The 135,842-nt window shown below is 43.4% G+C and overlaps 2 protein-coding genes across 7 annotated transcripts; both read right to left on the reverse strand.

Moving 5' to 3' along the window:
- Positions 1–14,802: 14,802 nt before the first annotated feature.
- LOC130281999 (protein spinster homolog 1-like) lies at positions 14,803–17,971 on the reverse strand. The gene is made up of 2 exons (XM_056529813.1): positions 17,887–17,971; positions 14,803–16,365 (listed from the first exon to the last, which is right to left on the reverse strand). The coding sequence occupies exon 2, from the start codon at positions 16,338–16,340 to the stop codon at positions 14,826–14,828; it is 1,515 nt and encodes a 504-aa protein (XP_056385788.1). The 5' UTR covers positions 16,341–16,365; positions 17,887–17,971; the 3' UTR covers positions 14,803–14,825.
- A 16,744-nt stretch (positions 17,972–34,715) lies between these two features.
- On the reverse strand, positions 34,716–121,251 carry CD4 (CD4 molecule). 6 transcript variants are annotated; one of them, XM_056529894.1, is made up of 11 exons: positions 121,165–121,251; positions 104,684–104,783; positions 64,858–64,987; positions 63,906–64,067; positions 61,596–61,733; positions 60,658–60,897; positions 58,112–58,459; positions 55,172–55,414; positions 42,706–42,827; positions 35,138–35,205; positions 34,716–35,054 (listed from the first exon to the last, which is right to left on the reverse strand). In XM_056529894.1, the coding sequence occupies exons 3-11, from the start codon at positions 64,907–64,909 to the stop codon at positions 35,018–35,020; spliced, it is 1,410 nt and encodes a 469-aa protein (XP_056385869.1). In that variant the 5' UTR covers positions 64,910–64,987; positions 104,684–104,783; positions 121,165–121,251; the 3' UTR covers positions 34,716–35,017. The 6 variants fall into 6 exon arrangements, with proteins under 6 accessions (XP_056385869.1, XP_056385868.1, XP_056385867.1 ...); XM_056529893.1 differs by lacking the exon at positions 121,165–121,251 and adding an exon at positions 119,397–119,546; XM_056529892.1 differs by lacking the exon at positions 121,165–121,251 and adding an exon at positions 119,281–119,357 and having other exon boundaries at positions 104,684–104,864.
- Between the last annotated feature and the right edge of the window lie 14,591 nt (positions 121,252–135,842).

The raw sequence follows: 135,842 nt of genomic DNA on the forward strand, positions 1-135,842 counted from the left end.
CGAGACTATTTGTGTGGGCAACCCGTGAAGACGAAAAATGTGTACAAAAAATTGTTTAGCCAACTGAGGCGCTGAAGGAAGACCAGGAAGAGGGATGAAATGTGCCATCTTGGAGAATCGATCAACGACCACCCAAACAACAGTGTTGCCACGGGATGGGGGTAGGTCTGTAATAAAATCCATACCAATCAAAGACCAAGGCTGTTCGGGGACAGGCAGAGGATGAAGAAAACCAGCGGGCTTCTGGCGAGGAGTCTTATCCCGAGCACAGACAGTGCAGGCTCGCACAAAGTCCACGACATCCGTCTCCAGAGTCGGCCACCAATAGAAGCGAGAGATGAGTTGCACAGATTTCTTGATGCCTGTATGACCTGCGAGATGGGAGGAGTGACCCCATTTGAGGATTCCGAGGCGTTGGCGTGGAGAGACGAAGGTCTTTCCTGGAGGAGTTTGCCTGATGGAGGCTGGAGAAGTGGAGATCAGGCAGTCAGGAGGAATGATGTGTTGCGGAGAGAGTTCAACTTCCGAGGCATCCGAGGAACGAGAGAGAGCATCGGCCCTAATGTTCTTATCGGCAGGCCGAAAGTGAATTTCAAAATTAAATCGGGCAAAGAACAGAGACCACCTGGCCTGGCGAGGATTCAGCCGTTGGGCAGACTGGAGATAGGAGAGGTTCTTGTGATCGGTGTAAATAATAACAGGAAATCTTGATCCCTCCAGCAGATGCCTCCATTCCTCAAGTGCTAATTTAATGGCTAGAAGCTCTCGATCCCCGATGGAGTAGTTCCTCTCCGCCGCAGAGAAGGTCCTAGAAAAAAAACCACAAGTAACAGCATGCCCGGAAGAATTTTTTTGTAGAAGGACCGCTCCAGCTCCTACTGAGGAGGCATCAACCTCCAATAGGAAGGGTTTAGATGGGTCAGGTCTGGAGAGCACGGGAGCCGAAGAAAAGGCAGACTTGAGCCGTTTAAAGGCGTCTTCCGCTTGAGGAGGCCAAGACTTGGGATTGGCATTTTTTTTGGTTAAAGCCACGATAGGGGCCACAACGGTAGAAAAATGTGGAATAAATTGCCTGTAATAATTGGCGAACCCCAAAAAACGTTGGATAGCACGGAGTCCGGAGGGGCGTGGCCAATCTAAGACGGCAGAGAGTTTGTCTGGATCCATTTGTAGTCCCTGGCCAGAGACCAAGTATCCTAGGAAAGGAAGAGATTGGCATTCAAACAGACATTTCTCTATCTTGGCATAAAGTTGATTGTCACGAAGTCTCTGAAGAACCATACGGACATGCTGGCGGTGTTCTTCTAGATTGGCAGAAAAAATCAGGATATCGTCCAGATATACAACAACACAGGAGTATAAGAGATCACGAAAAATTTCATTAACAAAGTCTTGGAAGACAGCAGGGGCGTTGCACAGGCCAAAGGGCATGACCAGATACTCAAAGTGTCCATCTCTAGTGTTAAATGCCGTTTTCCATTCATCCCCCTCTCTGATGCGGATGAGATTATAAGCACCTCTTAAGTCCAGTTTGGTAAAGATGTGGGCACCTTGGAGGCGATCAAAGAGTTCAGAGATGAGGGGTAGGGGGTAGCGGTTCTTTATCGTGATTTTATTAAGACCGCGGTAGTCAATGCAAGGGCGTAGAGAGCCATCTTTTTTGGACACAAAGAAAAATCCGGCTCCGGCAGGAGAGGAGGATTTACGGATAAAGCCTTTTTTTAAATTTTCCTGGATGTACTCCGACATAGCAAGAGTCTCTGGGGCGGACAGAGGATAGATTCTGCCCCGGGGTGGAGTAGTGCCCGGGAGGAGGTCAATAGGACAATCATAAGGCCTGTGAGGAGGTAGAGTCTCAGCTTGTTTTTTGCAAAAAACATCCGCAAAGTCCATATAGGCCTTAGGGAGACCGGTTACAGGGGGAACCACAGAGTCACGGCAAGGGGTACTGGGAACCGGTTTTAGGCAGTCCTTGAAACAAGAGGGCCCCCAACTCTTGATCTCCCCAGTGGACCAATCCAGGGTTGGGGAATGGAGTTGAAGCCAGGGTAGTCCAAGGAGGATTTCGGAAGTGCAATTGGGGAGGACCAAAAATTCAATCTTCTCGTGATGAGGTCCGATGCACATTAGAAGGGGCTCCGTGCGGAAACGAATGGTACAGTCCAATCTTTCATTGTTTACACAATTGATGTAGAGGGGTCTGGCGAGACTGGTCACTGGGATGTTGAACCTGTTGACGAGAGAGGCCAAAATAAAATTTCCTGCAGATCCGGAATCCAAGAAGGCCATAGTAGAGAAGGAGAAGGCAGAGGCAGATATCCGCACAGGCACAGTAAGACGTGGAGAAGCAGAGTAGACATCAAGGACTGTCTCACCTTTGTGCGGAGTCAGCATACGTCTTTCCAGGCGGGGAGGACGGATAGGACAATCCTTCAGGAAGTGTTCGGTACTGGCACAGTACAGACAGAGATTCTCCATGCGGCGTCGTGTCCTCTCTTGAGGTGTCAGGCGAGACCGGTCGACCTGCATAGCCTCCACGGCGGGAGGCACAGGAATGGATTGCAGGGGACCAGAGGAGAGAGGAGCCGGGGAGAAAAAACGTCTTGTGCGAACAAAGTCCATATCCTGGCGGAGCTCCTGACGCCTTTCGGAAAAACGCATGTCAATGCGAGTGGCAAGATGGATGAGTTCATGTAGGTTAGCAGGGATTTCTCGTGCGGCCAGAACATCTTTAATGTTGCTGGATAGGCCTTTTTTAAAGGTCGCGCAGAGCGCCTCATTATTCCAGGATAATTCTGAAGCAAGAGTACGGAATTGTACGGCGTACTCGCCAACGGAAGAATTACCCTGGACCAGGTTCAACAGGGCAGTCTCAGCAGAAGAGGCTCGGGCAGGTTCCTCAAAGACACTTCGAATTTCTGAGAAGAAGGAGTGTATAGAGGCAGTGACGGGGTCATTGCGGTCCCAGAGCGGTGTGGCCCATGACAGAGCTTTTCCAGACAGAAGGCTGACTACGAAAGCCACCTTAGACCTTTCAGTAGGGAACTGGTCCGACATCATCTCCAAGTGCAGGGAACATTGGGAAAGAAAGCCACGGCAGAATTTAGAGTCCCCATCAAATTTATCCGGCAAGGATAGTCGTAGACCAGAAGCGGCCACTCGCTGCGGAGGAGGTGCAGGAGCTGGCGGAGGAGATGAGTGCTGAAGCTGTGGTAGTAGCTGCTGTAGCATCACGGTCAGTTGAGACAGCTGTTGGCCTTGTTGCGCTATCTGTTGTGACTGCTGGGCGACCACCGTGGTGAGGTCGGCGACAACTGGCAGAGGAACTTCAGCGGGATCCATGGCCGGATCTACTGTCACGATGCCGGCTGGCAGGTAGTGGATCCTCTGTGCCAGAGAGGGATTGGCGTGGACCGTGCTAGTGGATCGGTTCTAAGTCACTACTGGTTTTCACCAGAGCCCGCCGCAAAGCGGGATGGTCTTGCTGCGGCGGTAGTGACCAGGTCGTATCCACTAGCAACGGCTCAACCTCTCTGACTGCTGAAGATAGGCGCGGTACAAGGGAGTAGACAGAAGCAAGGTCGGACGTAGCAGAAGGTCGGGGCAGGCAGCAAGGATCGTAGTCGGGGGCAACGGCAGGAGGTCTGGAACACAGGCTAGGAACACACAAGGAAACGCTTTCACTGGCACAATGGCAACAAGATCCGGCGAGGGAGTGAAGGGGAAGTGAGGTATAAATAGGGAGTGCACAGGTGAACACACTAATTGGAACCACTGTGCCAATCAGCGGCGCAGTGGCCCTTTAAATCGCAGAGACCCGGCGCGCGCGCGCCCTAGGGAGCGGGGCCGCGCGCGCCGGGACAGGACAGACGGAGAGCGAGTCAGGTACGGGAGCCGGGATGCGCATCGCGAGCGGGCGCTACCCGCATCGCGAATCGCATCCCGGCTGGAGACGGTATCGCAGCGCACCGGGTCAGTGGAGCTGCCCGGAGCGCTGCGGTAGCAAGAGAGAAGCGAGCGCTCCGGGGAGGAGCGGGGACCCGGAGCGCTCGGCGTAACAGCAACTAAGCAGTGGATCAGTAAGAAGCATCTCAAGGTCCTGGAGGGGCCTAGCCAGTCTCCAGACCTAAACCCAATAGAAAATCTTTGGAGGAAGATGATAGTCTGTATTGTCCAGCAACAGCCCCAAAACTTGAAGGATCTGGAGAAAGTCTTTGTGGAGGAGTGGGCCAAAATCCCTGCTGCAGTGTGTACAAACCTGGTCAAGAACTACGGGAAATGTATGATCTCTGTAATTACAAACAATGGTTTCTGTACCAAATATGAAGTTACAGTATGCTTTTCTGATGTATCAAATTATTATGTCATGCAATAAATTGGAGATTTTCCTAGTAACTTATAACGGAAAATATAGATTTTATTGATGACAGGAGGCGAGTAATATATGCAATATCTTTCTCTTTACTTGCTCACAGCAGCGAACTAGTTAATAGAATACAAGAAAAAACTTTACAGGTGTATCCAACATGCACAGGTAATGTCCACCAATCAGGTGAGACCCTAGGTTATATAAGTCCTGGATATGAGGTAATCTTCCTTCTTTCTCGGTGAGACCTCGAAAGGAAAAATAAATCGGCTTGATGTCAGCTAAGAAGAAAAAATAATACAGTCCAAAAAACAGTAACAACTGGATGAAGATAAACGTAGGAGGGTCTATCCGGTGAGGATGACTTGAGAGAAGAATAACTTTGAGAAGGGGAATTCATGTAGGTAGTTCTTGAATGATGAATCAGAAGGCTGAAACGAAAAGAGACAAACTGATAATATATGGGAGGGATAAGGGAGGTCTATTACTCGCCTCCTGTCATTAATAAAATCTATATTTTCCGCTATAAGTTACTAGGAAAATCTCCAATTTTATTAAAACAGGAGGCTCATAATATATGCAAGTTTAAAACAATAAGATTACAGTATAATTATAAGATAGACATAGATACATGAGGTTCTGGTCTGAAATAAACAGATTTGAAGGTAGACTCTGACGACCAGTCTGCCGCTTTAAAGACATCAGACAAAGAGCCACCTATTTGGAAGGTCTTTGTAGACATGGCACTTCTAACAGAGTGGGCCTCTAAATGAGATATGTCAATACCCACTAGGGACATAGTTTGTCTAACCCATCTAGTGAGAGTGGGAGAGGAGACTGGAAGGTGAGGTTTACGGAAAGAGATAAGGAGTTGGGAAGTTCTAAGAGACCTGATAGATGCAGTTTTAGCTTCATAGGATTTTAAACATCTGACTACACAAAGTTTGGGATGTAGAAGAAAAGAGGGGTAGAACACAGAATTTATGCTGGTCTTAGTGCGACGAGATATGGTGAATTGAACTCCTTGAGGAGAAAAGGATCTGTGAGAAATATCAAGGGCTCTAACGTCAGAGACTCCTTTTAATGAAAATAGACACAAAAGGGTGGTTAACTTATAAGAAAGAAATTTCAATGATAAAGAATCATTGTCTTCACATGAGGAGAAGAGATTGAGAAGAAGGGAAACATCCCAAGTAGAACGGTATTTAGGTAAAGGGGGTCTGCGAAAACGAATACCCCGAAGAAGTCTGCAGATAAGAGGGTATTTACCAATGGGTAGAGAGTTTATGTGATTATGTTCAGAAGAGATAGCGGATCTGTATAGATTCATTGTTCTATATGCTCTTCAGACAGATAATTTAAGATATTTGAGATAGATGTGTTATAGGGATCCAGGTGTCGTTGAGAACACCAATGAACCCAAAGTCGCCAGGCCGATCCGTAAGCTTTTTTGGTGCCTGGGGCCCAAGCATCCGAGAGGATGTCTCTAGTAGATTGAGAAACTTCGAGGTTAAGAAGTGTTGACCTGAGACCAGGCAAGCTAGAAGAGGAAGACCTCATGAAAGAATTAGAGGGTGAAGGTTCCCGGACGGGTCCAGAAGGATGCGGGGGTGAGAGTGAAGGAGAATTGGAAAATCTATCAAAAGATTCAAGATTTGTGGGAACCACGTCTGTGAAGGCCACCACGGAATAATTAGGACTAATGTCGAACGTTGGATCTTTATTTGAGAGAGAACTCTCGGGATCATAGCGAAAGGGGGGAAAGCATAAAGAGTTTTTGCAGGCCAGGTTTGAAGAAAGGCGTCTACTCCGAGGGCTTCCGGATCCGGACGCCAGCTGAAGAAGAGGGGTAATTGTCTGTTTAGATGGGAAGCAAATAGGTCCATGTAAATTGGACCCCAAAAGCAATTGATCAAAGAAAAAATGGAAGGATCTAGCATCCAATCGCTGTGGTCTGCAAGGAAGCGGGAGTTCCAATCTGCCACATTGTTGGAGAGGCCAGGTAAGTATTCTGCCTTCAAGACGATATTTTTGTCTAGACAGTAATTCCAAATATTGGTGGTAATATCTGATAAGGCTTTGGAGGTTGTACCTCCCAATTTGTTGATATACTGGACAGCAGAAATGCTGTCCATACGTAGCAAGATACAACAATGAGACCTGAACTTTGCAAAGCTCTTGATGGCGAAGAAACCTGCTAATAGTTCCAGGCAGTTCATATGAAGGATTTTTTCTGTATCTGACCATTTCCCTCCTGTGGACAGTTGACCACAACGTGCTCCCCAGCCTGAAAGGCTGGCATCCGATTCTATGATGATGTCTGGATTGCAATGGAAGATGGTTTTGCCATTCCAGAGTTGGATGTGATGGAGCCACCATAGAAGTTCCTCCCTGGCTTCCGAGGAAAGAGGGACGTTGTCTGAATAAGATAAGCCTTGTCTGAGATGTTGTATCTTGAGCCGCTGTAAGGCTTTGTAGTGTAAGGGGGCTGGAAAGATAGCTTGGATTGAAGCTGAGAGAAGGCCCACAATACGTGCAATCATTCTCAAGGAGATCATCTGTTTGTTCAATATTGAACGGATTTCTTTCCTTATCAATTGTAGCTTCTTGAATGGAAGGCTGAGTGTAGTTAGTTGGGTGTTTATTGTAAAACCCAAAAAGTCTACGTCCCTCGTGGGGTCGGTACCGATTTCTTTAAGTTTATCGAAAATCCCAGATTGTTTAATAGGGATAATGTCCATTGTAGGTGTTGATGAGCTGTAAACTCTGATTGAGCCATGATGAGGATATCGTCTAGATATATGATCAGACAAACACCTCTTCTCCTTAAAAGAGCTACGATCGGTTTCATCAACTTGGTGAAGCACCAAGGAGCTAAGGAAAGACCGAAGGGAAGGCAGGTGAATTGCCATTTTATGTCTTTCCAAATAAATTGAAGGAAAACTTGGTGAGATGGATGTATTGGGACTGTAAGATAGGCATCTTTTAAGTCTACCTTGACCATCCAATCATTCTGAATAAGAAGATCTCTCAAAAGATGGATGCCTTCCATCTTGAAGTGATGATATACTACAAAATCGTTGAGGAAAAGAAGGTTGATCACTGGTCTGTGACCTCCATCTTTTTTCTTGACTAAGAAAATGTTGCTTAGGAAGCCTGGTGTTTGCAGAGGGACCTGTATAATGGCGTGTTTCAAAGAAAGGTCTTCTATCTCCTGATCTATCAGCTTCTCGTCGAGCGAGGAAAAATGAATTGGTAGAGGGAAAGAAGATTGAAGGGGAAGAGATGTATATTCTATTAGGTACCCTGTGACTGTGTTGAGGATCCAAGGGTCTAATGTTATGGCCTGCCATGCTTGAGAAAAATGTTGGAGTCTTCCTCCAAGGGGATGAAGGGAAGAAAGAAGAGGGGAAGGACTTACCTGCAGATGATCTTGATCTCTGGGATCCTCGATCTCCTCTGGATCTCCAAGGTCTGGATCTGGTCGGGAAGAATGGAGTTGACTGGTATGCTGTGGATCCATATTGGGACCTATCCTGATTAAAGGAGCCTCTGGAAGTGCCTCTTGAGGCGGCTGAGCGGCCGGAAAAGCAACTCCGTCCTTTCCCGGCCCACCCAAAAACTCTCCCAGGAAAAACTTTGCGAAGGGAGTTCTGGGCTTTATCCAGTGAGGTAAAAATTCCAACAAATTTGCTTATCTCTTTGAGGAATTTTTCTCCAAAAAGTAGTCCCTCAGTAGAGAGTTCGAATTCTGCAGTTGCCAAGTTGGTCAGCTGGGGATCCAACTTCATGAGAATAGTCCTTCGCCTCTCAGCGGTCAATGCGGCATTGATATTGCCAAAAAGGCAAATGGACCTTTGTAGCCAACCCCGAACTACAAGAGTGTCCATGGGTTGATTAGAGGACAAGGCCTCCTCAGATATGTCCAATAATTTTGTTAGAGGACCGAGAAGATCCAACAATTTGTCTTGTACGCTCTTTACCGAGTGGTCCAGTCCCTTTTTGGGATTTTTTCCCATTTTTAGAAGGTATTTAATAAGAACGGGATCCAAATCCGGAGTGATACCTACTTTGTCCGGAAGGAAGGGTCTTGGACATTCAGATCGCAGTTTATTGCGTGCTGATCTGTCGATGGGCTTTTTAACCCTAGCAGATACGAATTTTGAAATCTGTGGGTGAGGGGTCCATTCTGAGGACCTGGGGTGAGTGATGTAGTCTGGATCAAAAAAGGGGTTACCTAAGCTGTCCAGAATAACAGAAGTCGGGTTATCTGTTGTAGTCTGATCCATGCATGAATCAGAAATTTCACCCTCTTCTATATCTGCTTCATCTATGGTTTCATAACCTGAGTGGTAATTATCAGAATGGTCAGAGTCAGACTCGGCAGAGGAGACCACATAAGAATCCGTCTTTGCCCTCTTATGGGCTTTCTTAGTCCGAATGGTAGTTAACTCCTCTTGGACAGAGGGTCTGGTCTGCGTATGTGATGCAGATGGTTCAGGTTCACTATATTTAAGTGATGTTTTTGATTTGTCTTGACCTACCCTTTTATGGGAGGATTTCCCATGGGATTTCTGGTCGTCTTTGTAAAGCCGTAGTTTTTTAGTGGATTTGCCGGAAGGTCTAAAGCCTTTAGCAAGTTGGGTAGTAGACTCCTCTGCTGACCAGAAATGGTCAGATGGGGTGGACACATTGGGTTGTATGTTCTGTGCCATAGCAGAATTAATAGACCTGGTGATGGAATCATTTAATGTGGTAATAGCTGTAATCATGGCATTATGCACCGACTTATCCACTAGTGATTGAATGTGGTCCTGGTCTGCACCGCCAGGGTTGACCTCAGAGGAGACATTCTTAGCATTCTCCATAGTGATTTATACAGAACAGTATGGAAATTAGGGAACTTAGAAAATGGATTCAGTATAGCTTAGCAATACTATATAAGAGGTGGTATAAGGGTTTATGTTAGAAAAAGTTAATATAATAAACTTTGTTGGTTGGGGCACAAGTAGTGGGCTAGTAAAGTAAAATACTGGTTGGTAAACCAGCGGTGAGGCAGTGGGGCAGCGGAGAGCAAGGTGACAACCAAGGGGAAGCAGAAGAGGCAGCGGGAGATGCTGACAGGAGTCTTTCCACAGACGTGATTAAGCTGTGAGGAGAAAACGCGCGTCTATCAGAGGGAGCGAAGTCTAGCGAGAAGAGAGGACGAGACCAGCGGCGTAAGCCACAAGTGAACGGCAGTGAGCGGGGACCGCTGACCGGTAGAAGATAATAGTAGGGCGGTAAGTAAAAACCGCAACCAATACTAAAATGAAAGGTAGTATTCTAGAGGAAAATAATGAGTGAAGGAGAAACTCCCTCAGGAGCGCCGCAGACAGCAGGAAGTGGATGAGGAAAGGGACGGGGAGGGGGAGAGGGGATGCGAATAATGAAAACCGTAATAAAGGATAAGGAGTGAGGATAAATGAATATGTATAATATGATGTGAAAATGTAAATAGATATGAGACTAATGATATGAGACTAATGATACAGTACAATAGCCAGTGAACAATAACATAAGAGCAATATACTTATCTTGCTGGGAGCAGCGAGAAAGAAGGAAGATTACCTCATATCCAGGACTTATATAACCTAGGGTCTCACCTGATTGGTGGACATTACCTGTGCATGTTGGATACACCTGTATAGTTTTTTCTTGTATTCTGTTAACTAGTTCGCTGCTGTTAGCAAGTAAAGAGAAAGATATTGCATATATTATGAGCCTCCTGTTTTAATAAAATTGTTATTTTTAGTATTTTACAATGCGATTTTCTGGATTTTTGTTTTAGATTCGGTTGAAGATCCAAATGATAAAACTTAGAGAACTCTACATGCTTTGTAAGTAGGAAAACCTGGAAAATCGGCAGTGTATTAAATACTTGTTGTACGCACTGTGTGTATATATATGTATACTAGCTGAGTACCCGGCATTGGCCGTTTTTTCCTTCCAAATCCTTGTTGGGGAGGAAAATCAATAAAGGAGGAAGCTTTTGACTTCTTATCCTGTCCTCATATATTGTTGTCACATCCCAACCCCATGTCCCGTCCTCATATCTCAACCTCATATCCCAACCTCATATCCAGCTATCATATCTTGACCTCATATCCTGACCTCCTATTCCATCCTCATATCCTGTCCTCCAATCCCATCCTATCTTGACCTCATATCCCGTCCTCATATCCCGTCCTCATATCCCGACCTCCTATCCCGTCCTCCTATCTCAACTTCATATCCTGTCCTCATATCCCATCCTCATATCCTGACCTCATATCTCGACCTCCTATCTCGTCATCATATCTCGACCTCCTATCCTGAACTCCTCTCTTTGTGAGATGGGGTGTGGCTTGCAAGCTGGATTGACACATTCACCAGGAGATGCAGAGCGGAGCTTGTGGAGTAAGGTACTCGAAGTCCCATTTACTCGCATGGGACTTGAAACAAAAACCCATTTTATATGAAAGGGTATAGGTAAGGGTTAATTTAACTATCATATCTTTTTATTTGACATATAAGTAATATGTGAACCAGGTATTATTGAAATTTCTCTAGCCGTACGGAAGTTATGTGGGAACATACATTTTCCATTGATTTGCATGGGACAAAAAAAAAAAACCTGACCCTCACAAATGGGGGTAGTTAAGGGTTAAATCAACTATCCTATATTTTAAAGGAGTACTCCGTTGGAAAACTTTTTTTTTTTAATCAACTGGTGCCAGAAAGTTAAACAGATTTGTAAATGATTTCTATTAAAAAATCTTAATCCTTCCAGTACTTATTAGCTGCTGAATACTACAGAGGAAATTATTTCCTTTTTGGAACTCAGTGCTATCTGCTGACATTATGACCACAGTGCTCTCTGCTGACATCTCTGTCCATTTTAGTAACTGTCCAGAGCAGCATATGTTTTCTATGGGGATTTTTCTCCTACTCTGGACAGTTCTTAACCCCTTAAGGACCGGAGGTTTTTCCGTTTTTGCATTTTCGTTTTTTGCTCCTTGCCTTTAAAAAATCATAACTCTTTCAAATTTACACCTAAAAATCCATATGATGGCTTATTTTTTGCGCCACCAATTCTACTTTGTAATGACGTCAGTCATTTTGCCCAAAAATCTATGGTGAAGCGGGAAAAAAAATCATTGTGCGACAAAATTGAAAAAAAAACGCTGTTTTGTAACTTTTGGGGGCTTCCGTTTCTACGTAGTACATTTTTCGGTAAAAATGACACCTGATATGTATTCTGTAGGTCCATACGATTAAAATGATACCCTACTTATATAGGTTTGATTTTGTCGGACTTCTGTAAAAAATCATAACTACATGCAGGAAAATTAATACGTTTAAAATTGTCATCTTCTGACCCCTATAACTTTTTTATTTTTCCGTGTATGGGGCGGTATGAGGGCTCATTTTTTGCGCCGTGATCTGAAGTTTTTAACGGTACCATTTTTGCATTGATAGGACTTATTGATCACTTTTTATTCATTTTTAAATGATATAAAAAGTGACCAAAAATTCACTATTTTGGACTTTGGAATTTTTTTGCGCGCACGCCATTGACCGAGCGGTTTAATTAATGATATATTTTTATAATTCGGACATTTCCGCACGCGGTGATACCACATATGTTTATTTTAATTTTTATTTACACTGTGTTTTTTTTTTTATTGGAAAAGGGGGGTGATTCAAACTTTTAATAGGGGAGGAGTTAAATGATCTTTATTCACTTTTTTTTTTCACTTTTTTTGTGCAGTGTTATAGGTCCCATAGGGACCTATAACACTGCACACACTGATCTTCTATGTTGATCACTGGTTTCTCATAAGAAACCAGTGATCAGCGATTCTGCCGCATGACTGCTCATGCCTGGATCTCAGGCACTGAGCAGTCATTCGGCGATCGGACAGCGAGGAGGCAGGAAGGGGCCCTCCCGCTGTCCTGTCAGCTGTTCGGGATGCCGCGATTAGCCGCGGCTATCCCGAACAGCCCGACTGAGCTAGCCGGGAACTTTCACTTTCACTTTTAGCCGCGCGGCTCAGCTTTGAGCGCGCGGCTAAAGGGTTAATAGCGCGCGGCGCCGCGATCGGCGCTGCGCGCTATTAGAGGCGGGTCCCGGCTTCACTATGACGCCGGGCCCGCCATGATATGACGCGGGGTTACTGTGTAACCCCGCGTTATATCAGAAGAGCAGGACCAAGGACGTACCGGTACGTCCTTGGTCCTTAAGGGGTTAAAATGGACAGAGATGTCAGCAGAGAGCACTGTGGTCATGATGTCAGGAAAGAGCTCTGTGTTCCAAAAAGAAAATAATTTCCTCTCTAGTATTCAGCAGCTAATAAGTACTGGAAGGATTGAGAGTTTTTAATAGAAGTAATTTACAAATCTGTTTAACTTTCTGGCACCAGCTAAAATTTCCACTGGAGTACCCTTTTAAGTGGATATATAAGTAACATGTGATCAAGTATTATCGAAATATCTCCAGCCATTTGGAGGTTATGCAGTAACATATATTTCCCATAGACTTGTATGGGACTTTAAACAAAAACCCCGGCCCTCGCAAATGGGGGTGAGTAAGAGTTAAATCACCTATCCTATGTTTGTTATTGACATATAAGTAACATGTGGCCAAGTTTCATGTTAATATCTTTAGCGGTTTAGATGTGATGCTGGAACTGCCTGGAATCTACACCCTCCCTCCCCCCCCCCCCCCCCCCCCTCAAAAAAAAAGTTGCTAAATTGCCTTTTTCCCAATTTCTCCCCAAAATTATATTGTTAAAAATTATCTTTTGCTTCTATCATTGTCTATTGTGTTTGCATCATTTTGTTTAAAATGAAAATGATTAAAATTATACTTAAAAAAATATATATATATCTTTTGTTTCACTTTAGATTTATTTGGTGTTTAAATGAGAGATGTCATTAAAAAGTATAAAAGTGTTATGGCTATGAGAAGGTGAGGAGGAAAAAACTACACCCCCTCCTCCCTTCCTGCTCCCTCCTACGTGGCTGTGCTGCACCATAGAGCAACGCGACAACACCGGAGCGGGTGGAGACTACACTAGACCAGGCAGGTACTCCACTGCTAGACATTATCTCCTATACAAAGGATAGGGAATAACATGTCTGATCATGGGGGTCCGGCTGCTGGGGACACCTGCGATCTCCACTGCAGCACCCCAGTCATCCGGTGGACGGAGCGAATTCCACTCCATGCCCGATCACTGGCGATCACAGCCACCACACCCCCTCCATTCATGTCTATGGGAGGAGGCGTGACGGCTGTGTACTAGGGGCCGGCTACTCCTAGATCAGACATCCCCGATTCTTTGGAGAGGAGATAACATGTCTAGGGGCAGGGGACCCCTTTAAGCTAATTTCTCCCCATTTCATATCCAATTCCCTCCATTTTATGTTTAGTCAGTGAACATGAAATTGGGGGGAGATGGCTATATAAAATAGGGGGATTGGACATTAAATAGGGGGAACTTCACCATTTCTTTATAATATCACATAATATCCATAAACACAATCACACATATCGTGCAGCCCTAATACTAACACATATTCACACATATACACACAAACACATATACACACAAACACATACACACATATACACACAAACACATATACACACATATACACACAAACACATATACACACAAACACATATACACACAAACACATATACACACATATACACACAAACACATATACACACAAACACATACACACATACACATATACACACAAACACATATACACACATATACACACAAACACATATACACATATACACACATATACACACAAACACATATACACACAAACACATATACACACAAACACATACACACATATACACACATATACACACATATACACACAAACACATACACACATATACACACATATACACACAAACACATACACACATATACACACAAACACATATACACACAAACACATACACACATATACATACAAACACATACACACATATACACACAAACACATACACACATATACATACACAAACACATACACACATATACATACACAAACACATACACACATATACATACACAAACACATACACACATACACACGCACATACACACATATACACACAAACACATACACACATATACATACACACGCACATATACACACAAACACATACACACTCATATATATATATATATATATTTATATATATATATATCTCAATCTTGTTATTAATAGTCTTTTTAAGGTCTTGGGAGGAGATTTACATTTTTCTGTTTGGGGTTTGGACACAGTTGGGTCGGTAGAGAATATTTTTTAAGGGGTAAAGTGGAACACAGAACAAATGCAGAAATTTTTTTTTTTATTTTTTTTTTATGAAGTAAACGAGATAAAGGTAAGCAATGACTTTTCTTCAGTCTGAAGCGCGGTCCTCATCGGCAGGAAGCAGTGAGGAGGAGGAGGATGACGGAGGTTCTGATTCCATCTCTGCTTCTTTTTCGTCCCTCTCTATAAATAGGGCCGTGGCCATGAAGAAGGCCCCTCCGATGACTGCCATTATGGTGGAGGTCATGAGGGCATACTCCAGGCTGCGGTATTTCAGAAGAGGGGATTTGGCATATCCTCGTTCATAGGTGTCAGATATCAGGCCGATGAGGTACGGGCTGCCGGCGTCACCTAGGAGGTGATAGATTGTCATCTGCACGGCCAGAGCTGAAGATCTCCTCCACGGAGTTACTACTTTTAGTATAATGTCAGATATGAGGGTGAAATTTACTGACAGAAGCGTCTCTCCGATGAAGATGAAGATGTTGGTGGCAACGAGGCTGATGTTGCCGAAAGTCAATGCCAACAGAAGAAAAGGGGCGGAGAGCATCATCGCGCAGCCACACACAAGCGGATCGGCCCGTGGGTTGGATTTGCGATATCTTTTACTTATCTCCGACCCTGCTACAACTCCCAGAATGCCGGAGACGACTGTAACCACACCAAATATTAGGATGTCGTGATAGTCACACGGTTCAGTGCGGCAGGGGTCCTTCTCTTGTAGGAGTGTTCGTGCGTGGGTCAGGTATGACGGACCCCATACACCTATGGCTCCCACTATGAAGGATACAGCCGTCGATCCCATGGTTGTTAACATGAAGCTACGATTTTTAAATAGTTTTTTCAGATCTGTCGCCCATTTGGCAAACTTCTGGGATTTGTTGTTCTTCTTCTCGTTTGTAGTCGTTCTTGGAAGCTCCTTTGTGACCAAAATCATGAAAGCCACAGCTATGAGGCCCAGGCCAGGGGTGACCCGAAACGCCCAGTGCCAATCACCCCTTGCTGCATCAGTCACTTTGGGCCCGATGATGTATCCTAGTCCGCAGCCTACAGGTATGACGGAGTAAAACACGTTCAGCATGCGGGTCCGCTGGTCACTTGTGAAAAGGTCTGCAATGATGGAGGGGGCGATGGTGCAGAAAGTCGCCTCTCCGGCTCCAACCAGTCCACTCGTCAGCAGGAAGAGCAGGAAATACCCGTCAGGGATGAATGACAGGGTAAGTGTCATGCTCAGCCAAACGATGACTCCTGCGCAAACAGTATATTTCTTATTACAGTGGTCGCCCAAATATCCGGCAATTGGTGCGACCAGCACGTAGCTTCCAATGAACAATGTATTCAATAAGCCGGACAGACTAGCATTGGTGTCATATGCTTTCTGTATATAAGGCAGCACCCCCGCCACACTGGAGCGATTTGCATAGATGAGCAAATTAACAAAGGCGAGGATCACTACGGTGATGATGGAACGTGCGGTGGACATCACGCTTAGAGATGGCAGGTTCTGCCTCTCAGGGATATCGCCCTTTTCTACATCCATATCACTATGGTCCTCCATTGCTTCTTCCTCCTCCTTCAGCAATGGGTCTTGTGGAGAGGCCATGGTCACAGGTCAGAGCCTGAAAACACTAGAGAGAGAGAGATAAGTGAAGACATTAGACAACATGTCATCATTCCTGTCATTATACAATAGATCCTTCATACAGAGCAGAAATGTCCAGCACAGAACCACAAGATAACACTAAGACCATCGCAGCCTCAGAAGAAGACGCTTCTCTATAAGTGTTTCATATGGAGACGTCTTCCCTGAGGTCACCAATGTCTGATAACCTGAACCTGTCCGGTCCTAGTAATATCTGATAACCCTGAACCTGTCCGGTCCTAGTAATATCTGATAACCCTGAACCTGTCCGGTCCTAGTAATATCTGATAACCCTGAACCTGTCCGGTCCTAGTAATATCTGATAACCCTGAACCTGTCCGGTCCTAGTAATATCTGATAACCCTGAACCTGTCCAGTCCTAGTAATATCTGATCACCCTGAACCTGTCCGGTCCTAGTAATATCTGATAACCCTGAACCTGTCCGGTCCTAGTAATATCTGATAACCCTGAACCTGTCCGGTCCTAGTAATATCTGATAACCCTGAACCTGTCCGGTCCTAGTAATATCTGATAACCCTGAACCTGTCCGGTCCTAGTAATATCTGATAACCCTGAACCTGTCCAGTCCTAGTAATATCTGATAACCCTGAACCTGTCCAGTCCTAGTAATATCTGATAACCCTGAACCTGTCCGGTCCTAGTAATATCTGATAACCCTGAACCTGCCCAGTCCTAGTAATATCTGATAACCCTGAACCTGTCCGGTCCTAGTAATATCTGATAACCCTGAACCTGCCCAGTCCTAGTAATATCTGATAACCCTGAACCTGTCCGGTCCTAGTAATATCTGATAACCCTGCTGAACCTGTCCGGTCCTAGTAATATCTGATAACCCTGAACCTGTCCGGTCCTAGTAATATCTGATAACCCTGAACCTGTCTGGTCCTAGTAATATATGACAACCCTGAATCTGTCCTAGTAATGGCGGATTATAAGGGCTTGGCTGTATGGTCACTGGGCCATGTGAACTTCATACTGTAGATACAATTGGGCTATCCTGCTATATACATTTACTATTAATGAACCTGCCCCACCTCATTGGGATCTATCCGTACCCTATATGACTTTCTGCCAATAGTTGATATGAAAACATTTTCCCTTTTGCAGTACCCGGAGTATTTCTATTGTTAGTACACAGAATACTATTATATATTATTATATTTCTGCCCTAATCTTTCTGTCATTCTTTTACTACACCACCAAATCTTCCTGAATTAGGACTAATTTTATTGGGGGATTTTTTGGCCGTAATTTCATTTTAGCACTTTTGCAAGAAGAAGCTCTGGTCATGATCCTATCTGTGCGTTTTATTATGTTTAATGCCTAAGCCAAGTATTGTCACAATGCTATGAGGAATATAACTTTTGTTATTTCTTTTGGAAATTCATTGCTTGTTTTTTTGGTAAAAAAAAAAAACAACAACAAAGAAAAACCTGACAAACAAAATGCCCTGTGTATGTATGAATAGAAGAGGCTGAGACTTACCTTGTGGTTCTCTCTTCAGACAAGGAACGGTCAAAATCTTGAATTCTCTATCGCAAATAGAAACTCTCTAAGAAACACTTTGCACCACAGGTTGTGAATGCAAAACACACTGAAGAGACTGTGGCCGGTGCGCAGCTCTTTGTTCAGCTTACGGTGACATCATCACAAGCATGTGTGACATCACAGGGTTCTAAACCATCTTCAGGTCTGTGTATATCTGTATAGTAAATGTGAGTAGCCGTATTAGTCCAGTGATGCAGATTGTAATACCTTTTTTATTGGACTAACAGAATGTTGTAGAGACAAGCTTTCGGGATTCCTTCCTGATAATTTATCAAGTCCATTGATCATTAGTCCTTGACTATTGGACTTGATAAAGGGAGGAATCCTGAAAGCTTGTCTCTACAAAATTCTGTTAGTCCAATAAAAAAGGTATTACAAGAGACTGCAACATTTTTTGATTTGTACCAAAATGGCTGTCCGGGCATTCTGGGAGTTATAATTTTGCAACATCTGGAGGTCCGCAGGTTGAAGACCACTGATGAAGAGATTGACAGGCGGTGATGATGAAGGGGGGGGGGGGGGGATGATGACGAAGGCCGCAGTGGTCTTCAACCTGCGCACCTCCAGAGGTTTCAAAACTACAGCTCCCAGCATGCCTGGACAGCCGATGGCTGTCCGGTCATGCTGGAAGTTGTAGTTTTGCAACATGTGTAGGTCCGCAGGTTGAAGACCACTGATGAAGGGATTGACAGGCGATGATGATGAAGGGGGTCTGGATGATGACATGGGGGGATGATGTATTTCCCACCCTAGGCTTATAGTCGAGTCAATAACTTTTCCTGTTTTTTGGGGGTGAAATTAGGGGCCACGGCTTATATTTGGGTCGGCTTATACTCAAGTATATACGGTAATTGGAAAATTGCTGCTGAGCTTTGTCCTCTGATGTCTCCTAAAAGTAAAAACATGTCAACTTAATGATGCCAACATAAAGTAGATATGTTGTAGATGTGAATCAATATGTAATTTATTTGGAATATCCATTTTCCTTATAAGCAGAAAGTTTAAAAGTAAAAAAAAAATGCCACATTTTCAAATTTTTCATCAAATTTAGGAATTTTCGCCGAAATTTTACCACTAACATAAAGTAGAATATGTCACGAAAAAAAAACAATCTCGGAATCAGAATGAAAGGTAAAGGCATCCCAGAGTTATTAATGCTTAAAGTGACAGTGGTCAGATTGGCAAAAAAGGCTGAGTCCTTAAGGTGAAAATGGGCTTTGCCCTTAAGTTGTTAATAAATACTTTTGCACCACTTTTTGTCCTTTGGATTATATAGCTTTATTGCTTTTTCCACCATTATAGTTAGTTTCACAGTATTCCGTCTGCCCATTTTACATTTAATTTAGTGTCAAAATGAGAAATTTATTGAAAACTCAATAATACACATATCAATGTAATCATAACATACTTGTAGAGTAAAATCGAATGTAGCATAAAATAAGCAATGCTCAATAAGAAGATACAGAAAAATCAACAAACATACAGAATCTTAATGGGAGAGGTAGGAAGGGTGGGGGGGGGGAGGGATAGATATGTGGATGGATATTAGTAATAAAATAATGTTAAATAGACTATAAGTTGCTCAAAGAATGGCATTTTCAGTAATACAATAGTTATTCAGAGAGCGCTGTCAGAAAAAAAAAAAAAAAAAAAAACTATTATAAAGATAAATAATAGGATATGTCCGGGGCGTGAGAAGAGGAGATCCATGGGTCCCAAATTTTGATGAACATTTCTATCGAGTCAGCTCGAATTGCATTTAGTTTTTCAGAAATCATTATGGAATTTATGTGAGTGATTACAGTGCTAACTAACAGATCTGGAGAGCGCCATTTAGATGCTACATGCTAATAGGATTAATTGTATCAATTTAAAGCAAGTATAAGATATTGCCTTGGGTTTATGACCCAGCAAACAGGTAGTTGGATCAAGTGGGAGTTGTTTACCTGTAATCGACTCAATGAGTGACATGATATCCTCCCAGAATGATTTAACTTTAGGACAAGTCCACCATATATGTCACATTGATCCCTCTATCTCACAACGCCTGAAACATAATGGAGATACTGAGGGATAGATAACATGTAGTCTGGCAGGAACGAAATATGTTCTATATAAAATCTTTAAAGCGGTTTCTACCAAAGATACCTGCCAACTTCCCTTGCTAAGTTGAATGCAGCAGTCGTGCCATTGGGTGGATGGGAGGTCTATCTGGAGGTCCTCTTCCCACTGGGACATAAATTTAAGTTTAGTATCTGGTGGAAGAGCATTAAGAGCCGAATAGATTCTGGAGAGAGAACCAGGTTGTAATGGAGAATATTACAAGAATATAACTTCTCAAACAAGGATGTTTCTACTACAGTTTCCTTTGGGAACAATGAGGTAAAAAAAAAGAAAATACCTGAGAGATCCTAAAAGATTCTTCTAAAGGTGAATTGTAACAGGACATGAATGTATCTTTACTCATTACATTTAATTTATCTTTAATTTACACAGTATTTTCTTTTATTCGCCACTAGTTTTTAGTTTACCTTATTTAATTTAATTGATATACCCTCTATTCACATGACACAATCCTATTTCATTATTTGTGAGTGTTTATTTATTTATTTATTTTTCCTCATTTTTACATTATGCCTTATTATTTATGAATTTTTATTATTAATAAATAATCTTCACATTATACCATATTTATATAATAATTGATCTCCTTATTCCTTTTTGTCCATCACATACATTATGGTTGTCGTCTTGTCTGTGGTGTCTTCCTCGGCCTGTATGCTCGGCACTGTGCACTTCCTCACCGGTCCCCTTTGTCATTAGGTCCCTACAGCACTATCTTTTTCTCTCGCCTTCTCTACGTTGTTCCGTGTCATGTCGTCTTGCGCACACGTCACTTTTCATCCGGCTGTAGAGATCTATGACACTCGGAGGCTCTGGCTCAGAACTGACATCAGGGAATAAGTCACCACAAGGCAAGCTGCGGGGAAGTGGGGTTTCTCTATAAACATGTCGCTAATATTGGGGCTACAATTATTGGAAATGGCCTGCCAAGGGGTACTCAGGGGAAAAAGGTTAAAGGGGTATTCCAGGAGAAAAAAAACTTTTTTATATATATCAATTGGCTCCAGAAAGTTAAACAGATTTGTAAATTACTTCTATTAAAAAATCATAATCCTTCCAATAGTTATCAGCTGCTGAAGTTCAGTTGTTCTTTTCTGTCTGGCAACAGTGCTCTCTGCTGACATCTCTGCTTGTCTCGGGAACTGCACAGAGTAGAAGAGGGATTTGTTTCTTCTCTGGACAGTTTCTGAGACAGGTGTCATCAGAGAGCACTTAGGCAGAAAAGAACAACTCAACTTCAGAAGCTCATAAGTACTGAAAGCATTAACAAAATGATAGAAGTAATTTACAAATCTGTTTAACTTTCTGGAGCCAGTTGATATATAAAAAAAAAAGTTTTTCTCCTGATAATCCCTTTAAGAACCACTGCTGTAAACAAACGGCTGGCGCAGCAGGGAGATCATGAGGGTCCCCAGCGGCGGGACCCTAGCGATTATAAATCTTATCCCCTATGCTTTGGATAAGGGATAAGATGTCTAGGGGCGGAGTACCCCATTTAACCCCTAGGTGTCTTTCTTCACAGCAACCTGCTGTTTACTGCTTGTTATTAGGCTTAGTCCGTCTCTAGTAATAGAAAGACTTTTATGGAACATAGGAAGTGGGGGTGGGGCTTAGCTTCTGCAGGAGAGTGACAAGGCTGTATACCTGCAGTCTGTGAGCCTGACTGCTTCCTTCAGAGGATTCGCACTGTGTCTTTAAATCAGTGTTTCTCAACCAGAGTTCCTCCAGCTGTTGCTAACTTACAACTTCCAGCATGCCAGGACAACCTTTATTTCTGCTCATATGGCACCTTGCAAATTGATTGTACACCAGAAACCCCCATCTCCCCCTATATGCCATCTATAGTAGTGTACTGCAAATCATCCATCAGCACAGTGCCAGCTATCTGTCTTCTTTCCTGCTACATTGTTAACCCTTGATAGGGACGAAGACAGATAGCGGAGTTATACTATATTTCTTATATTTCCTCCTCTAAAAAAAAATTCATTAGACCAGTGTGTCTCCAGTGTTTCCAACGGCTGTCCAGGCATGCTGGGAGTTGTAGTTTTGCAACAGCTGGAGGCACACTGTTTGGAAAACACAACATTAGACCTTCTGGCATGTGGAGAACTTTTTCACAGCTTTTCAAGAGAAAAATGTTGCAGCCCCTAGTGTTCAACAGAGGAATTGCAAGATGGTCACCTTTGTATGCTGAGACATGGGGAGCGTCATTCACTACTACTATTTTTTCTTTTTTTAAATATGGAGGATAGGTTATAAGATGAATCCCATACAGGACATATATGTTGGGGATTTACACAGGTAACAATAAACCATTCTGATAACAATGGAATAGCTGCATCTTTTGATGGATTTGTGAAAATATATTGCATCAAAGTATTAGGAAAAAGACTGAATATATTCCAGATGTAGACGCAGCTCACATACATGGAAGATGTATTAGAGACATTTTATTTGGAGTTTTTGTAGTTATAGGATATTCCCTTTTCCATTGCTCACAGGATGAGGAATTCGTGGTGGTATTAGTGAATAGACTCAAGAAGCCATATACTCAGCAGGAAAAGGATATTTAGGATTCTCATTCCTGGACTGGTTGGGTCTCTTCCCCAAGAGCCGGGGTCTTCTTGCAGTGGGAGACATGGATCCAACCAGCCTTTCCATCTAGCTTTACAGTAGTGCTGTTAGTCAGTAAGACCTGGTATGGGCCATCAAATCGGGGCCATAAGATTTTCAGACGTGCCTCTTTATCACCACCCAATCACCAGGATGGAGACTTTGAGTTTCTTCAAGACTGTCTGGATCTGGAATGGAAGAAAACACTTGCCCATGTGTTAGTTTCAGAAGCTTATACAAGGCCTGCACATATGAGGTCAGATTCCCATACTAATATTGTAGCTGTAGTACAGCCTTGCCATGGGGTAGGCCTCAGGTCAGCCTGAAAAGAGATCAACACACACCAAGACATACATATACCGTGTTTCTCCAAAAATAAGAAAGGGTCTTATATTAATTTTAATCACAAAAAACACACTAGGGCTTATTTTCAGGGTAGGGTTTATTTACGGTACGGTATGTACATTGTACATTGAACAAATTGGCAGTTCCACGGTATTTAACGGTATTTACACCCCCCCCCATTATCATCATGTGATGGGCGCAGCCCTGCCCCCCAATGCCCCCCCCCCCCCCCCACCAGTTCATCAGCCCAGCGCTGCACCCCACATCGTGGGACTAATCGTATGTCACCCGCGAGCGCAGCTTCACTCCCCCCCCCCCCCCCCCACCACCACCAAATAATTATCAGCCGCTGCGCTGTAGTATGTATTCCTGTGCCCGGGCTGCAAATATTAAAAAACAAACTTTAACTTACCTTCGTCCTCCATTCCCCCGTTGCTAAGGCACCGGCCTCACTGTCCTCCGCTGTTCTTGCTGCTTCCTGGTGTTGGGACGTCACAAAGCCTTCAGCCTATCACCGGCCGCAGCGATGTCCCGCCTCTGCCGATGATAGGCTGAGCCCACTGTCATCTAAGAAGCCGGCCGACTCCTTACATGACAGTGGGCTCAGCCTATCATCGGCAGAGGCGGGACATCGCTGCAGCCGGTGATAGGGCGAAGGCTTTGTGACGTTCCCATCCCCAGGACCGCAGCGAGAACAGCGGAGGACAGTGAGGCCGGTTCCTTAGCAACGGGAGAACGGAGGACGAAGGTAAGTTAAAGTTTGTTTTTTAATATTTGCAGCCCGGGCATTGCCTAGGTCAGTGGTCTTCAACCTGCGGACATCCAGATGTTGCAAACATTTGCAACATCTGGAGGTCCGCAGGTTGGAGACCAATGGTCTAGGTCTTATTTTCGCGGTAGGGCTTATATTGCAGCCCACCCCATAATCCAGCTAGGGCTTATTTTCGGGGTAGGGTGTATTTTCGGGGAAACACGGAAGTGCCTGAAGAAGGGGTCAAGCTTATGTAATCTACCTGGCCTCTCTAAAGCGGACAGAGGGGCTTTGGGTATGCTTTCGGGGGACTGGTACAGTTCTTCCTGGATTGTGCAGAGCACAGGTCATACAGGCTCGAAGAAAAGCTACTATGGTGGCGGAGATACCAGGGGCTATCCAGGATTTGTCTATGACTTGCAGCATGGCCCCTTTGGACAAATTTGTTTTACCATGTATTAATTGGGCCATCATTGGGAACAGAGCTCTAGGCAGGCAGACTTTTGCAGAAGTCCCCCATACGATGTATTTCCTCCTCTGCCCCTAACTTCTTTACAGCAAGATTCCTTTACAGCAGGTTTACCTCCACGTCTTTGGTAGATATCACTAGGACTGGCTTGTCCTTCCCTTTCCATGGCAGTGCGGCAACTGCCTTTGTAGTGGTGTCAGCCAACTCCTTACCTATAATCCAACCAAACTCCTCCAACAACCGGCAGGATCAATCAGGCGCTGAGGCTAATGGAATTTATTACCCACAATGCAACGCGTTTCGCAGAAGACCCGCTTCTTCAGGAACGTAGGATTGAACAAGGTGTGGAAGTTATATAGGGAAAATCTTTAACCCCTAAATTGCATTTAAAAAAATTAACCCTTTACAGACAGCTTCACAAAAAAATAGTAAATACAGATCCATCATATATACCGTATTTTTCGCCCTTTAGGACGCACCGGCATATAAGACGCACTCAATTTTAAAGGTGCAAAATTTTGAAAAAAAAGATTCTGCACCCAACAGTGATCTTCAACCTGCGGACCTCCAGATGTTGCAAAACTACAACTCCCAGAATGCCCGGACAGCCGTTGGCTGTCCGGGCATGCTGGGAGTTGTAGATTTGCAACATCGGGAGGTCCACAGGTTAAAGACCACTGGATAGGAGGTAATACTCACGTGTCCCCGCCGCTCCGGACCCGTCACCGCTGCCCTGGATGTCGCTCCATCGCTGTCGCCGCGTCCTCGGGTGTCCCCGACGCTCAGGACTTCTTCTTCCCTGTGATCCACGCTCTCCGTCACCGTCATCACGTCGCTACGCACGCCGCTCCTATCGGATGACGGGACGGCGTGCGTGACGTGATGACGTCGAAGGAGAGCGCCGCCATGCAGGGGATCCTGGCGCGGAGCAGACAGCGAGGAGGCAGGTAAGGTGCCTCCCGGTGTCCAATAAGCTGTTCGGGACGCCGCGATCCCGAACAGCCCGACTGAGCAGCTGGGTTAGTGTCACATTCGCTTCAGACGCGGCGGTCAGCTTTGATCGCCGCGTCTGAAGGGTTAATGTAACGCTGAGCGCTCCGGGTTTCGCTGCTTCCCCGGAGTGCTCGCAGCTTCCTCCCTCTAACAGCGCTCCGGTCACTGCTCCTGACCGAGGGCGCTGTCCCCCTGTCAGCGGCGGGGATGCGATCCACGTGGCGGGACGTCCCCGCTCACGGATCGCATTCCAAGTCACTCACCGTCCTCCTGCTGCTGCTTCCTCCCGGCGCACGCAGTCCCGCTCCTTAGGGCGCGCACGACAACTTGCTGAGATTTAAAGGGCCAGTGCACCATTAATTGGTGCCTGGCCCAATCAGTCAAAACATATAAAAACCCACTTCCCCTTCCTGTCCTTGCTGGATCTTGTTGCCCTAGTGCGTTTTGTGTGTATCCCTAGCCTGTGTATCCAGACCCTTTGCCGTTGCCCCTGACTACGAACCTTTGCCGCCTGCCTTGACCTCTTGCTACGTCCGACCTTGCCTTCGCCTTGTCCTTGTGTACCACGCCTATCTCAGCTGTCAGTGAGGTTGAGTCGCTATCAGGGGATACGACCTGGGAGTTACCACTGCAGCAAGTCCATCCCACCTTGCGGCGGGCTCTGGTGAAAACCAGTAACTTCTTAGAACCTGTCCCCTGGTACGGCCCACGTCATCGCCTCACTGACACAGGAGGATCCACTACCCGCATACCAGTCCGGTTCCTGACAGTTAATACAGGGCATCACCGCGATCGGTGGGCGTTGATGGCCGCAGGGACCGACCCGATAGGTGTGCATTCGCCGTATAAGACGCACCAACTTTCCCCACCCAGTTTTGGTGAAGAAAAAGTGCGTCTTATACGGCGAAAAATACGGTAAAACATGCAACACCACAGAAATATTTATATAAAAAATTCCACATAAAAAATAATAAATACAAACATACATACCGTATTTATCGGCCTATAACACGCACTTTTTAGGCTAAAATTTTTAGCCTAAAGTCTGTGTGCGTGTTATACGCCGATACACCCCCAGGAAAGGCAGGGGGAGAGAGGCCGTCGCTGCCCGCTTCTCTCCCCCTGCCTTTCCTGGGGTCTAGAGCGCTGCTGTCGGCCCTTTTCACCCCCTGGTTATCGGCGCCGCTGCCCGTTCTGTCCCCCTGACTATCGGTGCCGGCGCCAATAGCCAGGGAGAGAGAAGCGGCGCCGACAGCCAGGGGGAGAGAAGGGTCAGCGGCACCCATTGCCGGCGCCGCTGCCCCGTTGCCTCCCCCCATCCCCGGTGGCATAATTACCTGAGTCGGGTCCGCGCTGCTCCAGGCCTCCGTCGTGCGTCCCCGGCGTCATGCCGTGCATAGCAACTACGCTGGGGACGCACGACGGAGGCCTGGAGCAGAACGGGCAGCGGCGCCGATAACCAGGGGGTGAAAAGGGCCGACAGCAGCGCTCTAGACCCCAGGAAAGGCAGGGGGAAAGAAGCGGGCAGCGACGGCCTCTCTCCCCCTGCCTTTCCTGGGGGTATATCGGGGTATACACGCGCACACACGCACCCTCATTTTATCATGGATATTTGGGTAAAAAACTTTTTTTACCCAAATATCCTTGGTAAAATGAGGGTGCGTGTTATAGGCCGGTGCGTGGTATACCCCGATAAATACGGTATATCAAAATTATAAAAATAAAATTAATTTTTTTATATAAAATATATAAGATAAGATTTTTTTATATAAAATTTTCTTTTTTCTTCGTTCTTCCTTTCTCTCTTTTTATCTCCTTTCCTTCATTCAATGGGCATTTTCTAAGGTCTCATTTAAACCATCCGTAAATAATGTGACAAGGGAAAATATCCAGGAAGCTTCTCTATTATTTAATTTTCGCACACGTTTATGAATATGATCTGGAATCGTTTCAAGTACAGTGAGTTTCAAGTTATTAATACATCATGCATTATGGCTAGGTGACAGGAAACGCTATGAAGCATCAACCCATTTTTAATATTAGACCTGTGCTTGTTCATACGCGACCGCACGGTTTGGACCGTGCGGCCCACGTACTGGAGTCCACGAGCACAGGTCAAAAGATATACAGCAAAAGAGCTATCACAGGTATAGTGATTCTTAATGGAGAAGGTTTTTTTTTGTAAAATATGAGGAAAATTAATAAATCGGATCTCCTATTATGGAACAGCACATACAGCAGGAACATCTGCAAGTGAACGTACCAGGGGTACCTACCGGTCCATCATAGGTAGTGTAAGGAATATCAGATTTAAACCTACTGGGAGCTATCATATTTCTCAGATTTGGAGATCATCGAAAAGTGATCCCATAGGACCATCTATCAGAATTGGCCAATATTTAATCAGAATTTTTCTAACATCACCTGCAGCACAATTACGGTATAATCAGTTATGAAATTATATTATATTTATAAGTATTATCAACAACCGGGCTTACCAATACAGCGGTGGTTTTTTCCTTACTAATGTTTCCTGCGATATATTTTTAACTTTATTATAAGCATGTGCCAAAATCGATTTGGGATAACCTTTGTTAGGGAAACGGTCACGGAGAATGCCCGACTTGTGCAATTTTTCCGGACACGAAAGTATTGTCCGTATGGTAAATTTTTTATCCATTTAGGATAATGAGAACAATTATTAACAAGTAAACTGTTCATGTCGACCTTTAAAAAAAAGTTTTGGTGGAAATGGGGACGTGACATCACGCCACGCCCCCTCCATTCATGTCTATCATGATGGCCTCACGCCCCCTCCCATAGACATGAATGGATGGGGCGTGGTGTGACGTCCCCAGTCCCGGAAACTGGAGATGCACACCCGAAAAGAATGTGGGTGCTGCAGGGAGATCGCGAAGGGTCTCAGCAGAGGGCCCCCCGCAATTAGACATCTTATCCCCTATCCTTTGGATGGTGATAAAATATTTTTGCCCGGAATACCCCTTTAAGATAAGTGACAAATTATTCAGCTAATAAGGGGGTGCTAGACCAAACAAAAATGAGATTGTCTATGAAACCTTTGTGTAGAATCCTTTAGATATGAAGATTAGTGTTGGGCGCGAATATTCGCATTTCAAATTTTTATCGTGAATATCGCAAATTCGGGTATATTGCGAATATATTCGCTATATATTCGAAATTGCGAATATTCAGTTTTTTCCCGCATATACGCATATGTGAACATTTGCATATTTCTTCTTTTCACTTGTGGGCCAATTAGCCAATTAGCAACCAATAGTAAAGTTGCCCACCCCCTCACTGTTTTGTTCCTCAAATACGCAAATTTGCGAATATTCACATATGCGAATATAACGAATACGCGGAATTCCTGAATACAGGACGAATATTCGTCTATATATATTCGCAAAATATCGCGAATTTGAATATTGGCAATGCCGCTCATCACTAATGAAGACAACTGTAACACAAAAGGTTGAAGAAACAAATTGATATAGTGAGATAAATTACTAGTGAGGGAACTTACACCTGAAATAATAGGATGACCAGGAGGATGTGTAATAGATTTGTGGAGTTTCGGTAAATAATTAAAAATGGGTAGTGAACAATGTTTAACCAACAAAAAATCAGCGGGGCGGACAATAATTACAGTATTATTTTGCAGTGATTTAATAGCAATACATTCCATATTGGTAAGATTATCAGTATAACCAGAGAATCTAACAGTCTCATGTAAATTACACAACTCTTTGGAAACCAAAGAATAAAATGTTGGCCTCACTAACTTGTATTAGGTTAGATTTTATGCTTTCTTTCACATATAGGGCCACTCCTCCACCTTTCTTGCCTTCTCTGTCTCTTCTGTATAAAGAGTACCCTGGTATGGTTATTGAAAATAAAGGAACAAGTGCTCCGTAGGGTGATACCGTAGAGGGAACAATAATTAGCCAGATAAAACTGGTGCTCACCAACGGTGCTTGTACTGTCCACGTACAACTATGGTATAAGCATGGAACCGCGGGTAAGGCAAGACCCTGCAGCCGGTCCTGGCAAGCAAACGTCAAATCCAACAAACACACCTCCGCAGTAATGTCAGGATCATGCAGGGGGCTGGGACTCTGGACAGGCTAAAAGATTTTATTAATGCAACGCATTTCGCGGTAACACCGCTTCATCAGGCATGAAGCAGAGTTACCGCAAGCCGTTTTGCATTATGAGTAATAAAATATTTTAGCCTGTCCAGAGTCCCAGCGCCCTGCTTGATCCTGACATTACTGCGGAGGTGTGTTCGTTGGATTCTTGGTATGGTTATGTCCCAGTCATTACTTTCATTAAACCATGTCTCAGTAACAGCCACTAAATCTACATTCTCAGATGCCATTATTGACCCAAGTTCATTTACTTTATTACATGAACTGCGAGCATATGTAGACAGGACTCTGAGCTTGTCATTTCTTAACCTCTGTGCTACTGACATGTTTTGGCATTGCTTCGGGGGATACTGATCTGAAGAAGTGGGTGGCTCCCCTGAAACACGTGCATGTTTTTTGTTTTGCTACCATAAACCTCCAGTGTTTTGTACTCCTGCATCTCTGGGTTTGGTTTATCCTACACCAATTGGTAACAGCAGCGCCTCTCTGTGGTCATTTTTCTGCCTCTTGCATTGCTTTGCTCAGGCAGGATTCTCCTTCTCCTGTGACCTTAGGCACAGCAACTGTTCCAGCATATATTGTAACCCCATAAGTGGGGTGATACGCAAGTGTTTACTTGCTCCGAGGTGAGCGGCCATTACCAGAGGGCTTCTTTATGCCCCCTGCTCTTTCACATCTAATAACCTAAGCGATAATGCATTAGGCGCCCTTGCGCTGGTCTCTCTCTTTTCTCTTATACCAATAGGATCCAGAAGTATGATAACTGGGAAAATAGGCAATATTGTGTAGTAAGATGCTTGTACTATTGATTTATAGAAAGTTGTGCCACAAGCAAAAGTAGTTTCTTGTAGAATCTTCATATGGTTTACACATGAACTGAGGCAGGTAGAGGAACCCCCCCTCTGTACAGTAGATTCCTCCTTTATGTAACAATGACATTCTGGATTTTACTCATCTCTGGATAGCACAGGGTGAGGCACTATGTTCTGAGAGAGTTGTTGTTGATGGTTTCTGTAATTGTGAGGGCGGCAGATTTAAGAGTAAATTCATAGTGAAAGTATCATATTGGTAAACAGGGGCCCTGCCAGGTGTCAAGCTTTACTAGATATTTGGAAATTCCTAATATACAAATGTAGCCGAACTCAATTAGTAAAGAAGGAAAGGCTATGTTCACACGGCCGTAGTCTTCCATCCCGCTTTTCTTCCGCCACTACCTCCTAAACAGACTATACTACTAAGGGATGCAAACTGATGCAAAAGGATGTCATTCTGTGGCATCTGTGAGTATGAAAAGTCAGCCGCCTACAGGCTCCCGCCGCCGGAACTACTACTACTCCCATCATGCAACAGAATTGTTTCCATGATGGGAGTAGTAATTCCCTGGCTGCACGAGTCTGCGGGCGGCTGGGGAGGCTACATTAGTGCTTGTACTACTATCCCCATCATTGAACAGAGTCTGTTCAATGTTGGGGGTAGTAGTACAGGGGCTGAGGGATTGATCGCACCAGGTCTCACTTCTGAGACCAAATGTGATCAGAGGTTATTAACCAGGGAGCGGGCGGCAAGCTCCATTCCCCTACGATGTAGATACTGTGTTTTACTTTTCATCTTTAAATCCCCCGCCGGGAGCCCTGAATGGCCGGCACCGAGTGGAATAAAGGATATTATAAATGATAAAGATAAATGGGAGATATCCAGCAGGTTTACACAATGCAGGAAGCTTCATGTAGTGATCCATAGAAGTAACAGAGTAATACAATGTAATGGTCTGCAAAATAATACAACATAACAACAGCCTGTATGATAATACAACATAACAACAGCCTGTATGATAATATAACATAACAGCCTGTATGACAATCAGGCCCGTTGCTACAGGACAGGCAAACCAAGCAATTGCTTGGGACCCCGAGCTGGCTGGGGGGCCCCGAGCACAGCCAGTGCTTGCCAGTCCTGTAGCAACAGGGCAATTCCCCCCATCACCAGGGCCGGATTAACAATCGTGCTCTTGGAGTTTGAGCTCCGGGCCCCAGAGCTTTAGAGTTCTTCTCACCTCACCACAATCACCCCCCCCCTGCACTTGGTATGTTCCCTCAGCCCCGGACTCTTCAGCCGTCTGAGGAGGGGGAGGAGAGAGCACAGAGCTGTGAGGAGAGGAGACCGCAGAGGCTGTACAACATGGGGCCTGACTACAGTATGTTTCCCTGCCTGTATATATATATATATATATATATATATATATATGTGTGTGTGTGTGTGTGTGTGTGTGTGTGTGGAGATATATATGTGTGTACATATGTGTATGTCTATGTACTGTGCTTGTGTTACTACTGTGGATGACTATATGTAAAGTGCATGTGTGTATCTATACCAGTGTTTCCCAACCAGGGTGACTCCAGTTGTCGCAAAACTACAACTCCCAGCATGCCCGGACAGCCAAAGGCTGTCTGGACATGCTGGGAGTTGTAGTTTTGCAACCTCTGTAGGCTCACTGGTTGGGAAACACTGATCTATTCTAGCTGTGTGTGTATGATGCATGTACAGTATGTAATTTGTACAGTATGTGTGTGTATGATGCATGTACATTATGTAATGTGTACAGTATGCGTGTGTGTATGAAGCATGCATGTACAGTATGTAATGTGTACAGTATGTGTGTGTATGATGCATGTACAGTATGTAATGTGTACAGTATGTGTGTATGATGCATGTATAGTATGTAATGTGTACAGTATGTGTGTGTATGAAGCATGCATGTACAGTATGTAATGTGTACAGTATGCGTGTGTATGATGCATGTACAGTATGTAATGTGTACAGTGTGTGTGTGTGTATGATGCATGTATAGTATGTAATGTGTACAGTGTGTGTATGAAGCATGCATGTACAGTATGTAATGTGTACAGTATGTGTGTATGATGCATGTACAGTATGTAATGTGTACAGTATGTGTGTGTATGATGCATGTACAGTATGTAATGTGTACAGTATGTGTGTGTATGATGCATGTACAGTATGTAATGTGTACAGTATGTGTGTATGATGTATGTACAGTATGTAATGTGTACAGTATGTGTGTGTATGATGCATGTACAGTATGTAATGTGTACAGTATGTGTGTATGAAGCATGCATGTACAGTATGTAATGTGTACAGTATGTGTGTGTATGATGCATGTACAGTATGTAATGTGTACAGTGTGTGTGTGTAAGAAGCATGCATGTACAGTATGTAATGTGTACAGTGTGTGTGTATGATGCTTTTACAGTATGTAATGTGTACAGTGTGTGTGTGTGTGTATAATGCATGTACAGTATGTAATGTGTACAGTGTGTTGTGTGTATGATGCATGTACAGTATGTAATGTGTACAGTGTGTGTATGAAGCATGCATGTACAGTATGTAATGCGTACAGTATCTGTGTGTGTATGAAGCATGCGTGTACAGTATGTAATGTGTACAGTATGTGTGTGTATGAAGCATGCATGTACAGTATGTAATGTGTACAGTATGTGTGTGTATGAAGCATGCATGTAGTATGTAATGTGTACAGTATCTGTGTGTGTATGATGCATGTACAGTATGTAATGTGTACAGTATGTTGTGTGTGTATGAAGCATGCATGTACAGTATGTAATGTGTACAGTATGTGTGTGTATGAAGCATGCATGTACAGTATGTAATGTATACAGTGTGTGTGTGTATGATGCATGTACAGTATGTAATGTGTAGTGTGTTGTGTGTATGAAGCATGCATGTACAGTATGTAATGTGTACAGTATCTGTATGTGTATGAAGCATGCATGTACAGTATGTAATGTGTACAGTATGTTGTGTGTGTATGAAGCATGCATGTACAGTATGTAATGTGTACAGTATGTTGTGTGTGTATGAAGCATGCATGTACAGTATGTAATGTGTATTGTGTGTGTATATAATGCATACAGTGGTGGATCCAGGGGGGGAAACGGGACAATTGCCCCGTCCCGTGTGTGCGCCCATTGGAAAGCAACGTGGAGGAGCGGAGCAGGGTACAGGACATGCGCTGGCCAGCATGGTAAGTGACCAGCGGCACATCAGCTTCGGTGCTCCGACCACCGCTCCTCCAGTCCTGGGACCTACTGCTATGGTGGCCGGGCCAGAGGAGCAGTGGTCGGAGCACTGAAGTAGGGCAGTATACAGGCATACAGCCTCCAGCCATACACTGTATGGCTGGAGGCTGTATGTCTGTTGGGGAACATACTACACCTAATGTGGGGGGACTATACTGCACCTAATGTGGGGGAACTATAGCCTAATGTGGGGGAACTATAGCCTAATGTGGGGAGAACTATACTGCACCTAATGTGGGGGAACTATACTGCACCTAATGTGGGGGAACTATACTGCACCTAATGTGGGGGAACTATACCGCACCTAATGTGGGGGAACTATACCGCACCTAATGTGGGGGAACTATACCTAATGTAGGGAGAACTATACTGCACCTAATGTGGGGGCACTATACTGCACCTAATGTGGGGGAACTATAGCCTAATGTGGGGAGAACTATACTGCACCTAATGTGGGGGAGCTATATTGCACCTAATGTGGGGAACTATACTGCACCTAATGTGGGGAACTATACTGCATCTAATGTGGGGAACTATACTGCACCTAATGTGGGGAGAACTATACTGCACCTAATGTGGGGAACTATACTGCACCTAATGTGGGGGAACTATACTGCATCTAATGTGGGGAACTATACTGCACCTAATGTGGGGAGAACTATACTGCACCTAATGTGGGGAACTATACTGCACCTAATGTGGGGGAACTATACTGCACCTAATGTGGGGGAACTATACTGCACCTAATGTAGGGGAACTGTACAGCACCTAATTTGGGGAACTATACTGCCTAATGTGGGGGACTATACTGCACCTAATGTGGGGGAACTATACTGCACCTTATGTGGGGGAACTATACTGCACCTAATGTGGGGAACACTGCTAGCCAAATGTGGGGGGAACTCTGCTGCACCTAATGTGGGGGGAACTGTGCCGCACCTAACGTGGGGGGAACTGTGCCGCACCTAACGTGGGGGGAACTGTGCTGCACCTAATGTGGGGGCCTCGTATCGACGTTCACTCACGTCACGCTCCCAGCATTCAAGGGCCGGCGATTCTACGTCCTGACGCCGGCCCTAGAGCGTGACGTGCGTGAACATCAAGGGGGGGGGGGCCTTCATGTCCATTTTGCTTGAGTCCCCCAAATTCCTTCAAACGGCCCTGATGATAATACAACATAACAGCCTTCAGTTATACAATGTAACAATATGCAGAGGAATACAATACTGTACGAGCAATATACTGCCGCTCTAATGCAGCTTTAGTAATGTTTTGCGTCTCCATAATTTCCTATGGCTAATTTTCATCCAGAGTTGCATCATGAATTGTCATTTCACGCTATTTAGCCCCAAAGTATTAGGATGGATATGAGAATATAACCAAATGTTCTGCAACCATTGGTCATAAGTGATCCTCTGCAGGCCTCCATGAAGGAAATAGGAAATGCTCTGCATATGACAGGTGAGATCTGTGCAATGTAGTCTGTGGGACCTCAGACATAATCAGATTTGAGCCTCTTGGGTGCAAATCTGCAAGAAACAAGAATATAAATCAATATCTGAAAGTCAAGTAAAGAAACGTACATATAAATCATGTCTAATTCTACACTCACCCTGTACACTCACACCTTCTCTTCTGGTGGATGTTCTCTAACAGCCAAGCCCTGTACCGCTCCCGTCTCTGCAAAGACAACATCAAGAATCAGCCATACAGAGATCGCGTTACATATATTTAGGGGTCTGGTCTGAGGTCTGTATATATTTAGGGGTCTAGTCTGTGATCCGAATATATTTAGGGGTCTAGTCTGTGATCCGAATATATTTAGGGGTCTAGTCTGTGATCCGAATATATTTAGGGGTCTAGTCTGTGATATGAATATATTTAGGGGTCTGGTCTGTGATCAGAATATATTTAGGGGTCTGGTCTGTGATCAGAATATATTTAGGGGTCTAGTCTGTGATATGAATATATTTAGAGGTCTGGTCTGTGATACAAATATATTTAGGGGTCTGGTCTGTGATCCGAATATATTTAGGGGTCTGGTCTGTGATCCGAATATATTTAGGGGTCTGGTCTGTGATCCGAATATATTTAGGGGTCTGGTCTGTGATCCGAATATATTTAGGGGTCTAGTCTGTGATATGAATATATTTAGAGGTCTGGTCTGTGATACGAATATATTTAGGGGTCTGGTCTGTGATACGAATATATTTAGGGGTCTAGTCTGTGATATGAATATATTTAGAGGTCTGGTCTGTGATACGAATATATTTAGGGGTCTGGTCTGTGATACGAATATATTTAGAGGTCTGGTCTGTGATACGAATATATTGAGGGGTCTGGTCTGTGATCTGTATATATTTAGGGGTCTTGTTTGCAGTCTGAATTTATTTAGGGTCTGCTCTATGATTATATTTAGGGGTCCGATCTGTGATCTGAATATGTTTGAGGAACTGGTCTTTGATCTGAATATGTTTAGGGGTCTTTACTGTGATCTAAATATATTTAGGGATCTGGTCTGTGATCTGAATATATTTGGAGTTATGGTCTGTGATCTGAATATATTTAGGGGATCTGTCTGTGATTTGAATATATTTAGGGGTCTGGTCTATGATATGAATATATTTAGGGGTTTGGTCTGTGATATGAATATATTTAGGGGTCTGGTCTGTGATATGAATATATTTAGAGGTCTGGTCTGTGATACAAATTTATTTAGGGGTCTGGTCTGTGATACGAATACATTTAGAGGTCTGGTCTGTGATCTGTATATATTTAGGGGTCTTGTTTGCAGTCTGAATTTATTTAGGGTCTGCTCTATGATCTGATTAGATTTCGGGGTCCAATCTGTGATCTGAATATATTTGGGGATCTGGTCTGTGATCCGAATATATTTAGGGGTCTAGTCTGTGATATGAATATATTTAGGGGTCTGGTCTGTGATCAGAATATATTTAGGAGATCTGTCTGTGATTTGAATATATTTAGGGGTCTGGTCTATGATATGAATATATTTAGGGGTCTGGTCTGTGATCCGAATATATTTAGGGGATCTGGTCTGTGATATGAATATATTTAGAGGTCTGGTCTGTGATACGAATATATTTAGGGGTCTGGTCTGTGATACGAATATATTGAGGGGTCTGGTCTGTGATCTGTATATATTTAGGGGTCTTGTTTGCAGTCTGAATTTATTTAGGGTCTGCACTATGATTATATTTAGGGGTCCGATCTGTGATCTGAATATGTTTGAGGATCTGGTCTTTGATCTGAATATGTTTAGGGGTCTTTACTGTGATCTAAATATATTTAGGGATCTGGTCTGTGATCTGAATATATTTGGAGATCTGGTCTGTGATGTGAATATATATGGGGATCTGGTCTGTGATCTGAATATATTTAGGGGTCTTTACTGTGATCTAAATATATTTAGGGATCTGGTCTGTGATCTGAATATATTTTAGATCTGGTCTGTGATATGAATATATTTAGGGGTCTGGTCTGTGATCCGAATATATTTAGAGGTCTAGTCTGTGATATGAATATATTTAGAGGTCTGGTCTGTGATACAAATTTATTTAGGGGTCTGGTCTGTGATCTGTATATATTTAGGGGTCTTGTTTGCAGTTTGAATTTATTTAGGGTCAGCTCTATTATCTGATTATATTTAGGGGTCCGATCTGTGATCTGAATATGTTTGAGGATCTGGTCTTTGATCTGAATATGTTTAGGGGTCTTTACTGTGATCTAAATATATTTAGGGATCTGGTCTGTGATCTGAATATATTTTAGATCTGGTCTGTGATCTGAATATATTTAGGGGATCTGTCTGTGATCTGAATATATTTAGGGGTCTTTACTGTGATCTAAATATATTTAGGGATCTGGTCTGTGATCTGAATATATTTGGAGTTATGGTATGTGATCTGAATATATTTAGGGGATCTGTCTGTGATTTGAATATATTTAGGGGTCTGGTCTATGATATGAATATATTTAGGGGTTTGGTCTGTGATATGAATATATTTAGGGGTCTGGTCTGTGATATGAATATATTTAGAGGTCTGGTCTGTGATACAAATTTATTTAGGGGTCTGGTCTGTGATACGAATACATTTAGAGGTCTGGTCTGTGATCTGTATATATTTAGGGGTCTTGTTTGCAGTCTGAATTTATTTAGGGTCTGCTCTATGATCTGATTAGATTTCGGGGTCCAATCTGTGATCTGAATATATTTGGGGATCTGGTCTGTGATCCGAATATATTTAGGGGTCTAGTCTGTGATATGAATATATTTAGGGGTCTAGTCTGTGATATGAATATATTTTTGGGGGCTGGTCTGTGATACGAATATATTGAGGAGTCTGGTCTGTGATCTGTATATATTTAGGGGTCTTGTTTGCAGTCTGAATTTATTTAGGGTCTGCTCTATGATCTGATTATATTTAGGGGTCCGATCTGTGATCTGAATATATTTGAGGATCTGGTCTTTGATCTGAATATGTTTAGGGGTCTTTACTGTGATCTAAATATATTTAGGGATCTGGTCTGTGATCTGAATATATTTGGAGATCTGGTCTGTGATGTGAATATATATGGGGATCTGGTCTGTGATCTGAATATATTTAGGGGTCTTTACTGTGATCTAAATATATTTAGGGATCTGGTCTGTGTTTTGAATATATTTAGGGGTCTGGTCTGTGATATGAATATATTTAGGGGTCTGGTCTGTGATATGAATATATTTAGGGGATCTGGTCTGTGATTTGAATATATATGGAGGTCTGGTCTGTGATATGAATATATTTAGGGGATCTGGTCTGTGATTTGAATATATATGGAGGTCTGGTCTGTGATTTGAATATATTTAGGGGTTTGGTCTGTGATCTGAATATATTTAGGGATCTGGTCTGTGATCTGAATATATTTAGGGGTCTGATCTTGAGTCTAATTCATTTTGTGGTCTGGTTTAAGGTGTAAAAGAAGTCTGGTCAGGCGTAATGTTGGAGTTTTATTATGTGGTCAGAATTAATGTAAAGGGAAAAACTCTTTAAAATCTGAACAGGAAGGGATTAGTAACAAAAAGGACTGTGTCTTACCTTCCTCACTCTCACACTGCTCCTCACTTTCCCCTATTTCCAGGGTTGGTGTTATGAAATCACATGTCAGCTCCTCCAATCAGCAGCCACAGCAATGTCCCATCCCAGCCCCTGATTGACTAAGCAGGCATGTGACATCTCGTCCCAAAACCAGAAGTGCCAGACAGCGGAGAGCCCAACTCTTATACTGGCAGCGGTGTCGGTGTGGAAGGCAAGAGACAGTTTTGGGTTTTTTGTTTTTTTACGTACCCCTCCCTGTCCATATTTGAAATGGAAGCATTCGCCGGGTCTGGTTCTGAGGTCTGAATTTATCTAGGGGTCTGCTTCAGGATCTGGATAATTTATGAATTTATTTAGGGTCCAAAATGTTTTTATTTTTTAATTTTTTTATTTAGAGTCTGGGCATGAACTAATTTTGGGTTATTGTGTCTTAATTTATTGGTATTGCTGTAGAGGTCTGGGTTAGGTTGCCGAAGTCAGGGCCATGGACAAGGCAGCAAACTGCAGTGATCATGAGAAGTCTTCATATTAGTAAAAGATGGCAATATGAAAAACACAAAAAAAAGCACAGGAGCGCCCCTTGTGAAGACTGTCAGGTAATTTAACTTAAATGAGTTGGTGTCGATAGCCTCTTACCAGATGATGTTATGCTCAGAGCACAACATCTACGAGCGTGTGAAAGTAAAGATGGTCAGCAGCCTCGTGGTCACACCGGCTAACCAGAGTATGGTCCAGTAACTATGCAGACAAGGAGTGAGCACACAGCGCACTGTAGTAAAGTTGCAACTTTTACTCAATAAATGTTACGCCGAGCGCTCCGGGTCCCCGCTCCTCCCTGGAGCGCTCGCAGCATCCTCTCATTCGCAGCGCCCCGGTCAGACCTGCTGACCGGGTGCGCTGCAATATCACTCCCAGCCGGGATGAGATTCGCGACGCAGGAGGCGCCCGCTCGCGATGCGCATCCCGGCTCCCGTACCTGACCCGTTCCCCGTCTGTCTTGTCCCGGCGCGCGCGGCCCCGCTCCTTAGGGCACGCGCGCGCCGGGTCTCTGCAATTTAAAGGGCCACTGCGCCACTGATTGGCGCAGCAGGCCTAATCAGTGTGTTCACCTGTGCACTCCCTACTTATACCTCACTTCCCCTGCACTCCCTCGCCGGATCTTGTTGCCATTGTGCCAGTGAAAGCGTTTCCTTGTGTGTTCCTAGCCTGTGTTCCAGACCTCCTGCCGTTGCCCCTGACTACGATCCTTGCTGCCTGCCCTGACCTTCTGCTACGTCCGACCTTGCTCTTGTCTACTCCCTTGTACCGCGCTTATCTTTAGCAGTCAGAGAGGTTGAGCCGTTGCTGGTGGATACGACCTGGTTGCTACCGCCGCTGCAAGACCATCCCGCTTTGCGGCGGGCTCTGGTGAATACCAGTAGTAACTTAGAACCGGTCCACCAACACGGTCCACGCCAATCCCTCTCTGGCACAGAGGATCCACCTCCAGCCAGCCGAATCGTGACAATAAACCAGTTATTTTACCTCTTTGTGTATATCGCTTGGAGAAGTGCCTTAGGCGAAGTCCTGGTTTTACTACTGTGTGCTGTCTGCTCACTTCTTGTCTATTAGTAAAAGATGTCACCTGTGAGTCAATGCACTTAGAGCAGGCGTCTCAAACTCCCGGCCCACGGGCCATTTGTGGCCCGCGGAACGAAAGTTTGTGGCCTGCACCAGGGATGTATGATTTATTTGTATTGCCCGACTCCCGGGACATTCAGTTCCGGACGCCGGGCAGGTAACTTCTTCAGGCATTTAGCCTTGCTTCGGGCAAGCAGCGCTAAATGCCGGAAGGCTTCACTTACCCCGCCCTCCTCCTCCCCATCTTCAGTTGGCCGGCCGTCCCGAGTCTGATCCCTCCGCAGACCCGCACAGGAGGACGTCAGTGACATCACTCTTCAGGCCGCCGCCGGAGAGAAGCGCAGCGCAGGACAGGTAAGTGTGTGTCTGTCTGTCTGTGTGTGTGTGTGCATGTGTGGGTGTCTGTCTGTTTGTGTATGTGTGCATGTGTGTGTGTGTGTGTGTGTGTGTGCGCATGTGTGGGTGTGTCGATCTGTATGTGTGTGAGAGACAGTTGGGGGAGGGGAAATGACAATGCTACTGTTACAGCGAGCTCTCCGATCCCCGCCTCCGGATCAGAGCGCCCGCTGCCTACCTCTGTTGCCCCTGGTCCCCCGGTCTCCCGGTCAGAGACACCGACCAGGAGCGCAGGTCCTACTGTCCCAGGGACGTGGCTCGCGTGGTGGCTGGCCACCGCTCACGCGCCGCGTCCCCCTCCTTCTCACCTGCGCTCCAGAGCGCTGCGGCCCCGTCCTCGGCATTCCGGCTCGCGTGGCCCCACTCCCCAGGGCGCGCGCGCGCCGTCTATGGTGAATTTAAAGGGCCAGCGCACCAATAATTGATGCGCTGGTTCCTGATTCCCCCACTGTGTCCCTGCCTATTTAAGAGCTCTTCTCCTTCCTGCCCTTGCCGGATCTTTGTGCCTAGTGCCATTTTGAAAGTGTTCCCTACAGTTGTGTATTGCCTTGCCCGTTGCCGTAGCCGTTGCTATTGTCCTCTCACCTGTGAACCTTGCCGCCTGCCCTGACCTCTGCTACGTCCGACCACGCTTCTGCCTTCTCCTTTGTACTTCGCCTGTCTCAGCAGTCAGTGAGGTTGAGCCGCTACCGGAGGACACGACCTGGTTGCTACCGCCGCAGCAAGACCATCCCGCTTTGCGGCGGGCTCTGGTGAAAACCAGTAGCAACTTAGAACCGATCCTCCGGTACGGTCCACGTCAATCCCTCACTGACACAGAGGATCCACCACCAGCCTGCCGAATCCTGACAGCTACCTAATATGGGGAACCTGCTACTACCTAATGTGGGGAACCTGCTACTACCTAATGTGGGGAACCTGCTACTACCTAATGTGGGGAACCTGCTTCTACCCAATGTGGGGAACCTGCTTCTACCCAATGTGGGGAACCTGCTTCTACCCAATGTGGGGAACTGCTACTACCTAATGTGAGGAACCAACTTCTACCTAATGTGGGGAACCTGCTACTACCTAATAGGGGAACCTGCTACTACCTAATGTGGGGAAACTGCTACTACCTAATGCGGGGAACCCCCAGAATTAGCACCTCCATTATCCGTCAGCTCATGCTATTATCACATGGGGGTAGGGGGAATGAGGGGGTTGCTGGTTCATAATGGGGGTGTTGCTGGTGGATGATGAGGGGCGCATGATGGGGGCATTATATGTAAGGGACGCATGATGGGGTCATTGTATGTGAAGGGCGCATGAATGAGTCATTGTATGTGAGGGGCGCATGATGGGGTCATTATATGTGAGGGGCGCATGATGGGGGCATTATATGTAAGGGACACATGATGGGGTCATTGTATGTGAGGGGCACATGATGGGGTCATTGTATGTGAGGGGCGCATGATGGGGGCATTATATGTGAGGGGCGCATGATGGGGGCATTATATGTAAGGGATGCATGATGGGGTCATTGTATGTGAGGGGCGCATGATGGGGTCATTGTATGTGAGGGGCATGATGGGGGCATTATATGTGAGGGTCGCATGATGGGGGCATTATATGTAAGGGACGCATGATGGGGTCATTGTATGTGAGGGGCGCATGATGGGGTCATTGTATGTGAGGAGCGCATGATGGGGTCATTATATGTGAGAGGCGAATGATGGGGGCATTATATATGCGGGGCGCATGATGGGGGCATTATATGTAAGGGACGCATGTGGCCCAGCCTCACCCAGCTGCTACCTCCAGTGGCCCCCGGATAATTTGAGACCCTTGACTTAGAGGATTTTTCACCTCTCCTGATATGTTTGTTGTAACCTGTAGTCTGACTAGATAATTCTGTGGCTTCTTTCTATCTATTGTCATACCTGAGACTGGTTCGGCTATAAATATAGACATAATGAGGCAGGGTGGTGGTGGGGGCCCAACGATGAGGAATATCCCAGAGCCTATGGACTAGTTATTCCACAACTGCACAAAACAAAAATAAATGTTTTCTAGCACTTCTTACCAGTCTGCGATTCCGAGCAATAACAATGGTTATGATGACCACGATTACTAAAAATATGAAGATTCCTACTCCAAGCAATACCCAGAACATGGTGCTAGACAGGTCCAGGAATGACTTTACTTCTGAAAAGAAAACAGAAACCTGTGGTTATTCCACAGTTGTAGTTGGGAGTTGTAGTTTTGCAACATCTGGAGGTCCGCAGGTTGAAGACCACTGCTGTAGATAGATGATATCTACTATAATGTGGTGTCCCAGCACCAAAGGCTGCCTCAGGCCGACCCGCAGCACAGGTGTTGGGCCCACTGAGGAACTTATTGTTGTGTTTATTATGTCCCAGCACTTTGTCAAGAGTTCATATATTTTTATAATTATTTTGTTATGTTATTGCTATGTATTTTCTGTAAATGTGTTTTTGTACCTTTAAGAGAGGAGCAGTGCACCCCATGTGACCCTGCCTGCCAATGGGAACCCCTAAATTCTTTAGTGTATAGAGTAGTGGGGAGAGGAGTGGCCCCAGTTCAGTGCTAGTCACTGTGGAGAGCAGAGCAAGTGTAGTAAAGGTGTCAGGAGAAGCTCGAAGGGAACATCCAGATCAAATCTATTTTATCCGGTCATTCTGCAAGGATCACCGGCATGGTGGAAGTTGATGCCCTGGTGGAGAAAGCAACAGGACCTTGACAAAACCCTAGCTACCTGAAACAATCTTCAAGTCTCTCAAGCCAGTATTAATTTATTGGGTGAAACCAACAAAAGTCCCAGCAAGGCAACAGGGTTCCCAAGGGGTTACACTGCATCCTCTTCACCCTGAACCATACTGTCAGTGTAATACCGTGTGCACCCAGCTCAGTACACACAGTTATCCATAACCTGACGTTGGTGTGTTCCTTTACTCCCTGTGTCTGGCCCAGGAGAAGCTGCCTCCAACCTCGGACCATGTATAGGATAACGGTGCCCTGGCACGAAGTGATAAGGTATTTCCCTACACCACCCGTGGTACCACAATAATAATGCCCCCTATGTACAAGAATATAACTACTATAATACTGCCTCCTATACACAAGAATATAACTACTATAATACTGCTCCTATATACAAGAATATTACTACTATAATACTGTTCCTATATACAAGAATATAACTACTATAATACTGCCTCATATATACAAGAATATAACTACTATAATACTGCTCCTATATACAAGAATATAATACTATAATACTGCTCCTATATACAAGAATATAACTATTATAATACTGCTCCTATATACAAGAATATAATTACTATAATACTGCTCCTATATACAAGAATATAACTACTATAATACTGCTCCTATATACAAGAATATAACTACTATAATACTGCTCCTATATTCAAGAATATAACTACTATAATACTGCTCCTATATACAAGAATATAACTACTATAATACTGCTCCTATATACAAGAATATAACTACTATAATACTGATCCTATATACAAGAATATAACTACTATAATTCTGCTCCTATATACAAGAATATAACTACTATAATACTGCTCCTATATACAAGAATATAACTATTATAATACTGCTCCTATATACAAGAATATAACTACTATAATACTGCTCCTATATACAAGAATATAATACTATAATACTGCTTCTATATACAAGAATATAACTACTATAATACTGCCTCCTAGCTGTGAGGTTGTGTGTCTGTGGTTCTCCTCATGTCTGGAGCAAGCCCAGGGCGGGGCCACCCTGGGCGGGGAAGCTCCCCAAGCAAGGCCCAGGCTTCTCGGCCTACACTGGATGAAAACTCCAATGCTCTTTCTGATATGGAGGTAAATCCTAAAGTGGATTTTCCACAAAGAAGTCCTCAGCATGGAAGCACTGCAAGTGCAAAGAAAGAAAGTAAAGACATGGATGTGAGTAAAGTAAAGAAAGAAGCAGCAAGTGTATGTGAGTGTGATATTATACAGTCGGCCGGCCAAGGCTCTCAGCTTGGTGAACAACCAAGAGACTCCAAGAAAGAAACCTCTGTAAGAGACCCAGAGTCTGCTATTCCAGGCCATGATGGTGCACAGGAGCTGGGGCAGAGTGGATCATATGCAGCAGGTGTGCAGCTCCACTCTCCAGCACAGAGACAGAGGAGGACATCACTGGAGAGACAAACACTGCAAGAGAACCTTCAGAAACAAGATGTGGTCTCCAGCATGACCCGCTCAGGCCGCACCAGATCCCAGGCCAGAGACCTTGATACAGCTGCTCATGGGTCTGATACATTCAAGGAGCCTCAGAGACTGCCCAAACCCCACCAGCAGGGCAAAGAGACCGCCCGGGCACCAGAGCTACAGCTGGCGGAGGAGATCCCTGCTCTGGTGAGGAGGATGGAGGAGCTCAAGCACCTGAAGGGTATGCTGCAGATGCAGATTGACTCAGTGTATATGCTAAAGGCTGCAAATCCCCAGTATAAGACTCTACATGATAAGAGACTGTACACACTCAGCATTGAGCTCGCAGATATTGTAAAGGAGATGGACTGTATACTGGTAAAGATGGGGCCACTGGCAGAGACGTATAAGAACCAGGAACGATTCTCCAACTACAGGCTGAACTTTGAAGCAGACTCCAAACCTGATATAGAACCGGACATCACCCCGGAGGAGCCCCAGCAAGGGACAAGACCCCTCATACAGCCGGCACGGTTCTCTTTCCAGGATGGGGACATATGCAAGTATGGCGAGGAACAACAGCCACAGGAACCTGCAGCTGGGCCTGAGCAGGAGCAGAGACCAACAGAGGCACCACAAGTCCCAGAAGTCCCAGTACATCAGCAGGACATTGGACTTTTACCAGTGTATGAAGGTGATGGGGTGATGGAGCAGAGCACTAATGTTGGGGCACGGACTGGGGGTGTGGATTGTGATAATGTTGGGGCACGGACTGGGGGTGCGGACTGTGATGTTCCTGAGGGGTCGGTGGCTGGAGGGGGTGCACAATCTGTGTGGGGTGTTGTGTCTGATGATGATATAGAGGTGGATGGGACAGGTGTTATTGTACAAAATACTGTGCAGGATTTCCCCCCTTTACCCACAAGCACAGCAAATGTGGCAGGGCCCCCTAGAGTAGACCCCAACCCTGTAAGACAGGACGCAGGTACCCGCCAGGTTCCTCCTAGAAATGCCTGGAGCCGTGGTGCTCCATCCTTCACCTCCAGCGCCAATTACACTGGCCAGGCATTTAAAAGGAGGAATGTTGTGCGATTCCGGCACAGAGGTGCCAAGGAGGACCTTCCGGATAGGAGGTTTGTGGTGAGGGAGCTCCTGTGCCACCAGATGGGGTTTGTGCCAGCGGACATCTTGGCAGTAATAAACCTTCCAGATAGACAGGGCTATGATGTCAGCTTTAAGCTCATGTCTAATCTGGATAGGTTCTGGTCCAACTTCCCCAGATTCAGAGACAAGGATGGATGGAGTAAATTCAGTTTTATTCCCATATCCAAGCCAGATACCGTCATCATAAACATCATCTTCTGGAATGAAGCTGTTCCTCCCCAGGACATTGTGGTGTGGCTCCGCAGACATTGTGACCTGGTGTCTGATCTCACCAAGAACAGAGATGATGACGGTATCTGGACTGGAGGGTGGAAGGTCCTGGTGAAGCTGCGCCAACATGGGAACATCACACAACATCTGCCCAACTCCTTCTTCATTGGGAGGGAAAAGGGCGTTTGTTTCTACCCTGGTCAGCCCAGAAAGTGCTTTAAATGTGGTAAACCTGGCCATCTGGCAAATACATGTACAGTGGTAAAATGTAATCTATGTGGGGAAACTGGTCACCTAAGTGCTGACTGCCAGAACATCAGGTGCAATCTCTGTGGTGAGATCGGTCACCCTCACCGGGACTGTCCCAATGCCTGGCACAACATCTGCCGGGAGCTTCCTGATGAGGACCTTGTGGCGGGGGCAGAGGCTGTAGAGGAGGAGATTTTGATATCTGGGTCTATATTAACAAGACAGGAGGTCCAGCCAGACTTGGGTAACACCGCACCAACACCTCAGCAGTTAGAAAACACACAAGGTGGAATGGAGGTTGTCCCACAGGACCAGCAGCAACCGGGGGTATCCTCTTCTGTATCCCCATCTGCATCTGAGGAAAGTAAGGCCCAGAAAATTAAAAGAAGGAAAAAAGACACCTCATCCCGCAGGCCAGAGAGAGAGTATACCACCAGTCAGAAAAAGGTCAACAATGGGGCAGGAGTAATGGTCGTGTCCAACAGATACGAGGTTCTGTCAGAGTTTGACGGTGATTTAGACACAGAGTTAAAAAGAATAGAGGACGAATGTGATGATGACACAAGGGACCAACCCCCAATAAAAAGAAAACCCCAGACTGTAAAAGCTAATGCAGAGTCAGACATGGAGACAGGTGGTGGACAGCGGGACTCAGATTCTGACTTGTGATGATGGGCGTCAGGTCTCTGCTCTTCTTGTACTATCTTATCATGGCTGGGTTTACTTTAAAACTTGCTTCAAGTAATGTGAACAGTATTAAAGTGAAGAGGACACGGCACATAGTTTATGACCATCTTAGATATCTGGACAGAGATGTCATCTTCTTACAGGAGACACGCCTGACTACACTGGGGCACCTACGTGAGGCTGAGAGGGAATGGACGTCTGGTCCCTCTTTCTGGTCACTGGCTGTGGAGCCTTATGCCGGGGTGGCCATATTGTTTACCACCAGGGATGTGACAATACATAGGATGACAGAGGTCATCATGGGAAGGTGTCTGATCCTTGAGGTCACTATACATGGTAGAAGGCTCCGGCTCATAAATATCTATGGCCCGCAGACAGTGACAGAAAGGGTCCAGTTGTTTAATGATGTCAAGCCATATCTGTTTACAGCTGTCCCTGTTATAATGGCCGGGGATTTCAATGTCACTAGGACTTCAGGTGACAGGTCCTCAGGTAGAGCGGTGGCCAGGGACTCAAAAGTCCTTAATAACATGATCTTGCAGTCCGGGTTAAGTGATGTCTTTACACGGGGCGGTAGAAAGCCAAAATTTACATACACATGTTCTGACAGGAGCAGTAGGATTGACATGGCGTTTGTGAGTCCTGCAGAAATGGTTAGTGAGATGTGTGAGAAAGTTGTCCCATATTCAGATCATATGGCCTTGGTTTTCTGTTTAGGAGCCACTAAGCGCCCAGATATTGGTAGGGGGCTATGGAAGCTCAACTCTAGTATGTTGGAGGATGACTATGTTCAGACATGTGTTCATTCCTTCATGCAGAGTCAGCTAGAGCGGGTGGACTTCTATGATGATATGGCCGCCTGGTGGGAGGATGTCAAGGATGAGATCAGAACCCTCTTAAAGAGACTGTCCTTTAAAAAGGGGAGGAGTAAGTATGGCCAGTATCTCAAGCTGCGCAAAGAATTGGAGTCACTATATTCGGCGGGTGGGGACCAACAAAGGATAGACCAGCTGAAATCTGAGATAAGGCAGTATCAGTACAGCAGGTATACCTCCCTGGTTCTTGAAAGGGATTATGGGTCCTTAGGGTCTCCTGATCCCTTTGAGAATTGCCGGGAGCGGGTGGCAAATAAATCTGTCACCGGTCTCACTGACTCCCAGGGTGTTTTGCAGGAATCTCGGGAGGGTATCCTGGGGGTGGTGAGATCGTACTATGCTGACTTGTTTCAGAGGAAGGTTTTGGATAGAGACAAGATGACCCAATTCTTGGAGACAACTCCGCTCCCTGATACTAATGATTTGGACTTTTCTCCTTTGACAGCAGAATTGACGGTGGCAGAGGTCAAAGGGGCCATTGATAAGTTACATCTGAAGAAGGCACCAGGTCCGGATGGGATAACAGCAGAATTCTATAAGACATTCAGAGACCTCTTGGCCCCAATCCTCGTGGATGTTTACACAAATTGTCTAGAAAGTCACCTGATGCCTCCATCCATGAGAGTGTCCTCGCTGATTCTGCTGTCTAAAGGTAAAGAGCCGAGTGACATCAAGAACTGGAGGCCAATTGCCCTCTTGAATGTCGACAGGAAGATTCTGGCAAAAATCCTGTTTTCTAGGTTAGTTTGTCTGTCCCCGGCACTGTTGGCAGGCTGTCAGTATGGCACAGTAAAAGGGCGGAACATCTCTGGGGCAGTGATCTCCATAAGGGAGATGTTTGAGAGATGTAAAGCCCTGAGGTGTGGGAGATATGTTGTCAGTCTTGACCAGGCTAAAGCCTTTGACAGAGTAGATCACGAGTATCTATGGGCCACTTTGTCAAAGTACGGTATTCCGGGACAATTCATCGATTGGCTGAAGACTTTGTATTGTGAGGCCGAGAGCTTTCCTCTGATCAATGGTTGGCAGGGTGACACCTTCAGGGTTGAGGCGGGGGTGAGACAAGGTTGCCCACTGAGTCCGCTGCTGTATGTATTTGCCTTAGATCCGTTTCTGAGGTCACTGCAGGAGTGTGGTTTTCAGGGGGTGCCGGTCCCCCACTCCCTGCCCCTGAGTGTTGTTGCCTATGCGGATGATGTGACTGTAGTGATATCTGAGCCTCGTGAGGTGGAGATGTTGTCTATGGCCATCAGAAGTTACTCGGAGGCCTCAGGGTCTCTGGTCAACTTTGAGAAGAGTCAAGCTCTCTGGATATCTGATTCTGATCCAGACTTTGATCTGCCCCAATTTGTGAGAGCCTCCTCCTATATTAAAATCCTAGGGGTCAAATTTGGGAGGGACGATAATGCCAAACTAAATTGGGAAGAGAAGTTGGAAGCCGGAAATGCAAAGGTTCAGCGATGGAAGAACTGGAGGCTGACCTATAGAGAAAGGGTTACAATGTTGAAGACTTACCTGGTCCCCGTCTTCTTGTATGTCTCTGTCGTTTTTCCTTTGCCAGAATGTTTCTCCGCTCGGCTCTTTAGCCTGTTCTTCCAGATGTTTTGGGGGAACAGGTTGAACCCAATAAAAAGAGGGATCACCTACCTACAGAGGAGAGAGGGTGGGTTGGATATGCTGAATCCAAGGGTGTTCTTTGACTCCATGTTTCTAAAAGTTAATTTTGGTTGCATGGACTCAAACAACAGCTCCCTGTGGGCGAATAGTATCAGGGACTGGATATTGCCTTTTGCAGAGTCTTGGGTGCGAGGCGGCAGTCTCAAGAGGGGGAGATGGACGCGTGACTACCTCCCCCCGTACCTGGAATACGGGCTCAGATGTCTGAAGAGATGGCGCATTGAGAAGTCCTATATAGAGTGTAAGACCCGTAAGGACCTGTATGTCATGGTGTGTAGGACGTTCTTCTATTTACAGCCAGCTCTGAAGGACTGTACATCCGCCATCTTACAGGACAGTCTGAGACTCCTGAATAGTGTTAGGCTCCCGAAAAAATTTCATGACATCGCCTGGCTGTCCTTACACGGCAAACTATTTGTCAGGGGGAATTTAAGATATCTGAGTCTGTCAGATCGCAAGTGTCCCTTGGGGTGTCAGGAGGAGGAGACCATGACACATTTTATATTGGAGTGTTGGGGAGGGCGACACATATGGCAGGCGATATCCAGGAAGCTTAAGATCCTGAGACTACAGACCCTAAAATACCCTGAAATTATATATGGTGTAACATCTAGTGTGAGGGACATTGACCGGGAGACGTTATATCTGATCATCACCGTCATAAAATACTATCACTGGCACACCAGAACCCGCGTGTCTATGTACAGTGAACCCTTCCATGATAGGAGAGCAGTGGACCTGATCATGTCAGAACTGAGGTGGATCAAATGTTTGGAGGTCAGGAAGGATGGGAAAAATCGTTCATTATGGAGGAATGTACATATAGAATAATATTCACCTTCATGATGTTTTTGTGTTGTTATTTATTTATTTTCTCTTTAATGCAAGTGTATGATATATAATACGTGATTATTGTTTTCATTTAGTTTTTGTGGTCGAATGTACTGTAATATTTCTGTTTTTTTTTTTTTACTAATAAAAATTGCCTCCTATACACAAGAATATAACTACTATAATACTGCTCCTATATACAAGAATATTACTACTATAATACTGTTCCTATATACAAGAATATAACTACTATAATACTGCCTCATATATACAAGAATATAACTACTATAATACTGCTCCTATATACAAGAATATAATACTATAATACTGCTCCTATATACAAGAATATAACTATTATAATACTGCTCCTATATACAAGAATATAATTACTATAATACTGCTCCTATATACAAGAATATAACTACTATAATACTGCTCCTATATACAAGAATATAACTACTATAATACTGCTCCTATATTCAAGAATATAACTACTATAATACTGCTCCTATATACAAGAATATAACTACTATAATACTGCTCCTATATACAAGAATATAACTACTATAATACTGATCCTATATACAAGAATATAACTACTATAATTCTGCTCCTATATACAAGAATATAACTACTATAATACTGCTCCTATATACAAGAATATAACTATTATAATACTGCTCCTATATACAAGAATATAACTACTATAATACTGCTCCTATATACAAGAATATAATACTATAATACTGCTTCTATATACAAGAATATAACTACTATAATACTGCTCCTATGTACAAGAATATAACTACTATAATACTGCTCCTATATACAAGAATATAACTACTATAATACTGCTCCTATATACAAGAATATAACTACTATAAAACTGCCTCCTATATACAAGAATATAACTACTATAATACTGACTTCTATAAACAAGAATATAGCTACTATAATACTGCTCCTATATACAAGAATATTTCTACTATAATACTGCTCCTATATACAAGAATATATCTACTATAATACTGCCTCCTATATACAAGAATATAACTACTATAATACTGCTCCTATATACAGGAATATAACTACTATAATACTGCTCCTATATACAAGAATATAACTACTATAATACTGCTCCTATATACAGGAATATAACTACTATAATACTGCCCCTATATACAAGAATATAACTACTATAATACTGCTCCTATATACAAGAATATAACTACTATAATACTGCTCCTATATACAAGAATATAACTGCTATAATACTGCTCCTATATACAAGAATATAACTACTATAATACTGCTCCTATATACAAGAATATAACTACTATAATACTGCTCCTATATACAAGAAAATAACTACTATAATACTGCTCCAATATACAAGAATATAACTACTATAATACTGCTCCTATATATACAAGAATATAACTACTATATTACTGCCTCCTATATACAAGACTATAACTACTATAATACTGCTCCTATGTACAAGAATATAACTACGATAATACTGCTCCTATATACAAGAATATAACTACGATAATACTGCCTCCTATATACAAGAATATAACTACGATAATACTGCTCCTATATACAAGAATATAACTACGATAATACTGCTCCTATATACAAGAATATAACTACTATAATACTGCCTCCTATATACAAGAATATAACTACTATAATACTGCTCCTATATACAAGAATATAAGTACTATAATACTGCTCCTATATACAAGAATATAACTACTCTAATACTGCTCCTATATACAAGAATATAACTACGATAATACTTCCTCCTATATACAAGAATATAACTACTATAATACTGCCTCCTATATACAAGAATATAAGTACTATAATACTGCTCCTATATACAAGAATATAACTACGATAATACTGCTCCTATATACAAGAATATATCTACTATAATACTGCTCCTATATACAAGAATATAACTACTATAATACTGCCTCCTATATACAAGAATATAAGTACTATAATGCTGCTCCTATATACAAGAATATAACTACTATAATGTGAATTCGGGTAGAAATACAGACATGGTGCACATCTACAATCTTGTATAATGATCTGATTGCTTCTCAGCATAATATCAAAAACTAACAGGTTGTTAGTATACATTTTTGATCAAAAAGTACAAGCCCACTCGCCACGTCAAGGCCACCTATTGAGAGTGGGTCCCTAACGTCCCTAGCATAAAATGGCGCAGCACCGAGCGGCGACCACCACCGCCGCGACACCAATGCCCACAGGGGGGAACGACCCACCGGCAGAGCGGCCCCAATGCCACTCAAACCAGTCTATGGGCCGCACCCCCCCGCAGACACGGCGCCACGGCAGCAACGGACACCGCACAGCACCACACCAGTGTGAACAAGGTGTAATGGCTCACTTACCATGCTCTCCCAGTCAGACTGGGAGGCTGCTAGGAAAGAAATGACCCATGTGTAGCTAACTACTACTTATATAGGGTTGGGCTGAGGGGGTGGGGAAGAGTGCAGACAACATGTTCAAACAAAAAAAAAAAAAAAAAAAGAGGGGATAGAAATCACAGTGTGAATTCGGGTAGAAATACAGACATAGTGCACATCTACAATCTTGTATAATGATCTGATTGCTTCTCAGCATAATATCAAAAACTAACAGGTTGTTAGTATACATTTTTGATCAAAAAGTACAAGCCCACTCGCCACGTCAAGGCCATTACACCTTGTTCACACTGGTGTGGTGCTGTGCGGTGTCCGTTGCTGCCGTGGCGCCGTGTCTGCGGGCGGGTGCGGCCCATAGACTGGTTTGAGAGGCATTGGGGCCGCTCTGCCAGTGGGTCGCTCCCCCCCGTGGGCATCTGTGTCGCGGCGGTGGTGGTCGCCGCCCGGTGCTACGCCATTTTATGCTAGGGACGTTAGGGACCCACTCTAAATAGGTGGCCTTGACGTGGCGAGTGGGCTTGTACTTTTTGATCAAAAATGTATACTAACAACCTGTTAGTTTTTAATATTATGCTGAGAAGCAATCAGATCATTATACAAGATTGTAGATGTGCACCATGTCTGTTTTTCTACCCGAATTCACACTGTGATTTCTATCCCCTCTTTTTTTTTTTTTTGTTTGAACATGTTGTCTGCACTCTTCCCCACCCCCTCAGCCCAACCCTATATAAGTAGTAGTTAGCTACACATGGGTCATTTCTTTCCTAGCAGCCTCCCAGTCTGACTGGGAGAGCATGGTAAGTGAGCCATTACACCTTGTTCACACTGGTGTGGTGCTGTGCGGTGTCCGTTGCTGCCGTGGCGCCGTGTCTGCGGGGGGGGGCGGCCCATAGACTGGTTTGAGTGGCATTGGGGCCGCTCTGCCGGTGGGTCGTTCCCCCCTGTGGGCATTGGTGTCGCGGCGGTGGTGGTCGCCGCTCGGTGCTGCGCCATTTTATGCTAGGGACGTTAGGGACCCACTCTAAATAGGTGGCCTTGACGTGGCGAGTGGGCTTGTACTTTTTGATCAAAAATGTATACTAACAACCTGTTAGTTTTTGATATTATGCTGAGAAGCAATCAGATCATTATACAAGATTGTAGATGTGCACCATGTCTGTATTTCTACCCGAATTCACAATATAACTACTATAATACTGCTCCTATATACAAGAATATAACTACTATAATACTGCTCCTATATATACAGGAATATAACTACTATAATACTGCTCTTATATACAGGAATATAACTACTATAATACTGCCCCTATATACAAGAATATAACTACTATAATACTGCTCCTATATACAAGAATATAACTACTATAATACTGCTCCTATATACAAGAATATAACTACTATAATACTGCTCCTATATACAAGAATATAACTACTATAATACTGCTCCTATATACAAGAATATAACTGCTATAATACTGCTCCTATATACAAGAATATAACTGCTATAATACTGCTCCTATATACAAGACTATAACTACTATAATACTGCCTCCTATATACAAGAATATAACTACTATAATACTGCTCCTATATACAAGAATATAACTACTATAATACTGCCTCCTATATACAAGAATATAACTACGATAATACTGCTCCTATATACAAGAATATAACTACTATAATACTGCCTCCTATATACAAGACTATAACTACTATAATACTGCTCCTATATACAAGACTATAACTACTATAATACTGCTCCTATATACAAGAATATAACTACTATAATACTGCCTCCTATATACAAGAATATAACTACTATAATACTGCCTCCTATATACAAGAATATAACTACTATAATACTGCTCCTATATACAAGAATATAACTACTATAATACTGCTCCTATATACAAGAATATAACTACTATAATACTGCTCCTATATACAAGAATATAACTACTATAATACTGCTCCTATATACAAGAATATAACTACTATAATACTGCTCCTATATACAAGAATATAACTACTATAATACTGCCTCCTATATACAAGAATATAACTACTATAATACTGCTCCTATATACAAGAATATAACTACGATAATACTGCCTCCTATGTTTCTGTCACTCTTGGCATCTCACCTAGGGTCACCATGGCACTGACCAGCCTTTCTTTCCCATCGGTGACGCTGCAGTTCCAAGTGGCCGCAGTCTCATTTCCGGTTGTGACTTCTGTGGTAAAGGAAAGCTCTCCCTCCTGACCACACATCTCACGGCCTGTCTTTAATTGATGCCAACACAATTTCCTATAGCTGTCCATGCAGGTTACGCGACACTGTAGGGGCACTATGGTATCCGGGCTGAAGTCATTTTTGGAATCAGGCACTGTAAGAAAAAATGGTGAGAGTCGATCATCATATGCAAGGGACTGTATATATTGTATATACTCTATATACATTATACAGTATAAATCCAGTATTCATTTAAATTGTGCAACTTGAAGGACTCCACATATCTACGGTCTGGTGGTTCGGCCTAGTCAACAAATTTGCGCCCCCTTATACATTTACAGCTTCAGTGGTCTTCAAACTGTGGACCTCCAGATGTTGCAAAACTTAAATCCCAGCATGTCCGGACAGCCAACGGCTGTCCGGACATGCTGGGATTTAAGTTTTGCAACATCTGGAGGTCCACAGATTGGAGACCACTACACTATTCTTTTCAGAAAATATGTAAGACCTCATCAAAATACTCAGAGTCCTAATGGCTGTCCGGGCATGCTGGGATTTGTAGTTTTGCAACATCTGGAGGTCCACAGATTGGAGACCACTGCACTACTCTATTCAGTAAATACGTAAGACCTCATGCAAATAGCAGTGCAAGTACTCAGAGTCCCAATGGCTGTCCGGCCATGCTGGGAGTTTTAGATTTGCAACAGCTGGAGGCACCCTGGTTGGGAAACGCTGTTCTATACACTAAATGTGTGAAATGCGCTTCGAAAATCTTCTGAATTTCCGTAATGGATTAAGCTCTATATATGAATAAATAAAAAGGAATATATAAATAAATGAATAAGCAAATGTAGTTCCCACCCTTAGTCAATGTTCACACGGCAGAATGGCCTCCCAGAAAATTTCTGGGCAGACATTCCACAGACAGCAGGCGCTGGCAGAACATGGCGGCGTTAGGACCGCTCGGAAATGCGCCCTCTCCATTGACGGCAATGCATTTCCGAGCAGAGGTCAAAGTCAATTCTTTCTGCGGAGGCCGGAATCGGAATTTCCACAGAAGATGCTTCCGTCGCGGATATTCCACCGAGTGCACGGTGCTGCAGAATCCCATTGAAAACAATAGGACTCTGCTGCTACAACGGAATTTCCGAGCGGAATTCAATAACATTTTTTGCTACCGCCATCTTCTCCGTTCTGAGATAACGGGTTATTTTCACCTTTAAAACAAACTATTCTAGAAATAGAATCTCTGTCTTAAAGTGACGGCTGCCGCCCCGGTATACCTCGCCCAGCGGTTGCCGTGTCAGAGATCAGCTCTGCGGTTATTAATTATCTCTTTCTAGGAACAGCCGTTACCATGGAAACCATAAGAGAGCAGCAATTATTTCATAGAATCTCCATCGATGTTCTGTCACGGCGGCACTGTGACATTTTGTCATTTTCGTAGGCCCTCGCTGCACGGTCGAGAATTATGTTTCTTTATTGTTCCCACGATTCCCGTAGGCCGGTATTGTCCCGTTCTGAAATATCGCTGCCGCAAGATTCACCACAGGTATCGGCCATATTGGATTACACTGCGTGTATAAGACAAAGGGCCAGATCATCATTGGCGCTCATGGAGCGCCTGCTCCAGGCCCCGGGCCCGCAGGGGGTCCCGTCACATTCGGGACATCCCTGTGTCCCGAAAAATCTTTTCAGGACACAAGGATGTCCCGGCGGTTACCTCTCTGCGGCGGCCCACGCGTTAACTTTAAAAATGCAGGGGCCGCCGGGAGGTAGCGCACGCAGGGACGTCATTGACGTCCTGTGAGTGCGCAATGGGAGAACAGCGGAGTGGAGAATCGAGGAGGATGCACGCGCATAGTAAGTTACCAGCAGCACGTCGTCTTCAGTGTTCTGACCTCCGCTCCTCCGGTCCCGGGATCTACTGCTATGGCCCATAGGCCATATGTCTGATCGTGGGGGTCCTGCAGTTGGGACCCCTGCGATCTCTGTGCAGTAACCGGCATTCGTTTAGAACGCTTGGTGCAGCAGCGGGGGTACTGACGACATGACCACGCCCCCTACTACGTCACACCACACCCCCTCAATGCAAGTCTATGGGAGGGGACATCATGACCACAGTGCTCTCTGCTGACATCTCTGTCCATTTTAGGAACTGTCCAGAGCAGCATATGTTTGCTATGGGGATTTTCTCCTACTCTGGACAGTTCTTAAAATGGACAGAGATGTCAGCAGAGAGCACTGTGGTCATGATGTCAGCAGAGAGCACTGTGTTCCTAAAAGAAAAGAACTTCCTCTGTAGTATACAGCAGCTAATAAGTACTGCAAGGAATAAGATTTTTTTAATGGAAGTAATTTACAAATCTGTTTAACTTTCTGGCACCAGTTGATAAAAAAAAAAAAATTTAATAAATAAAGTTTTCCACCGGAGTACACCTTTAAATTCGGGTGTTGCAGTTAGTTACTAAGTACAACTCCCAGCATGCCCTGGTACAGCCTGTGGCTCAGCAGCTCCCTAAACGAAAACTACAACTCCCAGCATGTTGGACTATATTGTAGTATATAGTATAGGTCAGTGTTTCCCAACCAGGGGTGTCTCCAACGGCTGTCCGGGCATGCTGGGAGTTGTAGTTTTGCAACAGCTGGAGGCGCACTGGTTGGGAAACACTGGTATAGTATATGGTAGGAGGATTGGTTGGATAGATATCGGCCATTGCATTGCCAGTATTTTTAATATAAAAATACCGGCTGTGTCGGTAAAATATCGGCCAGGTGGCAACCCTACCAACCCCTGATCTCAAAAATCCATCTCCTCTCCTGGAAATATAAAGTACGTGAAGTATCTTACCTGTGAGACTGGCCACACACACCTCCCTGGTCAGGTTCTTCCTTCTATCCCCAATCTTTAGACCAATATGCATCTGATATTTGCCTGATTTAGGATTTAGAAGCTGGATACTCAGGTGGTCACTTGATGTCTCAGACGCATCCTTCGAATCACTTGTTGCCGGCCAACTTACGGACCCTTCAGCCACGCTGAGTTTACCGATTATCTGGGATGAATAACTAATGGACCCGTCTTCTACGTGGATGTCTGAGTATGTGATTTTTTTTCTAATTGGAAAGTTGAAGGTCCACGGTATGGTGACGGGGTTCTTTCCTGATGTGTAGACTATGGGAGGATTGTCGTAGAATCCTGCAAAAATTGCCAAAAGCAGAAGGGAGGTGAGACATAAGTCCATGACTAGGAAATGTCCCAATCATAGGCCACCATATTATGTAGTAGTAAACTTTAAAGGGGTACTCCACGGGGACCCCTGGGATCTCGGCTGCAGCACCCACCTGTACAGCTTCCGGCAACGCTGGCGGCTTCGGTTCCCGACCACAATGGTGGAAGAGTGTGACATCACAACTCCGCCCCGTGTGACTTCACGCCCCGCCCCCTCAATGCAAGTATATGGTAGGCAGAGTCGTGACGTCACGCTCTTCCGCCATTGTGGTCGGGATCCGAAGCCTCCAGCGTTGCTGGAAGCCATACAGGTGGGTGCTGCAGCCGAGATCCCGGGGGTCCCCAGCAGCGGGACCCCCGCGATCTGACATCGTATCTCCTATCCTTTGGATAGGGGGATAAGATGTCTAGGGGCAGAGTACCCCTTTAATTACTAATCCACTCAAGGCTTCCAGGTATAAAAGATATTAACCCATAACCACCGAAAAACAACATGGACAGAGTATTACACCTAACTCCTAAACTACCTACAAGATGATGTGTTATTTAGTACATATAGAAAGGTGGCCAAGTGGATATAATCGGAAAGTATCTCCAATCCTCCCAAGACCTTCTCCTATGCTATCCCCCTGTCCGCACCTCACACAACCGTCTCCAAGACTTCTCCCATGTTTCCCCCATACACTGGATATCCTACCCTGACACATCCAGCTCTTACCCACCATCAAGACCTTCAATAGCAACCTGAAGACCCCTTTCTACCAGAAAGTCTATGACCTACAATAACCTGCTACCATTGTCCTCAGAACGGCTACTTCCCTAACTTCTCATAGATGACCAGCAATCCCCTCACCTCCCCTTGTACACTCTAAGGCTGCTTTCACCCTATAGAATTCTCCGTTTTATAATGACTCGTTAACAAAACCATTAAAATCGTCCGTTACAAAATCCCATTATAATCTAAGGGATTTTTCCATTACCCGTTTTAACCCATCATAGCCCATTATTAATAACAGAGGTTATTTTGTGTCGGGAGAGGTAAAGGGAGAAATAGTGTATGCACTATTTCTCCCGTTACTTTCTCCCGTCACAAAATAATGTCCGTTATTAATAACGGGCTATGTCGGGTTAGAACGGGTAATGTAAAAATCCCATAGACTATCATGAGATTTTGTTACGGTAAATTTTAATGGTTTTGTTAACGAGTCATTATAACGGATCTTTAAAACTGAGAATCCTATAGTGTGAAAGCAGCCTAAGTCCACATGGGCAGGGCCCTTTTTTCACTCTATATCAGTCTGTTATTCACTATGTGTCATGTATTTTAGCTCCTTATTAGTGTTGAGCGGCATAGGCCATATTCGAATTCGCGAATATTCGCGAATATATGGACGAATATTCGTCATATTCGCGAATATTCGCATATTCGTAATATTCTCGTTTTATTTTCGCGTATGCGAATATTCGCGTGTGCGAAAATTAACATATGCGAAAATTTACATGTACAACAAATTAACATAGGCGAGAATTCGCATATGCGAAATGTAGCATATGCTAATTTTCGCATATGCGAAAATCCGCACACCAGTCTCACACAGTAGTATTAGAGTCTTCTTACACCACACAAGCTGGAAGCAGAGAGGGGTGATCACTGTGATGTGTACTGTGAAAAAAAAAAAAAAAAATAACGAATATTCGTAATTACGAATATATAGCGCTATATTCGCGAATATTCGCGAATTCGCGAATATGCGATATTCGCGAATAAAATTCGAATTGCGAATATTCGCGACCAACACTACTCCTTATCAAATTTAAAGTGCCCTGAAACCAAGGGCACTATATAAAAAAAATAACGTTAATAATAATATCAATAATTAAGTAGGGGAATTCAGCCATCCTGGTCATGGACACCCACACACTCGGAAACGTAATCTCTATTAAAATCCTGATCTAACCTTTAAAAAATGTAATAATTTACTTATATAATATTATTTGAAATATAATATTATATAATATTTTTCAAAAAATTAATAAAAATGCTAAAGTTCCCCTTTGGATAAAACATAAAATAATTTCAATAATAAGAAGACAAAATAATTTCAATAACTAAAATGGTTACGGGTTTACGGTGTTCAATAGATAAGTGGCAGTAGTTATAATACCTAAAACTTTGATATTTGAGGTGATGTCAAGACTGTTTCCACCATCCATCTTGATGCGGCACACATAAGTACCACCGCTGTTTAACCGCATATTGTTCTCCTCCAGTATAGGGCCACCAGACTTCACAGTCCCATCCTTCTCCCATGAGACTTGAAGTCCCGGTATTTGTGACGATAATGATGTCAATTTCAAAACCAGGTCTTCTGACGAGAGAATATTGGCAGAAGGATGTATGGATACTATAATGGGAAAACAAAAAAAGGAAATTGGCCATGCAGAAACATAGAATACGTACAACATTTTTCAGGTTACCTATCCCAAACTGGATTCTTAAATAAATTTTAGACTCCTAAATAGACCCCAATATTGACCACAACTCTAAATAAATTTTAACAATGGATCAGACCACTAAATTAATTTACAACCCAGGTGCCAATGTAAATTGGACTTTAATCCAGACCCCAAAATGAATGCAGACTTCAATATAAATTTAGACCCCAGACTAAGCCCCCAAATAAATTAATTTCCTTGACCAGTCCCTAAACAAATTCAGACCCTTAACGAGTCCTCGGAAGTAATTTAGAACCAAGAACAGACCCATTAATTATTTTCTGAGCTCATACCAGACCTCAAATAAAGTCACACTCCCAACTAGATGCCAAAAGGATGACAAACCCAAAAACGGTCCCCACAAGTAAACAAACAAATATGAGTACAAAATGGTGTAATGGTCAAAAAACAATATAGGGGTCGTATCCTGCAAGTAATTTAAACACAAGACCAGATTCTGGTTTCTAAACTTATAAAATCTTTTTATTCTCAGGAAAGTGTCAAGGAGGCGGAGCCTAGCTGCTCAGGTGCCACAGCCTGGCATGCCTCCTTCCCCCCTACTTTATCTCCCAGTCCCACCCAAGTTGGATTGTCCACCTTAACGTACCTTGAAATACAAAGAGTTCCACAGTTCTGAAAATAGAATTTCCATTCTGACAAGTATAAGTGCCTGAATCTGCGATCCTAAGGTTCATCACAATGAGGTTGTTGGTCATGTGGGATGGAACACTGTAACGACTTTTATCTTGAAATGGAAGGATAAATAAATTAGTTTTGTCCATATTTTTTGGTTAAGATTCAGAACATTCTATTTAGCAGTTTCTATATGATGTCTGGGAATTTTTTGGTAACTTCCAAAATTACAATGTTTATACAGTGGTCCCTCAACATACGATGGTAATCCGTTCCAAATGGACCACCGTTTGTTGAAATCATTGCATGTTGAGGGATCCGTGGAATGTAAAGTATAGGACAGTGGTCTACAACCTGCGGACCTCCAGATGTTGCAAAACTACAACACCCAGCATGCCCGGACAGCCGTTGGCTGTCCGGGCATGCTGGGTGTTGTAGTTTTGCAACTTCTGAAGGTCCGCAGGTTGTAGACCACTGTTAGAGGAAGTTGTACTCACCTGTCCCCGCCGCTCCGGACGGTCACCGCTCGTCACCGCTGCCCTGGATGTCGCCGTCCATCGCTGTCGCCGCGTCCCTGAGGTGTCCCCGACGCTCCGGCAAGGCCTCTGCTTCCCCGGCATCTGCGCTCTCCGTCGCCGCCATCATGTCGCTACGCACGCCGCTCCTATTGGATGACGGGACGGCGTGCGCAGCGACGTGATGACGTCGATGGAGAGCGCCGACGATGCAGAGGATCCCGAAGAGGGCGCGCCGGAGCCCCGAGGACAGGTAAGTGATAGTCAGCAAAGGGCACGGGGCAACGTAATCGGCTATCCGGCGGCAGCTGAAGCGGTCTGCGCTGCCGGATAGCCATTTATGCGATGGCCCCGACATACAAAAGCATCGTATGTTGATGCTGCCTTCAACATGCGATGGCCTCTGAGAGGCCATCGCATGTTGAAATTATTGTATGTCGGGGCCATCGTAGGTCGAGGGGTCACTGTATCATGCACAATAAAATATTAACCTATTTATTTTATAATTAACAAAAAAAAAATCTAGAAAAATTTTAGGTTTCACACTGGTCACCAGAGCATACACATAGGTTGATGCTTGTCAGCTTTGCTGTACAGACTGGCATAGAATAATCAGAGTCATTTTATAATCTTTAGAAGGTGGATGAGTACTGCTGGAGACCTAGATAAGGCAGGACTGTAATTCTATAATCTATACCCAGATAAGGTTGTGTATGCAGCTCCCCTGTCACTTCCTGTTCTTTGGCAGAGGGGGCTGTAATCCATCACTTATAAAAAATTAAAATAAAATTAAAAAAATAGATATAACTAGAGATGAGTGTCACAGCGAGCGAGCGCTCTGACCATGAGCGCTTGCCGCCTCCTTCCCCTGCGCGCGCCGGCTTCTCCAGATTTAAAGGGCCAGTGCACCACTATTTGGTGCCTGGTCCTTCCCATATGTTATTTAAGCCAGCTCCTCCACCTCTTCCCTGCCGGATCTTCAGTGCCCCTAGCCTGAGATTAAGCGTTCCGTATTGTCTGTTTGCCTTACCCGTATATTTGACCCTTCCGCTACGTTATTTGACTAGGCCCCTTTGCCGCCTGCCTTGACCTCTTGCTATGTCTGACGACGCCTCTGCCTCATCCTTCTTTACCTCGTCTTGCCCAGTTACCTGTGTAGTCGAGTCGTATTGGGGGTAGCGACCTGGGTGTCGCCTGCCGCAGCAAGCCCATCCTGCCTTGGGGTGGGCTCTGGTGAAGACCAGCGGCACCTTAGACGCCGCTCCCCGATACGGCCCGTGTCATCTGCCACACAGGTCGGAGGATCCACATCCAGCATTGTTTCAATGAGCAAATTAGTTTGGGTACCTATAGTCCATTTTGGTGATTTTCTTGGTGTGAATGTAAAGTGCCCCAAATAGCCTAGCCAGACTCCATAGTGAGTAGATACTCTGATCCTAAGGGAATGTCACCAGGAACGGTGGCACGTTAATGAGCTGCTTTACATTTCCTAAATACCCTAAAAAGTCATGTATGGCACACTGACATCTCCTAGTTTTTTCATATTTATCCTGTGCAGGTTCCCATCAGGAGCAGTATAGTATGGAACATGACGTACAACACAGAAGACATGAGTCTGTATAGGGCTAGAGATTTATCCGAAATAAATGTCGAAAGTCTCCATATTATATTTGTGCCGAGTTGATTCACTCATCTCTAGATAGAACAATTTAAAAACAGATCAAACACATTAATTATTTTTTTACGGTCATATATATTATTAGCTTTACCCTTTGCCTTAGTGCCAGAATATTTTTGGGATCTGATATATTTAATAAGAAACTCTTTATCCATTCGCCATTCAATGGCCCCTTTGGTTTCTGTATCACAACGGAGAGTTACTCTCTTTCCAGCTTCAGCTAGGACTTTAGCACTGGATGCCAACGAGAGACCTGAAAGGAAAAATATTGATATATTATTATTTTATTCAAAAAATATATTAGTCAGTCAGAGACCAGTCAAAATCTGAGCCTACGGAGCTTAAAGGGGCACTCCACTGCCCCAGCGTTCGGAACATTTTGTTCCGAACGCTGGGTGCGGGGGTCGTTACGTCACGACCATGCCACTCATGACATTACACCACGCGTGATGTCACAAGAGGCGGGGGTTGTGACATCACGGCCACGCCTCTTGTGACATCACGCGTGGTGTAATGTCATGAGGGGGGTGGTCGTGACGTAACATACCTGCACCCAGCATTCATAACAAAATGTACCCCTTTAAAAGGTGGAAATATGAGTAGTATATGTTCTACAGATTGGATAGACAAGGAGCACACTTTAAAGGGATATTAAAAAATCTTAATCCTTCCAATAATTATCAGCTGCTGAAGTTGAGTTGTTCTTTTCTGTCTGACAACAGTGCTCTCTGCTGACATCTCTGCTTGTCTCGGGAACTGCACAGAGTAGAAGAGGTTTGCTATGGGGATTTGCTTCTACTCTGGACAGTTCCTAAGACAGGTGTCATCAGAGAGCACTTAGACAGAAAAGAACAACTCAACTTCAGCAGCTCATAAGTACTGATAGGATTAAGATTTTTTAATAGAAGTGATTTACAAATCTGTTTAACTTTCTGGAGCTAGTTGATACATTATTTTTTTTTCCTGGATAACACCTTTAACTATCCAATTCCCAAAAATTTTTATTATACTTCATTGCCCATGCATGACAACTTCTTACTCACGTGTATGGAAATACAGGACGGTAAAGCAGATGATAAATATTCTCTCCTTCATGGCAGGGGGATAAGGTTTTGGATTCTTGGTGACTCTTAATGCAGTTCTGTGAGGTGTTTGGAGAACTCATAGGATGCGCTGGAAATAAAAAAAATAAGAACAAGAGATTCAGGAGATCATCTGGACATGGTATTGTGAGGGCCGGACCATGGTCTGGGCACAACGTTATGTAGGAAGGGGGTCCGATAATGACTGATCTAATCACCACGTCCTCTGCACCATCCCAGAGTACGCAGCCTTGACACCAGAAGAAGCCAATGTGTAAGAATTTCCAGCACCATTTAGGGATCCCATTTAAACTTAAAGGGGTACTCCACCCCTAGACATCTTATTGCCTATAAAAAGGATAGGGGATAAGATGTCTGATCGCGGGGGTCCCGGGCGATCTCGGCTGGGGCACCCTAGACATCCGTTGCACGGAACATAACATGCTGGATGACTGGTGATGCAGGGCAGAGGCTTGCGACGTCACGTCCACGCCCCGCTCATGACATCACATCCACGCCCCGCTCATGACGTCACGTCCATGCCCCGCTCATGACATCACACCCACGCCCCGCTCATGACGTCATGGCCACGCCACGCTCATGACATCACGGCCACGCCCCAATCATGATGTCACGGCCACGCTACCTCAATGCAAGTCTAGTCTAAATATCTCAATATCCAAGAATTCCAGGGCAGCGTCCCCAAATTGATACCTGAATGTCATGTTCACAGTATTAGTTTGGTTGAGATAATTGACAAATTCCCCAAATGTCTCTTTTGTGTCCTCCCACACCACTATGATGTCATCTACAAAATGTATTGAATAGCTTAATGTTCTTAATGTACGGGCTTCTTGTAGTTAGGACTAGGTCTCTCTCCAGTACAGACAGAAACAGGTTGGCAATAGTGCAGGAGACCGTCGTCCCCATAGCCGTACCCTGTCTCTGTCTGTATCATGTGCTCTCAGATTGGTAACATCATCTGTAAAAATTGGTTTATATTAGAACAGGACACAGATTTAAGGAAAATATCAGAAAATAGACCAGTTATCAGATATAAACGCAATAAGACAATAGGAGACTTCATTAAAAATACAGTTTGAAATAGAACAAAGAAAAAAACGGATTGGTTGACAGATAGAAGACCCCAAGGAAACTTTAATGTGGGAACTGTTCTATGTGTAATACTTGAACCTCGGTAAAAGTACATTCAGACAAGGGCCCAAAATGGCAGAGGTGAAGCACCTTATAACCTGTAAAACACCATTCGTTGTGTATTGCCTGATATGCCCATGCGGTTACTATTATATAGGAAAAACTAAACGCAGGTTATTTGAAAGAATAAGAGAGCAAGTCAGGTCTGTGAAAACAGGACAAGGGGCTACTAGATTTAGTGCACACGTCAAAGAAACACATGGAGGTGATACGAAAGTGATCAGATTCGCCGGCCTTGAAAGAGTGGAACCTATAGAAAGAGGAGGTGACAGGGACCAAACGCTGGTGTAAATGAGCGCAACAAATTCTCAGCTTTTCTAAAGGTTCCGGGTTCAGTCTATTGTAGTCACTATGTATAGGATATTATTCACTTATATTTTGTGTTGTTTTTAATTTACTAGTATAATTACTATACATGAAAATGAAGGAAGGAAACTCCAGCTCGGTTCAGGAACATGTGGCTTTATTCACATCAGCGAGGCAACAGGTACAGAGAGGAAGTGACGCGTTTCGGCCAGGTGCTGGCCTTAGTCGTACGTATGCCAAGACAGCAAAAAAAAACACATTGCACACTATTATGGAAACGACACCCCTCAAGGAACGTAACAAGGGGTACGGTGAGCCTTAACACCCCACAGGTGTTTGACAACTTTTTGTTAAAGTCGAATGTGTAAATGAAAAAAAAAATGTTTCCACTAAAATGCTGGTTTTTCCCCAAATGTAACTTTTTTACAAAGGGTAATAGGAGAAAATACCCCCCAAAATTTGTAATACCCCATGTTTGGACGTCAAGTGCACTGCGAGTGAACTACAATGCTCAGAAGAGAAGGAGCGCCATTGAGCTTTTAGAGAGATAATTTGTTTGGAATGGAAGTCGGGGGCCATGTGCATTTGCAAAGCCCCCCGTGGTGCCAGAACAGTGGACCCCCCCCCACATGTGACCCCCTATTTTGGAAACTGCACCCCTCACGGAATGTAATAAGGGGTACAGTGAGCATTTACACCCTACAGGCGTTTGACAGATCTTTGGAACAGTGGGCTGTGCAAACAAAAAAATTACATTTTTCATTTTCACGGACCACTGTTCCAAAAATCTGTCAGACACCTGTGGGGCGTAAATGCTCACTGTACCCCTTGTTACATTCCGTGAGGGGTGTAGTTTCCAAAATGGGATCAAATGTGGGTATTTATTTTTTTGGGTTTATGTCAGAACCGCTGTAAAATCAGCCACCCCTGTGCAAATCGCCAATTTCGGCCTCAAATGTACATAGTGCGCTCTCACTCCTGAGCCTTGTTGTGCGTCCGCAGAGCGTTTTACACCCACATATGGGGTATTTCCGTACTCATGAGAAATTGCGTTACAAATTTTGGGGGTCTTTTTTTCCTTTTACCTCTTGAGAAAATAAAAAGTAAAAGGCAACACCAGCATGTTAGTGTAAAACATTTTTTTTACACTAACAGGCTGTTGTAGACCCCAACTTTTCCTTTTCATAAGGGGTAAAAGGAGAAAAAGCCCCCCAAAATTTGTAGTGCAATTTCTCCCGAGTACGGAGATACCCCATATGTGTCCCTAAACTGTTTCCTTGAAATACGACAGGCTCCGAAGTGAGAGAGCTCCATGCGCATTTGAAGACTAAATTAGGGATTGCATAGGGGTGGACATAGGGGTATTCTATGTCAGTGATTCCCAAACAGGGTACCTCCAGCTGTTGCTAAACTCCCAGCATGCCTGGACAGTCAGTGGCTGTCCGGAAATGCTGGGAGTTGTTGTTTTGCAACAGTTGGAGGCTCCGTTTTGGAAACAGTGGCGTACCAGACGTTTTTCATTTTTATTGGGGAGGGCAGGGGACAGTGTAAGGGGGTGTTAATGTAGTGTTTTACTCTTTATTAGGTGTTAGTGTAGTGTAGTGTAGTGTTTTTAGGGTACAGTCACACTGGCGGGTTACAGTGAGTTTCCCGCTAGGAATTTGCGCTGCGGGGAAAAATTTGCCGCAGCTCATACTTGAAGCAGGAAACTTGCTGTAAACCCGCCCGTGTGAATGTACCCTGTGCGTTCACATCGGGGGGGGGGGGGGGCAAACCTCCAGCTGTTTCAAAACTACAACTCCCAGCATGTACTGACAGACCGTGCATGCTGGGAGTTGTAGTTTTGCAGCTTGAGGCTTGAGGCATACTGGTTGGAAAACCTTCAGTTAGGTTCTGTTACCTAACTCAGTATTTTCCAACCAGTGTGCCTCCAGCTGTTGCAAAACTACAATTCCCAGCATGTACTGATCACAGAAGGGCATGCTGGGAGATGTAGTTATGCAACAGCTGGAAGTACGCAACTACAACTCCCAGCATGCCGAGACAACTGTTTTCTGTGTGAGAATGCTGGAATTTGTAGTTTTGCAACATCTGGAGTGCTACAATTTAGAGACCACTGAACAGTGATCTCCAAACTGTGGACCTGGAGGGGCAAGCTGTGCATAACTAGCTTGCCCCCTGACTGGTGAGCAGTAAGGGGTTAAGAAATATACAGGCAAGGTTTTTAGCCCCCTCCCCCGCCTGTAAAACTTGCCAATGGCTACAGTGGTATGTCCCATGGGTGGGGGGGAAGGAGTGCACCAATCAGGGGTTTAATAGTTTCCCGGGCTTTCAGAGGCCCTCCCCTGGGTATTTATAGCTGGGGAGTCTCCCTTCCCCCCTCAATCTGCCCAGGACCCGGAGTTTTGTCTGCCGGTTGGTATGTATCTGCCCCTTATATTATGGCCCGGATGGAGCAGGAGGGTGAGGGTTGGCATGCTCGCTTGTGGCTGAGCTGGCCTCCCCTCCTGTTGCACCCTGGCGTTGGGTTCGGGAGGCTGGCGGACCTCTCGCCCTCTCACAGTCCCCCCCCTGTCCTGCCCGTTCCTTTAATCCTCTTCCCTGCCCCGTTCCTTTAATCCCCTTCCCGTACCTTTAATCCTTTTCCCTGCCCGTTCCTTCAATCCACTTCTCTGCCCCTGGCCCGAGCCCCTTTGCCAGGCGTGCTCCTTATGTGCGCGCTTTGCCTCCTTCCCCGTTGCTGTCCCCTCCGTCTGCGGTGGCGGCCCCCTGGGTTGCTGCGGCTGTTTTGTATAGCCTTGCGCAAATGGACGTTTATTAACGTCCATTTGCGTGTTCTCAGCTATAATGCGCGCTCACAAGGCGAGCGCGCATCATAGCCGTCGGGTCCCAGTTGCTATTAGCAACCAGGACCCGTGCTAATGCCGGACATCGCCGATCGGGCAGATGTCCGGCATTACCTTTCTGGATGCGGCGATCAAAGTTGATCGCCGCATCTGAATGTATGTATAGGCGTCCCGGCTGCTCAGTCGGGCTGATCGGGACCATCGTGATTAGATCGCGATGTCCCGATCAGCTGGAACGCAGCAGGAGGGTCACTCACCTGCCTCCTGCGCGTCCGCTCGTGGATTGATTGCTCCAAGCCTGAAATTCAGGCTTGAGCAATCAATCACTGACAACCCAGATCATTGCCATGTTAATACATGGCAAGTGATCTGTGTGTGCAGTGTTATGGCTCCCTATGGAGCTATAGCATTGCGCACAAAAAAAAAAAAAAAAAAAAATCATTTTACCCTTGCCATGATAAATGTTTGGATCACTCCTCCCCCCCCCCCTTTTTCCCCCATACATAAAAACAAGAATTAAAATATAAATAAATAAATAATAATAATTAAATAAATAAATAAAATAAAAACTGTATTACATCAAGCATGTATATGGTATCGCTGCGTGCGTACATGTCCGTACTATCTAAATATGTCTTCGATTGCAGCATTCCTTCAATGGCGTATGCGCAAAAAAAAAAAAAAAATTAATTAATTAAAAAAAATAATAAATAAATAAAAAAAATAAAAAAAATAAATAAATAAAATACAAAAAATTTTGAAATAATAAAAAAAAAAAAAAAAAAAGAGAAGAAAAATTACAATAAAATAAAAAAGTACAAACTGTGTAGATTTCAATACACAGGCACATGTGGTATTGCCACGTGCGTCAATGTCCGCACTATCAAGTTATATATCCTCATTTGATCCGCGTGTAAGCGCGAATTAATAATTAAATATATAAATTCTACAGTCCCATATAGCGTATTTTGGTCGCTTTTCATACCTATAAAAAAAAATATATATATATATATATATCGCAACTCTGTTTGACACGACAATTGTATCGCTGTAAACTTCGGATCACGGCGCATGGTTCATGCAGCCACTGCACCCCAAACCCTCCATCACCTCTCCGCCCCGATTTCCCGAAAAACCACCACTGCGGCCGCTGCTGTCCCTCTTCCTGAGTTCTCTGCTGCTGGTTTCCCGGCGCCATTCCGGGCGGCGGCAGAGTACCCGCAACCAGGTGGTCTCCGGCGTGCCTTGTTCAACGCCTGCGGTGGTGAAGTGGTTCCTCCTGCTTTTGTGCCTTCTCCATCTTCTGGACTTAGTGAGTGTGTTGTTGCGGGGGGGGGCAGGGGGGGCTCTATTTTCGTGCCTGCCCTTGGTGCTTTGGCAGGCCAGTTGTCTTCAGCAGGCTAGGCTGGGTTGGTGCCCTCTCTTTCCCCGGTTAGTGTGCTTATGGCTGTTCTGGTAGTTTCCACCTTTTGTCCTGTGGGTTTGTTGGGTTTGGGTCTCGGATATAGGTGTATGTCTATGTTGGTCTCTGGTTGTGAGTTGGGTACGTCTCTTCTTGACGGGGTGCTTTGGTGTGGTATCAATTTCTGCGGTGCACGCTTAGGTGAGTGGTCTTTTGGCCTTACGCTCTGGATGACCGGGTTTTGTGGTTTTAGCTCCTGAGGCGTGTGCCTTGTTTTGAATCGGTGGCACCCAGTTACGGTTTTGTTTCTTTTGGTTTTCTCCCCCTTTGTTTGGTGTTTCTCTCCGTCACTAGTTGTAGTCCCTCTCCGCTGCTCTGTTTGTCCTAGTGTATTGTCTGATGTTTTCTCCTGTTTTGCTCCCGATCTCTGGTAGGCATGGGACTCCTGTATGTCGTGCTGGGTGCTTTAGCTGATGTGGCGGTGGGTAGGTTTCGCTTTGAGTCTCAGTTTGTCTTTCCTCGTGGGTTCTTTTGTTTGTGGTGGTTTTCCGGAGGGGGATTCTCCTGTGCTCTACGCTTGTTGGGGTGTGGTTTGTTGCTGTCTTCCGCATGCCGCGTTGGCGTTGGTCTGCAGTTTTCCTGTGGACGGGGAGTGATTGCGTTTTCTCTGCTTTGGTTTCCTCGGGGCTCGCTAGGTTCCCCTGTTCCGGTCCTTGCTGGTTTACTGTAAGTTCCGCATGGAATATGGTTCTGGGCGGAGTTTTTTCCTGCAGGTTGTCTCTGGCCGCCGAGGGTGTCTGGTATTTGGGCCCCCGCATATGTGCCCCTGGTACGCTTTGGGCTGACATTTCGGTTGGTTGGGTTTTATTTATTTATTTATTTATTTATTTATTTATTTTTTTTCTCAAGGGTCGTGCGGTGGCCTGGCCTGCTTTCAGTTCCCTGCACGGGGAGCTCGCTTTGTTCTCGGATGTGGCTGGTTTGGTCGGTTGTTGGTGTGGTGTTTGGTTTTCCAGTGGTGCTGTGGGGTGGTTTACCCCTGGGTCTTGGTAGTCAGTGGGTTTCTGCCATGCTTGGGGTTTTGTTTGTGCTTCTCCCTTGGTGTTGGTTGTGGGACTTTGGGTGCTTGCTTCGGCAGCTCATGTTCTAGACTTGTAACGTTACTGTGTGGGTTGAAAGTCCCCTGCGCTTGGTTGCGCGCTAATTTTGTGATGCTTTTCTTCTTTTCTAGTGTGTGATTTGAGTGATCACGGGGCGTGTTTTCTTCCTGTGCTCTGTCTGTTGCATCTAGTGCTTCGCTGTTTGGAGTTACAATTTCTTTCAGGGCTATGCTCCCTGGGTCGGTATTGGGTGTTGACGCTTTGTCCTGTTTTCTCTGGCTGTAGTTCCGGAGGGTTGCTTGTGTGGCCGGCCCGTGGGTCATCGGGGAGAGTGGTGTAATTTGTGGTCCGCTTTGGTGGCTCCTTCGACTTGGTCGCACTCACGGTACGGTACTTGCGAGTGGTTGGTGTTGGTGTGGAGGCCGGGATGTCTATCTACAGTCGAGGAGGGTCCCGGAGGTTCTGAAGGGTCTGTGGACAGGGGATAAAAACATAAAGAAGTAAAAAAAAAAAAAAAATAAATAAAATAAAAAATTAAAACTAAAAAAAAAATAAATAAATAAAAGTAATAAATAAATATTGGTTTCGGTACCTGGAATGCCCCTTGAAGTGACCTTACGAGGCTAATGTTTGATTTCCTGTTTCGTTTTAATAGGATGTGTTAACGGAAGTTATCTGCTGTGTCACCTCTCCAAGGAGGTTCGAGATTTGGGCAGTGTTCTCAGTGTATCCAAATAACATTCTGAGTATGTGATGTGGGATCTTCACCTGTTCATGTGAATCAGCTAACAATAAAAATAATAAATAATTTAAAAAAATAAATAAATAAAAAGTTGGGTGGCTTTCCCGCTGTGCTGCACGGCACATGGCAGGGGGTGATTTTCTTTCTGCTTTGCGGGTGGTGTATACCTAGGGGCTGGGCCCGCGAGTGGGTGGCCTTGCTGTCGGCGACCGGTTTTTCCTATCTGTTTTTGGGTCGCTTAGTGGCGGCTGCAGGTTTTTGGTTGTCGCTTTTGCGTAGTTTTTCTGATCCGAGTTTTTGCGCTAGCTTTTTTCAGGGCTATGTGGATGGGGCACTTTTTCTTTCTCCTCGTCTCCTTCCATGGGACTTGGGTGTCTGTGTTTTTGGGTGCCTATTTTGTGCGTTTAATGGTAAAAGTTTAAAAAAAAAAAAAATAAATAAATAAAAATAAAACTAATAAAGGCCCGTCGGTCCGAGACTGTTTAGGCGATCCGGGACACGCAGCTCGTGCTCCATGAGGGTCCGCGAATGACTGTTTTGTGAGTTCTGGATTTGCTCTCTTTTTGTATCGGGGCCGGCGGAGGTGGCTGGGTTTCCGGAGAGGGTAGCGCTGCACGACGGCCGCGGGCGATCTGCATGTTGTGTTGCTATATTCGCCCAGTTTGATGTTTCCCATGTGTGTTTTTGTTTTGAGAGCGGCTTTCGAGGTGGTGCGAGTGCTGCAGCACTCTTCGGTGTATGGGCGAGTCTGAGAGATGAGTTCACACGGGTTATAAAAACATAAATAAATACATTTAAAAAATTGGTCCTGGTGGCAGGTACCCGGATTTCCTGGAGAGGAAAAGTGTTGAGCGGATTTCCTGGAGAGGAAAAGTGTTGAGCGGATTTCCTGGAGAGGAAAAGTGTTGAGCGGATTTCCTGGAGAGGAAAAGTGTTGAGCGGATTTCCTGGAGAGGAAAAGTGTTGAGCGGATTTCCTGGAGAGGAAAAGTGTTGAGCGGATTTCCTGGAGAGGAAATGTGTTGAGCGGATTTCCTGGAGAGGAAATGTGTTGGGTGTGTCCGGGGGGCTGGAGGTGGCCCCAGGTGTTGGCTATCCACTATCTCTTGGGTGGGGGGTCGGAGCCCAGTGTAGGGCTAACTGGTCTCCTCCGTGGCGGTAAGAAGACGGTGAAAGCGGGGTCAACCCGGGGTAGACCTCCACACAGGACAGTGTGGCAGCACCTCTCGGGTTGGTAAGAAGCCAATCGGTGTCTTTGTTACAGTTAAATTGTTATTTATATAAGTAATTTTATAAATAAAGCTGTGGCCGATCCCCACCCACGGAAAAGTTAAATTGTTGTTGTGTCAGTTATTATTTAAGTATTTATTGTAGTAAGGGGGAGGGGTAGTTATAGCCTGCTAGGAGCTAATTGTGTCTCAGCAGTCTGGAGGGGCAAGCTGTGCATAACTAGCTTGCCCCCTGACTGGTGAGCAGTAAGGGGTTAAGAAATATACAGGCAAGGTTTTTAGCCCCCTCCCCCGCCTGTAAAACTTGCCAATGGCTACAGTGGTATGTCCCATGGGTGGGGGGGAAGGAGTGCACCAATCAGGGGTTTAATAGTTTCCCGGGCTTTCAGAGGCCCTCCCCTGGGTATTTATAGCTGGGGAGTCTCCCTTCCCCCCTCAATCTGCCCAGGACCCGGAGTTTTGCCCTCCCTCCCTCCCTTTTTGTATCTCTGTTTATTGTAAGTCACAGCTTGGCGGTAAGAAGACGGTGAAAGCGGGGTCAACCCGGGGTAGACCTCCACACAGGACAGTGTGGCAGCACCTCTCGGGTTGGTAAGAAGCCAATCGGTGTCTTTGTTACAGTTAAATTGTTATTTATATAAGTAATTTTATAAATAAAGCTGTGGCCGATCCCCACCCACGGAAAAGTTAAATTGTTGTTGTGTCAGTTATTATTTAAGTATTTATTGTAGTAAGGGGGAGGGGTAGTTATAGCCTGCTAGGAGCTAATTGTGTCTCAGCAGTCTCCAGATGTTGCAAAACTACAACTCCCAGCATGCCCAGACAGCAAACAGCTGTGTGGGCATGCTAGGAGTTGTAGTTTTGCAAGATCTATAGGGCAGTATAGAGATCACTGTGCAGTGGTCTCTAAACTGCAGACCTCCAGCTGTTGCAAAACTACAAATTCCAGCATGCCCACACAGCAAACAGCTGTTTGGGCATGCTGGGAGTTGTAGTTTTGCAACATCTGGAGGGCTACAGTCTAGAGACCACTATAGTGGTCTCAACGAACGCTGGGTGCTGCACAGAGATTGCGGGGGTCCCAGCTGCGGGCACCCCATGCCCCCCCCCCCCCCATGATCAGACATCTTATCCCCTATCCTTTGGATAAGATGTCTGGAGAGGACTACCCCTTTAAGCCGGGTTCACACTACAGAATTTCCAACCAGAATTCCGCTAAGGAATTTAGTTTGGAAATTTCTGTGCTGCAGAATCCCATTGTTGTCAGTGGGATTCCGCTGCACAGTGCACACTACAGAATTTCAGTGTATTGGATTGGAAAAAAACTTGCATTAGTTTCTTCACAGCACTGTTGCACTGGTGGGGGGATCTTCAAGAAATGCTAAAAATGCAACTTGGCATTAGGGATTCCTCATGTGGCCCTTTGTGTCATATAATGAGACACTCTAGCACCATGCCCCTTCTTCCATATGTTTCAAAGCTCTACAGAACCAACACATCACTCTTGTAACATGAAGGAAACCTCAGATTTTTTGTGCCCTTGCTCCTTATTTTAGCTGTTATTTGTGGAATACTATGCTTTATTGTAGCTGAAGAGACACAAAGAAATTGAAGAAGCTATACAGGAGCTTACAGTGAGTATCAGACTACTCTATACTGCTCTATAATGTCTTCCATGCTACTGCTGCTTTTTAGATTGTGTATATAGATGCTGAAAAGCAGGATCCCCTCCCTCCCTTTGTGTGCCACACCCGGTAGTTCAGAGACAACCTAAAATTAGAGATGGAGTCTGCAAAATATAGTCCTACTCCTCATGTACACACACAGCTTATCCTAAAATGTTGCCTGAAACAATAGGTATCCTTTATGCTTCAATGAGGATGTTACTTTTGTTGCGAAGGGGTCTAGATGACAGTAACCTGTGAAATTCAGAAGCAATGGGTAAATCAAAGCATAGCTATGGCAAACCTCAGAACTTCTAGATGCCCACCACATCCCCCCCTCAAAAGAAATGTTCTCATCCGCCCACACTTGCAGTAGATACAAGCTGCGCACAAGCCAACTCAAGACGCTGTAGTCTTGCAACAGCTGGAGGCACCCTAGCTGGCATACACGGGCATAAGATAAGTTGTTTAAAATGGCGGTGATCGTTTATTGCTTACAAGATTTCTGCTTGCTGTCAATGCCTGTTCGTCTAGACAAGATATAGTTGTAATTTACAGTATTAGGTCTGTACAGGTTTCTGCCTCTGAATATTAATGTTCTCATTCACTGACAAGTTTACTGAAGAGTCGGTTTTGCTTTATTGATCTAAAACTGGAAGATTCCTTTAAGGTAATTCTAGAGTCCCATTAAAATCCAGATATAACACGTGATAAATCTGATAATTCAACTAGACCCCAAAAACAAGCTCGACTAGGACATTGACAAGAATGGACATAGATAAAATCAGTTCCTCTGCGCTCCAGTATATTACCATGTTCTCTCTGTAATGTGTGGGTGGGTGGATGTGTATTCTGGGTGGGATGTGGTAGGCTCAAGGCAGCTTTGATTTTCTGATTTAGAGTTACTTCTGAAAATCCAGTTTTGCCCACATCGAAACCCATACCCCCATTTAAACCAGATCCACAAAGCCGGCTGGGTTTCTATAAAACTGCCTATTTATAACAATATCTTTATTCCCAAAATATATGTGCTGAGATACTGTCCCTTTGTATATAATATATATACTACAATACTGCCCCTATGTACATAAATATACTTACTACAATACTGCCCTTATGTACATAAATATACTTACTACAATACTGCCCTTATGTACATAAATATACTTACTACAATACTGTCCCTATGTACATAAATATACTTACTACAATACTGCCCTTATGTACATAAATATACTTACTACAATACTGCCCCTATGTACATAAATATACTTACTACAATACTGTACCTATGTACATAAATATACTTACTACAATACTGTCCCTATGTACATAAATATACTTACTACAATACTGCCCCTATGTACATAAATATACTTACTATAATACTGCCCTTATGTACATAAATATACATACTACAATACTGCCCTTATGTACATAAATATACTTACTACAATACTGCCCCTATGTACATAAATATACTTACTACAATACTGTCCCTATGTACATAAATATACTTACTACAATACTGCCCCTATGTACATAAATATACTTACTATAATACTGCCCTTATGTACATAAATATACATACTACAATACTGCCCCTATGTACATAAATATACTTACTAAAATACTGCCCCTATGTACATAAATATACTTACTACAATACTGCCCGTATGTACATAAATATACTTACTACAATACTGCCCCTATGTACATAAATATACTTACTACAATACTGCCCCTATGTACATAAATATACTTACTACAATACTGCCCCTATGTACATAAATATACTTACTACAATACTGTCCCTATGTACATAAATATACTTACTACAATACTGCCCGTATGTACATAAATATACTTACTACAATACTGCCCCTATGAACAAGCATATAACCACTTTCTTCTACGACATTCGGCAGCACAGAAGGGATATTCCCGGCCTCTTTTATTCCCAGTAGGACCGCCCACCTACAAAAAAACTCAAAAGAAGATTAACCAACTGGCAACAGACATACCTCATAAGTAGCCAACACACCTGCACGCAATTGTGTTTTTTTCTGTCCTCTTTTCTTCCTGGTAAGTGGTGTTTCCACACCCTGTTTTCTGCCCACCTGTAATACCTTCTTTTTTTCTTTCCTTTTTCCTTAGGTTCTGTAAGAAAGTTTTAAAGCTTACACCAGTGTCCCAGCAGGTTGTCTGAGGGCCAATGTGGGTAACCCTGGCCTACCTGGTGTCCTGCCATCCTTACTGGCCCATGTGGGTGACCCGGGTGAGGGTAAGAGGCTTGGTGGCTAAGGCAGAGATGTTGTGCCCCCGTAGTAGATCCAGAAGCTTGGGGAGAGCCTGGGGTGCTGTTCCCCCGTGTAGGCTTCATGACAGCATATATTGGTGCGCTGCTCGGTTTTTCCTGGGTGCAGCTGGTGACGGGAGTTGCGATGGTTCCCTCCCCCTTCGTTCCCCCCGCGGTCCGGTAAGTATACCTTTTCTCCCTGCAGCCGTCGGGAGGTCCTTCTGCGTGCCGCGCCGGAATCAGAATGACAGCGCGCGTGCGCAGGACCTAGGTCGCGCCGGAAGTGACGTATTCTCGGCGCGACCGGAAGTCGGGCTGTACGGAGCGGCGGGGAGGAAGGAGATTTAAACAGGCAAGAAGCCGGCGTTCGGTCTCCTGGAACGGAGGCAGCCGGACTTCTTGCCTGCAAAGGTAAGTGTGCACACTGTCACCAATGACTATTGGATGCACACTGTCACCAATGATATGTTTTTTTGTCGCACACTGTCACCAATGATAGTTGAGGCACACTGGCACCAATGATAACAAACTCCCTAACATCATGGAGGGTTAGGTGCTGGCACCTGGGAGTATTGCCCACGGACACCAATGATGATATCAGCACCAATGATGCACTGACACCAATAATGATCAAGGGCACTCTGACACCAATGCTATCGCCACCATTCATCTGCTGACACTGTTTCTTCTACCCTGTGCATATACTGAAGTAACCTCGCTGCATTAATCATGGCTTAGGACATCAGTTTGGTCTGTGTACACTGGTTGGTGCTGTTTTGGGGTACTCTAGCACTGTCTATGTTATGTTAACCCCTTAGAAATCAGACCGCAGAGTCTATTTTTTTACTATACAATAGGCTGTAGCCCTAGTATAGCGTACTTCTTGTGAGGGGGTCTGTCTTGGAAGTGGACGTGGTGTTTTGCTTACTCCCTCTGTCTGTATTCCTTCCAGATGTCGAGCCTTTCTGCCCCTAGGAAAAGGAAGTCAAAGACTAAACACAGACTCTGCGTCTCCTGTGAACAACCGTTGCCTGAGGATCAGAGGGGTGATCTGTGTAGTACCTGCAAACATCATCTCAGGAAGAAGCCCGCTGGACACAAGTCTCTATGCGTGAGTTGCTTTCAACCTTTACCCCCTAATGCCAGTTCTACTGTGTGTAAGAAGTGTTCTGAACCTCAGGAGACTGCCGACTTCCTTCAGGAGGCGAAAGGTTTTTTCTCTTGGTTTAAGGAGAGTTTCGGCTCCACCTCTGAGCAGGCCGCTAAGAAATGTAAGCTAAAAGAGAAGAGGCAGTTAGCTGTTTTATCCCCTTCACCGCCTATCACTAGTGACACCTCCAGTGACTCAGAGTCGGATTCAGAGGAAGTTATTTCTGAAGACTACTACCTCTTTAGGAAGGAGTTTGCAGATAAACTGGTGATTGCTGTGAAGGACATTGTTGAGTCATCTAAGGAGAAGGTGGCAGCTCAGGATAAGAATAGTCTTTATTATTTTCCAAAGAAGGTGTCCAATGTGTTTGCAGCCCATCCGGTGTTAAAGACAGTGATGGAGAAGGAGTGGAAGAAGCCGGAGCACAGGTTAGAATTGGGGTCCAGGTTTCGTTCAGTTTATAAGCTGGATCCAAATGATTCAGAAAAGTGGGAGAACCCAGCCAAGGTAGACACACCAGTGGCTAAGCTATCTAAGAGTACTCTTCTGCCTGCAGATGATACCTCTATTCTGAAAGACCCTCTAGATAAGAAGATGGATACTCTCCTGAAGCGTACTTATTCTTATACGGCTGCAATGACTAAAGCGGCCTTATCTGCAGTACCAGTTGCTCGGGCTTTAAGAGTCTGGCTCAGTCAGTTGAGCAGGGACATAGAAGAAGGTGTTCCCAGAAGGGAGCTGCTGGAGGAGGTCGCCACCCTGAAGGTAGCAGCGGAATTTTCCTGTGATTTCCCGCTAGATATAACCAGAGTCTGTGCTAAGAATCTTGCAGTTTTAAATTCTGCCAGGAGAATTGTTTATCTGAAGCCTTGGCCGGGCGAGACCTCTTCAAAGATTAATTTTTGTGCCCTTCCCTTCGAGCCGGGGTTCCTGATAGGCTCCCAGTTAGAGGATATTTTGGCTCCAGGCAAGGAGACGAAGGAGTTAAAATTTCCTTTTTCAGAAAAGAAGAAGTCCTTTCGTCCCTTCAGGGTCAGGAGGTCCTTTTACAAGAGAAGATCCTTTCAGGACAGAAGATCCACTCGTCGCTTCCAGAACAGCAACAAAAGAGGGAAGCAGACGCAGTCCAAACAACCCAGGTCAGAGTTCTGACGCCAGGCTCCGAGATACCGTAGGAGGCAGGCTGTTGAGACATCAAGCAGCCTGGCAGAAGATTACGACAGACAGCTGGGTCTTAGAAATTATTTCTATAGGTTACAGCCTAAATTTCCTGGAGTGTCCTCCAGAAAAGTTTCTCTTGAACAAGAGCGATGGGGTCATGCAGTCTCTCCTACAGGATTTCTTGATGAAGGATGCCCTGGAGCCAGTTCCGGTGAACCAACTAGGCCAGGGGGTGTACTCCCCGATCTTTCCTGTCCCAAAGCCAGGCGGCAGGTGGAGGCTCATAATCGACTTGCGATACCTAAATCGATTTTTAAAAAGAGAAAAGTTCCGCATGGACAACATAAGATCCGCCACCACTTTACTCCAGAAGGACGACTGGATGATTACCTTAGATCTCATGGACGCCTATTTACATGTCCCGATAAACCTCGAGTCAAGAAAATACCTCAGATTCGCAGTCGTCCATCAGGGAGAGGTGAAACATTTTCAATTCCGCGCTTTACCCTTCGGCCTGTCTTCATCCCCAAGAGTGTTCACGAAGGTAGCAGTAGTCATTGTAGCAGCCCTGAGACTACAGGGAGTCCAGATCGTGCCTTATTTAGACGATTGGCTGCTCGTTGCAAGCTCGCAAGATCTTCTGCTACATCATCTGCATATGACTCTGAATCTCCTCCAAGAATGCGGTTTTCTTCTCAACAAAGAAAAATCAGACCTCGTGCCTGCAAGACGGAAGAAATTCCTTGGTCTGATTTTGGATTCGTCGGCCGAGAGAGTCCTCCTGCCAGTGGACAAACAGACGAAGATTATACAGTCTGTCACAGATCTGATTCAGAAGCCGGTGATGCAGATAAGAACAGCTATGAAGGTTCTAGGACTGATGACTGCTGCCATAGAGGCAGTACCATGGGCCAAGGCCCACATCAGAGAACTCCAGACAGAGATCTTGCAGGTATGGGACCGTCATCCAGAAAACCTTTCAGCCCCGCTGTGTCTCTCACCTCACACACGATCAACTCTTCACTGGTGGTTAGACAAGGAGAATTTGTCACGAGGCAACTGCTTCAGACTACAAGATCAGTCTATAATTACAACAGACGCCTCAAAGTTCGGCTGGGGAGCGCATTACAACGGTCAGTGGATCCAAAAATCCTGGTCTCCAAGAGAAAGACTGTTCTCCTCAAACCTGAGGGAGCTAAGAGCAATAAGATTAGCAGTGATGCATTTTACTCCTCTTGTCAAGGACACTCCAGTGCTGGTACAGTCGGACAACTCAGTCTCAGTACATTACTTGCGGAAACAAGGTGGAACAAGGTCTCAGGCTCTGCAGAACGAGTGCAGCATGCTCATGAACTGGGCCGAACACCATCTCGCCTCGCTCTCGGCGATCCACATAAAAGGGGAGCTGAACTACCAGGCGGATTTCCTGAGCAGGTACACCTTGAACCCCAACGAGTGGGAGCTGAACCCGAAATACTTCTCCCAAATCATTCTGAGATGGGGATGTCCCCAATGGGACCTCATGGCTACCCGACAGAACAGGAAGTTGATGAATTTCTGTTCCTTGTACAAGATAGATCAACCAGATCATCTGGATGCTCTGACCATGAGCTGGAAGGGGCTTCATGTATATCTGTTTCCTCCAATTCCTCTCATGAGCCGGGTCTTGAACAAAATCATCCTGGACAGACCAACAGTACTGCTTATAGCCCCATTCTGGCCTCGCAGGGATTGGTTCCCGCTTCTGCTCCGACTGTCAGAGGGCAATTTCTGGAAGTTCCCTCTACACGAAGATCTACTTCTCCAGAGAGGTTTTTTCCATCAACATCTAGAGCGCTTACATCTGACTGTGTGGAGTTTGAAAGGAGAAAGTTTAGAGACAGCGGCCTGTCTGAAGAAGTCATAGACACTCTTCTATCAGCTCGCAAGCCATCTACTAACCAGCTATACTCTAGAGTATGGAGAAGATTTTTATCCTGGAAGGCTGAGAAAGGGGACCCAGAGATCTCGCTTCCAGTGGTGCTGCAATTCTTGCAGGACGGCTATTTGAAAGGGTTGAAGCCCAATACACTCAGAGTTCATGTAACAGCTATTAACTCTTTTACAGATGGTCGATTTGCCAACCAACCCTTGATCTCCAGATTCTTTAAAGCTCTAAAGAACCTTAGACCGACTGTCAAGACTCCAATTGCCACTTGGGACTTGCCACTAGTCCTGAAGAGTCTCACAGGGGCACCCTTCGAACCGGTCGCTGAAGCGGATATCAAGTGGGTCTCTTGCAAAGCTTTGTTCTTGGTGGCAATCACGTCTGCTAAACGTCTTGGAGAGTTACAGGCCCTGTCTTCCAAGTCTCCCTACATCAAGTTCACACAGAGTGGAGTTCTGCTCAGGACTGTTCCCTCCTTTGTTCCCAAGGTTGCTTCAGAAGTCAACGTCAACAGAGAAGTTTTTTTGCCAAATTTTTGTCCCCCTGAAGATGAAGATAATCTTCAATCTCTAGATGTGAAGAGCACTCTGTTAAACTATCTCTCCAGAGTAGAAGGGTTCCGTAGGGACGAAAATTTATTTGTACAGTTTGGAGGACCAAGAAAGGGGTGTAAAGCGGCAAAGGATACACTGGCAAGATGGATAAAGTCCACAATCATAGAAGCTTACAGGTTGGAGAATTTAGAGCCGCCTTTTCCTTTGAAAGCCCATTCAACTCGTGCTACGGCGACTTCGTGGGCTGAGAGAGCGCAAGTGCCGCTGAATGACATCTGCAACGCTGCTTCGTGGTCAACTTCATCCACATTTATCAAGCATTATCGGCTCGACATCCAGGCACAGAGTCCAGCCTTCAGTTCGGGGGTTTTGTCTGCTGCATTACAAGATTGAACCCCCCCTTTTTTTGTTCTTATTAGCTGCTAGCGAGCATCCCTTCTGTGCTGCCGAATGTCGTAGAAGAAAGTGAAAATTGTATACTTACCGTAATTTTGCTTTCTTCAAGACAGAAGGCAGCACATATAACCCTCCCAATAAATTTAATTTGTGCAACCAGAAAAGAGTCTAGTCATTTACACAATTGCGTGCAGGTGTGTTGGCTACTTATGAGGTATGTCTGTTGCCAGTTGGTTAATCTTCGTTTGAGTTTTTTTGTAGGTGGGCGGTCCTACTGGGAATAAAAGAGGCCGGGAATATCCCTTCTGTGCTGCCTTCTGTCTTGAAGAAAGCAAAATTACGGTAAGTATACAATTTTCACTATAATACTACTCCTATATATATATATATGAATATAAATTATATAATACTGCTCTTATGTACAAGAATATAACTACTATAATACTGCTCCTATATACAAGAATATAACTACTATAATACTGCTCCTATATACAGGAATATAACTACTATAATACTGCTCCTATATACAAGAATATAACTACTATAATACTGCTCCTATATACAGGAATATAACTACTATAATACTGCTCCTATATACATGAATATAACTACTATAATACTGCTCCTATATACAAGAATATAACTACTATAATACTGCTCCTATATACAAGAATATAACTACTATAATACTGCCCCCTATATACAAGAATATAACTACTATAATACTGCTCCTATATACAAGAATATAACTACTATAATACTGCTCCTATATACAAGAATATAACTACTATAATACTTCTCCTATGTACAAGAATATAACTACTATAATACTTCTCCTATGTACAAGAATATAACTACTATAATACTGCTCCTATATACAAGAATATAACTACTATAATACTGCCCCCTATATACAAGAATATAACTACTATAATACTGCTCCTATATACAAGAATATAACTACTATAATACTGCTCCTATATACAAGAATATAACTACTATAATACTTCTCCTATGTACAAGAATATAACTACTATAATACTTCTCCTATGTACAAGAATATAACTACTATAATACTGCTCCTATATACAAGAATATAACTACTATAATACTGCCCCCTATATACAAGAATATAACTACTATAATACTGCTCCTATATACATGAATATAACTACTATAATACTGCTCCTATATACAAGAATATAACTACTATAATACTGCTCCTATATACAAGAATATAACTACTATAATACTGCCCCCTATATACAAGAATATAACTACTATAATACTGCTCCTATATACAAGAATATAACTACTATAATACTGCTCCTATATACAAGAATATAACTACTATAATACTTCTCCTATGTACAAGAATATAACTACTATAATACTTCTCCTATGTACAAGAATATAACTACTATAATACTGCTCCTATATACAAGAATATAACTACTATAATACTGCCCCCTATATACAAGAATATAACTACTATAATACTGCTCCTATATACAAGAATATAACTACTATAATACTGCTCCTATATACAAGAATATAACTACTATAATACTTCTCCTATGTACAAGAATATAACTACTATAATACTTCTCCTATGTACAAGAATATAACTACTATAATACTGCTCCTATATACAAGAATATAACTACTATAATACTGCTCCTATATACAAGAATATAACTACTATAATACTGCTCCTATGTACAAGAATATAACTACTATAATACTGCCTCCTATATACAAGAATATAACTACTATAATACTGCTCCTATATACAAGAATATAACTACTATAATACTGCCCCCTATATACAAGAATATAACTACTATAATACTGCTCCTATATACAAGAATATAACTACTATAATACTGCTCCTATGTACAAGAATATAACTACTATAATACTGCTCCTATGTACAAGAATATAACTACTATAATACTGCTCCTATATACAAGAATATAACTACTATAATACTGCTCCTATGTACAAGAATATAACTACTATAATATGTTAGCTATAGTTATAAAAGCTCTACTAGAGACAACGGTGCGATGTCGTCCTGAGCTGAGTGTTATTGAGGTCGGGCCCAGAGACGAGCGGCTTCTGTGGGCGAGATCCTCCTGAGATAAGACGTTGGTATGTGGATCCTTCTCTCATTCCTGGGTACATAGAAGATTTCTTATATTTTACATGAAAGCCGTGTTATCAACAGGAAGGAGTGGGAGAGAAGTTTATGTGGCAGATTTCTCAAACCCCCTCGCCCCCACCCAGGAGACCCCTCAGAAAGTAACAAGGCTTTTCTGTGTATATATGTATAGACTATTGTGGAACATTGTGTTTTTTCTTATGATAAATTCAGCTACCGGTGAAAACCTAATCCTCAGATCATCAAACATCCCAAGGTGTCTTGTATGACAGGGGCCATCATATTATCATACAGCTGTATATCTCAGGAGGACACGATCATCTAACATTCTATTTTTATTCTTAGCCTTTTTTCTATATTGCATTTAATGAGCTTTTCCATTCTCTACGGATATGTAAATCAATGGTCTAGTCAATTGTGCAATGGAAGCAGGTCTGATGAAACATCATTATGTATTCTCAATGTCCTTTCTATTATGCCTCAGTGGCAGAAGCTTTCACACTACATATTGTCAAGCTGCAGTCCTGACAAACCATACCAGCACTATAGTCTAAAAACAGCCTCCATTTACAATACTGCCCCCTATGTGCAAGAATATAGCTATTATAATACTGCCTTCTATAAACAAGAATATAACTACTATAATACTGCTCCTATATACAAGAATATAACTAATATAATACTGCTCCTATAAACAAGAATATAACTACTATAATACTGCTCCTATATACAAGAATATAACTACTATAATACTGTTCCTATATACAAGAATATAACTACTATAATACTGCTCCTATAAACAAGAATATAACTGCTATAATACTGCTCCTATATACAAGAATATAACTAATATAATACTGCTCCTATATACAAGAATATAACTACTATAATACTGCTCCTATAAACAAGAATATAACTACTATAATACTGCTCCTATATACAAGAATATAACTACTATAATACTGCCTCCTATGTACAAGAATATAACTACTATAATACTGCTCCTATATACAAGAATATAACTACTATAATACTGCTCCTATATACAAGAATATAACTACTATAATACTGCTCCTATGTACAAGAATATATCTACTATAATACTGCCTCCTATATACAAGAATATAACTACTATAATACTGCTCCTATATACAAGAATATAACTACTATAATACTGCTCCTATATACATGAATATAACTACTATAATACTGTTCCTATATACAAGAATATAACTACTATAATACTGCTCCTATAAACAAGAATATAACTACTATAATACTGCTCCTATATACAAGAATATAACTACTATAATACTGTTCCTATATACAAGAATATAACTACTATAATACTGCTCCTATAAACAAGAATATAACTACTATAATACTGCTCCTATATACAAGAATATAACTAATATAATACTGCTCCTATATACAAGAATATAACTACTATAATACTGCTCCTATATACAAGAATATAACTACTATAATACTGCTCCTATATACAAGAATATAACTACTATAATACTGCTCCTATATACAAGAATATAACTGCTATAATACTGCTCCTATAAACAAGAATATAACTACTATAATACTGCTCCTATATACAAGAATATAACTACTATAATACTGTTCCTATATACAAGAATATAACTACTATAATACTGCTCCTATAAACAAGAATATAACTACTATAATACTGCTCCTATATACAAGAATATAACTAATATAATACTGCTCCTATATACAAGAATATAACTACTATAATACTGCTCCTATATACAAGAATATAACTACTATAATACTGCTCCTATATACAAGAATATATCTACTATAATACTGCTCCTATATACAAGAATATAACTACTATAATACTGCCTCCTATATACAAGAATATAACTACTATAATACTGCTCCTATATACAAGAATATAACTACTATAATACTGCCCCCTATGTACAAGAATATAGCTATTATAATACTGCCTTCTATGTACAAGAATATAACTGCTATAATACTGCTCCTATAAACAAGAATATAACTACTATAATACTGCCTCCTATATACAAGAATATAACTATTATAATACTGCTCCTATAAACAAGAATATAACTACTATAATACTGCTCCTATATACAAGAATATAACTGCTATAATACTGCTCCTATAAACAAGAATATAACTACTATAATACTGCCTCCTATATACAAGAATATAACTACTATAATACTGCTCCTATACACAAGAATATAACTACTATAATACTGCTCCTATACACAAGAATATAACTACTATAATACTGCTCCTATATACAAGAATATAACTACTATAATACTGCTCCTATATACAAGAATATAACTACTATAATACTGCTCCTATATACAAGAATATATCTACTATAATACTGCTCCTATATACAAGAATATAACTACTTTCTTCTTCGACTTCCGGCAGCACAGAAGGAATAGGCCTGGCCTCTTTTATTCTTCCTAGGACCGCCCACCTAAAAAAAACTCCACAATAGTCAGCCAATGGCATGACAGCATACCTTATAATTAGTCACATCTCATACATTCAAACTGTGTTTTTTTCTGTCCTCTTTTCTTCATAACAGAGGTGTTAATTCACCTTTGCCCACCATTAATCATATTTTCTTTTTTATTTTAGATGTTATTCCCTTGATGTTTTGTATTACACCAGTGTCACCAGTCAGATCTGAGGGCCAATGTGGGTAACCCTGGCCTACCTGGTGTCTTGCAGTCCCTTTTGACCCATGCGGGAAACCCGGGTTATATGAGGAGGTCTTTTTAGATTTCTGCAAGTTTCTCCCTTCTTATCACTGGTATGGTGAAAAAGGAGGTGTTCTGCCTTGGGGTGACGGTTCCCCCATTGTCGGCAGTCATACAGTCCATTCCCGCGGATACCAGGCGTCTCACGTGCGATCCCGGCATTTGCATGGACGTCTATGGGACTTCCGGTTTGGGCGCCATCTTGTGAATGGCAGTACGCGCATCAGGCGCAGTCAGCGGAGACCGGAAGCGGATGTGGAGCAACCGGATGTGACGTGTCTCTGGTTTGCGGGCGGGTAAGCGCATTTAAACGGAGCAGAGACGGCGGTGCCTTGCCTTTCTGTGCAGGCAGCCGGATTTCTCTGCTCCAAAGGTATGACCTGCTCCTCAGTAGCCAGGGCTGAGCGCTCTGATCTTATGTGCGGACTGTTGCTCATATTATGTACTATTACATTTTTAGATGTCAAGCCCCGCCTCCTCTAAGAAAAAGAAGATGAAGACTAAACACAGGGAGTGTGTCTCTTGCCAGCAGCCCCTGCCGGATGAATTATCTGGAGATTTATGTGAAATATGCAGATCTCATTTGACTCCATCTTCGAGTAAACGGAAGTCTTTATGCATCAGTTGTCTTCATCCGTTGCCATCAGGCTCAGTTTCTACAGTTTGTAAAAGATGTACTGAACCACAAGAAACCTCTGCCTTCCTTGAGGATGCAAGAAGCTTTTTTTCTTGGTTCAAGTCTGAGTTTAGTTCTAGCTCAGGAGTCAGTCTGAAAAATAAGAAAGAAGAACGTAAAGCAGAACCCTCTGCTTCTTCCTCATCAGAAAACGCTTCAGCTCAGTCTGACTCCTCAGATTCTGAAGAGATTATTACAGAAGATTTTTTTCTTTTCAAGAAGGAGAATGCGGGAAAATTAATTAGAGCAGTAAAAGATATTATGGAATCTTCAACGCAAAAGTTCAGGGAAGATAAGGAGAGTCTCTTCTATTTCCCCAAAAAACCTTCTGAAGTTTTGACAGGTCATCCAGTCTTAAAAACTATAGTGGAGAAAGAATTTAAAAAACCAGACAGTAGGCTGGAATTAGGTTCTAGATTTAGAGCAGTATATAAGTTGGATCCATCTGAGTCTGAATCCTGGGAGAACCCTGCTAAAGTGGATCGACCTGTAGCCAGGTTATCTAGAAGAACACTGCTACCCTCTGAGGATTCTTCTATACTTAAGGATCCTATGGATAAGAAGACAGATATTCTGATAAAACGTGCCTACTGTAATACAGCTGCTTTAATGAAAGCATCCCTTGCTTCTGTACCTGTAACCCGGGCTATTCGAGTCTGGCTGAGCCAACTTGGAAGAAATATTCAGGAGGGAATTTCTAGAATTGATCTCTTGGAGGAAATTGATACATTAAAGACTGCGGCGGATTTCGCATGTGATCTCCCCCTAGACGTGACAAGAATATGTGCGAAGAACCTTGCAGTATTAAATTCAGCCAGAAGGGCTATCTACCTTAAGCCATGGCCAGGCGATGCCTCATCTAAAATTAACTTCTGTGCACTACCGTTTGAAGCTGGTTTTCTAGTAGGATCACAACTGGAAAGTATCCTGGAAGCAGAGAAAGGAGAGAAGGCTCTGGCGTTTCCCTTCGCCAGACAGCGGAAGCAGTTCCAGCCCTTTAGATTTCGCAAGACTGGTTTTAAAAGAAGACCGTATCAAGAAAGAAGATACAATAAAAGATTCCAAGAAAATAGGAGAAGACAGCCGGATCAAAAGCAACCAAAAACAGAATTCTGACTACCTCGGGTCAGGTTCAGTAGGAGCAAGGCTGCTGAATTTCTTTCCAGCCTGGCTGGAGATGACTACAGACAAGTGGGTGCTAAGAATTATTGCAGAAGGTTACAGTCTAAATTTTGTGTCGATACCCCCCGAGAGGTTCATCGTCAACAGAGCGAATTCAATTGTTCAGCTTCTTCTCAGAGATTTTCTAAACAAAAGAGCCCTAGAACCTGTTCCACCAGAACAGCAAGGTTACGGAGTCTACTCACACGTCTTCCCCGTTCCAAAATCAAACGGCAAATGGAGATTAATCATAGATCTGCGATACCTAAATCGCTATTTAGCAAAGGAAAAATTTCGCATGGAAAATGTAAGGTCCGCTACTCATCTAATTCAGCCTCACGACTGGATGGTTTCATTGGACTTAATGGACGCTTATTTGCATGTCCCCATAGAAGAAAAATCCAGAAAATTTCTGAGAGTTGCCGTGTTCCTAGACCAAAGAATTCACCACTTCCAGTTTCGGGCCATGCCCTTTGGCCTGACTTCGGCCCCAAGGGTATTTACAAAGATCGCAGTTACAGTCGTAGCTACCCTAAGACTACAAGGAATACAAATAATACCATATTTAGACGATTGGTTGCTTGTTGCAACCACCCAGGAACTCCTCCTACAACACTTACAGACAGCTCTGAATCTCTTGAACAGGCTTGGGTTTATTCTCAATCCCCAGAAATCAGAACTTTCACCAACAAAAACAAAACGTTTCCTAGGCATGATAATCAATTCAGTATGTCAGAAAGTCTTTCTTCCGGCGGAGAAACAGGACAAAATCATCTTTCAAGTAAAGACTCTGATAAAGTCTCCCTCTACATCCATCAGGAGAGCGATGCAGACACTGGGTTTAATGACTGCAGCAATAGACGCAGTGCCTTATGCCAGGGCACACATGAGGGATTTACAGAGGGAAATCCTTACAGTTTGGGACAGAGTTCCCAATTCTCTGGACTCCACCATCTCATTGTCAGGGCACACCCGACTGAAGTTACGTTGGTGGCTGCAGAAGAACAACTTGAATATGGGGAAAAGTTTCAAACCTCAGAACCCTGTGGTGATAACTACAGATGCCTCCAGATGGGGTTGGGGGGCCCACCTCGGAACCCAATGGATTCAAGGAGTTTGGTCAAGAGAAGAGTCTCATTTATCATCCAACCTAAGAGAACTGAAAGCGATCCGGTTAGCCATAATGCATTTCTCTCCACAGATTTCAAACGCGTCAGTTCTGATTCAGTCAGACAATCTGGTCTCGGTGTATTACATCCAAAAAGAAGGGGGGACAAGATCTACAGCTCTACAAAAAGAATGCAGCAGGATAATGTCCTGGGCAGAACATCATCGCATCTCTCTGATGGCGACTCACATAAAAGGGTCTCTAAATTATCAAGCCGACTGGTTAAGCCGACGGAAGTTAGATCCCAACGAATGGGAACTGAATCCCAAGTATTTTGCTCAGATAACCCGCAAATGGGGGTTACCTGTATGGGACTTGATGGCCACGAGACGCAACAAGAAGGTTCTGAAGTTTTGCTCAAGATATTGCACAGACCTTCCAGATCATCTGGATGCCTTCACCATGAGCTGGAAAGACCTCTTTGTTTATCTCTTCCCTCCAATTCCATTAATCAACAAGATTCTGAACAAGATCATCATAGACGAGCCGGCAGCTCTACTAATCGCACCCTTTTGGCCCCGGAGGGCCTGGTTTCCTCTATTATTTCGTCTCTCGAGGGGAGAATATTGGAAGTTACCGCTAGAGAAGGATCTCCTCCTGCAGAACGGATTATATCACCAACATCTCGACAGATTACATCTGACTCTCTGGATTTTGAGAGGGAAAAATTCAGACAGAGAGGGTTATCAGATGAAGTAATAGAGACCTTACTAGCAGCTAGAAGACCTTCTACTAACTTATTGTATGCGAAGCTCTGGAAAAAGTTTAGCTCCTGGAGAGAAGAGAAGGGGCTGACAGAGATCTCTGTATCTGTTATTTTACAGTTTCTACAAGAGGGATTTCTAAAGGGCTTGAAGCCTAATACTCTTCGTGTTCATGTCACAGCCATCAACGCTTATACTGATGGAGAATTTATGGGACAACCCCTTATTGCTAGGTTTTTCAAAGCTTTGAAGAATCTAAGACCTACAGTAAAACCTCCGGTTTCTGCATGGGACCTATCTCTAGTGCTGTCCAGACTTTCCCTGCCTCCCTTTGAACCATTACAGGAAGCGGAAATAAAGTGGCTATCCTACAAGGTTCTTTTTTTGGTCGCCATCACGTCGGCTAAAAGACTAGGTGAATTGCAGGCCTTGTCGGCATATCCCCCTTACACCAAGTTCACTCCGGGGGGAGTTCTTCTCCGTACAATTCCATCTTTTATCCCAAAAGTAGCTTCAATGGAGAACATCAATAGAGAGATCTTCCTTCCTACCTTTCTACCATCCGAATCTTCCTCGTTGGATGTCAGATCTGCTCTGCTAGTGTATTTACAAAGAGTGAAATCTTTCAGAATTGATGAAAATCTATTTATTCAATTTTCTGGAATGAGGAAGGGAAAGAAAGCGGCTAAAGACACCTTGGCGAGATGGCTGAAGTCAGTAATACTGGAGTGTTATAGGTTGGAAAACAAAGAACCCCCCTTTCAAATCAGAGCTCATTCCACCAGAGCCACTGCTACTTCTTGGGCGGAGAGAGCACAAGTACCGTTGACAGATATATGCAATGCAGCCTCGTGGTCAACCTCCTCCACCTTTGTCAACCATTACAGGCTTAATCTTCAAGCAGAGAATCCAGCCTTTAGCACTGGGGTACTATCTGCAGTATTTCAGCAATAAACCCTACCCCTGTTCTCTAAGCTAGCGAGAATTCCTTCTGTGCTGCCGGAAGTCGAAGAAGAAAGTTGAAATTGTATACTTACCGTAATTTCTCTTTCTTCGAGACAGAAGGCAGCACATATAACCCACCCAATAAAATCAATTAAGCATCAGAGAAAAGAGTCTAGTTATTTACACAGTTTGAATGTATGAGATGTGACTAATTATAAGGTATGCTGTCATGCCATTGGCTGACTATTGTGGAGTTTTTTTTAGGTGGGCGGTCCTAGGAAGAATAAAAGAGGCCAGGCCTATTCCTTCTGTGCTGCCTTCTGTCTCGAAGAAAGAGAAATTACGGTAAGTATACAATTTCAACTATAATACTGCCTCCTATATACAAGAATATAACTACTATAATACTGCTCCTATATACAAGAATATAACTACTATAATACTGCCCCCTATGTACAAGAATATAGCTATTATAATACTGCCTTCTATGTACAAGAATATAACTGCTATAATACTGCTCCTATAAACAAGAATATAACTACTATAATACTGCCTCCTATATACAAGAATATAACTATTATAATACTGCTCCTATAAACAAGAATATAACTACTATAATACTGCTCCTATATACAAGAATATAACTGCTATAATACTGCTCCTATAAACAAGAATATAACTACTATAATACTGCCTCCTATATACAAGAATATAACTACTATAATACTGCTCCTATACACAAGAATATAACTACTATAATACTGCTCCTATACACAAGAATATAACTACTATAATACTGCTCCTATATACAAGAATATAACTACTATAATACTGCTCCTATATACAAGAATATAACTACTATAATACTGCTCCTATGTACAAGAATATAACTACTATAATACTGCCTTCTATATACAAGAATATAACTATTATAATACTGCTCCTATACACAAGAATATAACTACTATAATACTGCTCCTATACACAAGAATATAACTACTATAATACTGCTACTATGTACAAGAATATAACTACTATAATACTGCCTTCTATATACAAGAATATAACTACTATAATACTGCTCCTATACACAAGAATATAACTCCTATAATACTGCTCCTATTCACAAGAATATAACTACTATAATACTGCTACTATGTACAAGAATATAACTACTATAATACTGCCTTCTATATACAAGAATATAACTACTATAATACTGCTCCTATACACAAGAATATAACTCCTATAATACTGCTCCTATTCACAAGAATATAACTACTATAATACTGCTACTATGTACAAGAATATAACTACTATAATACTGCCTTCTATATACAAGAATATAACTACTATAATACTGCTCCTATATACAAGAATATAACTACTATAATACTGCTCCTATACACAAGAATATAACTACTATAATACTGCTCCTATACACAAGAATATAACTACTATAATACTGCTCCTATATACAAGAATATAACTACTATAATACTGCTCCTATATACAAGAATATAACTACTATAATACTGCTCCTATGTACAAGAATATAACTACTATAATACTGCCTTCTATATACAAGAATATAACTACTATAATACTGCTCCTATACACAAGAATATAACTACTATAATACTGCTCCTATACACAAGAATATAACTACTATAATACTGCTACTATGTACAAGAATATAACTACTATAATACTGCCTTCTATATACAAGAATATAACTACTATAATACTGCTCCTATACACAAGAATATAACTCCTATAATACTGCTCCTATTCACAAGAATATAACTACTATAATACTGCTACTATGTACAAGAATATAACTACTATAATACTGCCTTCTATATACAAGAATATAACTACTATAATACTGCCTTCTATATACAAGAATATAACTACTATATAACTGCTCCTATATACAAGAATATAACTACTATAATACTGTTCCTATATACAAGAATATAACTACTATAATAGTTTTGGAGTCAGAAGTTCATTTCTAGGCTTCATAGAAGCTTCTCTGAGGGCTTTATTCAAAATATAATCCGCATATCCCCTATCACGAAATCGCTGTTTCATGATCTGTGCTTCTTTCTGGTAGTCTTCTGAACATGAACAGTTCCTCCTGAGGCGTAAAAACTGTTCCTTGGGTATCCCCCTCTTGATGGGGCCCGGGTGACAGCTTTCCCACCTCAGGAGGCTGTTTGTAGAAGTGGTTTTGCGATAGATCGTGCTCTGGAGTGTGCCATCAGAATCCCTAAGTGCTTGTTCTTGTGTTTCAAAAGTGAACAATAGACCTATGTCATTTACATTGATAGCCCGGACCAGTTGCTCAAAGGTATCACTCGTACCCTTCCACAGAACACGTCGTCAATGAAGCGCAGCCACATCAACGCAGATTCGTTGAAGTGTTCTCTAGTGTCCGAGAAAAGGATAGTGGCCTCCCACCAACCCAGAGTGAGGTTCGCGTAACTGGGGGCACAAGGGCTCCCCATTGCGGTCCCCCTGAGTTGGTGGTACATTCGGCCTTGAAAAAGAAAATAGTTATGTGTTAGAGTGAACCTGAGCAACTGAAGCACAAATAGATTATGTTCGTGAATATGTGCACCCCGAGATCTGAGAAAATACTCGACTGCTTGTAGACCAATCTGATGATGGATAGAGGAGTAGAGGGCTTCAAAATCTATGCTAGCTAAGATAGTATCCTTGTCGATAGTTATGCCCTCTATCCATTGGAGCAGGTCCATAGTATCTCTTAGGTAAGAGGGTAATGTAAACACAAATTCACGAAGTATTTTGTCAATATAAATGCCCACGTTCTGCGCGATGCTGGAGGCGGCCTTTAATTTGTCTCCGATTTTTGTGATTCGCTGTGAATAGGCGCAAAGACTCTTATTGTGGAAGGAAGAAAAAAGCCTATGAAAGTTGGCCACCACCTCCACCCCGAAATTATATGCAATGCCGTTGCACTGCTACCCTCAACAATGCCAGTTTGTCCGCGAAACGTAGGGGAGGTTCCCTGTATGCTTTTCAAATAGCAATGTTTGTGACCACTCATGGGTCCATTAGATAAGATGCTTTTTGTGAATAGGGGTGTAGCCCATCTAGGATAAATGCTGCAGCATGACTGTACCTATTAGTTTAATGACTATTGTAGAGGTCCCTACAAGAATCTGAGAATCAGTGATCCCAACGCTCTCTCCTCTGCCCAGAACATTGGAGGAGATCACATTGCTTCTTTCATTTTTCAGAGGCCTTTTCAAAAATAAAAGAAGCAATCTGATTGGTTGCTATGGGCAACTGGTCAACTTTTCCACTGCTCAAGTTTTGATGAATCTCCCACATTGTGTTTTTGAAACATGATTTTTGTAGTGCATTTGGGGATTATATATAATTTTAGTAGGATTGAATAAAAATAGGATTTTTTTTTTTTTTAATTTTGGGGTGGGGGGCTACATTATAAAGTGAGTTTGTCCCTTGGGAGCCATTTGCTCCTCTAGGGTTTTGTAATAAACTTTAAAAAATCTGGGCCAATGGGAGATTACATATCAAAATAGATGATGTTTGGGTCTAGGTGCAAATTGACTCCATCCTTTAACATACCCCACCTTACTACTGGGGTGACACACTGTTACAACCCCCTACTCATGTAATCTTTTTGCTATTAGGTTGACACACTGTAACAAACCTCCTCCTCATGTAATCACCTTACTACTGGGGTGACACACTGTAACAAACCTCCTCCTCATGTAATCTCCTTACTACTGGGGTGACACACTGTAACAAATAACAATTTTGAGTAGTCCTGGTCGGGATTCCTGCGGGAAGCCCGCCCGCAGGAATCTTGGCCAGGACTACTCAAAATTGTTATTGTGGACCTGAGGAAGGCGCGAGTGTGCGCCGAAACGCATTGTCCTGTTTTACCTTTGACTTCTTTTTCTAATAAAAGTTAGTCCTGCGTAAGTGCTGGCTCATATCTCTGTTTTATTTGACTCCCGTCAAAACACAGTAGCGCTCTCAAAAAACCCCATCTTTTTGAACTCTCCATACTACCTCCTCATCATGTAATCTCCTTACTACTGGGGTGACGCACTGTAACAAACCCTCCTCCTCATGTAATCTCCTTACTACTGGGGTGACACACTGTAAGAAACCCTCCTCCTCATGTAATCTCCTTACTACTGGGGTGACACACTGTAACAAACCCTCCTCCTCATGTAATCTCCTTGCTACTGGGGTGTCACACTGTAACAAATCCTCCTCCTCATTTAATCTCCTTACTACTGGGGTGACACACTGTAACAAACCCTCCTCCTCATGTAATCTCCTTGCTACTGGGGTGACACACTGTAACAAACCCTCCTCCTCATGTAATCTCCTTACTACTGGGGTGACACACTGCAACAAACCTCCTCCTCATGTAATCCGCTTACTACTGGGGTGACACACTGTAACAAACCTCCTCCTCATGTAATTACCTTACTTCTGGGGTAACACACTGTGACAAACCTCCTCCTCATGTAATCTCCTTACTACTGGGGTGACACACTGTAACAAACCTCCTCCTTGTGCAATCACCCTACTTCTGGGGTAACACTGAGGTGCAGATTTCTTCACACACAACAGTAGTGACTACTCTGCCTATAGGTAGAGTAGGCTGGTTCTTTGGACGCTGGCAAACTTCATTACAGCAGGCAGAGCGGGGCGCTCTAGGCGGCTGTCTATTTTGCCTATAGGCAAAGCCGGCCTTGGGTTTGGCCAACATTAATCTACAGCAGTGGTCTAAAACTGTGGCCTTCCGGTTGTTGCACTGTTTGGCTGCCAGTAGGGTTCAGATACACGTAGTACTCACTCTTTACTTTCTCTGAATTGCCCTCAGTTGGGTACAGGTGACTTGAGGTGTAGCCTCCAAAGCCACAAAGCTAGCCAGGCCTGGCCAGAAGACCTGTAGGGTACTAAAATGCTACTCTAGAGAAGGAGAAAGGGAGTAGATCAGTGGATCATCAATGGCGGAACATCAGAAGGAGCGCAGACCTCTTGATAGATTATTTATTAATAAAGCAACTTTTTACTACTATCAAGAGGTCTGCGCTCCTTCTGATGTTCCGCCATTGATGATCCACTGATCTACTTCCTTTCCACTTGATGTACTGGAACTCGTTGCAGAGGACCCAGAGGAACCAGGACGCTGCGACCACCATATTCTCCATGCTCTTAGCTTAACACCTTAAAGGAACGGGTCCACCTTGTTGGCCTTAACTTACGTTACTTACATTATTGTACTCCTTTTACCTGCACGAGGTGCGCACCGGCCTTTTTTCCCTTTTTGTCTATTACTGTAGAGAAGGAGGAAGATAGGTTGCGCCACTCACGCCTTCACACTCCTGTAGACTATTCTAAACCCTCACTAGATCAAACAAGGATCCCTCACTCAAGGTTAAAAGATTCTGGTCTTGAGCAAGAGACTTCCCATCTTGTAGGGCTTTCCCAATGCATGTTTGTGGGCAGTGTATAGGGGCTCACCTGCTCACACTGTACAATAAGTATATACTGTAGAGAATTAAAGGGGTACTTTGGTGGAAAACTTTTTTTTTAAACTGGAGCCAGAAAACAAAACAGATGTGTAAATTACTTTTATTTAAACATCTTAATACGTCCAGTACTTATCAGCTGCTGCATGCTCCACAGGAAGTTCTTTTTTTTTTTTTTTTTCAGTCTGACCACACTGCTCTCTGCTGACACCTCTTTCCATGTAAGGAACTGTCCAGAGAAGGAGCAAATCCCCATAGCAAACCTCTCCAGAGGTGGACAGAGGTGTCAGCAGAGAGCACTGTGGTCAAACAGAAAAGAAATTTAAAAAGAAAAAACTTCCTCTGCAGCATACAGCAGCTGATACGTACTGGAAGGATTAAGATTTTTAAATTGAAGTAATTTACAAATCCTTTTAACTTTCTGTCACCCGTTGATTTAAAAAAAAAATTTGTTTTCCACCGGAGTACCCCTTTAACAGTACAAACATAAAGTACATTACACAAAGCATGTCATTTCACAGTAAAATCACATCTGACAACTAAAAAAACAAAACAACGATGTCACAGGCGATGTTGTTATTTTTCGTGCTTTTAACAAAACGGAAATCTGACTTATTTTTATACTGATATCTTCCGAACAGAAAATAAATGCCCCCTTACTGTGTAGTATAAAGAGTAAGTTTTGCAAAAGAAAAAACTAAAATAAAGTTTTATCATCACCGGATTCTCACAACACATGTTGTTAAGGCCTCAATGTGTACAGAACTATAAAATGGCGTCCACATTATGGGTCCACGGGTTCTTCCATATGCCTCTGATTTTTAAATGTTTTTCTTCATAGACAGCCCTTTCCATGACAGTAGAATGGTGATAACAAATATTAATCATAAATATAACAATAAAGTATATTCATTTGTATCTATTTATTCTTACTGTATAATATTAACAGTGGTATTTGCGCTGGTGGTACCAATATTTAGTAGTAGTATAAGTAGTTGTAGTAATAGTAGTTGTAGCAGTATTAGAAATAGTATTAGGATAAGGAGTAGTAAGGGTAAAGTCACATGAGGCAGGTATTTAGCAGAAATCTATTCAACTATTGCGTTAATCTGAATGGCGCTCATACGTACATATATATACACACACACACATGTATATATACAGCTGATTTTAATTCACAAAAAGTTCTCTCCATTTAGGGTCTGCCTGAATCGAGTGCCAATCTAGTAGATTGTAGATCCAGTAGATTTTATACGACTCAACCATCATGCAGGCAGGACTGCACTACCAATCACCGGATCGTTCATGTGGCCTCTGACTTTTATCATTGTTGGCAGCATGTCCCGTTTATACAAGACCATGCGCGTCCGACCAACAATTATTCTTAGGCCTCCATAAATTACTGTATATGTTTAGCCGACAGGCAAGTGTTTTCTCTTTTGTGAGCCTTAACAAATCTGATGTGGAAATATACCATAATAATAGTATAAGCAGCAGCAGAAGTATAAGTATTATTAATAGCAGCAGTAGTATAAGTATTGGTAATAGCAGCAGTAATAGTATAAGCAGTTATATGTGTATTAGTAATAGCAGCAGCAGTAGTATAAGCAGTAGTATAAGTATTAGTAATAGCAGCAGCAGTAATAGTAGTTTAAGCAGTAGTATAAATATTAGTAATAGCAGTAGTAGTAGTAGTAGGATAAGCAGTAGTATAAGTATTAGTAATAGCAGCAGTAGTAGTAATAGTATAAGCAGTAATATATGTATTAGTAATAGCAGCAGCAGTAGTAGTAGTATAAGCAGTAATATAAGTATTAGTAATGGCAGTAGTAGTAGTATAAGCAGTAGTATAAGTATTAGTAATAGCAGCAGTAGTAGTGGTATATGCAGTAGTATATGTATTAATAATAGCAGCAGTAGTATAAGTATTTTTAATAGCAGTAGTAATAGCAGCAGCAGAAGTAGTAGAAGTATAAGGAGTAATATATGTATTACGAATAGCAGCAGTAGTAGTAGTATAAGCAGTAGTATATGTATTAGTAGTAGTAGTATTAGTAATAGCACCAGTAGTAGTTTTAGTAGTACAAGTAATAGCAACAGTAATAGTATTAGTAATAGCAGCAGCAGTATTAGTAGTAGAAGTTTAAGCAGTAATATATGTATTAGTAATAACAGCAGTAGTAGTAGTATAAGCAGTAATATATGTATTAGTAAAAACAGCAGTAGTAGTAGTATAAGCAGTAATATATGTATTTGTAATAACAGCAGTAGTAGTAATATAAGCAGTAATATATGTATTTGTAATAATAGCAGTAGTAGTAGTATAAGCAGTAATATATGTATTTGTAATAACAGCAGTAGTAGTAGTATAAGCAGTAATATATGTATTTGTAATAACAGCAGTAGTAGTATAAGCAGTAATATATGTATTAGTAATAACAGCAGTAGTAGTAGTATAAGCAGTAATATATGTATTAGTAATAACAGCAGCAGTAGTAGAAGTGGAAGCATTAATATATGTATTTGTAATAACAGCAGTAGTAGTAGTAGTATAAGCAGTAGTACATTTATTAGTAGTAGAGGTAGCAGTAGTATATGTATTAGTAGTAGCGGTAGCAGTAGTATAACCTGTAGTATATGTATTAGTTATAGCGGTAGCAGTAATATAAGCACTAGTATTTGTATTAGTAGTAGCAGTAATATAAGCAGTAGTATATGTATTAGTAGTAGCGGTAGCAGTAATATAAGCAGTAGTATATGTATAAGTAGTAGCGGTAGCAGTAATATAAGCAGTAGTATATGTATTAGTAATAGCGGTAGCAGTAGTATAAGCTGTAATATATGTATTAGTAGTAGCGGTAGCAGTAGTATAAGCTGTAGTATATGTATTAGTAGTAGCGGTAGCAGTAGTATAAGCTGTAGTATATGTATTAGTAGTAGCGGTAGCAGTAATATAAGCAGTAGTTCATGTATTAGTAGCGGTAGCAGTAGTATGAGCTGTAGTATATGTATTAGTAGTAGCGGTAGCAGTAATATGAGCAGTAGTATATGTATTAGTAGCGGTAGCAGTAGTATGAGCTGTAGTATATGTATTTGTAGTAGCGGTAGCAGTAATATAAGCAGTAGTATATGTATTAGTAGTAGCGGTAGCAGTAGTATTAGCTGTAGTATATGTATTAGTAGTAGCGGTAGCAGTAGTATAAGCTGTAGTATATGTATTAGTAGTAGCGGTAGCAGTAGTATAAGCTGTAGTATATGTATTAGTAGAAGCGGTAGCGGTATCAGTAGTATAAACTGTAGTATATGTATTAGTAGTAGCGGTAGCAGTAATATAAGCAGTAGTATATGTATTAGTAGTAGCGGTAGCAGTAATATAAGCAGTAGTATATGTATTAGTAGTAGCGGTAGCAGTAGTATAAGCTTTAGTATATGTATTAGTAGTAGCGGTAGCAGTAGTATAAGCAGTAGTATATGTATTAGTAGTAGCGGTAGCAGTAATATAAGCAGTAGTATATGTATTAGTAGTAGTGGTAGCAGTAATATAAGCAGTAGTATATGTATTAGTAGTAGCGGTAGCAGTAGTATAAGCTTTAGTATATGTATTAGTAGTAGCGGTATCAGTAGTATAAGCTTTAGTATATGTATTAGTAGTAGCGGTAGCAGTAGTATAAGCAGTAGTATATGTATTAGTAGTAGCGGTAGCAGTAATATAAGCAGTAGTATATGTATTAGTAGTAGTGGTAGCAGTAATATAAGCAGTAGTATATGTATTAGTAGTAGCGGTAGCAGTAGTATAAGCAGTAGTATATGTATTAGTAGTAGCGGTAGCAGTAATATAAGCAGTAGTATATGTATTAGTAGTAGTGGTAGCAGTAATATAAGCAGTAGTATATGTATTAGTAGTAGCGGTAGCAGTAGTATAAGCAGTAGTATATGTATTAGTAGTAGCGGTAGCAGTAATATAAGCAGTAGTATATGTATTAGTAGTAGTGGTAGCAGTAATATAAGCAGTAGTATATGTATTAGTAGTAGCGGTAGCAGTAGTATAAGCTTTAGTATATGTATTAGTAGTAGCGGTAGCAGTAGTATAAGCAGTAGTATATGTATTAGTAGTAGCGGTAGCAGTAGTAGTACTGGCAGTTGTAGTATTCATAATTACATAAAATATTATTGTATTTTGATACAAAATACCAATACATTTGTGCATAAGAAACTATAAGAATAAATTATTATTCACTTACTTATATTTTATGAAAATATGAAATAAAAAAATATTCACTGTCTTGTATCTTATGTATAAAAAAAAAAATATTAACTACATTCTTGTTTATTTACTTATATTTTAGTAGTAGTAGTATTTTAATTTCATTAAATAGAGAGAAACAATTATATAACAGCCCTGGATAGTGCGAGTTCTCGTATAAGTACAGAAAGTTTGTTTCCATATCTTAATTCCTGTTCAAGGCGAAAAGAGTTTGATGGCAACGCCGGGCACCCAGCTACGGGTACATGCCCAACCAGGTTGAAACACATGATCATATTTGTGTGCGACATTCCATTGCATGCCATATTATGCCACCTACCCTAGTAGTATGGTGCCATGTAGAGAGTGTTGGATGGGGAGGGGTCCCTGGTCCACCAGAAGAAATAATTCTAAGGTCTGCCCTTCCTATATATAGGCCGTTTACTTACATTAATATCTTTGTAGCTGTCATTGTACACATAGGACATATCACCAATAAGATCTAATAGGTTATTTGTGAACCATCCCATAAGACAGTGTCTCCCAACCAGGGGGCCTCCAGCTGTTGCAAAACTACAACTTCCAGCATGCTCGGACAGCCTTTGGCGTAACTTTAATTTCCTGGACCGCCAATACAAAATTTTAAAACGGGGTCCCCCCACTAACCACGTTATGTATGATCTTCTCATGTGGGCCTTTTTTTTTCAGCACCTATAGCTATACCCCCAACATCCCCCTTGGAAACATTGCAGCAGGGTTTCCCTAGCAAGGTGCCTCCAGCTGTTGAAAAACTACAACTCCCAGCATGCCCGGACAGCCAATGGCTGTCCGGGCATGCTGGGTGTTGTAGTTTTGCAACAGCTGGAGGCACACTGGCTGGGAAACACTGCATTGCAGGCTGGGATACCATAGGGCCAATTTTCCTGCTGTATGGTAAACTTCCAATTTTTACACGTTTTTCAAAAAATAAATTCTTGGTGGGACCTAAATCTGAAAATATTTTAGCATTTTCCTGTATGCATCCTCCTCCCGGCGATCGATATATGAATTCTGTAACCTTGGTTGACCACTTGCTCTGATACTAAATGATTAAATGTAATTTAATTTATTTAATTTTTTTTTAACACTAAAAAATTCAAAAATAAAAACTACAGTATATAAAAAATATTAAAAATATATAAAAAATTAGATATTCAAGCTGTCAACAGTCTTCTCCTAAAAACATAACTAATTATTTTAATATATATATATATATATATATATATATATATATATATATATATATTAATAGTAGAGTTATGTTTTTAGGGGAAGACTGGTGACAGCTAGAATATCTCATTTTATAGTACAGTATATACATATGTGTAAACTATAGTTTGTCCTGTCTGGATATCCTAAAAAAAATAAAAAAAATAAAAAATAAATCTATCTACAAGAGTAGACAACAAATCTCTAAAAGTAAACTAAATAAAGATGGCAATAATCAGAGCGTTGTTTCTGTTCGCTGTAGAATACATATTTTCTAATAGATCAGACAAAAATAAAAAATGGAAATAAAAAATGTTTTTGAAAAAAAAAAAAAAAAATAAGGAAATAAAAATAGCCAAATGAGGCAATATTTCTACTACTAATAAAGATAATAAAAAAATATACAAAATAAAAAAAGTAAATTCAAATTTTTCAGATGTCAGACTTTTACGTTGCATTCATTTATTAAAAAAACAAAACAAAAAAACAGACTAGTGATGGCGGATTATGACCAGGAAATCCATCATGTCTGCCAATTTTTTGTTATTTTTTTTCTATATTTTTTGCATTCTTTTTTATTTTATGTAGTTTTATATCTTCTGCTTTTTCTATTTATTTCCTGCCAATTTTTATTTTATTTTACACACACTTCTCTAACCATTTATATCTTCAGATTTTTGTATCTTTTTGTCTTTTTTTCTTTTCTTATTAAGCTTAGTGTGTTCTCCGTCCTAAGTTTATCCCACTACACAACCACCCTTTAATCATAAAAAAATTATCCTTTCTCGATCTACCCCTTTGCTGTTTTTATGTGATGCCCATTGTCCTTGCCCATTTTACCAATACAGCTCCCCTGACCCCTTGATAAACTCCTGTACTGCCCTATTTAAAAAAAAATACATATATTTGTAATTAAAATGAATTTTTTTTATTAAAATGACTATATTTGCAAATACCTTGCTTTAAATGGGATTAGATTTCTTTTATAGAAATATATGCCTCTGTGTCATCTGCAAAAGACATTTGCTTTCTTTCTCTTTTTAGCTTTTTTCTTGTACTATGATAATTACAAAAAATAAATAAAAAATGCAACAAACAGTTCAGCAGATGAAGAGAAAACGTGTGTAAATGAAGGGTTTGTGCCTCTTACCTGCAGGATGTGGGGCACAGATGTCTCTGCTCCCGGTTCTATGTTGTCCTTGGGGTTAAGATCTTGTTTCTCCTCCTATCTTGCACAGGAAGCTACAGATCTGGGCCATCACATTATATGTTAGATCAACAAGTGCATCGAGTCGAGGAATGGAAATGTACATAACACTACAGCTTGTAGACTGCAACAAACATAGAACAAGAGTTTACAAGGCAAAACAACCTTGAGAAATGTGCGTGTTTGGGCCGCCAAGCAGCATTAGCGGATGACTACAATGAGACTCTCTGCTCCTATGTAGTAAAGCTAGGCAGGATAGTGTGCCAGGTGCCCAAGTTACTGGGCCTTATGGGGGACGCCAACAAGCTATTTTGCCTTGGTTGCACGGACGAGCACACATAGCTATAAAAAGGGGCTTAAAGGGGTACTCCGGTGAAAACCTTTTTTCTTTTAAATCCACTGGTGGCAGAAAGTTAAACATATTTGTAAATTACTTCTATTAAAACAAAAACTTAATCCTTCCAGTACTTATTAGCTGCTGAATGCTACAGAGGAAATTCCTTTCTTTTTGGAACACTGATGACATCACGAGCACAGTGCTCTCTGCTAACATCTTTGTCCATTTTAGCCACCATGCATAGCAGATGCATAGCAGATGTATGCTAAGGGCAGCATGGTGGCTCAGTGGTTAGCACTGCTGCCTTGCAAGGCTGGGGACTTGGGTTCAAATCCCACTAAGGACAACAATAAATAAAGCGTTATTATTATTATTATAATAACGTCAGCAGAGAGCACTGTGCTAGTGATGTGATGAGAGAGCATTCCAAAAGAAAAGAATTCCCTCTGTAGTATTCAGCAGCTAATAAGTACAGGAAGGATTAAGATTCTTTAATAGAAGTAATTTACAAATATGTTTAACTTTCTGCCACCAGTTGATTTTAAAGAAAAAAGGTTTTCACCGGAGTACCCCTTTAAGCCCTTGCCCTTTTACTACACTTCCCCTTTGACAGGCACATAAAAAGTGCACTTGTGTAGTACACATCATGCTAATTTTTTTAAGATAGAATATCCAGCAATAACTACCTATTGTTCCAATTTATTATTCTTTCTGTTCGGTCCTAGTAATTTATATTCTATTGTCATATCCCTTGTCGGCCTGTGTGATTGGATTTACCATTGTCCTCACCTTTTTTATAGCCCCCTATATACCACTATATCTCTTTCATCAATCCCAACACATGCCGTTATTATTATAAATTTGTGGTGTCCCGGCACCGTATTTCATACTGTGCCTTAGTTATTAGTCCCCAAAGTCAGAGTCCCTAGGACTGTCTGGGTTCGCTTCCCTAATTAACCCCTAGTCACCCCTTAGTAACTTGATATTTATAAATATTATCTATGTAAATATATGTATATGGTGTTACTCACTTGTTTTAGTGTCGCAGGACCTGCGGGTCATGTGACACGGTTCAGAACTCTATGGTATGTTGAAGGACCTTAGGTGGTTCTTGAGTCACGTGTTATCCCATAATGCCGTGTAACGGTGAGTGACAGTTGTTTAGGACCAATCCAAAACGGCCAGCCCCTGCCCATATAAGGGAGCTGAGGCCATTAATCGCTCTGCTCTCTTCGCTCTTGGGTTGCTGACACTGGTTGAGGTAGGACCTCCGCAACTTCCAAAGACAAGTTCTAGGCCTAAGCCTTGCGGCCTCAGCCTATGCTAAAGACTCTGAGTTCTTATCATTCCCCGCAAGATCACTGGACCTAAACTTACCCCTAAATCCAGCGGATCTATCTACAAAATCCTCCTAAACTAAAGAGAACTTACAAGGTCCCAACCACCTGTCAATCCCTGCTTCAGCTGTATATAGACTATTATCTGGACTGTTGTTACTGTTGCATGTTACAGAAAATCTTCAGTAAAGTTTCTACAAGTTTTCAGCTAAGCACTGGTGGTGGATAATCCATTATTCTACACTCACCTATCGCTCTTGGGAAGGGTGGCGATAGGCCCAGCACCATTACAGTATTTAACCCTCACCATGGCATCACGAGTGAAAAGGGTTAAAAGCATCCTTTATAATTCAAGAACCGCAACACCCCAACTACCCTATACCCCCACCAAGGTACCACAAATTCGTCTATCACTAACCCACTCTATGTATCCATTCATACATAGAGTCCCAAAAGAGAAGCGGTGATGGACGATGACTCCAAGATGTTCATAGCGCTACTGTAGTGTGAAGACTTCATCACATGAAGGTAAGTAGGACATACTACAGGGTGGGCCATTTCTATGGATACACCTTAATAAAATGGGAATGGTTGGTGATATTAACTTCCTATTTGTGGCACATTAGTATATGTGAGGGGGAAAACTTTTCAAGATGGGTGGTGACCATGTCGGCCATTTTGAAGTTGGCCATTTTGAATCCAACTTTTGTTTTTTCAATAGAAAGCAGGTCATGTGACACATCAAACTTATTGGGAATTTCACAAGAAAAACAATGATTTTAACGTAACTTTATTCTTTCATGAGTTATTTACAAGTTTCTGACCACTTATAAAACGTGTTCAATGTGCTGCCCATTGTGTTGGATTGTCAATGCAACCCTCTTCTCCCACTCTTCACACACTGATAGCAACACCGCAGGAGAAATGCTAGCACAGGCTTCCAGTATCCGTATACACTGCTATATACTACTATATACACCGCAGGAGAAATGCTGGCACAGGCTTCCAGTATCCGTAGTTTCAGGTGCTGCACATCTCGTATCTTCACAGCATAGATAATTGCCTTCAGATAACCCCAAAGATAAAAGTCTAAGGGGGTCAGATCGGGAGACCTTGGGGGCCATTCAACTGGCCCCCGACGACCAATCCACTTTCCAGGAAACTGTTCCTCTAGGAATGCTCAGACCTGACACCCATAATGTGGTGGTCACCATCTTGCTGGAAAAACTCAGGGAACGTGCCAGCTTCAGTGCATAAAGAGGGAAACACATCATCATGTAAAAGAGGGAAACACATCATCATGTAGAAATTTCACATATCCAGTGGCCTTGAGGTTTCCATTGATGAAGAATGGCCCCACTATCTTTGTACCCCATATACCACACCATACCATCAATTTTTGTGTTCCAACAATCTTGGAGGGATCTATCCAATGTGGGTTATGTCACGGATCGGCAGGCTGGAGGTGGATCCTCTGTGTCAGAGAGGGTTTGGCATGGACCGTGTTGGTGGACCGGTTCTAAGTAGCTACTGGTTTTCACCAGAGCCCGCCGCAAAGCGGGATGGTCTTGCAGCGGCGGTAGCAACCAGGTCGTATCCACCGGCAACGGCTCAACCTCTCTGACTGCTGAGATAGGCATGGTACAAGGGATAAGGCAAGAGCAAGGTCGGACGTAGCAGAAGGTCAGGGCAGGCAGCAAGGATCGTAGTCAGGGGCAACGGCAGGAGGTCTGGAACACAGGCTAGGAACACACAAGGGAACGCTTTCACTAGGCACAAGGGCAACAAGATCCGGCAAGGGAGTGCAGGGGAAGTGAGGTATAAGTAGGGAGTGCACAGGTGGAAACTAATCAAGAAGATTGGGCCAGGCACCATCATTGGTGCACTGGCCCTATAAATCTAAGAGAGCTGGCGCGCGCGCGCCCTAGAGAGCGTAGCCGCGCGCGCCAGAGCATGACAGCCGGGGACCGGGACAGGTAAGTGACTTGGGACGCGATTCGCAAGCGGGCGCGTCCCGCTGTGCGAATCGCATCCCCGACGGCCATGTCAGCGCAGCGCTCCCGGTCAGCGGGACCGACCAGGGCGCTGCAGGGAGAGAGACGCCGTGAGCGCTCCGGGGAGGAGCGGGGACCCGGAGCGCTCGGCGTAACAGTACCCCCCCCCCTTGGGTCTCCCCCTCTTCTTGGAGCCTGAGAACCTGAGGATAAGACTTTTGGCCAGGATGTTGTCCTCAGGTTCCCAAGATCTCTCCTCTGAGCACTCGACTACAAAGGGTCCAAGATAACGTGGTCCGAGATAAAACTGGGGACACGGAAGCCGATATACTTGGCGGAGAGCCACACAAAAACAGGAGGAGCTCTTCTCTTTTTTCCGGCAAGCTTCTTCACCCGGGATGAGGCCAGCATGAGGAATTTCAGAGTCTTTTTCCAGATGGTGGCGAAGCCCCGGGAAACCACATCAACAGCGGGCACACAAGAAGGCGTGGGGGTGGGGAGGGAGGGAAGAGGGTCAAGCCCGGCACGGGGCAGAGTGTCAACAGGACGGGAGCCGTGAGGAGGAGACACAGCATAGTCCAGACAGGCCTTGGGGAGGCCAGGTAAAGGGGGAGACACAGAGGCTTGACTGACGGGACTGGGAGCAGACGTGAGGCACTTTCTGTGGCAAGAAGCACCCCAGCTCCCGATCTCCCCGGTGGTCCAGACAAGGGCAGAGGATGGGGGTTGGAGCCATGGCAGACCGAGGAGGACTTCAGAGGAGCATTTGGGCAAAACAAAAAGTTCCATGCTCAAGAGCAGGGGTTCTGTGCGGTAACGCACAGTGCAGTATAGAAGTAAATCTTCTTTCTTCCTGCGGCGAGTCCTCTCTTCAGGGGTCAGGCGGGACCGATCCACTTGCATAGCCTCCTCGGCGGGAGGCACAGGGGTGGATTGCAAAGGATACTGTGAGAGAGGTGCTCCGGGCGGTGTGGCACATGGCAGGGCCTTCCCAGGCAGGAGACCACGGCAGAGTCTAGAGTCCCCATCAAATTTGTCCGGCAGGGACAAGCAGGGGTTAGGAGCGGCCGGTCGCTGCGGAGGAGTTGCAGGAGCTGGCGGAGGAGATGGTTGTTGCAGTTGCAGCTGCTGTGTCTGTGACTGAAGTTGCTGTATCTGCGGCAGCAGCTGCTGTATCTGTGACTGAAGTTGCTGTGTCACGGTGGTCAAGTATGCCAGCTGGTGATTTCGTTGGGTGATCATTAGGGATTGCTGGGCAATCACCGTGGAAATGTCGGCAAGACTTGACAGCGGCACCTCAGCGGAATCCATGGCTGGATCTACTGTCACGGATCGGCAGGCTGGAGGTGGATCCTCTGTGTTAGAGAGGGTTTGGCATGGACCGTGTTGGTGGACCGGTTCTAAGTAGCTACTGGTTTTCACCAGAGCCCGCCGCAAAGCGGGATGGTCTTGCAGCGGCGGTAGCAACCAGGTCGTATCCACCGGCAACGGCTCAACCTCTCTGACTGCTGAGATAGGCATGGTACAAGGGATAAGGCAAGAGCAAGGTCGGACGTAGCAGAAGGTCAGGGCAGGCAGCAAGGATCGTAGTCAGGGGCAACGGCAGGAGGTCTGGAACACAGGCTAGGAACACACAAGGGAACGCTTTCACTAGGCACAAGGGCAACAAGATCCGGCAAGGGAGTGCAGGGGAAGTGAGGTATAAGTAGGGAGTGCACAGGTGGAAACTAATCAAGAAGATTGGGCCAGGCACCATCATTGGTGCACTGGCCCTATAAATCTCAGAGAGCTGGCGCGCGCGCGCGCACCCTAGAGAGCGTAGCCGCGCGCGCCAGAGCATGACAGCCGGGGACCGGGACAGGTAAGTGACTTGGAATCACTACAATGTGAGCGGGCTCAGCCACATCAATTAGAAAAGGGGTGCTGCTATACGTATCAATGTAATACAGTATCCAGAAAGAAAAAGAAACACGCGAAACAGCGCACACCCATAAATATCAAAAAAAGGTACTCTTTATTAATACATGAATCAAAAAGACAGACAAGGTTCTTAAAAACATTTAAAACAGGCCTAAAGCAGCCAAAGCACAAAACAGGGTGAGCTCCCTCAACAAAGGGATCCCCGCCCAGGGCACATGCCTATTACAGTACATCAATATCGTCCCTATGTCATACAAATAAGCTACCGCATAACACTAAATTCATCACAACAGCCCATATACAACCTGTATTCTCATGTAGCAAGTAGTGGTGAAGTGACACAGGACGGTTAGTGGAGGTGTTACCAGGCAAGTGTCCCCCTAAAGACCCCACGCGTTCCGTTGCCCGTCGGCAACTTCCTCAGGGGTGTTGTGCTTCTATTTCCTTACATCTGTCTTATATATATTACATAATCAACTTAATTGCAAAGGTCTGTTTGACCAGAAGGAGATACCTGTGAGTCTCTGTGGTTTCATGTCCGAACGCTGCCGCTCGATTCTACTTCCGGGTCTCCTACCCGAGCGCTGTCGCTCGCTTGAACTTCCGGATCACACCCGTAGCTTCACATATCAACCACGCATGCACCCTCCATACTGCAGACTTCCGGATCACATCCGTAGTTCCGAGACATCATCCACGCATGCGCGCTGCATACTGCAAATTTCATTGCTTGCGCTTGCGCAGTGCGCTCCAGAATACACTCCGTCATTCATTCATTCTTGGGCTACATCCTGACATACCCCTATGTGTATCACTTGTAGCTGTGCACTCTACCACTATGGTCACAGGCTAATTCATCCATCCCCCTCACTATGAACCATAGTCTTTCAAATAGTGGTCCCTCAATACTATGTATTTCAATAAACCGATCTTATATTATGGACAAAAAATATATATATACACACATAGAAGATTTTATAGACAAATTTAAGATCATTATCCTAAGCTAGTAAAATATATATACAGAATCGATAGCATACCATATGAACTCTGTGTGATGCAGCCAATATTTAACATACAAGTTCAGACCCTATATAGAGAGGGCCGGCTAATACCCCACACATCAGTATGAGACATGGTTATTATTATTGATATCCAGCATACAAGGGTAGCAACCCACGTGAGCACACCCATAAACATAACCATGGGCGTATATATAGAATATTTTATCACCTAATCTACCTATGTGCACATCAGAACACACCTGCATATATCTAAAGAAAAAAATATATAAAAATATAATTAATGAATAATAATAGTAAAATAAAATATATTATAATGATGATAAATAGCAATATATATATAATCCATATCCCTAAATAAATTCATACACTATTCCCTAGAAAAATTCATCATAATACATCCAAGTGATTATGACTCCCAGTGAGTATAAATTAACATAGATACAAAATACAAAAATTACATATAGTGTTAAAAAGCAATAAAAATAATAATAATAGTATAGTGTTAAAAAGCAATGAAAATAGTAGTAAATATCAACTAGAACAATCAATATTATAATCATAAACAATTTTTGTGCCATTATTATTATGTATCATCCATAGAAACCATTTGTTTGTTATTTCCAATGTTGCCATACTCAATACAGGCATAACCATAGTGAAAAGTACGCGCTAAAGAGCCCATAAAATGGGGCCCAGTGCCTTTTTATAACCCAGATGAGGTACCTATTTTCTCTCATATAGTACAATAGAGTACATGGTTAGGCCAAGGGGTGCGCTCCCCTTGGCCTAACCATGTACTCTATTGTACTATATGAGAGAAAATAGGTACCTCATCTGGGTTATAAAAAGGCACTGGGCCCCATTTTATGGGCTCTTTAGCGCGTACTTTTCACTATGGTTATGCCTGTATTGAGTATGGCAACATTGGAAATAACAAACAAATGGTTTCTATGGATGATACATAATAATAATGGCACAAAAATTGTTTATGATTATAATATTGATTGTTCTAGTTGATATTTACTACTATTTTCATTGCTTTTTAACACTATACTATTATTATTATTTTTATTGCTTTTTAACACTATATGTAATTTTTGTATTTTGTATCTATGTTAATTTATACTCACTGGGAGTCATAATCACTTGGATGTATTATGATGAATTTTTCTAGGGAATAGTGTATGAATTTATTTAGGGATATGGATTATATATATATTGCTATTTATCATCATTATAATATATTTTATTTTACTATTATTATTCATTAATTATATTTTTATATATTTTTTTCTTTAGATATATGCAGGTGTGTTCTGATGTGCACATAGGTAGATTAGGTGATAAAATATTCTATATATACGCCCATGGTTATGTTTATGGGTGTGCTCACGTGGGTTGCTACCCTTGTATGCTGGATATCAATAATAATAACCATGTCTCATACTGATGTGTGGGGTATTAGCCGGCCCTCTCTATATAGGGTCTGAACTTGTATGTTAAATATTGGCTGCATCACACAGAGTTCATATGGTATGCTATCGATTCTGTATATATATTTTACTAGCTTAGGATAATGATCTTAAATTTGTCTATAAAATCTTCTATGTGTGTATATATATATTTTTTGTCCATAATATAAGATCGGTTTATTGAAATACATAGTATTGAGGGACCACTATTTGAAAGACTATGGTTCATAGTGAGGGGGATGGATGAATTAGCCTGTGACCATAGTGGTAGAGTGCACAGCTACAAGTGATACACATAGGGGTATGTCAGGATGTAGCCCAAGAATGAATGAATGACGGAGTGTATTCTGGAGCGCACTGCGCAAGCGCAAGCAATGAAATTTGCAGTATGCAGCGCGCATGCGTGGATGATGTCTCGGAACTACGGATGTGATCCGGAAGTCTGCAGTATGGAGGGTGCATGCGTGGTTGATATGTGAAGCTACGGGTGTGATCCGGAAGTTCAAGCGAGCGACAGCGCTCGGGTAGGAAACCCGGAAGTAGAATCGAGCGGCAGCGTTCGGACATGAAACCACAGAGACTCACAGGTATCTCCTTCTGGTCAAACAGACCTTTGCAATTAAGTTGATTATGTAATATATATAAGACAGATGTAAGGAAATAGAAGCACAACACCCCTGAGGAAGTTGCCGACGGGCAACGGAACGCGTGGGGTCTTTAGGGGGGCACTTGCCTGGTAACACCTCCACTAACCGTCCTGTGTCACTTCACCACTACTTGCTACATGAGAATACAGGTTGTATATGGGCTGTTGTGATGAATTTAGTGTTATGCGGTAGCTTATTTGTATGACATAGGGACGATATTGATGTACTGTAATAGGCATGTGCCCTGGGCGGGGATCCCTTTGTTGAGGGAGCTCACCCTGTTTTGTGCTTTGGCTGCTTTAGGCCTGTTTTAAATGTTTTTAAGAACCTTGTCTGTCTTTTTGATTCATGTATTAATAAAGAGTACCTTTTTTTGATATTTATGGGTGTGCGCTGTTTTGTGTGTTTCTTTTTCTTTCTAGGTAAGTGACTTGGGACGCGATTCGCAAGCGGGCGCGTCCCGCTGTGCGAATCGCATCCACGACGGCCATGTCAGTGCAGCGCTCCCGGTCAGCGGGACCGACCGGGGCGCTGCAGGGAGAGAGACGCCGTGAGCGCTCCGGGGAGGAGCGGGGACCCGGAGCGCTCGGCGTAACAGGTTAGTGTCAGACCAATAGCGGTGGTTTTGTTTGTTAACTTCACCATTCACATAAAAGTTTGCCTCATCACTGAACAAAATCTTCTGCGTAAACTGAGGGTCCTGTTCACATTTTTGTTTTGCCCATTCTGCAGCACCTGAAACTACGGATACTGGAAGCCTGTGCTAGCATTTCTCCTGCGGTGTTGCTATCAGTGTGTAAAGAGTGGGAGAAGAGGGTTGCATTGACAATCCAACACAATGGGCAGCACATTGAACACATTTTATAAGTGGTTAAAAACTTGTAAATAACTCATGAAAGAATAAAGTTACGTTAAAACCAAGCACCTCATTGTTTTTTTTGTAAAATTCCCAATAAGTTTGATGTGTCACATGACCTATTGAAAAAACAAAAGTTGGATTCAAAATGGTCGACTTCAAAATGTCCACCATGGTCACCACCCATCTTTAAAAGTTTCCCCCCTCACATATACTAATGTGCCACAAACAGGAAATTAATATCACCAACCATTCCCATTTTATTAAGGTGTACCCATATAAATGGCCCACCCTGTAGACATAAAGGAGGAAAAAATTAAGTTAAAATTATTTAAAACCTAAGATTAAAATCAAGGGTTAAAACCAAAAACCGAGCGAGTTCACATGAAAGATTGCGGAAGGGACTCCTAAACAAATTCATAAGAATGGCACATAGCCTCATTATGACCATAAGGGGTCATGGTTCCCAACTTAAAAATCCAGCGCGTTTCACACTGAGCAAGAAGTCTGGGCCAATTATCTTTCCTAGGTCCAACGGGAACATGATCTATTCATCGGAAGTGGAGAAGGGAAGCGTCACATTGATGTTTAAGTTTAAAATGGCGAGAAATGGTTTTCAGTCCCTGTATGTCTGTTGCATTAGCCCCTCCCTGTATGTTCCGAACAAGTCCCGAACGAGTTCCCGGACACGTCGTTTTAGTTCCCGCGCTGTCATCCCTATATAGGTTAAATCCCAGGGACAAGTGGCAGCATAAATGACTCCTTGTGTAGAGCAATTAATGGTACATCTGATTTCATAGCTCCTTGACTTGGATGCATCAAAGTAGACGGTAGTCTTGTCCATATTACAACATGCCATTGTACCAGCAGTGGTGAAGTGGATCCGCTGAACCTGTGTGGATGATGCCATGGGCCGTACCAGGGAGCAGAGTCTAAGGTGCCGCTGGATTTCACCAGAGCCTGCCGAAAAGTGGATGGACTTGCAGCAGCAGGCGGCACCCCGGTCGCTACCCCTGATACGACTCGTCCACACAGCCTGCCGAGGTGTAACATGGCACAGGGAGGATGAGGCAAATTCGTAGTCTGGGACAGGCTGAAAGGTCTTTGTGGTGTCCCGGTACCGCATTTCAAACGTTACCTTGTGGTGAGGTCCCCAAAGACAGAGTCCCTAGGAACAGTGGGGGTTCTCTACCTTAGCTAGCCCCTCATCATCCCTTAGTTAGTTAATATGTATGTAAATAAACATGTAAATATGGCTATTAAAGATTCCGACCTTGTTCGCGTCGCAGGACCTGCGGGTCATGTGATTTCGTTCAGAACTCTATGGTTTGCTGAAGGACCTTTTGGTGGTTCTCGTGTCACGTGTTCACCCACAATGCAATGTACAATGAGTGACAGTTGTTATGGACCAATCCAAATCGGCCAGCCCCTGCCCATATAAGGGAGCGGCCGCCATTATTCTCTCTCTTGGGTTGCTGACTCTGGATGAGGTAGGACCTCCGCAACTTACAAAGACAAGAACTAGGCCCAAAGCCTTGCGGCCGCGGCCTATGCTAGAGGCTATTAGATTTTACAATTCCCCGTTATCTCTGCAAGATCACTGAACCTAAACGCACCCCTAAATCCAGCGGATCTATGCTACAGAATCTATGAGAAGCTACATTGAGCTTATCTGATCACAACCAACTGTCAATCGCTGCCCAGTTATAAATGGACTTTGTTATCTGGATTGTTATTGATATTGCCCGCTTCAGAAATTCTTCAGTAAAAGTTCCTGCAAGTTTTAAGTTCAACAGTGGTTGTGGACAATCTAATTATTACGCACACACCTGGTGATAGGCCCAGCAACATTACAGAATTTAACCCTCACCCTGGCGTCACGAGTGACAAGGGTTAACAGCGCCCTTTCAGTATCTAGAACAGCAACATCCCAACTACCCTACACCCCACAAGGCTTTTCCCCACAGTTCCTCACCACATCTTTTCTCTGCTCCCATGTGGTTATTGTTTAAAACCACGAACCTCTAGCGTCCTGTTGCCATGGACCTGCACCCGGATCTCCTCCCTCACCGTTGCGTCACGCACCGGTGGGAGGAGTCAGATTGGGGACGGGCTATGGGTTTCTTGTTGGCGGTGTTCTGCTCCTCCTCCCCCCTTGTGGCGTATGGTTATGCCACTGGTGGGAGGGACCGGAGCTCCAGTGATTACTCCCACACTGACCTGTTAATAGTGAGCGGTGAGTCAATATGACGCCCTTTCCGGTCCAGACATCATATGACCCATACTGACGTTTAGGACACTGATCAGCTGACTGTAGTATTGGACTTGTTTGGCCATCTAGACATATATATATTTATTTATATAGGAGGGTTTTTGAGATTATGACCACGCCCCAGAGCAAAACGTTGGGTATTGGAGGCCTGCACGCTGCACTTTGTTGTCACCATTTGGTAACTACTGTGTTATATATTTATATTTTTGTACTTCTCTCCCCTTAGTGTCGGTTGGTTTATATACCACCTGGATGCACTTTATTATTGCTGCTGCTATGTTATTAGTACTCCTTACAAGGGATTACAAGATTGTGTCTGGCATGCCTTCATTGTATGCATAGCATGCCGTTTAGTTATGTGCAGAGCCCCATCTTTGTCAGATTCCACCAACAGCACTTTACATTTTATGTGATTTTACCTTTGTTTTTTGGGTATTGTTTTTCCATTTATGCTAATAAAGTATTGTTTTATGTTTGATCTCTGTATGCTATTTTTTCTTTTGTGATTTTATTAATCCGGTTTCCAAGTCTTGTGAACCGACCACTTGACGGGGTCCCCCGCTTGAAAAAGTAAAATTTTTGCTTTTCCACTTGTGTCTTTTTAGAATAAGGGTACTGTATCTTTAAGGTCTGCACACTTTATCTTTGCCGCAACAGCAATACTGCCATAGGATTATAATGGTGACTTCACACAGGTCAACTTTATCTTTATCTGAGGTAACTTCATCTTGCAATTCGCAGTGCGATGCTTAATCCTCCACCATCCGCAGGAGAAGGATTATTCCCACTTGCTTAGCTTTTTCTTCCAAGAGCGAGGGCGGCCGAGCCTTTCATTATCTGCTGGTTCCAGGGCAGCCGGTCCTTCTCTATCCACTATCTATTTCCGGACTGCCATTAATTTAGTCTACACTATTCTAGGAATGGTTCCTAAACTCTCACAGTCCATTGCAGACCTTCTTCCTATCAGCTTCTTTTTGGTATTGCCGCTCTCTTTTGGTTTTCTGAGTTTCTTCTTTTAATTTGTCCCTGAAATCTCACGGTCGCTTCTTTAATACGCCACTGTTTGGTTTCACTCAGCTTTCGGTCACTTACTTCTACCCTCAGCAAACCACAGGTTCCTTAGTGGCTGGATACGGGCTTACTATGCTCAACACCACGAGCAGGCTCCTCTTACACCTCATGCTGTTCTACCACACACTCTCCAAACTGACATCAAAATGCTGCCCTATATAGACCCCTCTCTGCCCCCTTCAACCAGGATTGTGGAGCAGCACACTAGAGCCCTGCGCGGGACTGTTCTCTTAATCCTGCTCCTGCTGGATTTTTGACAATTACCGCCCGTTCCTGCAAGGTGTGTGTCCAGTCACACCCGCTCCCACAAACATTTTGTTACAAATTTTATAGATAGCCCCCCTTGTGCAATTTCATCACCCCCTTGTGCAATTTAATTACCCCCTTGAGCCATTTCATCACCCCCTTGAGCCATTTAATTACCCCCTGGAGCCATTTCATCACCCCCTTGTGCCATTTCATCTCCTCCTTGTGTCATTTCATCACCTCCTTGTGTCATTTCATCACCCCCTTGTGCCATTTCATCACCTCCTTGTGTCATTTCATCACCCCCTTGTGTCATTTCATCATCCCCTTGTGCCATTTCATCACCCCATTGTGCCATTTTATCATCCCCTTGTGCCATTTTATCACCCCCTTGTGTCATTTCGTCACTCCCTTGTGTCATTTCATCACTCCCTTGTACCATTTCATCAGCCCCTTGTGTAATTTCATCAGCCCCTTGTGCCATTTCATCAGCCTCTTGTGTCATTTCATCAGCCCCTTGTACCATTTCATCAGCCCCTTGTGTCATTTCATCAGCCCCTTTTACCATTTCATCAGCCCCTTGTACCATTTCATCAGCCCCTTGTACCATTTCATCAGCCCCTTGTGTCATTTCATCAGCCCCTTGTACCATTTCATCAGCCCCTTGTGTCATTTCATCAGCCCCTTGTACCATTTCATCAGCCCCCTGTACCATTTCATCAGCCCCTTGTACCATTTCATCAGCCCCTCGTACCATTTCATCAGCCCCTTGTGTCATTTCATCAGCCCCTTGTGCCATTTCATCAGCCTCTTGTGTCATTTCATCAGCCCCTTGTACCATTTCATCAGCCCCTTGTGTCATTTCATCAGCCCCTTTTACCATTTCATCAGCCCCTTGTACCATTTCATCAGCCCCTTGTACCATTTCATCAGCCCCTTGTGTCATTTCATCAGCCCCTTGTACCATTTCATCAGCCCCTTGTGTCATTTCATCAGCCCCTTGTACCATTTCATCAGCCCCCTGTACCATTTCATCAGCCCCTTGTACCATTTCATCAGCCCCTCGTACCATTTCATCAGCCCCTTGTGTCATTTCATCAGCCCCTTGTGTCATTTCATCAGCCCCTTGTGTCATTTCATCAGCCCCTTGTACCATTTCATCAGCCCCTTGTACCATTTCATCAGCCCCTTGTGTCATTTCATCAGCCCCTTGTGTCATTTCATCAGCCCCTTGTACCATTTCATCAGCCCCTTGTACCATTTCATCAGCCCCTTGTGTCATTTCATCAGCCCCTTGTGTCATTTCATCAGCCCCTGGCATTTCAGAGGTTTGTGGGACTGTGCAGGATTTTGCGGGACCTACTGCATGCTCTGTGACTGCCCGTACGTCATGAAAAGTACTATAATTGTGCAACATTGGTAAAGTTCTGGTACTGGAGATATGTATCCGACGATTCAGACAGAGTGTTAGAAACCTACATAGTGGGACACTGCAAGCTTGCCCAGCAACATGATGGCTCTCTTTATCATCTCTCTATCTGTATTTCCTATGTTTCTATCCTATATCAGGATGGTTTTCTCATCTATCCAACTCTGACCTCTATGCAAAAGGCAATTGGGGGAGATTTATCAAGACCAGTGCAAAGGAAAAGTTGCCCAGTTGCCCATAGCAACCAATCAAATCGTTTCTTTCATTTTGCAGAGACCTTGTTAAAAATGAAAGAAGCAAGCTGATTGGTTGCTATGGGAAACTGGGCAACTTTTCCTCTGGTAATGTTGTATCTTATGTACTTTAGTGACATCTACTGGTGCAACTGTGTAATGGCAGAGAAGCTTTATAAAAGGGGGAGGTTCCTGCCACCAATGAGGATGAGGATCCCGGGTGTGTTGGAGTCTGCATAGCCTTATCTCGCATGGTTCTACATCCAGCAATGAGTTCTAAATACCAAGGTCTCCAGTCCTATCCAAGGTGTTACCTAAATAAAAAACATATTTCAGAATATAGAATACATATACCAGTCAAGAGAACTGAGAACTGCAATCCAGGATCTGAAACGTGTTCTAAGAAGGCCTGGTCAAGGGAGTATTGTGGTGCCACAGGGGTGTTAGTAGAAACACCTGATCACTTTGTGACGCCAGGGCACTGTTATCCTATAAACGGTCTGAGGTTGGAGACAGCTTCTCCTGGGCCAGACACGGGGAGTAAATGAACAGGTTACGGATTACTGTCTTTACTGAGCTGGTACTGATGATATTACACAGACAGCTGGTTTTGGGTAAGAGAGTGCAGTGTAACCCCTTGGGAGCCCTGTTGCCTTGCTGGGACTTGTGGTGCTTTCACCAAACGGATTAATACTGACGTGAGATGGAAAGATGAAGTCTGGTAAGTAGGGTCCTGTCAAGGCACCAAAGCCTTCTCCGCAGGGGCATGAATGTCCACCGTGCGAGTGATCCTTGTAGAATGAACAGAGAGAGAGAGCAGATTTGCGCTAGGCCTCTCCTCAGGGCACACGACACACACACCTGAACCTCACTGTGGCTCAGACTAAACTGAGGCAACTCCCCCATGACACTACATAGGGGAGACTTTAGGGGTTCCCATTGGCAGGCAGAGTCACATGAGGTTAACTGCTTAAAGGGGTACTCCGCCCCTGGCATCTTATCCCCTATCCAAAGGATAGGGGATAAGATGTCTGATCGCCGCGGTCCCGCTGCTGGGGACCCCAGGGATTGCTGCTGCAGCACCCCTCTATCATTACCGCGCAGAGCGAGTTCGCTCTGTGCGTAATGACGGGCGATACAGGGGCCAGAGCAGCGTGACATCATGGCTCTGCCCCTCATGACATCATGGCCCGTCCCCTTAATGCAAGTCTATGACAGGGGGCGTGATGACCGCCACGCCCCCTCCCATAGACTTGTATTGACGTGGGCGGGCCGTGACATCACGAGGGGCGGAGCCGTGACGTAACGATGCTCCGGCCCCTGTATTGCCCGTCATTATAGCGGGGTGCTGCAGCAGCAATCCCTGGGGTCCCCAGCAGCGGGACCCCGGCGATCTGACATCTTATCCCCTATCCTTTGGATAGGGGATAAGATGTCTAGGGGCAGAGTACCCCTTTAAGGGTACAGTAACACATTAGTAACATATATGCAGATAACAGTAATATAATTAATTTAGAAAAATATATTATTTGGCAATAGAATATATTAAATAAAATTACTTCTATTTAAAAATATTAATCCTTACAGTACTTATCAGCTGCTGTATGCTCCACAGGAAGTTGTTTTTCTTTCTTGAGTTCTTTCCTGTCTGACCACAGTGCTCTCTGCTGACACCTCTGTCCATGTCAGGAACTGTCCAGAGCAGGAGAGGTTTGCTATGGGGATTAACTTCTACTCTGGACAGTTCCTGACACGGACAGAGGTGTCAGCCCTCTAGGAAAATTTGGACAATACTAAAGAAATATATTTGATCTTTTTTTTTCTGTTTTTAATCTTTTTACGCTTTTGTTTTGCTAGTTTGAAACATAATACACATTCACATGACCATAAACTCAAAATCTAGGACTGTGAGAAGATGACCCCTTTAAGTTCTCTTTTCCTATAGAAAAGTGGGGCCCTGTGCAGGATAACTGTGAGGGATGGGGCCAATATACTTTATATAAAAAATATTAATCCTTCCAGTACTTATCAGCTGCTGTATGCTCCCGAGGAATTTTTTTTTCTGTTTGACCACAGTGCTCTCTCTCCGGTGCAAGAGAGGTTCGCTATGGGGATTTGCTCCTACTCTGGACAGTTCCTGACACGGACAGAGCTGTCAGCAGAGAGCACTGCGGTCAGACTGGAAAGTACTACACAACTTCCTGTGGCGCATACAGCAGCTGATAAGTACTGTAAGGATTAAGATTTTTACATAGAAGTCATTTAGAAATCTGTTTAACTTTTCCGGCACCAGTATAAAAAAAAAAAAAAAATATTGTTTTCCACCAGAGTACCCCTTTAACATCCACCTTTTTAGCTATGCAAAAATACTAAGAAGCCTACGGATGGTCTATATCAGTGTTCCCCAATGGGTGTGCCACCAGCTGTTGCAAGACTACAACTCCCAGCGTGCCCGTCCGGGCACGCTGGGAGTTGTAGTCTTGCAACAGCTGGGGGCACACCGGTTGGAAAACACTGCTCTATAGGAGTATACTGATAAACAGTATACTGATCGCTAGACTTCATGCTACATCCCAGGGTAGTGGGGCTGGTTTTCGGTCTGTAAATTGGCCATGCAGTGTATATAGAAAATATCCTTACAGCCAGTTCTCTATCTCCGCTGGAAACAAATGTGTAGGTAGGTGTCACCGAATGTATAGAACTGTACAATGTGCATAATATATGCTGGCAATTAAGTGCTCTAGTACTGCCACCTGCTGGAAGTGTTCAGTAAGGATTAAGATTTTTAAATAAAAGTCATTTAGAAATCTGTTTAAGGGTGCGTTCACACCAAGATTTTTCTATACAGTTTTTGGATACGGTTTAAAAAAAAAAAAAAAAAAAAAAAAACACGTATACAACCGTACAGCAAACCGTGGCCATAGACTTTCCATTCCAAACCGTATGCACCATATTGTATACGGTTGTCTCCATTTTTCAAACCAGACGTTTTTTTACTTTTCTTTTTTTTTTCTAGACAGAAAACCGTGGCCTACCACGGTTTTTGGTCCGGGTGAAAAACCGTATTGACCCGTATACGTTTTTTTTTTTAACATGGGAGTCAATGGGAACTGTATGTGCATACGGTTCCATCCAGTTTTCACCATACGGTTTTTGACTTTCCAAATTTTTTTTTTTATTGGAATTTCAATCACACAAGTGAAACTTTATTCATAATGGAGTGAAAAGTTCAAAACGTATACGTTTTTTTTCTTAAAAAAACGGATGCAACCGGATGTCAGTTTTCAAACCGTATACAGATAAAAATTTGTACACACGTTTTGATACAGTTGAGGAATCCGTTTTTTTTTAAATCAAAAACCTGATACAGGAACCGTATAGCAAAATCGTGGTGTGAACCCACCCTAACTTTTCCGGCACCATTTAAAAAAATATATTGTTTTCCACCAGAGTACCCCTTTAACAGCCACCTTTTTAGCTATGCAAAAATACTAAGAAGCCTGGGGAATGCACGTACACCATTTTAACTGAGCCCTAGGTTGGGTGACAAGGGGTCATGTGCACAATAGGGCAATCAGTGGCGTAGCTATAGAGGTCGCAACGGTCGCCATGGTGACCGGGCCCCTGGTGGGACATTCTTCAAGTCCAAGTGCGGCCGCTGCTGCAAAATGTTCCCATACTGCAGCAGTGGAGTCAAGATGAGGGCCCGGGGCCCGCTCCGAACATATCCTGGGATGGGCGGGGACAGCGCAGAGGAATCATCACGCCCTGGCCCCGACTGTCCCGCCTTTGCCTTGCCGCATTGTGAGTAGTGTTGCTCACGAATATTCGCAATTCGAATATTATTCGCGAATATCGCATATTCGCGAATTTCGCGAATATAGCACTATATATTCGTAATTACGAATATTCTTTTTTTTTTTTTTTTTCTTCACAGTACACATCACAGTGATCACCCCTCTCTGCTTCCAGCTTGTGTGGTGTAAAGAAGGCTCTAATACTACTGTGTGAGACTGGCGTGCGGAAATTTGCATATGCGGAAATTAGCATATGCTACTTTTCGCATATGCGGATTTTCGCGTATGCTAATTTTGTATATGCTAATATTCACATATGTTACTTTTCGCATGCGCGACATTTTCGCATATGCGAAAATAAAACGAGAATATTACGAATATGCGAATATTCGCGAATATATGACGACTATTCGTCCATATATTCGCGAATATTCGCGAATTCGAATATGGCCTATGCCGCTCAACACTAATTGTGAGTGGAGATGAGGAATAGTGTTGCTCGCGAATATTCACAATGGGAATTTTATTTGCAAATATCACATATTCGCGAATGGGCGAATATTCGCGAATATAGCACTATATATTCGTAATTACGAATATATATATATATATATATATATATATATATTTTTTTTTTTTTATTTATTTTTTTTTTTTTTCACAGTACACATCACAGTGATCATCCCTCTCTGCTTCCAGCTTGTGTGGTGTAAAGAATAGTGTTGAGCGGCATAGGCCATATTCGAATTCGCGAATATTCGCGAATATATGGACGAATTTTCGCGTATGCGAAAATTAACATATGTGAATATTAGCATATACAAAATTAGCTTGCGCGAAAATTCGTATATGCGAAAATTAGCATATGCTAAGTCTCACACAGTAGTATTAGAGCCTTCTTTACTAGTGTTGCTCGCGAATATTCGCAAGTCGAATTTTATTCGTGGATATCGCGTATTCGCGCATTCGCGAATATAGCGCTATATTCGCGAATATTTGCGAATCCGCGAATATGCGATATTCGCAAATAAAATTCGAATTGCGAATATTCGCGCGCAACACTAGTAAAGAAGGCTCTAATACTACTGTGTGAGACTGGTGTGCTAATTTTCGCATATGCGAAGTTTCGTTTATACTAATTTTTGTACATGGTGATTTTCGCATATGTTACTTTTCGCATACGCGACGTTTTCGCATATGCGAAAATAAAACGAGAATATTACGAATATGCGAATATTCGCGAATATATGACGACTATTCGTCCATATATTCGCGAATATTCGCGAATTCGAATATGGCCTATGCCGCTCAACACTAATGAGGAAGGAGGGGTGGGGCACGCACGAGTCCCGTCCAGGAAGCTCTGCCCGAAGCCGCCCGCCTGTCCTATACTGCAGATGTGTCTCACCTCACACCGACACTTCGTCCAAGTGAAGGCTTCCCTGACCAGCCAGCCGTGCCCGCGTCCGGTATGACCCCGCCTTAGACGCTGCGTGCTCTAAATGTACGGCGCTAGGGTGTCCTTGCCGCAAAGTGACATGCAGTGTTTCCCAACCAAGGTGCCTCCAGCTGTTCTAAAACTACAACTCCCAGCATGGCCAGACATCCTTTGGCTGTCTGGGCGCGCTGAGAGTTGTAGTTTAGCAACAGCTGGAGGCACCCTGGTTTGGAAACTCTGCATTATTGTATATGTACCACAAATTAATTTATAGAAAAAAAATAAAGTTATGGAAACTCACAATTAAAAGATTTATGATAAAACATCTTGTATGGATTAAAGTATTATTCCCATAAAGCAGTGGTCTCCAAACTGTGGCCCTCCAGCTATTGCAAAACTACAACTATCAGCATGCCCAGACAGCTTTTGGCTGTCTAGCCTGTCTGGGCATGCTGGGAGTTGTAGTTTTGCAACAGCTGGAGGTTTACAGTTTGGAGACCAATGTCATGAAGTGATAATGCATCAAGTGTAAAGCCCAGTGACGTGGTAGCTATAGATGTCGCAACAGTTGCTATTGCGACCAGGCCTCTAGTTAATTCAAGCGAGGGCGTCTCATGATGACGGATATCAGCGATCATGCTGATGTCTGCCATTTTCTCTATAGATGCCATGATTAATGCTGACCATGGCATCTATAGTGAGGATTGAGGTGCGGGATTGGGTGGGCTCATCACAGCGGGATGTGTATGATGGATGTGTGTATGGGGGCGGTAGTGGGATGTGTATATGTATGATGGATTTGTGTATGTATGATGGTTGTGTGTGTATGAATGATTGATAGATTTGTGGATGGATGGAGTAGTGGCAGTATTATATTCAGAGGGAACAGTGTGTGGCAGTATTATATTCAGAGGGAACAGTGTGTGGCAGTATTATATTCAGAGGGTACAGTGTGGGACAGCATTATATTCAGGGGTACAGAGTGGGACAGTATTATATTCAGGGGTACAGTGTGGGACAGTATTATATTCAGAGGGTACAGTATGTGGCAGTATTATATTCAGAGGGTACAGTGTGTGGTAGTATTATATTCAGAGGGTACAGTGTGTGGCAGTATTATATTCAGAGGGTACAGTGTGTGGTAGTATATTCAGAGGGTACAGTGTGTGGCAGTATTCAGAGGGTACAGTGTGTGGTATTATATTCAGAGAGTACAGTGTGTGGTAGTATTATATTCAGAGGGTGCAGTGTATGGTATTATATTCAGAGGGTGTAGTGTGTGGTAGTATTATATTCAGAGAGTACAGTATGTGGTAGTATTATATTCAGAGGATGCAGTGTGTGTCAGTACTATATTCAGAGTGTGCAGTGTGTGGCAGTATTATATTCAGAGGGTGCAGTGTGTGGCAGGATTATATTTAGTGGGTACAGTGTGTGGCAGTATTATATTTAGTGGGTACAGTGTGTGGCAGTATTATATTCAGAGGGTGCAGTGTGTGGCTGGATTATATTTAGTGGGTACAGTGTGTGGCAGTATTATATTCAGAGGGTACAGTGTGGGACAGCATTATATTCAGAGGGCACAGTGTGTGGTAGTATTATATTCAGGGGTACAGTGTGTGGTAGTATTATATTCAGAGGGTACAGTGTGTGGCAGTATTATAATCAGAGGGTGCAGTGTGTGGCAGTATTATATTCAGAGGGTGCAGTGTGTGGCAGTATTATATTCAGAGGGTGCAGTGTGTGGCAGTATTATATTCAGAGGGTGCAGTGTGTGGCAGTATTATATTCAGAGGGCACAGTGTGTGGCAGTATTATATTCAGAGGGTGCAGTGTGTGGCAGTATTATATTCAGGGTACAGTGTGTGGTGGTATTATATTCAGGGGGTGCAGTATGTGGCAGTATTATATTCAGTGGGTGCAGTGTGTGGCAGGATTATTTTCAGGTGCAGTGTGTGGAAAGGTTCTAATGATTATTGTCTTCATAAAGAGGATGAGGATCTGCTGACAAAGTGGGGAACCAATGATGTCCGGGTGCCAGAAAATGTAGCAGAAGTAGTTCTGGCATCTGGACCAGATGAAGAAGAACGGGAAAGACTACAGTGAAGACCGCACTCAGGTCAAGGATATCATTGTGCATTCTCCTGACTGTCCCATTGCTGCTGAAGTCACTTGTATGTTCTGCAGGGATGATGGATGAAACGTTACCCCAATCTGAGGCTCTACAGGTGTTACAAAACTACAACTCCCATAATGCCTGAGGCTCTCCAGATATCAGATGAGCATCCTTTTTTTATTTTATTTTTTGCTCTGCATATACCTATAGGGAAGGGGGGGTGCTCTGCATTTACCTATAGGGAAGGGTGGGTGCTCTGCATATACCTATAGGGAAGGGGGGAGAGGGGGGTGCTCTGCATATACCTATAGGGAAGGGGGGGTGCTCTGCATATACCTATAGGGAAGCGGGGAGAGGGGGAGCTCTGCATATACCTATAGGGAAGGGGGGAGAGGGGGGGTGCTCTGCATTTACCTATAGGGAAGGGGGGAGAGGGGGGGTGCTCTGCATATACCTATAGGGAAGGGGGAGAGGGGGGTGCTCTGCATATACCTATAGGGAAGGGGGAGAGGGGGTATATAACGGTATATAACGGTATTTCCCCCCCCTCCAAAATCATGTGACCAGCCAGCACTGTTCTGCCCCCCCCCCCTCGCCCAAATCATGTGACCCGTGCGCGGTGTTCGGCTTCCCTCCCCCCCCCCAAAATCATGTGACCCGCGAGCACTGTTCTGCTCCCCCCAATTAATGATCAGCCCAGCAGGGTACTACTCACATATGTCAAGCACTGCCCTCCTCCTCTTTGTTGGGGGCCGCCGGTGATGGAACTCACTGTACGCCAGTGGTTTCCAACCTGCGGACCTCCAGATGTTGCAAAACTACAACTCCCAGCATGCCCGGACAGCCAGCCGTCAGCCTATCACCGGCCAAAGCGATGCCCCACCCAAGCCAGTGATAGGCTGAGCCCACTGTCATGTAAGAAGCCGGCTTCATACATGACAGTGGGCTCAGCCTATAACTGGCCGGGGCGGGGCATCGCTCCGGCCGGTGATAGGCTGTCCGGCGTTCCCGTCCCCAGCGTACGGCCGAGTTAAAAGTTTATTTTCTGTATCTTTTGCAGCCCGGGCATAGGTATACAACGTACAGCAGTGGTCTCAAACCTGCGGACCTCCAGCTGTTGCAAAACTACAACTCCCAGCATGCACGGACAGCCGTTGGCTGGAGGTCTGCAGGTTGGAGACCACTGGCGTACAGTATAGAGATCCAGCGCCCGGTGGCCCCCAACAAAGAGGAGGAGGGCAGTGCTTAACATATGTGAGCAGTACCCCGCTGGGCTGATCATTAATTGGGGGGAGCAGAACAGTGCTGGCGGGTAACATAGGAATAGTTCCCCCGATGTGGGGACAGTGCTGCGCTAGGCTGATAATACATTCCCGAGGGGGAGGGGCCCAACCGGTATTGCGGTATGGGGGAAAATTCATATCGTGCAGCCCAAAAAATTCGGTATTCGGTATGAACCGGTATACCGCCCAGCCCTAGATGTACCTATGGGAAAGAGGGGGGGTTGTAGCTCTGCATATACCTATGGGAAAGAGGGGGGGGTGTAGCTCTGCATATACCTATGGGGAAGAGGGGGTGGGGGGTTTAGCTCTGCATATACCTATGGGAAAGAGGGGGGTGTAACTCTGCATATACCTATGGGAAAGAGGGGGGGTGTAGCATAGCTCTGCATATACCTATGGGAAAGAGAGGGGGGTGTAACTCTGCATATACCTATGGGAAAGAGGGGGGTGTAACTCTGCATATACCTATTGGAAAGAGGGGGTTACCTGGCTACCTACCTACCTGCCCGTTTAATGTGCAGGACACCAAGGAGGGCATTATTACAGTTTGTGGGCCTATAGATGGAAAGATTGTGTAGAGGAGGGGAGGGCACTGAAAATATGCAGAGTCTGACATGTTTTTCCTGCAGATGTTAAGAGATCCACATGGCGGTCTTATCCGGACGGAGAAGAAAAGGAAAGAGGACGCCGCTGATCAGAAAAGACGTAATTGTGAGTCCCAAAATGTAACTGTAATCACTTATATGGTATATACATCCTGTGTACAGCTGATATCTACCGCCATATGGTCCTGTATATAATCACTTATATTGTATACAGATCCTTTATAGTATACTGGTCTGTATATAGTGGTTTTATTCAGTACAGTATGGCGGTATTATCCAATTATTGTGTGGTGGTATATATTTACTCCTTGTATACCAGTATTATTGGTCATGGAAATTTACCTACGTTAAAGTGTTTCTTACATATATAAATTTTAGTTTATTGTGTGTGGGATTTGGGTGGAATAGGAGCGTGGCAGAAGATTGACAGGATGCAGAGCCTAGTAGGGACCCTTGCCATTTTTTTGGTCCGGGGGCCCCGAGTGTTGTCAGTCCTCCCCTGGGGGGAGGGGAGGGAGGGGGTATAATTAAGGGGGGGTGCGTGTGTGTGTGTGGGGGGGTGCCAAACAAAGGGTCTCCCCGGGTGCCAAATGCTCCAGGTACGCCCCTGCACAGCCGCACTGGTTTTATCTGTTTCTATTTTCTAAGAAAACAAGAGTTTGGGGGCTCACACTGTGCTAATATGTACCGAGGTTTCTGTGTTACACGTAACCCCACGTGCCAGAAAGGGAATAAAGAATATAGTGGTATACAGACCTCTAGGTATATATTAAATAAAACTGTATTAGATAAATATTAGAATTGAGATGTGAGGTAGGTGTATGTGCAAATAGACTAGCAGTAGATGATATGAGTAAAAATGAGTTTATTAATGTAAAATATAGTAGTCCTAGCAGGGTCCTTGCTATGGATCTACTAAAGATATTAACAATGAATTTGTGCAAAAGCAGTTAAAAATTATATTACGTTGTGCAAAGAATAATAAAAAATAAGTTATTTCTATGTTTAAATTGCGCATGATCTAGTCCGTGTTTTATACATCACCAACAACCCAGTCCACAGTTTGTAATTAACCTTAAATCAGCTACCAATTAAAGCCACATGGACTATATAAACCCTCAAACATGAGGTATACAACAGCTATTGAAAAAGGGGTCACTCCCGAAACGCGTCTAGCTTATCCACCCCCAGCATTCAATTCACCATTGGAAGCTTTGCACCATCCTACCATTTGCAGCAGCTGAAATCCCTTGCTTTCGGGACCACTGTGCATACGTGCGCTCTCCAACATGGGGACGACGCCTTCAGCATTGCTAATCTGCACCTGCATCCACTCACCAGCCACACATCGCATCCTTGTTACCATCAGAATTGGGAAATCCTTGGACTTACCACGCAGACATCCACACTGAGCCGGCCGCCAAGCTGAGCCAGTCTGCTACATTGAGCCCAGGGAAATAGGGGCTTCCATCCCAGGTTTCCTGCACACAGCGGAGCGGTGAGTGGTCCGGAAGCACCGCCATATATTTGATACTTTATTTGCTACTATTTTGCTAAACTTCAGTGGACTGCAACACCAGGGATGTGCACAGACATTTTGGGGGGCAGGGGCTGAACTGAAATAATTCAATTCAAAGGGCACTTCCCCTAATTATGTATATAAATGCCCACATAATGATGCCAGCCTGCCCAGCACTGCCAAGGGCACTTTTAGGAGTAACATCAAAATGGCAGGGGCTCAAGCCCCCTTTCTAGTCAACCTGTGCACGTCCCAGTGTAACACTACCAATATACTCGAAGTATACCCGACATTTGTAAAAGTATCTCTGTGGATTACAAAGCATTTCTATGGATTATAAAACGTTATAACTGTCCACAATTTCCTACACCATTGGTGACTGCCCCATTATTTTATTTTATTTTAATAATTTATTTTTTATTATTCTTTGCACAACGCAATATTATTTTTAACTGTTTTTGCACAAATTAGTTGTTAATATATTTAGTAGATCCATAGCAAGGACCCTGCTAGGACTACTATATTTTACATTAATAAACTCATTTTTACTCATATCATCTACTGCTAGTCTATTTACACATACACCTACCTCACATCTCAATTCTAATATTTATCTAATACAGTTTTATTTAATATATACCTAGAGGTCTGTATATCACTATATTCTTTATTCCCTTTCTATTTTCGGTTTGCAAGGTTTTTGTTTAATTTTTTTAATTAATTTGTGCATTATTTTGGGGGCTGCCATCTTGCCTAATATGCTTTACAGCAGGACCCATGAAATAAAAGGACATTCCAGTGAAAAGCAAGTTTTTTCATATCAACTTTAAACAGATTTGTAAATTACTTCTATTAAAAAATCTTAATCCTTCCAGTACTTATCAGCTGCTGAAGTTGAGTTGTTCTTTTCAGTCTGACCACAGTGCTCTCTGCTGACATCTCTGTCTCAGGAACTGTCCAGAGTAGGAGGAAATCCCCATAGGAAACCTCTCCTGCTCTGGACAGTTCCTGAGACAGACAGGGGTGTTAGCAGAGAGCACTGTGGACAGACAGAAAATAACAACTCAACTTCAGAAGCTGATAACTACTTGAAGGCTTAAGATTTTTTAATAGAAGACAAATCTGTTTAACTTTTTGGAGCCAGTTGATATGAAAAAAATTGTTTTTCACTGGAATACCCCTTTAAAGGCGTACTGCCATGGAAAACTTTCTTTTTTTTTTTTTTAAATCAACTGGTGCCAGAAAGTTGAACAGATTTGTAAATTACTTCTATTAAGAAATCTTAATCCTTCCAGTACTGTTTAGGGGCTGTATACTGCAGAGGAAATGCTTTACTTTTTAGATTTCTCTGATGTCATGACCACAGTGCTCTCTGCTGACCTCTGCTGTCCATTTTAGGAACTGTCCAGAGCAGGAGAAAATCCCCATAGCAAACATATGCTACTCTGCACAGTTCCTAAAATGGACAGCAGAGGTCGGCAGAGAGCACTGTGGTCATGACATCAGAGAAATCTAAAAAGTAAAGCATTTCCTCTGCAGTATGCAGCCCCTAAACAGTACTGGAAGGATTAAGATTTTTTAATAGAAGTAATTCACAAATCTGTTTAACTTTCTGGCACCCCTTTAAAGACAACAATAGACAGGACAGGACTGGACCTGTCCCATTTACATGAATTGGAGACCCTACTGGGCATTCTTCGTGACCTTTTCAGAGGTTACTCTACAGAGAGGGATGCTGGAAGTCTCAGCCTAGCTTTAGGCCTAGTGAACAGAATGAAAACTGCAAGACTGCAGGATTATTATAATATATAGAAAGTAAAATGGAATATTAGAGATACAATAAATATCAAAAATTCTTTAAAAAATATGGTTAACATGAAAATGTGATTTTATCAATAGGTCATTGTCTGATGATACATTCCCCATAATAGACCAAATCAGTGCCCTGATAATAAAGTAAATAAATAATACTACTATACAGTGTACATATACAGGGCTGCAGTACTGTACACCTATATAATCTCATTAATCTACATGTCTAGAACTGACGGATCTACAAGTTCTTTAGCCGACAGCTGTTTCTCCTGATCCCCACGTGCACTCTGCGCTCACTATGTATTCTGAATGGGGAGAGGTAAGAAGGGTAACCATGTCTGAGATGTGTGTCTGTAATCGGTTGTTATCTCATGTAACCTTTACTCCATTGTACTGTATATGGGATTATACTGTAATTTGTTTTCACTGGTTGTCAGTGAGTTTTATAGTGTGTTAATTTTTTTTGTATGTGAATTAAAGGGGTACTCCGGTGAAAACTTTTTTCTTTTAAATCAACTGGTGCCAGAAAGTTAAACATATTTGTAAATTACTTCTAATGAAAAATCTTAATCCTTCCAGTACTTATTAGCTGCTGAATGCTACAGAGGAAATTCCTTTCTTTTTGGAACACTGATGACATCACGAGCACAGTGCTCTCTGCTGACATCTCTGTCCATTTTAGCAACCGTGTATAGCAGATGTAGGCTAAGGGCAGCATGGTGGCTCAGTGGTTAGCACTGCTGCCTTGCAGTGCTGGAGCCATGGGTTCAAATCCTACTAAGGACAACAATAAATAAAGAGTTATTATTATTATTATGACGTCAGCAAAGAGCACTGTGCTCGTGATGTCATTAGAGAGAATTCCAAAAAGAAAATAATTTCTTTTGTAAATAATTTGTAGTATTCAGCAGCTAATAAGTACAGGAAGTATTAAGATTTTTTAATAGAACTAATTTACAAATCTGTTTAACTTTCTGGCACCAGTTGATTTAAAAGAAAAAAGGTTTTCACCGGAGTACCCCTTTAAAGGGGTACTCCGCTGCTCAGCATTTGGAACAAACTGTTCCAAACGCTGGAGCCGGCGCCAGGAGCTCGTGGCATCATAGCCTCGCCCACTCAATGCAAGTCTATGGGAGGGGGCGTGACGGCTGTCACGCCCCCTCCCATAGACTTGCATATGGGGGGCGGGCGGGCGTGACGTCATGAGGGGGAGGGGCTATGACATCACAAGCTCCCGGCGCCAGTGTTCGGAACAGTTTGTTCCAAATGCTGAGCAGCGGAGTATCCCTTTAATGCATTGAATGTTTGCTTACAATGTTACTTGGTGCCACTAGATGCTTCATTCACTTCATTTACCAAACATTACTCCTCACTCCTGGGGGGGAAAAAAGCTCTAAAGTTTTAACCACTAGGTGTCTTACTTCCCTGCAAACTGGTGTGCAGTGCTTGTTGTTAGGGGAATTCCATCTCTAGTTAAAAAAAACAAAGGCTTAGGAAGTGGGAGGAGAGGCTTAGCTAGTGCTATGTACAGGAGTAAGAGAGCCTAGGCTGTGTACCTGTGACAATCTGTGACAAAAAGGCAAATAAATGTTTCCCTCTTATGCCTGACCACTCATGAAGTTAAAATAAAGTTCTGAACAGCTGTCCCTTGTGTAGCTTTTCATCATCATTATCAGCAGCAGTTCACTGCTTAGACCAGGGCTGCTTTTGTAATCCCTTTCTTGCTGTAGTTCCCTCACATCCTGTCTTTTTAGCTTGTCATCATCATTCTTGGTAGAATTTTACTGCTTAGACCAGAGATGCTTATACGATGTAACCCTTGCTTTGCTTTTACGCTTTTGCTATACTTTTTGCTCGCATAGCAACTTGCAAAGCCAGTGCATCAATAACTCCCTTCTCTTTCGACACACAAGCTGAATTATAAAAAAAACCTTCTGAGATATGGTCCCGCAGAAGTCCTCAGCAGTGGCAAAAAGAGTGCAAAGATTGCAGTATCACCTGGGTCCTGATACCAGCAAGGGCACAAAGGCCCATCTATAACATGCTATCATCAGCCCATTGTGTGGGAGGAATTTGGATAACAAAAATGTTAATAAAAATAAAACACTGACTATGGCAAAAAAAACAAGTTTCACGTACAGACATGGTCCTGGCACTATAAATCTCGGTATGACTGGATTGAGAAATGCTATAAATAACCAAATGTTCTGATGTATGCGCTGGGTCAGCTCTGCTGCATACAAATAATTTTTTTCCGCACATTAAGTTCTGTACCAAAGTCATATAGAGATTGGCCGGGGGTGGAAAGAACCTGCATAAATAGAGATGTCACAACCAAAAGAGCTGAGTCCGAAGAAAAACTCTGTTGACGTCTTCAGACACTAGAGGGTAGAATGAGCTCAAGAATTCCTGGAAATAGAGAGAATTACAGTCAGCGGCGCTCGGCTACTGTTAAGAGTATATCATTCTAATATAAGAAAACCTGCAGTAACTCTACGGTTATCTGTTCCTAGGAAACCTGATGACAATAAATATGGCTGTCACCGTAACGCCGATATAGTCTTCGGTAGAAAATAGCGGTGAATTATCATTTTGGATTTAGATAAAGAGATTTCTCAGTAAATATTTGTGAATGGGAGAGATTTATAATAAATGGTATGTATGACTAAGGCACTGTGGGCCGAAACGCGTCATATTACTTGAGTTCCTGTCGTTTCCCTTGGCAACCTAATAAAAAAGTTCCCTGCACGAGTCTGGCGCTGGACATCCTCTTCTTTCTATATAATAAATGGTAGCAATCACCAGTATGTAGCTTCAACTGTCCTGTTAAAGTGGTACTCTGGCGGAAAACTTTTTTTTTTTTTTTTATGAACCGGTGCCAGAAAGTTAAACAGATTTGTAAATGACTTCTATAAAAAAAAATCATAATCTTTTCAGTACTTATGAGTGTTACGCCGAGCGCTCCGGGTCCCCGCTCCTCCCCGGAGCGCTCGCAGCGTTCTCTCATTCGCAGCGCCCCGGTCAGACCTGCTGACCGGGTGCGCTGCGATATTACTCCCAGCCGGGATGCGATTCGCGATGCGATTCGCGATGCGCATCTCGGCTCCCGTACCTTACCCGTTCCCCGTCTGTGTTGTCCCGGCGCGCGCGGCCCCGCTCCTTAGGGCGCGCGCTGGGTCTCTGCCATTTAAAGGGCCGCTGCGCCACTGATTGGCGCAGCAGGCCTAATCAGTATTCTCACCTGTGCACTCCCTATGTATACCTCACTTCCCCTGCACTCCCTCGCCGGATCTTGTTGCCATTGTGCCAGTGAAAGCGTTCCCTTGTGTGTTCCTAGCCTGTGTTCCAGACCTCCTGCCGTTGCCCCTGACTACGATCCTTGCTGCCTGCCCCGACCTTCTGCTACGTCCGACCTTGCTCTTGTCTTCTCCCTTGTACCGCGCCTATCTTCAGCAGTCAGAGAGGTTGAGCCGTTGCTGGTGGATACGACCTGGTTGCTACCGCCGCTGCAAGACCATCCCGCTTTGCGGCGGGCTCTGGTGAATACCAGTAGCAACTTAGAACCGGTCCACCAGCACGGTCCACGCCAATCCCTCTCTGGCACAGAGGATCCACCTCCAGCCAGCCGAGTCGTGACAATGAGTTTCTGAAGTTAAGGTTGTTCTTTTCTGTCTAAGTGCTCTCTGATGA

Source organism: Hyla sarda, chromosome 7, assembly GCF_029499605.1.
Source record: "Hyla sarda isolate aHylSar1 chromosome 7, aHylSar1.hap1, whole genome shotgun sequence".
NCBI lineage: Eukaryota > Metazoa > Chordata > Amphibia > Anura > Hylidae > Hyla > Hyla sarda.

Excerpts from the sequence above, each read along its gene's own strand:
- LOC130281999 (XM_056529813.1), bottom strand. The coding sequence starts at position 16,340 with ATGGCCTCTCCACAAGACCCATTGCTGAAGGAGGAGGAAGAAGCAATG.
- CD4 (XM_056529894.1), bottom strand. The coding sequence starts at position 64,909 with ATGAAGGAGAGAATATTTATCATCTGCTTTACCGTCCTGTATTTCCAT. Across the intron at positions 60,898-61,595 it reads GGAACTCTTTGTATTTCAAG|TATCCATACATCCTTCTGCC; the intron begins GTACGTTAAGGT and ends TTCCCATTATAG. Across the intron at positions 35,206-42,705 it reads TTGCTCGGAATCGCAGACTG|AGACGGGAGCGGTACAGGGC; the intron begins GTAAGAAGTGCT and ends TTGTCTTTGCAG.